We start from the raw sequence: 144,179 nt of genomic DNA, 5'->3' as shown, positions 1-144,179 counted from the left end.
CGTTTTTTGCCTAGAATCACACCATGAGTCTGTGTGCCCACAGGAATTGTTGTCAGAGATTTAATTTGTGTTGCTCTTGTTCTGTAAGACTTGCACTCGTAGGAAAGGGGCAGCTTGTTTTCTTGAACCGTGATGGTTAGTATTCAGCACAAATCACTATTTCACAAATGAGAGGCAAATGCTGACACATTTGAAATCAACATGGTAGATTTTCGTTCCACTCCTGCAATGGGTGAGGTAGATCCTACATGTTGAAAACTCCAATTAACCCTTACCACACATGTACTCTTACATACATCTCTGCAGTCTTCATGCAGTTGTGCAAGCGTCCATGCAGATCTCTCTTGCACCTGACAATACACATTCTCTAGAAGCACACTCTTAGCACACAGGCAGCTGATTTTCCTGCACTCCCATGCTTACTATTCAGCACTGTGTGGTATTTCAGATAGCAGTGTGTAACGCTAACACATTCAACGTCACCAAGGCTCATTTCCTTTGCTCTAGTCTAATCACTCACCCAGGTTCCACATGCTCATGGTCTCAAGTAGCTGTTAGGACATGTGCTCTTTTCTGCCTCTATAAACAATAAGGAAAATGTGTCAGGCTGTTACAGTAATTATCACTTGCTCTACCACAGTAGTAAATGTGCTTTGAAATTGCCAATCAAATTTCGTTTTTTGCCTAGAATCACACCATGAGTCTGTGTGCCCACAGGAATTGTTGTCAGAGATTTAATTCGTGTTGCTCTTGTTCTGTAAGACTTGCACTCGTAGGAAAGGGGCAGCTTGTTTTCTTGAACCGTGATGGTTAGCAATCAGCACAAATCACTATTTCACAAATGAGAGGCAAATGCGGACACATTTGAAATCAACATGGTAGATTTTCGTTCCACTCCTGCAATGGGTGAGGTAGATCCTACATGTTGAAAACTCCAATTAACCCTTACCACACATGTACTCTTACATACATCTCTGCAGTCTTCATGCAGTTGTGCAAGCGTCCATGCAGATCTCTCTTGCACCTGACAATACACATTCTCTAGAAGCACACTCTTAGCACACAGGCAGCTGATTTTCCTGCACTCCCATGCTTACTATTCAGCACTGTGTGGTATTTCAGATAGCAGTGTGTAACGCTAACACATTCAACGTCACCAAGGCTCATTTCCTTTGCTCTAGTCTAATCACTCACCCAGGTTCCACATGCTCATGGTCTCAAGTAGCTGTTAGGACATGTTCTCTTTTCTGCCTCTCTAAACTATAAGGAAAATGTGTCAGGCTGTTACAGTAATTATCACTTGCTCTACCACAGTAGTAAATGTGCTTTGAAATTCCCAATCAAATTTCGTTTTTTGCCTAGAATCACACCATGAGTCTGTGTGCCCACAGGAATTGTTGTCAGAGATTTAATTCGTGTTGCTCTTGTTCTGTAAGACTTGCACTCGTAGGAAAGGGGCAGCTTGTTTTCTTGAACCATGATGGTTAGCATTCAGCACAAATCACTATTTCACAAATGAGAGGCAAATGCTGACACATTTGAAATCAACATGGTAGATTTTCTTTCCTCTCCTGCAATGGGTGAGCTAGATCCTACATGTTTAAAACTCCAATTAACCCTTACCACACATGTACTCTTACATACATCTCTGCAGTCTTCATGCAGTTGTGCAAGCGTCCATGCGGATCTCTCTTGCACCTGACAATACACATTATCTAGAAGCACACTCTTAGCACACAGGCAGCTGATGTTCCTGCACTCCCATGCTTACTATTCAGCACTGTGTAGTATTTCAGATAGCAGTGTGTAACGCTAACACAATTAACGTCACCAAGGCTCATTTCCTTTGCTCTAGTCCAATCACTCACCCAGGTTCCACATGCTCATGGTCTCAAGTAGCTGTTAGGACATGTGTTTTTTCTGCCTCTCTAAACTATAAGGAAAATGTGTCAGGCTGTTACAGTAATTATCACTTGCTCTACCACAGTAGGAAATGTGCTTTGAAATTGCCAATCAAATATCGTTTTCTGCCTAGAATTACACCATGAGTCTGTCTGCACACAGGAATTGTTGTTAGAGATTTAATTCGTGTTGCTCTTGTTCTGTAAGACATGCACTCGTAGGAATGGGGCAGCTTGTTTTCTTGAACTGTGATGGTTAGCATTCAGCAGAAATCACTATCTCACAAATGAGAGGCAAATGCTAACACATTTGAAATCAACATGGTAGACTTTCGTTCCACTCCTGCAATGGGTGAGGTAGATCCTACATGTTCAAAACTCCAATTAACTCTTACCACACATGTGCTCTTACATACATGTATGCAGTCTTCATGCAGTTGTGAAAGTGTCCATGCAGATCTCTCTTGCACCTGACAATACATAGTCTCCAGAAACACACTCTTAGCACACAGGCAGCTGCTTGTCCTGCACTCCCATGCTTAATATTCAGCACTGTGTCGTATTTCAGATAGCAGTGTGTAACGCTAACACATTCAACGTCACCAAGGCTCATTTCCTTTGCTCTAGTCTAATCACTCACCCAGGTTCCACATGCTCATGGTCTCAAGTATCTGTTAGGACATGTGCTCTTTTCTGCCTCTCTAAACTATAAGGAAAATGTGTCAGGCTGTTACAGTAATTATCACTTGCACTACCACACTAGTAAATGTGCTTTGAAATTGCCAATCAAATATCGTTTTCTGCCTAGAATCACACCATGAATCTGTATGCACACTGGAATTGTTGCCAGAGATTTAATTCGTGTTGCTCTTGTTCTGTAAGACTTGCACTCGTAGGAAAGGGGAAGCTCATATGATAGGGTTTGTAAAGCTAAACAAAAAATATAGTAATATATTTAAATTACATAAAGGTATTTTTTTTTAGTTTCTTTTAGGTATTGGTGAACAACACTGAAATAAATTAAACATGCCTATAAAATCAAGAAAGAGAAAAGAACAGCAAAAACATCTATATTTGAAGACAACTGGACAACACAAATTAGTTGAAGAACCTCATGTTGGAAAAAAGAAAAAGTCTTCTGGTAAGCAGACTAAGGATTTTTTTACAAATATCTTCAAACATAGAAAAAATGTAAAAAATAAATCCGCTGCAAATAGTGTTTCAAGAAGAAAACAACAAGACAATAGACAGAAAATACTAAATGCTAATGTACAATCAGAAGCAGGAAAGAATGACTTAAAAAGAAAAACAGAATTTCAAAACATTCATAGAAAAATGTTTCAGAGAAGAGTGATGTTCAATTTGCTAAAGGATGTGAAAAAATATAGGAAGAAAGCAACATTTTATAAGAAAAAGAAACATATTGAATCAATTGTTGCAAAGGCTTTGAAATTAAAAAGAAAACTATTCATTTTAATTTTGAACAGGATCCGTACATTAAATAAAATAGTCAATGTAATTAAGTCAAAAAGCAAAAGGAAAAGAGTAGTGAAAAAAAATAACTTTTGTAAAGTGTTCTTAGGAGAATGGAAACATAGTTCAAGTACTGAACCATTTTTTAATGAAGAGAGTTATCTTCAAAGTAATAGTTTGCTGCATGCAGTTGACATCAGTGGTCGAGCTTATGAAGTTAAGGATGGTTGTGTAATGGAAAAAGAGAAAATGGTTCCAAGAAATGAGGAAGAAGTGTTAGCTGATGAGGTCATGGGGAAACGTCCTAAAGCCCCAGTGTACACTTGGAATTGTAGTAGTATTTGTACTGTACAACAAGAATCTATTGATAAATTACGTGACTTTCTAAGAGAATATAGTAAAAAAAAGTGTTAAACAGAAGATTAAGGTGCTTCAAAGACTAGATCCATGCAGAGTGAGAAAAAATACTGGTTTGCAAAGACATTCTCTGGTTTGTCTTTCTAGGAAAGTTTGTCAAAGTGTTTTTCACCATTTTAGGATGCTGGCAGTTCATCATACTGAGATGAGAAAGTTTGTGAGAAGATTGTATTTTGCTAAAAGTCCAGCACTAAAGTTAAATGAGTTGAATAGTGCTCTGTTCCGTGGATCTGTATCAGATGTGAAGAAGGTTTGTGAGGATATTGAGTTTTGTTACTTTGGTCCAGAGCAAGAAAGTGCAGGAAATGACACAGTTATTGAAGAAAATGTGGAAGAGAATGTAGAACCCACTGTTAGTAAAAATTTTGAAGATCAAATGACAAAATTTACTATCATCTCTAATGAAAGACCAAATATTACTTGTATTTGTTGCCGGAGAAGCCATTATAAAACTCAAACAAGGAATGTTGATCTCTATACAAAAAGTGAAAAAGAAAATAATTATGAGTGGAAGGATTTTGCTACCTATTTGTTTCTGGAAAATTGTTTTGATTTGGGGGAAGATCAGCGTATTTGTAAATAGTTATAACAAGTTAGAAGAAAATAAAATGCCAGCTAGAGCTGTACATAATAATTTAGAATTGGTTGATATTCCTGCAGAACTTAGTGATTTAAATACGTATGAGTCTATACTCATTCAATGTGTCCATCCGTTTAAGACTATAGTTCGTATGGAGCCCAAAACAGGTAAATTACCTCCTTCAGATTTACAAAGAGGTTTAAAAGGAAGAGTTGCCTATTTGCCATTAGATTTGAAAAAAAATATTGAAACAATTGATGCAGATATTTTGGAAAATGAACCATTAGTTATTCTGGTTAATGGTGTACCTACAAAGAATAAGAAAATTAGGCAGGAGCTAGTAGATGTAGGAAAAGTACAAAGAGCAAATTTATATTTGAAAAGAAATAATAAGTACTATGAATCAATTTATATGGATGAAGATGAAGAAGTTTTACTAGCAGACACAGGAATACCAACTGGGCAAATTGAAAAAGTGGATAAGTCAAAAGAAGAAGAAATTTATGAACATTTCAGCATGCATCCTCTTCATTCTAAAGAAGTTATGGGAAACACTATTGATCTGTTTCAGATGAAAAAAGCAAAAGGATCTCCCTTGAGTGTATGGGAGGAGAGCTTGAAAGCTCGTTGTTTTCCCCAGCTGTTTCCTACAGGAAAAGGTGGACGATATGATGAACGTCCAGTACAGATTCCTGCTTCTGAGTATCGGACTACAAGATTATATGCAGAAGATCCAAGATTTCGTCAAAGTATTCCTTATTTGTTCCATCTTTTATTTGAAAGTGACTTGTCTGCACTATCTTATGCAGTAAATTACATTTTAAAAACTGGAGTACATCTACATAATGTGTCTGCAAAGGATTTTATGAACAAAGTGCAACAGCGAGATGATCATTTGGAATCTCAATTGATTAATCTGATGGCTTGTCAGTGTGGAACTAATGAATATTGGTACCGATGCCATGGAGAATTGAAATGTATGTTGCGTAATTTAGGTACTCCTACATGGTTCCTTACCCTAAGCTGTGCTGAGTACGCTTGGGATGATTTACTGGATTTTCTTCGAGAGGCAAATTCAAATATTGAAAATATCCAATACAAGACAGCAGGAGAATTGTGCTCATTGGATCCGGTTAATGTTTGCAGATATTTCAATCATAGATTTGAGGCTATGATGTCCTTCATCTGCAATAAAAAAAATCCACCTCTTGGAGAAGTTGTGGATTTCTTTTGGAGAAAAGAGTACCAAGCAAGAGGTGCTCCTCATATTCATATGCTGTTGTGGATCAAGGATGTCCCAAAATATGGAACAGATTCTGATGATGCAGTTTTATCTTTCATTGAAGAATATGCAACATGTGCTATACCTAAAAGCACAGAAGAAAAAAACTTAAAAGAGCAAGTTTTACATTTCCAAAGTCATCGGTGTGGAAAATACTGTCGACAAAAGTACAAGAGTAAAGATAAATTCTACACAAAATGTCGATTTGGATTTCCACTACCTGTTCTTTCAAAAGGAAGAGTAAACAGTTTTATGTCAGCTGTGCGACATACCATTACAAGAAAATCTCCGAAAAATACCTACAACCTAAGAAGAAAAGAAGAGTCAAAATATATAAATGACTACAACCCAGTCATTTTATCCATGTGGAATGCTAACATGGATGTTCAGTATGTAGCTGACAATTCTATTGCTGTTGCTCGGTATGCCACATCTTACATCACTAAATCTGAGAAAACGGAATTGAAAGAAATGTGGGAAGAGATTTCTGATGAGAAGACTGTCAGTAAAAAGCTATACAGTTTCAGTTTAAAGATGTTAGCGCATTGAGAAATTGGCTCTTACGAATGCTCAGATAGGTTCCCATCTGCAAGTCTGTACTCCAAATCCAGAAGAATAATTTGGGTAAGTTTAGGCCTTGCAGGAATGCAAAATCGGGTACTGAAATCTATTCGAGAAATTGAATATTTAGCAGAGAACGAACCAGAAAGTACAGACATTTTGAAAACAAATATGTTGGACATATATTACCCAAACAGAAGTCATCATCTTGAGAACATGTGTCTCTATGAAGTGCTGCAGAACTACATTTATAAACGGAATGCCACAGAAGACATCAACAATGGAAAATATAAGGTCATTGGTGTGGAAGGATGTTTGGTGAAACAAACAAAAGGAAGTTTGATTAATCACAGGAAGCTGAGTTGCGACACTACTAATAAAAAGGAATTTTACTACTTAGCACTTTTACAGCTGTTTAAACCATGGCGTTCAGAGGATGAATTACTTGGAGATTTTCAGAGCTATGAAGATTCATTTAATGCATGCAAAGATAACACAGAATGCAGTACTTTCTCAAATGATGTACAAATGTTAAATGAAGAAATTGAACAAGAAGCTACAATTGCAGCTGAAGTAGCTAGAGACAGTTCTCAAGACAGTCAAAGTTCTGGTACGCTCAGTCAAGATCCCCTAGGACAACCAATCGTAGAAAATGAAGCTGCAATAGCCATGATTGAAGTGGAAACAGCTGTGAATCAAGCTCAGGAAGATTTAATAGACTTACCAAATTTGGAACAACAACTGAATGATGAACAACAACAAATCTATGAAGAGGTCACAAAACAAATTGATCATGGATTACTACATGAAAATAAAGAGTGCTCATGCACAGCATTTGAACCAATCAGAATGTATATGAGTGGACAAGCTGGAACTGGAAAAAGTTTCTTAATTAAAGTAATTAGAAGCTACCTACAGAAAAAAACTGATTCACCTTTGTCTTGTGTTGTTACTGCTCAAACTGGGTTAGCAGCATATAACATAAAAGGAATTACCTTACATCGTTTGCTAATGTTACCAGTAGAGCATGAGAACAAAATAGAATACCACAAGCTAACAGGAGAAGCATGTTTTGAAGTTTCAAGACTGTTGAAGAAAATGAAGTTTTTTTATTGATGAGGTAAGCATGGTATCAAACTTAATGCTTGCCTTTGTGCATTTAAGAATGCAGCAAATTCTAAAGACAGACTATGACGTGTTATTTGGAGGAAAACATATTATAGTTTTTGGGGATCTACTGCAGCTCACTCCAGTTAAAGGACAACCAGTATCTAATACTGTTACACATGAAGACACGAAAAAGTCGTTAAGAAGTATAGGTAATGTGAATATTTGGTCATACTTTGAGTACAAAGAACTCATTACCAATATGCGGCAAGCAAATGATGATGATTATGCAAGTATTCTCAAAGATATCAGAATTGGACTACTGACAGAAAATGGCAGAAAAGCTATACAGAGTCAATTGCTGTGTAATTTGTTTCCAACGGGAACAAATAGTTCCAGAGAAAATATACAAGAAAATTGCAGGAAAAAATACTGTAATCTGCTTAATGCCAACACTACATGAATGCTCTATATTCAATGAAGAACTTTTGAAATTGGAAAATGAAGAGATTATGAAAATGGTAGCCGTGGATAAAATACAGCATGAAGGAATAGCTATTACATTGACAGGCAAACTGAAAACTAAATTGGATTCTCTAGAGAAAAACTTATCGAAAACAGCTGGTTTAGAAAAGAATCTTTATGTATGTATGAACTGTCGAGTAATTTTAAGACGTAATTTGAATGTAGAAAAAGGTATAGTGAATGGAGCTATGGGTAAAGTTGTGGGTTTTGTTAAGTACCAGAAAAAAGATGGAATTGAATTAAAAAAAATACAATTTGATCAGATTGAAGAGGTTAAAGACATTAGTCGTTGTTCAGTTTGTTTTTTGCTTGTGAAAGACTTATATGTACGTAGGAAGCAGTTTCCGTTTTCTCTAGCATATGCTGTAACTATTCACAAATCTCAAGGATTAACTGTAGATAGTGCTTTTGTAAACATTGGATCTAGTGTGTTTAAAGAAGGTATGGCATATGTTGCTTTGTCACGAGTGAAAAAATTATCTGGTTTATTCATGATAGACTTTGATGACTCAAAAGTTAGTGCTGATGCAAATTGTGTAAAGGAGTTTGATATCTTAAGAAGAAGCTATGCTCCTCATTTAGATCAGTATCCTGTGTTTGAAAAACGTGTTGTTTGTCGGAAAAGGAGAATTGAGAATATCTGTAATGAGGATGTACAGAAGAGAAAACAAAAGGAGAGTGATGTGATTGCAAGCAAAAAGAAAAAGGGAAATGTTGAAGAGGTTGTTGGTTGTCATTTTGAAAATAGCTCTGGTGTCAACTGCTATGCTAATGTAGTGCTGAATGTTGTATTTTATCTTGAAAGTTTGCAAGAGCAGATAATACTAAATCATGAAAAAAGATTTTGTCCTCTGCTGAGTTTCCTTTATAAGAAGCTGAGTAGTGATAAAACTAAAATAGAAAGTGCTTTTGATGTTAGAAATCTTTTAGATGTATGTTCTGGATGTACACAATTTACTGAAAATGTCCAGCAAGATGCACAGGAATTCTTAATGTATATGCTTATGGTACTGGAAGATGAAGGGGTAGAAATAGAAAATATGTTTGGTCTCTCTTATAAATGGAAACATTGTTGTGAAAACTGTATGAACACATGCAGCACTAATATTGATTCTGAAAGGTTCATACATTTAATATTACCAGAGAGTAAAGCAGTGATTTTAAGTAAATTAGTTAAAGATGCAAATCACAACATGGAATGTTCTCAATGTAAATCAGAAATGTTATCAACGTTATTTTTAAAGAAATATGGACAGTATATAATTTTAATGATGCAACGTTGTAGAGCTGATGGAACAAAATTGGACACTTTAATAAAGAAGTTTACAGGAAATCAATTATCAATATCAGGAAAGACTTTTGTTGCCGTTGCAATAATTTTCCATGATGGACCTTCTATAACTTCTGGTCATTACACAGTTTATCTAAAATGTGAAAAAAGGCTGAACACTGTGTAATGATTCTCAATTGATTTTCAAGCAACGTTTGCCTGCAGAATTACCAAATTCCTACTTAATTTTTCTAAAACCAAAATTTTAGATACAAATTGCACCATCTGAAGAAACCATTATTTCGATTTTATAAGATTACCATTGGATATTTCACCTAAAAAGGGTTTAAAAATTAACATTTGGCCTCATGGAAAGGTACAAATTTCTATTGTGGACTTCTTTGACCGATATTATTTTGGTGTATGTGCTTAAGCAACAAGATTTACAGACGTTATTTATTGCAAATAGTTATTGTGCTTAGAAGATATTTTTAATATATATGTTACATTTCTATCAAGGTATGCTTTACTGAGGATAGATTCAGGGCTTTTTTAAACAATCTTTCAGATTGTTAATTTTTTTGCCCGCTGGTTAAGTAATGAATGCAATTGAATCACTATTTTTAGTGAAATTCAATATATTCTGAAAACAGCAAAAAAAGGGCAACAAATTACTTTGTTAAATATGAAAATATGTGTACTGTATTCTAATATGTATTGTTAAATATTACTACTTTTTTTCTTTTTTTTCAGATCTTGAAAGAAAATTTAGGAAATTGAATCCATTTTTCTTGTAATTAAAAAAAAACATTTATTTCTAATTAAGTTATTTTGTTGGTCAGGTAAGTTTAAAATATCTGTATTTCTCACCCCTTCACTTTCATGCTCCCTTTTCTTCACTTCTCCTCACTCTGCTTTTCTCATTCCCCTTCCCTCTCTCTTCTTCCTTTACCGCTCTTTCGTAAATTCCTCACTCCTTCTCTACTACTCCCCTAGGTTTACTGCCTCCATCACTATTTTTTCAACCATGTTTCTCTCCCTGTCTCCATATGTCTCAGTCATTCTAACTGCCTTACTCCTTCTCAGTTCCTTGCTCTCTGTCTCTGTTTCTGTCTCCCTCCCTTTGTCTGACTTACTCTTAATTTCCTTAACATCTCTGGGGCAGATTTACAAGCCCCCTGCGCCACCACTACGTCACTTTTCATGATGTACTGGTGGCGCAGGGGGCTCCTCCATATTTACAAGGAGAGGAAAATCCACCCTGCGTGACTTTTCCTCTCCTCGTAAATACAGCCACTTCACACGCAGCACTGTGCGTTGAAGGGGCGTTCCATGGGTGTTGTTGTGGGTGTTCCCACGCAACACCCATAGAACTAGACACATCTCCAGATTTACGAGAAATCGTAACTCTGGAGATACGTGTGAATGCTACGCCACCCTAGAGGTGGCGTAGCGAGGCGCACTGAGGAGAAATGTTTTCATTTCTCCTTGTTTTTTCCTCTTTCAGTGCGTGCTGCATGCTACAGCACGCATTGAAAGAGGAAAAAGCCTCTTGTAATTGTTTTTGTGCAGGAATGTGTCCCTTCCTGCACAAGAACAATCTCCCCACCACGCAGGCATCCTTGCAGCATGGTGCAAGGGAGCCTGCGCCGGTGCATGACTGCAGTTTGTGAGCCAGCGCAGGGGAAGCATAGAGATGCGACATATTCTTGTAAACATGTTGCATCTCTGTGCTTCGAAACTAACGCAGCACGGCGCAGCAAAATTACTTGCTGTACCGTGCTGCGTTAGTTTGTTATAAATCTGCCCCTCTGTTTCTACCACTCCTCCTCTTTCCATCACTCATTTTCCATCTATGTTAATTTTTTAACCTTCTCTGTCATTCTTCTTCCCTCACCTTCCCTAACTGTCACTATCCTTTTCTCATAGTCACTCCTATTCTCCTACTTCACTTCCTCCTGTCTGTATCTCACACCCCTTCATCTTTTCGCTTTCTTTCCTTCACTCTCCCTCACTCTGCTTTGCTCATTGAAATCCTGACTCCCTTTCTCTCACTCCAGTTTCTTAAAACCCTCCATCCCCTCACTCCCCATCTCTCACTTTCCCTTACCCCCTTTTCTAATCCTCATACCTGTTATCTCACCATCACTCCACTTCTCTTACTTTCAATCCCTTTACCCTGCTGTACTTCATCCGCTTCATCCGTTACTCCCTTTTCCTATCTCCGTCCCTTACTCCCCTTTTCTCACTCACCCCTCCCTCACTCTCCATTACTCACTGCCATTCCCTTACTCATTCACTCTTCTTACCTGTATCCTCTACCTTTAGTCATTTTGTTGCAGTCAGTCTTTCATTTCCCTTTCATGACTGATCATACTTTCCTTTTCTCACTCAATCTGTCAGTCGCTTCCTCCTCTTCACTCAGTCATTTCAATCATTTCAATCATTCATGTATACACTACACATTCATTCAATAAAATTAGAACACAGTATATTAAGAATATAGCTCTTCTTGGAGAAGTGAAGTGAATTCTGAAAAGAACTGTTTATTTTGTTGAGCAGCAAAAAAAAAAAAAAAAAAAAAAACCTGTTCACCAGGACCAAAAATAAAAATAAAAAAAAATCATGGGGTGGAGCAGCAAAAAAAACAAGAAAAATGAAAAACTGTTCACCAGGAACAAAAAAAACCAAAAAAAAATTATGGGGTGGTGCATTTGTGCTGTTGGATTTTATTCTCTATCAGGTTAATGCTGCTCTCACCATAACAGAGAACAACATTGCGCACATTGCACCGGATATGAACCCTCTGGAACAGAGGGTGGAAATCCAGAGGTCTGGAACCTGGTGATTCTGCGGCCACAGATGATGTGCTTGGCTGAGGACCTGGAGGGTTGGCTCTTGTGGCTGTTCTACACTCACGTGCATAAGCCACAGGATGCATTGTTTGAAAGTGCCTCAACATAGTATAAATACTAAAGGAGTATTTTTTTTAGGATCTCCTCGAGACAAAACAACTCCACAAACAGTGCAGGTGACTTTTGGGGCATTCACCTTCTTCTGACCCTCTGGAAAAGTAAAGAACTTCCAGATGAAGGAGTCCTTCTGTTTCCTCTGCCTTGCTGCCACAAAGGTCTCCTCCTCACTCTCTGAAGAAGTCTGCAGTTCTGCCATTGCTGTTCAGCTCCTTCTCCCAGAAAATAAGAAGAAATAATGAGGGGAGTGGGTGTGGTGTTTGAAGATTCTGGAACTGAATCTACTATGAACCAATGAAAAGTGTTGTTTCATAATCACATGACTTGCCGTGCGCGCACCGTGCGTGCACCGTGTGCGCACGGAGCACGCACGCATGCGCACACGGAGCATGCACGCGTGCGCACACGGAGCACGCACGCGTGCGCACATGGAGCACGCACGCATGCGCACTCGGAACCCGCACGGAGCATGCACGGAGCACGCACGCATGCGCACATGAAGCACACATGCGCACACGAAGACGGTGCGCGCACGGTACACGCACGGTGCGCGCACCCCCGCGGCAGAAGATAGCCAAAGAGAAAAGTTAAGAATGTGAAAACAAGTAACGGAAGACACTTCCTAACGCCCTAGGCCTTGTCACAGGGTCTCAAAAGGACCCACAAGAGGAAAAAAAATGCTTTTGATTTTGCTGGTGCACGCACCGTGCGCGCACCGTCAAGAACTCTAAAAAACAAAAAACAAAAATTATTAAACTGTTTATAAGTTTATAGAAGATAGTAACTATGCTGTTCAACTTCATCCAAATTAAAAAAATAAAAGAGCTGAGCCATTCCATATTACAGGATACAGTCAATCTATAACTATATACATAGGTAGTTTATTGTAAAATAAATATATAAAATATATAATAATACATACATAAATTAGCATTTAAAATACCTTACAAATTCACTAAAGAAAACATAGGTTTCACACACGTTATAGTTAGGAATTAGCATTTAAAAAACCTTGCAAATTCACTGAAAAAAACATTGGTTTCACACACGTTATAGTTAGAAATTAGCATTAAAAAACCTTGCAAATTCACTGAAAAAACCATAGGTTTCACACACGTTATAGTTAGGAATTAGCATTTAAAAAACCTTGCAAATTCACTGAAAAAACCATAGGTTTCACACATGTTATAGTTAGCTGGACATTTCACTCGTGCAAAACCATTGAAATTCCCCAGTTATAGTTAGTTCAGCTAACTATAACTCGCGCGCTCGCAATCCACTGCTGATGACATCACATATTACATCACTCATGACATGGTCAGTGACATCACTCATGACATCACTGATGACATCTCACATGACATCACTGATGACATCACTGATGACATCATCCAGTGAATATGTGTCTTTCCGAAAAATAATTTTTTTTATATATGTATATCTAAAGGTTAATGGAAGAAAAAATGGGTAAATAAGTGTCTAAATGGATGTTTTTTTTGTAAAATTAATTGTATAACTGACTTATTAAAAGTATCTTACTGAATACAAGTATTAGTGAGTAATGTTTAAATATTTCAATATCTGTATCAGTGTCTCACTTTGTGGATAAGTGGCTGCATGGGTTGGAGAGTAGCTACATGATTGTGTATATGGGTTATTAGTTTGTTTTTAGAGTATCAGTATGAGTGTCTGTATGGTTCAGTGGGGGATGTTACTTAGCGTATGGACGCATGAATGAGTGACTCACTGTTTGTATGTATTTTGAAGACAGTATGTGAGCAGGACAGTATGGGTGGATGAGTGTGTGTATGGGTGAGTAAGAGAGTGAATGACTGTCTCAATAGTGTCTTTATGAGTAAGTCCATATGTTTTGAACTAGTATATGTGAGCATTGATGTATATAAGTGAGGATATATGAGAGTGAGAGATTGGAAGAGATCCTGTATAAATAAGTATGTGTTTCTTTAAGTGAATGTTTTAGAGAGTAAGTATGTGTACGTTTCTGTAGAAGTAAGTGTACTGGTGTATGTATAGCTGTACATGCAAGTAAATGGATGTTTATTTGCATGTGTCAGTTTGTGTGTGAGTAACTCTATGTATGAGTGTAGGTATGTAAGAGGATGTATAGGTGTATGAGTACATATGATGACAGTACATGTGTGAGTGACTATATAGAAGTGTTGATGAATCAGTGGATGCGTATGTAGATTTTGGAATTACTGATTAGGTTGTTCTAACTGGTATTGGTATCTCTATAGTTTTCAAAACTTTAGTTTGTATTTTTCAATGTGTGTATCAAAGTTTATATTAGGATAAGAGGAGGTCTGCCACTCTTACACAAGGATGATGTCATCAGTGATGTCATCAGTGATGTCATCAGTGATGTCATTTGAGATGTCATCAGGGATGTCATGAGTGATGTCACTGACCATGTCATGAGTGATGTAATATGTGACGTCATCAGCAGTGGATTGTGGGCGCGCGAGTTATAGTTAGCTGAACTAACTATAACGGGGGATTTCAGTGGTTTTGTACGATTAAAATGTCCAGCTAACTATAACATGTGTGAAACCTATGGTTTTTCAGTGAATATATATATATATATATGTGTATATATATATATATATATATATATATATATATATATTCACTGAAAAAACCATGGGTTTCACACACGTTATAGTTAGGACTTAGCATTTAAAAAACCTTAGAAATTCAGTGAAAAAACCATAGGTTTCACACACGTTATAGTTAGGAATTAGCATTTAAAAAACCTTAGAAATTCAGTGAAAAAAACCATAGGTTTCACACATGTTATAGTTAACTAGACATTTTACTCGTAAAAAACCATTGAAATTGCCCCGTTATAGTTAGTTCAGCTAACTATAACTCGCGCGCCCGCAATGCACTGATGATGACGTCACTTATTACATCACTCATGACATGGTCAGTGACATCACTCATGACATCACTGATGACATCTCAAATGACATCACTGATGACATCACTGATGACATCATCCAGTGAATGTGTGTTTTTCTGAAAATTAAATATGTTTTATATATGTATATCTCAAGGTCGATGGAAGAATAAATGGGTATATAAGTGTCTAAATGGATGAATTGTTTTTGAAAAATTGATTGTATTACTGACTGATTAAGTGTATCTTAGTGAATACATGGCTTAGTGAGTAATGTTTAAATATGTAAATATCTGTATCAGTCTCTCACTTTGTGTATAAGTGGCTGCATGGGTTGGTGTGTAGCTACATGAGTGTCTAAATAGGTTATTAGTTGGTTTTTTGAGTATCAGTATGAGTGTGAGTGTGAGTGTCTGGTTTGGTGAGGGGTATTACGTAGTGCATGGGTGCATGAATGAGTGACTCATTGTTTGTATGTGTTGAAGACAGCATGTGTGCAGGACTGTATGGGTGGATGAGTGTATGTATGGGTGTGTTAGTGAGTGAATGACTGTCTCAATAGTGTCTTTATGTGTAACTACATATGTTTTAAACTAGTATATGTGACTATTGGTGTATATATGTGAGTATATGTGAGAGTGAGAGATTGAAAGAGTTCCTGTATGAATAAGTATGTGTTTCTATAAGTGATTGTTTAAAAGACTAAGTATGTGTAAGTTTCCGTAGAAGTAAGTGTGGTGGTGTGTGTATAACTGTATATGCAAGTAAATGTATGTTTGATTCTTTATTAGCATGACTAACTATGTGTGTGAGTACCTCTATGGATGAGTGGCATTGTGTAACAGGATGTATACGTGTATGAGTACATATGATGAGTGAGTACATGTATGAGTGACTGTATAGGACTGTTGGTGAATGAGTGGATGTGTATTTGGATCTTAGAATTACTGTATAGGTTGTTGTAACTGGTATTGGTATGTCCATTGTTTTTAAAATTTTAATTTCTATTTTTGATTGTGTGTATCAAAGGTTATATTAGGGGAAGAGGAGGTCTGCCACTCTATCACAAGGATGATGTCATCAGTGATGTCATCAGTGATGTCATTTGAGATGTCATCAGTGATGTCATGAGTGATGTCACTGACCATGTCATGAGTGATGTAATATGTGACGTCATCAGCAGTGCATTGCGGGCGCGCGAGTTATAGTTAGCTGAACTAACTATAACGGGGCAATTTCAATGGTTTTTTACGAGTAAAATGTCCAGTTAACTATAACATGTGTGAAACCTATGGTTTTTTTCACTGAATTTCTAAGGTTTTTTAAATGCTAATTCCTAACTATAACGTGTGTGAAACCTATGGTTTTTTCACTGAATTTCTAAGGTTTTTTAAATGCTAAGTCCTAACTATAACGTGTGTGAAACCCATGGTTTTTTCAGTGAATTTGCAAGGTTTTTTAAATGCTAATTTTGTTTTTTTTCTTCTATTTTTTTAAATATATTTTTATTTTAATTTTCTATCCTTTTTTAAAGACTATGGTTAAATTTTTAAAATTCTATAATATGTTTTTTTTAATATATTTTATAAAATAAACATGTAAAATTTATTAGCAATACATTTTTTCCTTTTTTTTTATTTATTTTTTAGTACGCGTACCGTAAGCTTACGGTAAGCGTACGGTTTATGCAACGTCCGCAATTTATCTACGCTGTTTGCGTAGAGTTACGCAATTTGCGTAGCCGCGTGTCCTCCGCGTGGGACGCGTACGCGTGTACGCTACACGCGCACGTTACGCGGAAGTGCCGGGGAGTGACTGTTATGCGCATGCGCGCAAGCGCGTGTCTTTTTTACGCGCATGCACACTTTTGCCGTAAGCGTACCGTAAGCGTACCGTAAGCGTACGGTAGGTCATGTGATCATGAAACACAACTTTTGATTGGTTGAAACTACTTTCAGTTCTAGAACTCTCCTACACCACACCCATTCCCCTCATTTCTGCTTGTGATCCCTGGGGAGAAGGAGCTGGTTTGTCTTTGGGATACGATGGCAGAACAGCAGAGCTCTTCTGAGAGTGAGGCTAGCACTAGCAGCACTGTCTTGAGGCAGAGATCGAGGAAACAAAAGCCCTCTTATGTATGGGATTATTTTACTTTTCCTGAAGGCCAGCAAAAGGTGAATGCACCCTTAGTAACTTGCAGGCTGTGTCAGCGTGTACTTTCTAGAGGTAATCCTGACAGGAAGTATTCCTTTGGGAATCACACCATGAAGAGACACCTCAAGGATGTACACAAAAGGACACATGGTCATCTTTTTGGAGGTAACTCTTCAGAAAGACAAGCAAGTACATCCACAGCAGCTCAGCCTGGACCATCATCTGCAGAGCTGACTCCTTCTTCTGCAGGTCAGGTGAGCCCTTCATCTGTGGGGGGAGAATCACCTTTTGCTGGCCCTCTGGAAATGAACCCTCGATTTCGAAGGGTTGATATTCGATGCGCCTTTTGTCAAGATCTAATTTGCCATAGGGAGACCAGTGTTTCCTTAGTGAACAACAAAATAGATCAGCACATTTGTCGCTTTGAATAATTTTCCCATGCTTTCTTTCCTCTGTCCCTGCATGAACACAACGGTTCTTTTAAGAGCCAACCTTATCTTTCATCTTTTTTTTACATGTTTTTAAAAACTTTTTTTTTTTTACCGTACGCGTACGGTGCGCGTACTTTTTTTTTTTTTTTTTTAAAAAACACTAAAAATCAATTATCACATTACAAGGTCTTTGAGAGTACAATTATTATTATTGACTTACCATACCCACTCAAAAAAATATTTATTCATTTGTTTTTTTAAAAAATTGCTTTAAAAATGGTTCTCTGCCTGTAATTCCTATTTGCACACAGAGTCATGTTTTCACATTAGTCCCAAAACGAAATTTCTTTGCCAATTTGAAAGCACACTTACTGCTCTTTTTTTTTTGGGCAAGTGAAAATCACTTTTACAGACTGACACATTATGAAACCACTTTTTTCGATTTTCTTAAATGCACATGTCCAAACTTCTTTTTCAGACCACCTCCATGTGTAACCTGGGTGGCTGCCTACACTCCAGCAAGGGCAACCAGCCTTAGTGATGCTGAATGTATTTGCATTACAGACTGAAACCTGAAAACCCCACTCGCTTGTAAATACTGTGCATGATTATACATGGCAAGCACATGGGTGTGTGCTAAGAGTCTGCTTCTTCCCCCAAAAAATCGCTCCCCCTTTCCATCTAATGCAACTGTGAAATCACCAGAGCAATACGCAATAAATCTCTGCCTATAATTCCTCTCTGCACACAGAGTCATGTTTTCACATTAGTCCCAAAACGAAATTTCTTTGCCAATTTGAAAGCACACTTACTGCTCTTTTTTTTTTGGCCAAGTGAAAATCACTTTTACAGACTGACACATTATGAAACCACTTTTTTCGATTTTCTTAAATGCACATGTCCAAACTTCTTTTTCAGACCACCTCCATGTGTAACCTGGGTGGCTGCCTACACTCCAGCAAGGGCAACCAGCCTTAGTGATGCTGAATGTATTTGCATTACAGACTGAAACCTGAAAACCCCACTCGCTTGTAAATACTGTGCATGATTATACATGGCAAGCACATGGGTGTGTGCTAAGAGTCTGCTTCTTCCCCCAAAAAATCGCTCCCCCTTTCCATCTAATGCAACTGTGAAATCACCAGAGCAATACGCAATAAATCTCTGCCTATAATTCCTCTCTGCACACAGAGTCATGTTTTCACATTAGTCCCAAAACGAAATTTCTTTGCCAATTTGAAAGCACACTTACTGCTCTTTTTTTTTTGGCCAAGTGAAAATCACTTTTACAGACTGACACATTATGAAACCACTTTTTTCGATTTTCTTAAATGCACATGTCCAAACTTCTTTTTCAGACCACCTCCATGTGTAACCTGGGTGGCTGCCTACACTCCAGCAAGGGCAACCAGCCTTAGTGATGCTGAATGTATTTGCATTACAGACTGAAACCTGAAAACCCCACTCGCTTGTAAATACTGTGCATGATTATACATGGCAAGCACATGGGTGTGTGCTAAGAGTCTGCTTCTTCCCCCAAAAAATCGCTCCCCCTTTCCATCTAATGCAACTGTGAAATCACCAGAGCAATACGCAATAAATCTCTGCCTATAATTCCTCTCTGCACACAGAGTCATGTTTTCACATTAGTCCCAAAACGAAATTTCTTTGCCAATTTGAAAGCACACTTACTGCTCTTTTTTTTTGGCCAAGTGAAAATCACTTTTACAGACTGACACATTATGAAACCACTTTTTTCGATTTTCTTAAATGCACATGTCCAAACTTCTTTTTCAGACCACCTCCATGTGTAACCTGGGTGGCTGCCTACACTCCAGCAAGGGCAACCAGCCTTAGTGATGCTGAATGTATTTGCATTACTGAGTCCAACCTCAAACCCTTAAACTATTCTTTTTTTTTCCAGTACACCTTAATTTATTGTGAAAACATACTCCATATTATTTTACATGTTCCTCACATTTAAATTTCTCCCAAAACAGAAAATGATAAACGCAACTACAACAAAAAGAATTTCCATTTCTATTATTCATTTCTTAAGTTACCACATACATCCCCTCTCAAACTCTAAACTCACCTTTAAAATTAGTTAGTTGTGAAAGAAATGTGACACTCAAACAGCAGATTATCAGAGCCAGGATCTCTGTTGTGTTCACCTCTCTCCTCTCAGCAGAACCAGATAATGGCAAACTTTCCCTCTATTTTTCCACACATATACATGTAAGTTTCAAATCTCAGTGCTTCCCCCTTTTTTTCAAATGTAATCACACATTTCTATTGGTTGAAAACCAACCCTTTTCCAAAAGTACCCTGCCCCCAACTTGACTTCTGCCCAGTACCCTTCCCCCAACTTGACTTCTGCCTGCTACCATAGCAACAGCTCATGGAACACTGCTGTGTGGAGTTAGGTCAGAAGTTCGCCACACAATGTTTCAATTCCACAGAGCAAGAGTGCTTGACTTTTCAAACCTAACAGCAAATCCATAGTACTGTTCTTTGGTAACACATTTTTTTGTACCAATACAAAACATGCTTCTATTAGTTTACACATACAGCCTAGTTTTTATTCTAGAATGGTATGAAACAGCCAATCAGTTATTTTTGTTTTGAAAAAAATATGTATGCCTCCATTTCCAAACTGTCTTTCTTTTCATATTGCCATTCTACTGAAAGACACCTCCTGAGTGCATCCAGTTCTCCTTTGAAGATGTTCACAGTGTGGATTGTAGGGCACAGCTATGTCTTCTGGAGTGAAAAGTTTGCAGAGAAAACAGATATGGTGAGAGACCTTGCTTTGCCAAATGTAGACATTAAATGGATTGGTCAGAGAGGGTTAAAGTGGCACCAATTGATGCCATTGGTGAAATCCTTCATGCAAATCCAACACCCTGACCTCATAATAGTGCACTGTGGTGGCAATGACCTAGGCACTTTGACTGGGGTAGGTCTGGAAATGCTTATGAAGGACACCTTTGCACAACTGTTTTCACTTTTCCCTAAAACTGCCTTTGTGTTTTCCAACATATGCCAAAGGCAAAAATGGAACTGGTCCAATCATTTCTGTCCGCAGATTGACAAAGCAAGAAAGCACGTCAACAAATCTGTTTCTGCTTTCCTCCGTGACTATGGTATGGGTGCCATTTACCACAACAACTTGCGTTTTGACATGCAAGACATTTATAGAGGAGACGGTGTGCACTTCAATGATAAAGGGAACAGAGTCTTCCTCTTGAACCTTAGACTCTGCATCGGTACTTACTTGTAGGTACCACTAAAAAATCATTTCATAAACACAACGGCTCTTTTTAGAGCCCCCTAATATCTAAACACTTAAATCTGAATTTCATTTTTTTTTTTTTTTTTTTTTCTACCGTACGCTTACCGTAAGCTTACCGTACGCGTACCCCGTGATTTTTTTAAAAATCAATAAATGTTTTCTTTGTACTTTACAGTCCTTCTTTGACCCCCTCACAAATGTAAGGGGGTCTGTAACTCTCCTCATTGCCCCCTTTTCTTGTTTTCACTCTTTTTTTTCTGAGTGAAACACACAAAATGGCGGCCGCCGCTTCCTGGTTTCGGCCGATTCGAATGTTTACTAAGATCTAACAGCCAATCAGAATCGCGCTCGCGCACGCCACCGTACGCGTACCGTAAGCTTACCGTAAGCGTACGGTAAGCGTACCGTAAGCGGGCTCAGATATATATATTGATTTAAAGGCTATTTTCTCAGAATCTACTGAACAGATTTACACCAAACCTACAAAAGGCACTTCCTTGACCTGAGGACTACCTCTCTGCCAAATTTCTAGTAATTCTGTTCAGCCGTTCGGGCTGTAGCTCGTTCTAAAGGTCCTATGGAAAAATGCATGGGAAAAACGCGTTTTGGGACCCCCCTTTTATCTCAGCCCCCGCTTGACGAATCCCCCCGAGACTTTCAGGGTAGGAGCGGAGCGTAGCGCCCCACCTATTTCGAGAAATTCGCGAGGATTCATCGACCGGCGCCAAAGTTATTCAAAATAGAATGTTGCGGATTTCCTATGGAAAAGGGGTCCTAACTATAACTACCTACTGGCGACCGCCAGTAGGTAATATATATATATATATATATATATATATATATATATTCACTGAAAAAACCATAGGTTTCAGGCCTGATATAGTTAGGAATTAGCATTTAAAAATCCTTAGAAATTCACTGAAAAAACAATAGGTTTTAGGGGTGTTATAGTTAGCTGGACATTTCACTCGAACAAAACCATTGAAATTCCTCCGATATAGTTAGTTGTACTAACTACATCTCGAGCGCCTACAATCCACTGCTGATGATGTCACATATTACATCATTCATGACATGGTCAGTGACATCACTGATGACATCTCAAATGACATCACTGATGATATCACTGATGACATCCTCCAGTGAATGTGGTTTGGTTCGTTATTTAAATATGTATTATATATATATATATAGCAATTTGCATTGAAGAATGAGTGGATATATAAATATAAATATCTGGATGAATGATTTAGTAGTAGTGTGATTGACTGTTTACGTGACTAATTTATAGTGTCTCACTAAATATATTGGATAGTGACTAAACTGTGTGAATAGCTGTATCACTTTGTCAGTTGTTGTGTAAACTGCTGCACCAGTTGGTTACTAGCCACGTGAAAGTCTATATTATTTATTGATTAGTTAACTGAGTATTTGTATGGGAGAGTGAATGTGTGTGTGGTTCGGTGGGGGGTGTGTGACTGCCCAAAGATGTGTGAATAGTTGATTCAGTAGGTATATGAAGTTAAAACTACATGTTATAACAGTTGTTTGGGTGAGTGAATATCTTTATGGGTGTGGCGATGAGCCAATATATGTCTCAATGATACATGTCCAACAAACTAGGAAAATAAAAGCCAGTGAATGTGTCAGTTGTTGTATATACATAAGTATACATAAGACTCAGTGATTGTATGAGTGACTGTATGGATAACTGTATACTTGTAATAGTGATTTTATAACACACTAAGTATGAGTTATTATCTATATGAATAGATGAAGTGGTGTTTTTATAAGAGTGTAGCTAAGTAAAAGCAAGTATGATCCATTGTTTGCATAAGTGAGTAGGATGACTTCATAAGTGATTAGGGTGTGTGCTGGTCTGTAATGTCCATATAGGTGTATAAGTATATTTGATAGTGTTCTATTGATCATTGACAGCATGTATGAGTGAATCTATAGGTAAGTGATTAGATGTGTGTATAGATCTAGGAATCACTGAGTGGGTGTTTAGAAACTTGTATTGGTGTGTCAATGGTTTTTAATCTGGCACTCTGTATTTTACAGTGAGTGATGAAAGGTTATAGTAGTGTATGATGAGGTGTATCTGATTGTCACATGGATGATACCATCAGTGAAGTCATCAGTGATGTCATCAGTGATGTCATTTGAGATGTCATCAGTGATGTCATTGACCATGTCATGAATCATGTAATATGTGACATCATCAGCAGTGGATTGCAGGCGCGCAATATGTAGTTAGTACAACTAACTATATCGGAGGAATTTCAATGGTTTTGTTCGAGTGAAAAGTCCAGCTAAATATAAAACCCTTAAAACCTATTTTTTTAAATGCTAATTCCTAACTATATCAGGCCTGCAACCTATGGTTTTTTCAGTGAATTTCAAAGGTTTTGTAAATGACAATTTTTAATGTATTAATTGTTATACTGATTTTTTTGATACTGATTTACTCCATTTTTTAAACTATTTATTTTTAGATATATTTTTTTAAAATTACATTATAATTACATTATACATTACAATACAAAATATACTTTCTGAGAATGAATTACTTTAGTTTAAATACTTTGCAAATAGGCAATAGATGTTTAAGTACAGTAGTTACAGTTGTTGCAATGGGCAACACAATTTCAAACACAATGCAACATTGAGCTCAATGTGAATTTCTAGTCAAATGCAAATAGTTACTTTATGGCTTACTTTTCTAACCAGAGGACTGGATCCTAGATTCAGTCCTTGGACATCTCCTGTAAACAGTTGAGTAAAAGCGTTTTGGTTACAGTAGTTATTTTTAAGGAATATTATTGTATTTTAAAAGTTGACACTTAGAAAAAGTTTCACATAGTATCACCAATGTTATCCTACGGCAGAAAATTCACTTAGCAGGTAAGTAGTGTTATTGTTACTTTTTCTTATTCAGTGGTGGATCTTGGATCCAGCACTGGTCAATCGCCTGTAAACAGTTGAAAGAATGTGTTTAAGTCATACAGATGATTTTTTAGGAATATTTTTAGGTTGTGAAAAATAAATAGACACTTAGAAACTTTTCCTGTGAAAACTACACAATGGATTCCAATGGAAGGAAATACAACTTACTGGTAAGTATGCTTAGAATTACTTTTCAGAGTCAGTGCTGGTCTAAAAGATGCATCCCTGGGTTCTCACCTGATAACAGGTGAGTAAATCGAAATTCGTAGTTCGGCTTATTTTAGAGGAATATTTGTACATTTCAAAAATGGACACTTAGAAACTTTTCTGCTGAAAACCACACAATGGATTCCTATGGAAGGAAATACAAGTTACTGGAAAGTACGCTTAGAATTACTTTTCAGGGTCAGTGCTGGGCTAAAAGATGCAGCACTGGGTTCTCTCCTGATAACAGGTGAGTAAATTGGAATTCGTAGTTCGGCTGATTTTAGAGGAATATTTGTACAATAGTGAAGGAAGGGGGCGTGGCCTGAGGTGACGTGTGCAAACACGCTCTGTGGTGCGTTTTAAGTTGGGGAATTAATTCCTCCTCAATACTGAGGTCCCCTGCGGGCCAATTAGCCCACCAGGTACCTTCAGTATGTGCCAGGGAGCTGCATTGCAGAGAGGTTTTCAGATGCCACGCCCCTTTTTACAACACTCTGCAACGCAGCTCCGTGGCGCTTACTGGATGTACCTGGTGGGCTATTTGTCCCCTAGGGGACCTCTGGATTGAAGAGGAATTAATTCCCCAACTTAAAACGCGCCACAGGGAGTGTTTGCACACATATCACCCCAGGCCCCGCCCCCTACCTTCAACACTGTGCAAACGCACCCTGTGGGGTGTTTTAAGTTGGGGGATTAAGTCCCCTTGAATCCTGAGGTCCCCTGGTGGCCATCTAGCCCACCAGGTTCCTCCAGTATGCACCAGGGGGCTGTGTTGCAGAGAGGTGTTCAGAGGCCACGCCCCTTTTTACAACACTCTGCAACGCAGCTCCGTGGCGCTTAGTGGAGGTACGTGGTGGACTAGTTGGCCCATAGGGGACCTCTGGATTGAAGAGGAATGAAATCGCAAACTTAAAACGGCCCACAGGGTGTGTTTGCACAGTATCACCTCAGGCCCCGCCCCTTACCTTCACCACTGTGCAAACGCACCCCATGGTGAGTTTTAATTTGAGAGATTAAGTTCCCTTGAATGCTGAGGTCCCCTGGCGGCCAACTAGCCCACCAGGTACCTCCAGTAAGCGCCACGGAGCTGCGTTGCAGAGAGATGTAAAAAGGGGCGTGGCCTCATTACACCTCTCTGCAACGCAGCCCCTCGGTGCATTCTGGAGGTTCCTGGTGGGCTAGTTGGCCCCCAGGGACCCCAGTATTCAAGGGGAATTAGATCCCCCTTTGCAAGCACGCCAGGTGCGCTTTTGCAGAGTGGTGCAAGGAGGGGGCGTGGCCTCCGGCCCGATCCCTTCTTTTTTTTTTCCTTTTTTTAGAAGGGGGGGCTGTGTAGCCTCCCTTCTTTTTCTAATTTATAGGCCCTGGGGACCCCAGGGCCTGCCCCCAAGTTTTATTTTTTATTAAAAAAAACAAAAATCGGGAAGGGGGCCGTTTGGCCCCCCTCCAGAGGCCATAATTTGCCCCAGGAACCCCATCCCCCGGGGCATGGCCCTTTTTAAAAAAAAAATGTTTTTAGGAGGGGGGCCGCGTGGCCCCCCTCCCGGGCTCCTACTGGCTCCGGGGACCCCATCCCCCGGGGCCTGGCAACCTCGTTGGGGACCATGGGGGGGTCCCCAATCCCCCCACAGTCCCAGCCGGTTCCCCGCCTCCGCAAGGCTCCCGCCCTACCATTGCAGACAGTGGTGTCCCGGGGTGTGCACCCCAGGACACTGCAGGAGCTGGCCCTGGGGGGTGGCGGTCCCCAGGGCCATCATTGGCTCCAGGGGGGCCGCACGGCCCCCTCCCACTTAATTTAAAGCCCCGGGGGTGATGGTCCCCGGGGCTTGGGGGTCCGTAACAGACCCCTTATGTTAAGTAATTAGTGCCCCGGGGAGGTGGCGGTCCCCGGGGTGTGTGGGGGGGCTCGAGCCCCCCCCACAAAGGATTATTATTATTTTTTTTTTAAACAAGCCCCGGGGGTGGCGGTCCCCGGAGCTGCGGGGGGGCCATGAGCCCCCCGCATACATTGACATAAAGCCCCGGGTGGTGGTGGTCCGCGGGGCTGGGGGGGCCTTTGAGCCCCCACCCATGTATAATAAAGCCCCGGTGGTGGCGGTCCCCGGGGCTGGGGGCGCTGAGAGCCCCCCCATAATTCAGATAAGCCCCGGGGTGGCGTCCCCGGAGTTGGGGAGCCCCTCTGGACCCCCATTATAATAAAAATAAAAACAAAGTGTGGGAGACCGCGCTTCGTTTTTTTTTAGGCAGTGGGATGCGCGGATCCTAAGCGCATCCCGCGATTTTTAAGAAAATAGGTAAATGTTTTTTGGGCCTTGGGGGTCAGGGTGTTTCTACCCTGCCCCCTTGTCGTATTTTGCACCTTTTTTGGGGGGTTTTCTTGTACCTGGGTTCTACTGAGGCACAAGATGGCTGCCAACACTTCCTGATTGAAAGTGTTTGCAGCCAATTAGCATTCAGCTCGTGCTTGGGAGGGTGCGGGGAGGGTGCATGGATCCTCCGAGGCCATAGATATATATATCTGTTTAACTCTAATTTTCTCAGGAACTACTGAACGGATTTACACCATTTAAGCAAAAGGCACGAGTCTGAACTGATGACTACCTCTTTGCCAAATTTGATCAGCGGGCGGGCGTGCGAGTTATAGTTAGTTGAACTAACAATAACGGAAGAATTTCTATGGTTTTGTACGAGTGAAATGTCCAGCTAACTATAACACCCCTGAAACCTATGTTTTTTTCAGTGAATTTCAAAGGTTTTTTAAATGATAATTCCTAACTACAATGCCCCTGAAACCTATGGTTTTTCAGTGAATTTCAAAGGTTTTTTAAATGCTAATTTCTAACTATAACATACTTGAAACCTATGGTTTTTTCAGTGAATTTCTAAGGTTTTTTAAAACCTAATTCCTATCTATAACATATTTCTAACCTACGGGTTTTTACTGAATTTCATAGATTTTTTAAATCATAATTTTTAAGTGTATTAATTGTTTTATTTACGTTTTTTAAACTGTTTTTCTTCATTTTTTAAACTTTTACATATTTTTTTAATTACATTACATGTTTTTAATGTAAAATGTAAAAAAATATTTAAAAAAATATTTTAACTCAATTTTTTTATTTTGTTACGACTTTTTTTAGGAAGCCGCGCACCTAATGTGTACCGTTCACAAAAATGCATGGAACCTAGTCGCCAATTTACGACTGTTGTTCAGGATCCGCATAGGGTGTGCGATGGATACGTATTTTCCTGCACGATTGCTATGTGACCCGTACGCGAATTCAAGCGCATACGCGGCGCATACGTTGTATGTTAGGCGACACTCGCGCGCTTCCGCATGATGTCATATACTTACTTGGCGCGGTGGGTGCGCGAGTCCCGCAACCAATTTTAATGTAAAAAAAGATGTATATATGTATTTAATATAAATATTAAGGCAAGACATAATCTGAGCTACTCATAAAAATAATGTATTTTTACTTTTAATAAACCTATATTCATTTTTAATGCGATTTCGCGAAGTCACGCTGGGTGCATGCTGCCTATACGCAGGGTGTGCGGACCCCATGTGACCTGAATAAAAGAGATTTGATTGGTTCATTAGACTTCCTATTCTAACTATTGAAAGACCCCACCCATTTCAATCATCCTTCTTAGTCCTTCTTTGGAGGAGCATCTGTTCTTTGAAGAACCTTTTTTTGGCTAAGTGGACACTTAGTACTGATTTTTTTACTGAAACAATGGCTTCAGGACAGCAGGCATCACCTCAATCTCAGCCTTCGTCAGATGATTTGGAATTTTTTTTCGTTTCAAGAGGGACAAAATAAGACCAATGCCACCAAAGTGACATGCAAAATCTGTCAAAGAGTGCTGTCACGCAGTGATCCCACAAAAAAGTAATTATGCGGGACAGCAAGCATGATGAAACATCTGAAGACTTTGCATCCTTTTAACCTGGCACGTGAGGAGTGTCGAAGAATGCGAGTTCTTCCACCACCTGCAGCACCGAGTACTTCCAGGATGTCTGCCTCTGAAGAAGATCTGGACATTCGTCCACAATTTGCAACCCTAAAAGTGCTCTGCATGAAGTGCAACAAATTACTGTGCTGTGGACAGCAGTCCATTGATTTAATTTGACGGTTGCAAGAGAATAATCGGTGTTAGAGGTTTTTTTTTTTCATGAAGTTCATTTTCTTGTTCCTCCAGTTCAGTTTTTTTCCTTTTTGAAGAAAAACCCAAAAAATCAAAAAATTGTTCAGAAAATCAAAAAAAAATATATAAAACAAAAAAGAAGAAAAAAAGTTCTTGGCAGAACTAACTTCTCTGGTTAAATAAGAGCTGTATTTGTAGATTGGGAGAGGAACATGGCGGCCGCCGACTGAACGGCCGCGGGAGCTCCTCTCCGGTCTTTACGTTCTGGGCTTTCAACGCCACTTGACGGCGGCATGATACCGAGGTGAAAATCGTAATGGAAACCCCCCCACACTAGTCTTCCCAAAAAAAAATATATATATATGGTTTGGTTCCCCGGAGACTGTTATCGTGTACCGGTGCCTGGGGGCGTGGTAGCGGCGACGGAGCTGACGGAGCTGACGTGGATGGTTTGGCCCCGACCCTCCGGATTCAGCACAGGTGTAGGTGGTGGAGTTGGACGATCGAGGGACTGCCCTGCACCCGAGGCGCTGGTGGGGAGGAGCGAACTCGCAGTTGGTGAGCATACGCCGAGCTGGATGTGGGGAGACACGGCAGAGTTGTGGCTCCCCGCGTTGGTGCGCAGCAGTTTTGATGGCGTTTCTTCCCGGTCTACCCTTGGAGCGGGTAGAGGGGGATTAGATAGGGCGCAGGAGGGGCTGGCAAGACTCCCAGGCTGGGGGGGCGCAGTGTGCCTGCTGGAAGTTTTTTGGCCGCATTATTTGTCGGTGGGAGCAGTGTCCACAAGGGTAGAGGTGACTATCCTGGACTCGGTAGAGAAAAAAACACCTTTATTCCCCCCCAGTAATAGTAAAATAGCAGTGGGGTTCATTCTTGGTGAAGTCCACCATGAATGTATGGAGAGTAGGATCTCTTCGCAAAAGGGTGCTTCTCCCCCTAAACTCTCTAGATACTCATTAAGAGCCAGGGCAGCATATTTAGTCTCAAACAAATTGATTACTCAGTCCATTATCCCGCAGCGAGTCCCCCCTCCAGTGGCTGAAATTAATATTTTGACTGAGAAAGGAAAACAGATTAAGCAGGAGGGGAGTTTAGCAGCCTCAGAGACATCAGTTTTTCTGTTAAAATCGAAAAGGGGTAAGACGAAATTAAGGGAAAAGAAATAAGTAAGGATTACTCCTTCGTTGAAATCATACTATCAAGTTATGTCTCTCTCCTCCACCAAACTGAATTCTCAATCTCAACCACAAGTCCCTGTAAGCTTCAAAACATCCTCACTAAAAGCAGAGTCCACTCTGTCCCTCTCGCCTGTTTTTGCTCCACCTCCCTCCTTCTTCCCTTTTAAAGGGAAGAAAGGGTAAATATCGGAGGCTATGGACGGCAAGCGTAACAACGTGCAGAGGGAAAGCCCCCCCCTTAGAGTTAAGAGGTGCAGTCAATTTGGCTGAATGTATTACAAAACCTATTCTGACATAGGAGTGCACCCGGCTATTACCCTCATCAGTAGATACTCTATTTTGGACCAACAAAATCGGGACGATAAAAGATTCGACTAGCCACAGGGAATGCAACAAGCTGAACTCTTTGAGGCAGGTCATAGATTGGATAACCCAAAGTCATTAGAGCTATTAACAGGAGAGCAGAATAAAGGAAAGATTAAAGGACAATTAGAATATCTGAGTAGCTCTATCAGCCAGTTCACTATAGGCCCAACCCTCCTCCCCCTAGAAATCAAGGCCACTTCAATTCCAACCTCCCACTCGTTGGCCGATATCCTTATGTCATTGAGAGATGAAATGGCAAACAGATTCACAGTTTCTGAAGCAAACCAAGCCGATTTAGCGAATAAGTTCTTGGTCTCTGAGGCAAACCAGGCTGCCATTCGATCTTCCTGTGAGTTGCTGGCTCAGAAATCGGAACTAGTTACCACTAGGACAGTTGCAATTGAAGAGGAAATCCCTAAGATCAAGACCGAGATGGAGGCCACCGCAATGCAATTGGAAAAACTATCTACCCAAAATAAAGACCTTAAAGAAGACCTTGAGAGGTTGGAGAATCACTCAAGGAGAAATAATCTGAAAATTTTGAATATTCCTGAGGCAATGGAGGGAGAGGATATCAAGGGTTTCCTGATTTCTTTACTGAAGCGCACTGTTCTGAAAGATCATGCTGCCATAGACCTAACTCACGAAATCCAGAGAGTCCATAGAGACCCCTTTAAAAGAGAACCTGGTCGATTAAAACCCCGGAAAATTCTGGTTAACTTCATATCCTATTCAGTGAAAGAACAGATTTTATCTGTTGCCTTAAAGGAAGGTGCCATCTCCTCCACTTTTTTAGAGCAGGCCCCCTTCTCTTTCCTTATAAGATTGGATATCTCTCATATAACAGCGGAAAAACAGTGGGAGCTGGGGAAAAGATTATCAGAATTGAATGGGTGGGGGTGAAGGCCCAATTAAGGTTTCCGGCCACACTGCGGGAAAAATTCAGCAGGATAAGTAGGGAGGCCTGTGAGGGGGAAGATAGTAGACTAATAGGACACCTCGGGGTGAATGAAGCCGCTAGTTATGATTTATGATTAAATTTGCCCGGAGAGGGGAAGAGCCCTTGCCTTTTGGAAGGTAGGGTTCCTCAGGGGGTAAGGGGGTTAGGGGGTCACGAAGGGTTAGGGAGGGAAGGGGGAAGGTGAGGGGAGTGGGGGAGCACAGGGTGGTAGAAAATATGTTCCCATCTCATCGGTTATCTAAGCCAAATTGCAAGTGTTATCCGACAAGCAGGGAATGCATCCCGGAAAGATAGAAGAGAGGGGGGGCCGTAAGATTCAATTTATTTCGTGGAACATAAATGGTTTAAGATGTCCTAGAAGACAAAGATTGATTTTTAAATATCTAGAGATACTACCAGTTCAGATCTGTTTATTGCAGGAAACTCACTTAAACCAAATAGAGTCTAAGAGATTTTTTATCAAACTCTCGTGGATACAATCTTTGTGCCACTCGTAACAATCAATAAGCTGTCGTGGAGTGGCAATTCTGGTTAAGAGAGGATTTTCCTGTGAAATAAAATCAGTTTCAACAGATCAATCAGGGAGATGGATTATCGCCCAGCTGGACATCGAGGGGGAAAAGTTGACCTGTTCCTCCTTCTATGGTCCCAATGTGGACGATCCCTCCTTCCTGGTTAAGCTACAGGACAATCTTATCTCAGCACTTCCCCCCCTAATTGTGGGAGGAGACTTCAATATTCGTATTGACCCGATCAAGGATAGGTCCAATCAGAGTCATGCTATTGGTTCATCAAGATCCCGTAGGGTCCCGAAGAACCTTTTATTAAATATTAACTTGGTGGACGTATGGAGAGCTAAGATGGGTGGTGCACAGGGTTTTACATTTCATAGTAAAAAGTATCATCACTTTGCCAGGATAGATTAAGTCCTGATAAATAAAGAGGCAGTAGATAAGATCCTCAATATCTCAATAGCACCAAGTCATCTTTCGGACCACGCTCCTTTGCTCTTATCATACTCCTTGAGCAATCCATGCCCACAATCAAGGTGGACCTTGAATAGAGCATTTTTGTCTGACTTAGGTATTATACAGGCAGCTAAAGAGGCCACCATTGAATTTTTTACTTTCAACATAGGCTCCGCCTCAATAGATCAGGTGTGGGAGGCCTATAAAGCAAATTTGAGAGGAGTGCTTGGGAGTCAAATAATAAAAAATAAAAAAAGACCATTGAATTACAGTCCCTAGAGTTAGGAATATCGACCCTTGAAAAAGAAAGGAATTCCATTAATCAAGAAAATATTAGGGATTTGGACGAACTAGAAAAGGAACTTGAGAAAGCTAGGCAGGATCTCAGGATCTTTTTAGATGAGAAATGTAAGGCTCAGTGGCAGGCACGGAGCATGGAAAACTTCGAATATGGAGAAAAAGCTGGAGCATTACTGGCCTGGAAAGCAAGGTTGGACCGAGCAACAAACAATATTAAGGAACTTATTACAAACAGTGTGGGCACTAAATCATGTAAGCCTGAAGAAATGCAGGAATGTCTTTGGTCCCTTTTTTAAAACCTGTACAGAGAAGATATAACTCCTTCTCCAGAAGCGATTAGTTTATGGCTAAGAGATAAGGCGCTTCCTGTGTTAACCAAAGATGCTAGAGATATGTTAGAAGCACCTATCTATATTGAGGAAATAGAGATGCAAATTAAGAGGGCTAAAAACAAAAAAGCGGCCGGCCTGGACTCCCTCCCTAATTAAATTTATAAAATATTAGCAGATGAGCTTCTTCCCACTCTTCACATACTTTTTAATTCAGTTTAAAGCACTTCTGGGGTAGTTCCTAGATCTTGGAAAGAGGCCAAAATAGTATTAATACTGAAACCAGGGAAGGATCCCCTGATGGCAGATTCCTATCAACCAATCTCCCTGCTGAATGCCGATTATAAGATCTTTATGAGCATTTTAGCAGGGAGGTTGGCAAAATTGGCGCCAAGTTTAATAAATATAGATCAGAAAGGTTTTATCCTCGGGATATCTATTCAGGAGCAAACCCAAATCTTGATCGGGAATATTGACTTGGCAGAGATCAGGGATGACCCCTTAGCAGTAGTGGCCTTAGACGGCGCTAAGGCGTTTGATCGAGTATGTTGGAAATACCTATGGGGGGCATTACAGACTGCAGGTATATGCCAAATATTTGTGCAGACCCTAAAAAAATGCTATGCTGGGACATCTGCGAAAATCTTGCTAAATGGTTCCCTGATCCCCAGTTTTGAAAATACAGAGAGGAACGAGGCAGGGTTGCCCCCTGTCCCCGCTTTTATTCAATATATATATTGAACCTATGGCACAGATGATTAGGTTGGATAATGATATTAGACCATTTCAATCACAAAATTATCACTGTAAAATTGCACTCTATGCCGATGACGTTATTATTTATACCAGCGATCCTAGCCATTCCCCGGATTGAGATATTGTTACAGGAGTTTGACTTAGTATCAGGATATGTAGCAAACTCGGCCAAAACCAAGATTATGTGTTGGAATACAACATATAGGCGGGGCTTAGAAAGTGGGGAGTTTAGATATCTTGGGATAAAAATAGTGAAGGATCTGAAGAAAATTCCCCTCTTAAATCTGGTTAAAATCGAAAAGGACATAGACTATCTCTTTGCTAGGTGGAAAAATCTCCCCATGACGATCTACGGAAGGGTAAACCTAGTAAAGATGTTGGTATTCCCAAAGTGACCTATCTTTTCAACACGATCCCCCTTACATTTCCACAGAAAATCATCAGTAAAATCCAGGGTAAAATTGGAAGCTTTATATGGGGGCAGAAAAGTGCAAGATTATCATGGAAGAAACTAAGAAGAAAGCTCCTAAAGGGTGGCCTGGCTCTACCAGATATTAGTTGGTACCTAATGGCATTTCAATTTAAGGCCATTAGGATGTTGTTAACAATCCGGGTAGAGTCTAAGTGGGGTAGGCTCCTGGGAGAAATGGTAATGGCAGAGGGGGACAACGGGCAAGGTGGGTTTCCGTATAAATTTGGGGCTCCCAGATTTTTCAAACGGGTGCGCCTCAAGGTTTTAAAAACTGCCTTATCAAACTGGTAGAAAATGAGGCGAATTTGGGGTATAGGCTATTTCTCCGATTTTCCCCCGATATGGGATTCACCAGGGACCCCAGAATGCCTGAATGACTGTCTAGCGACCCCCATAAGGGAGGCTAACTTGTGGAAATGGTCGGACTTGGTTGACTCAGATGGGGTACTTCCATGGGAACTGTTAGAGGTCAAGATCGGCACTACTCTCTCAAGATTCAAGTACCTCCAGTTACGATCATGGTATGAGGCGGAAGGGGGTGAAATTAAGGGGAACTGGGACCTTGAGCAGCTATTACAAGACCCGCAACCAAGGAAAAAAGAAATATCTCTTTGGTATGCAAGATTATTGGTTGCAGAAGATAGCGAGATCCCGTCCCAATCAGCGGTGTGAAATCTCTATCCATATGCCCACCCCACAGAAGCTCGATTTGAATCTTCCATAAAACTTCTGTATAGATTTATAAAGCCTGCTCGGCTAAAAAAGAATAATTTTTTCGTCCTAAACAGGCTTTATTATACTCCGGCTAGAATTGCTAAGTTTGCCCCTGCTCCGACTCCACAATGTCCTAGATGTATAACAATAAAGCCGATGATATCCTTATGTTCTTTGAATGCATAGAATTACGTTTATTTTGGAAGAATGTGGGGGACACTCTGACATCTATTTTTGGCATTGATTTGGGGATAGATGCCAATTTTGTGATTTTTGTCTCAGACGATTTTACTGGGGAGGAGTTCTCGCAATCAGATTTGGGATTATTATTATATCTCATCATTTTAGCCAGAAGGGAGGTCTGTTTAAGGTGGAAAGATCCAATTCCCCCCAATAAAGAAAATTGGATTAAAGCTGCACTAAATATGGCATGTCTGGGCCAGGGAGACAGGACAGAATATATGGAAACATCTGGTCTCCTCTCCTAGAGTGGGGAGGCCGGTTACATCTGATAAAGTGTTAAGAACCATGGTGGTCAAATCCCGGTCCAATGATTACACCTGACCTCAACCACGTGAGGAAGCCCACAGGGGGCATAGGTCTAAGCAGTGAGCTGAAGGGCACTCAGTTCCAACATATGCGGCTTGTAAAATCTGCCTTGGTCTAAGGTGCGATGAGGACAACAACAAAAAAAAAAAAAGAGCTGTATTTGTATGATAGTGTGTGAAAGTTGAGATGAATGTATGTTTAGTGCATATTTGACTAAAAGAAAGCATTAGTAGTGTATGGTGAATGTATAAGTGCAGAACTATGAGGAAGTGCTGCAGCATCACACAGTAAGTTCTTTAGCTGCAGTGTGCTGTGGTACTTACGAAGCACGCGGATGCAACATATGTACATAAATGTGTTGCAAGTCTATGCTTCCCTCTGTACTGCTGCTTAAACAGCAGCCATGTGGTGACACAGGCACCCTTGCACCATGGTGCAAGGATATCTGTGTCGTGTGGAGTTTGTTTTTGTGCAGGAAGACACTTCTTCCTGCACAAAAACAATCAGTAAAGGCATTTTTCTCCTTCAATGTATGCTGAGCATTGTAGCATATATTGAAAGAGAAAAAATGAGGAGAAATTAGACGTATCTACTCCATCCATCTCCCCTTTCTTCACCAGTGTGGAAACATGGCCCATCGTGCATATTAATACTTAGTTAAACTTACATTCACATTAATTGAAAAAAAAATGCAATACATTTTTCTCATTTTTTAAATAATTTAATTTCAGAAAATTTCAAATGTTAGAATTAGTATCTGTGAAAGAGAAGAAAAATAAGTTATAATATATAATAATATATTTTTTACAACACAACATAATTTTTATATTTTGTTAAATTATTTTCTTTGCCTTTTTTGCTGTTCTCAGAATAAATTGAATTTCACTACAAACAGTGATTTCAATCGTACTCATCACATAACAGCGGGCAAAAAAAACCAATCAATTAGATAGTTGAAAAAAAAAACTCTAACATATTTATCATATATCCATTGTTTTTGAATATTCCACAAAAACTACATCCTCAATAACAAACCATATAATACAAATCACCCATATGTAAAATGCTTTCTTCTAAGAGAAATTTCTTACTTGAATATGAAAGATATCAAATAATATGATAAACTATTACTCAATCATCGTCAATAACACACCATTTCATTCAAATCACACATATATTTCAAATAGTTCCTTCTAAGCGAATTTATTTACTTGAATCTGAAAGTACTCAAATAAAATGATTCAGTAAAGAATTATTTTTATAATTTCTGTACACTGTAAATTAGGTTTTAAAAAATATAACCTGTGAAAATGTGCAACAAAAAGTCCATAATTCAAATGTATACCTTTCCTCAGGGCCAAATGGTATTGCTGAAATCCTTTAAACTGAAATTGTCCAATAGTAATCATATTAAGACATTTTAACTTATTACTAATACACTGAATTATGTTCCTAAAACTTTGGCTTTAAAAATATTAGGTAGGAATTTGGTAATTCGCGAGGCAAACCTTGTTTAAAATCCAATTGAGCATCATTACAATATGTACATCCATTATCACATTTTAAATACGCAGTGTAATGTCCAGATGTTGTAGAAGGGCCATCATGGAAAATTATTGCTACTGCGACAAAAGTTCTTCCTGAAATTGATAGTTGACTTGCTACAAAAGGTTTTATCAAAGTTTCCAATTTTCTTCCATCAGCTGTACAACGTTGCAGCATTACAATTATATATTGTTCATATCTTTGTATAAATAATGTTGATAACATTTCTGAGTTGCATTGGCTACAGTCCATGTTCTGATTTGCTGCTTTAACTAGTTTGTTGAAAGACACTGATTCACAGTCTGGTACTGTCAAATATATAAATCTTTCGGTGTCTATCTCAGTGCTACATGTGAACATACAATTTTCACATTGATGTTCCCATTTATAATGAAGGCCAAAAAGATTTTCAATTTCTATGCCTTCATTTTCCAATACGGTAAGCATATACATTAGAAATTCCTGAGCTTCTTGTTGGATATTCTGCGTAAATTGTGTAGAACCAGAACATATATCCAAAAGATTATGAATATCAGAAACGCTTTGCATTTTAGTTTTATCTGTTCTCAATTTTTCATAAACAGAATGCAACAAGGAACAAAATCTTTTTTCCCCGATTCTCCTCAATTTGCTGTTGCAATCTTTCAAGAAAAAAAAACATTGACCACTACATTAGCATAGCAGTTGATTCCAGAAGTATTTTCAAACTGATAACCAACAATCTCTTCTACAGTATCCTTTTTCTTTTTGCTTGTAATCTCAATATTATTATGTTTTTTTTCTTCTCTATAACTTCACTACAGATATTCTCATATCTTCTTTTTCGACCTACCACACGCTTTTCAAACACAGGATATTGCCCTAAATGGGGAGCATACACTCTTCTTAACCTATTATACTCTTTTACACAGTTTGCATCTGCAGTAATCTTTGACTCTTCAAAATCAATCAAAAACAAACCAGATAAACTTCTGAATCGCGACAAATCAACATATGCCATACCCTCTTTAAACACGGTACTTCCAATGTTAACCAAAGCACTGTCTACACTTAAACCTTGAGATTTATGAATAGTAGCTACATATGCCAAAGAAAGAGGAAACTGTTTTCTACGTACATACAAATATTTAACAAGCAAAAAAGGAGCAGAACAACAAGCAATTTGTTTCACTTCTTCAATCTGATCAAATTTAATTTTTAAACATTCAATTCCATCTTTTTTTTGATAATTCACAAAATCAGCAACTTTTCCCATTGCTCCATTCACTAAACCTTTTTCAACATCCAAATTACAACGCAAAATAACACGACAGTTTACACATACATAAAAATTATTTTCTAAACCTGCAGTTTTAGAAAAAGATTTTTCTAAAGAATCCAACTTTGTTTTCAATTTGTCCATCAAAATAATAGTGATTCCTTCATGATCTATTTTATCAATGGCTTCCATTTTTATTATTTGGTCATTTTCTAGCTTCAAAAGTTTCTTATTGAAAATAGAGAACTCACGCACTGTTGGCATTAAGCAGATTATAGAATTATTTTCTGCAACTTTTTTATATATTTTTTTCAGGAAGTATATTTTCATATGGAAACAAGTTTGTAAGTAGTCGACTTTGCAAAGTTTGTTTGCCATGTTCTGTCAGTACTCCAATTCTTATATCTTGAAGAATACTTCCATATGTGGAGAAGTGTGGCTCAATGGATAGAGCGGCAGATGCAGAGGTCTGGCCCGGGACCAGGGTTCAATTCCCGCCTCAGCGGCTCTTGGATTCAATTTCCCCAGACCTGATATTCTCGCCTCGGTGCCTATTCTAATCATGGGTCCCACTGTGCAACTCTGGGCAATAGCTTGCTGAATCTCCACAACGGCCCCCACAGCGCTAGGATGTCTGGCTTCACCTTGGGGGTGCCCAGGAGTGGACATCTACCAGGAAGGGTTCCACAGTGGTATGAATACAGCGCTACGAGACCCCTGGGTAGAAGTGCGCTATATAAGTACAAATACATTTACATATTCAGCATCATTTGCCTGTCGCATATTTTTCAGGAGTTCTTTGTACTCCAAATATGACCAAATGTTAACATTTCCAACACTTCCCAAGGACTTTTTGGTGTCTTAATGTGCAAGTGTTTTAAATACAGGTTTTCCTTTTACGGGAGTAAGTTGCAGTAGATCTCTAAAAACTATTACATGTTTTCCTCCAAATAACACATCATACTGTGTTTTAAGAATTTGCTGCATTCTTAAATGTACAAAAGCAAGCATTAAGTTTGAGACCATGCTTACCTCATCAATAATCAGAAGTTTAATTTTCTTTAGTACTCTTGAAACTTCTAAACAAGCTTCTCCAGATAGCTTGTGATTTTCCAATTTGTTTTCATACTCCACAGGTAGCATAAGTAAACGATGCAATGCAATTCCTTTAATGTTGTGTGCTGCCAACCCAGTTGGAGCAGTTACAATACAAGACAAATGTGAGTCAGTTTTTTTCTGCAGATAACTGGTGGTTACTTTAATTAAGAAACTTTTTCCTGTTCCAGCTTCTCCACTCACATACATTTGTATAGGTTGAAATGAGGTGCATGTGCATTCTTTCTTTTCATGAAGAAATCCATGGTCAATCTGTTATCTCACTTGCTGATATATTTCATTCTGTTCAACATTTAGTTGTTCTTCCAAGTTGGCTAAGTCCATAATATTTTTTTTAACTTGATGCATTGCTGATTCCACCTCATTCATGGCGATTGCTGCTTCATTTTCAACAACTGGTTGTCCTAGTGGCTCTTGGCTCAGTGGAGCAGAGCTTTGACTGACTTGAGAACTGTCCCTAGCAATCTCAGCGTTCAACATTTTCACATAGTTTGCAAAAACAGAACATTCTATGGTATCTTTATAAGCATTGAAGGAATCTTCATAGCTGTGAAAATCTCCAAGTAATTCCAATTCTGAACGCCACAGTTTGAACAGTCGCAAAAGAGCTAAATAGTAAAATTCCCTTTTATCAGGAGTGTCGCAACTCAGTTTCCTGTGATTAATTAAATTTCCTTTCCTTTGTTTCACCAAACATCCTTCGGAACCAATCACTGCATATTTTACATCATTGATGTTTTCTGTAGTATTCTGTTTAAAAGTGTCGTTTTGCAGCACTTCATAGAGACATATGTTCTCAACATGATGACTTCTATTTGGATAATATGTGTCCAGCATATTTGTTTTCAGAATATCTGTACCTTCTGGTTCATTTAATGCTAAATATTCAATTTCTTGTACAGGTTTAAGAACTCGATTTCGTGTTGCAGCAAGACCTAGACTCACCCAAATAATTCTTCTAGATTATGAGTCTAAACTTGCATATAATAACCGATCTGAGCATTCATACGCTCCAATCTCTCGATGGGATAACATCTTCAAACTGAAACTGTATAATTTCTTACTTAGACTCTTCTTGTGAGAAATCTCTTCCAACATTTCTTTTAATTCCATATTTTCTGATTATGTAATGTAGGATGTTTCATACCGAGCGACAGCAATGGAATTATCTTCTACCTACTGAATATCCATGTTAGCATTCCACGTAGAGAGAATAACCGGATTGTAATCATTCATGTATTTTGATTCTTCACATCTTCTCAAATTGTAGGAATTTTTTGGAGACTTTCTAGTGATAGTATATATCACTGCTGACATAAAACTGTTTACTCTTTCTTTTGATATTACAGGACGTGGAAATCCAAAACGGCATTTGGTATAAAACTTTTCCTTAGACTTGTACTTTCGTCAACAGTATTTTCCACATCGATGGCTTTGGAATCGTAAGACTTGTTGTCTTAAATTGTTTTCTTAGAGATGCTTTTGGGTATGGCACATGTGGCATATTCTTCAATGAACGACAAAACAGTATCATCAGAATCAGTCCCAAATTTGGGGGCATCTTTGATCCATATGAGCATATGTATGTGAGGAGCACCTCGAGCTTGATACTCCTTTCTCCAAAAGAAATCCACAACTTCTCCAAGAGGAGGATTCTTTTTATTACAGATAAAAGACATCATAGCTTCAAATCTATGATTGAAATACCTGCATACATTAGCAGGATCCAAAGAGCACAATTCTCCAGGTGTCTTGTATTCAATATTTTTTATATTCAAATTTGCCTCTCGAAGAAATTCAAGTAAATCATCCCAAGCGTATTCAGCACAGCTTAGGGTAAGGAACCACGTACGAGTTCTTAAGTTCCTTAGCATACATTTAATTTCTCCATGACAACGGTACCAATACTCATTAGTGCCACGCTGACATGCCATCAGATTAATCAGCTGAGATTCTAAATGATCATCTCTTTGATGTACTTTATCAATAAATTCCTTTGCAGAAACATTTTGAAAATGTACTACTGTTTTCAATATGTGATTCACTGCATATGAAAGTCCAGACAAGTCACTCTAAAAAAAAAGATGAAATATACATGGGATACATTGTCGAAATCTTGGATCTTCTGCATACAATCTTGTTGTGCGATATTCAGGTGCAGGAATTTGCACAGGTCGTTCATCACATCGTCCACCTTTTCCTGTTGGGAACAACTGTGGAAAACAACGAGCTTCCAAGCTTTTTTCCCATACACTTCTTTGGAATGAAGTGGATGTACACTGTAATGTTCATAGATTTCTTCACTTTTGGACATGTCCACTTTTTCAATTTGACCAGTTGACGTTTTAGTATCATCTCCTAAAAGTATTTCTTCTTCTTCCATATACACATTTTCATAGTACTCATTGTTTTTAAACAGTTACAATGTTGCATTTTGCACTTTACTAACATCCACTAACTCTTGCCGGATTTTCTTGCTCTTAGTAGGAACGCCATTAACTAGAATAACCAGTGGTTCATTTCTACATTCTCTACATCAATTGTTTCAACATTTTTCTTTAAATCTAGAGGTAAATATACAACTCTTCCTTTTAATCCTCTCTGTAAATCTGAAGGAGGCAATTTACCTGTTTTAGGCTCCATACGAACAATAGCCTGAAATGGGTGCACACATTGAATGAGAATAGACTCATAAGTATTTAAATCTAACAGTTCTGGAGGAATAGTTACCAACTGTAGATTATTATGCACAGCTCTAGCAGGCATTTTATTCTCATCCAATTTATTATAAAAATATTTACAAATACACTGATCAGAACCCAAGTCAAAACAATTCTCTACCAAAAAGTAAGTTACAAATTTCTTACACTTAGCATTCTTTTCTGTTTCGCTTTAAATATAGATCAACAGTCCTAGTCTGATTTTTATAGTGAGTTAGCCGAAAACAAATACATGAATAATTTGGCCTTTCAAGATTTTTGGTAGTAGTATGTTGCACATTCTCTTCAACATTTTCTTCAATTAATGTGTCAGTTTATGCACTCTCTTGTTGAGGTCCAAAGTAACAAAACTCATTTTCATCACAAACCTTCTTCTCATCTGATACTGATCCACGCAAAAGAGCAATGTGCAACTCATTTAACATTAGTGCTGGACTTTTTGCATAATACAATCTTCTGACTAACGTCCGCATCTGAGAATGATGTACTGCTAACATCCTGAAATGGTGAAAAACACTTTGACATACTTTCCTAGAAAGACAAGACAGAGAATGACCTTGCAAACCAGTAATTTTTCCCACTCTACAAGGGTCCATTCCTTGCAACATCTTAATCTTTTGTTTAAAACTTTTTTTACTATATTCTCGTAAGAAATTGCATAAAATATCAATAGATTCTTGTCGTACACTACAAATACTACAGCAATCCCAAGTGTACACTGGGGCTTGAGGACGTCTCCCTAGAACTTCATCAGCTATCACTTCTTCTACATTTCTGGGAACCATCTTCTCTTTCACAATTGGACAACCATTTCTAACCTCATAAGCTCGACCACTGGTATCAACTGCATGCAATAAATTATTGCTCTCTAAATAACTCTCTTCATTAAAGAAAGGCTCTGAACTTGAACTGTGTTTCCATTCACCCAAAAAAAAATCACAAAAATTAGTTCTGTTAATTACTCTTTTCCTCTTGCTTTTGGCCTTCATTAAATGGATTGGTTTATCCAATGATCGAATTCTGTTTAAAACTAAAATAAATAGTTTCCTTTTTAGTTCAAAAGCCTTTTGAACAATGGATTCAATATGCTTCTTCTTTTTATAAAACAGTGACCTTTTTCTATATTTTTTCACATCTTTAAGCAAGTTAAAAACAACTCTATTATAAAAAGCTTTTTTACGGATTTCTTTATACTGATTTTGCCTTCTTTTACCATATATCAATCTTTTGAATTTAAATTTTCTGTTTTTCCTTTCCTGTAATTCGTACTCTTTTTTGTGGTCGAACCATTCTCAGTAGTTTGCACATTCCGCACACTGCTTCTAGGCTTTGTAAGTTTTTCAATGAATGCTTTGGTTGTCTTACCGGAAGACTTTTTCTTTTTTGCCACATGATGTTGGTCATACAATACTTGTTGTTGAATTTTCTTTGCATAAGTGTCCTTTAACTGTTCTTTTCTCTTTCTTGATTTTTCAGGCATGATAACTTTGTCGTAATGCAGATAAACAATATCTGTAAAAAATTAACATACCTTAATGTATTTTAATAAAATGATAAATTATACTTGTCAATTATTATACACACACATTCTATATAAAAACCATTTAACCACTTTATTTTCTCATCACTAATTGAAATTGTAATTCAAGGTGTATATTTAACTGTATAGGTGATTACAGGTTTGCATGTGTAATAGAAAAAGGTTCCTACCATTGTTTGTGTTAAGCCCTGAGACATCTTATGAAAACTTACGCACTGACTGTATGAGTAGAGTACTGCAAGGAGAGTGTCTTGGTGAATTTATAAGTGTTTGGGTTTTTGGTCAGTGAATGGATTAGTACATGGTGCTGAATGGGTCACTAGAGGATTGCAAGAGGAGTGACAGGGTGTTTCCTGGAAGTTTATGGATACTGACTGGGGAATTGAAGGTGTGAAAGACAATGGTGTAGGTGGTTACAGGACTGCATGCATAGTAAATAGGCATTTGAAGCAGTCCATGTGCTAAGGACTGGCTCACTGCATGAGTACTTGGGTACTGACTGAATGATTAGAGTACTGCAAAGAGAGTGCCTGTGTGAATTTAAAAGTGGTTGGGTTTTGGCGCAGTGAATGGATTAGTTAATGGTGCTGAATAGGTCACTGGAGGAGTGCAAGGTGAGTGATAGGGTCTTCGCTGCAACTGTATGAATACTGACTGGGGAAGTGTGAAATACAAGTGTGTAGGTGGTTAGACATCTGCATGCATAGTGGATAGGGGTTTGTACCAGTCCATTTGCTAAGGCCTGGCTCAGTGCATGAGAACTTGGGTACTGACTGAATGATTAGAGTACTGCAAGGAGAGCACCTGGGTGAATGTATAAGTGGTTGGGTTTTGGCACAGTGAATGGATTAGTACATGGTGCTGAATGGGTCACTAGAAGAGTGCAAGGGGAGTGACAGGGTGTTTCCTGGAAGTGTATGGGTACTAATTGAGGAATTGAAGGTGTGAAAGAGAAGTATGTAGGTGGTTCGAGGACTGCATGCATAGTGGGTAGGCGTTTGAAACAGTCTATGTGCTAAGGCCTGAGTTAGTGCATGAGTACTTGGATACTGACTGAATGATTAGAGTACTGCAAGGAGAGTGCCTGGGTGAATTTATAAGTGGTTGGGTTTTGGTGCAGTGAATGGATTAGTACATGGTGCTGAATAGGTCACTGGAGGAGTGAAAGGGAAGTGACAGGGTGTTTGCTGGAAGTGTATGAATCCTGACTGGGGAATTGAAGGTTTGAAAGACAAGTGTGTAGGTGGTTAGAGGACTGTATGCATAGTGGATAGGCATTTGAAGAAGTCCATGTGCTAAGGCCTGGCTCACTGCATGAGTACTTGGGTACTGGCTAAATGATTAGAGAATTGCAAGGAGAGTGCCTGGGTGAATTTATAAGTTGTTGGGTTTTGGCGCAGAGAATGGATTAGTACATGGTGCTGCATGGGTCACTGGAAGAGTGCAAGGGGAGTGACAGGGTTTTTCCTGGAGTGTATCGATACTGACTGGGGGATTGAAGGTGTAAAAGACAAGAGTGCAGGTGGTTAGAGGACTGCATGCATAGTGCATAGAGGTTTGAAGCAGTCCATGTGCTAAGGCCTGGCTCAGTGCATGAGTACTTGGGTACTGACTAAATGATTAGAGTACTGCAAGGAGAGTGTCTGGGTGAATTTATAAGTGGTTGAGTTTTGGCGCAGTGAATGGATTAGTACATGGTGCTGAATGAGTGACAGGGTGTTTGCTGGAAGTGTATGGATACTGACTGGAGAATTAAAGGTGTGAAAGACAAGAGTGTAGTTGGTTAGAAGCCTGCATGCATAGTGGATAGAGGTTTGAAGCAGTCCACGTGCTAAGGTCTGGGTCACTGGATGAGTTCTTGGGTACTGACTGAATGATTAGAGTACTGCAAGGAGAGTGCCTGGGTGAATTTATAAGGGTTTGGGTTTTTGCTCAGTAAGTGGATTAGTACATGGTGCTGAATAGGTCACTGGAGGAGTGCAAGGGGAGTGACAGGGTGTTTGCTGGAGTGTATAGATACTGACTAGGGAATTGAAGGTGTGAAAGACAAATGTGTAGGTGGTTAGAGGTCTGCATGCATAGTGGATAGGGGTTTAAAGCAGTTCATGTCCTAAGCACTGGGTCAGTGCATGAGTACTTGGGTCCTGACTGAATGATTAGAGTTCTGCAAACAGATTGCCTGGGTGAATTTATAAGTGGTTGGATTTTGGTGCAGTGAATGCATTAGTTACTGGTGCTGAATGGGTTACTAGAAGAGTGCTAGGGAGTAGGTTTTTAAACAGTTATGAGTCAGTAAACAGATGAAGTAACCACATGGGTCTGTTAGAATTCTTGCACAAGTGCACAGAGACTCACTGTGTGATACTAGACAAGCAAAACTATTCCCTGGACCTAAGCAAGAGAAACTCAGTAGACTGGAAGGAGTAAGATGACTGCATACATTCTACATATTTCACTACTGCACTCTAGTGTGAATGCCTGACTCATTCTGTGAATGCATTAGCAATAACTGGGTTCTAATACTACTGAAACTTGACAACAGGATAGTTTTTTCAGCAGTTATGTCTCAGCAAAGACATGAGGTAACCACATGCTTCTGTCACAATGGTTGCAGAAGTGCACACAGACTCACAGGGTGATTCTAAGCAAGCAACACTATTCCCTAGACTTTAGCAGGAGAAACTCACTAGAGTGAAAGGGGTAAGGTAACTGCACACATTCTACATAATTCACTACTGCACTCTAGTGTGAATACCTCACTCATTCTGCAAATGCATAAGCAATGACCAGCTTCTAATACTACTAAAACTTGAGAACCGATTTTTTTTAAGCAGTTATGTTTTTGCAAAGACATGAAGTACCCAAATACTTCTCTCACAATGTTTGCCCAAATACAGACAAGGGATAGTTGGTTGTCTAGAATTATACTGTGAATCTGTGTGCATTTGGGCAACTTTTGTGAGAAAAGCATTTGGTAACATCATGTATTTGCTGGCAGATAACTGCTTTAAAACGTGTCATGTTGTCAAGTTTTACAAGCATTAGAGGGCAAGGCTTTCCCAGTAGTGTGCAGTATTGAAATACGTAGAAGGTATGCAGTCACCATACCCCTTTCAGACTAGTGAATGTGTCTTGGTAAAGTATAAGGGATACTGTTGCTTGTCTAGAATCACACTGTGAGTCTGTCTGTATTTGGGCAAACATTGTGAGAGAAGTATTTGGGTACTTGATGTCTTTTCAAAATCATAACTGCTTAAAAAAATTGGTTCTCTAGTTTTAGTAGTATTAGAAGCTGGTCATTTCTGATGCATTGTGAGTGAGGTATTCACACTAGAGTGCAGTAGTGAAATATGTAGAATGTGTGCAGTTACCTTACACCTTCCACTCTAGTGAGTTTCTCCTGCTAAAGTCTAGGGAATAGTGCTGCTTGCTTAGAATCACACTGTGAGTCTGTGTGCACTTCTGCAACCATTGTGACAGAAGCATGTGGTTACCTCATGTCTTTGCTGAGACATAACTGCTGAAAAACCTATCCTGTTGTCAAGTTTCAGTAGTATTAGAGCCCAGTCATTGCTAATGCATTCACACTAGAGTGCAGTAGTGAAATATGTAGAATGTATGCAGTCATCTTACTCCTTCCAGTCTACTGAATTTCTCTTGCTAAAGTCCAGGGAATAGTTTTTCTTGTCTAGAATCACACTGTGAGTCTCTGTGCACTTGTGCAAAACTTCTAGCAGAGCCATGTGGTTACTTCAACTGTTTCCTGATACATAACTGTTTAAGACCTACTCCCCTAGCACTCTTCTAGTAACCCATTCAGCACCATGAACTAATGCATTCACTGCGCCACTTATAATTTCACCCAGGCACTCTGTTTGCAGTACTCTAATCATTCAGTCAGAAGCCAAGTACTCATGCACTGACCCAGTCCTTAGCACATTAGCACATGGACTGCTTCAAACCACTATCCACTATGCATGCAGACCTCTAACCACCTATACACTTGACTTTTACACCTTCAATTCCCCAGTCAGTATCCATACACTTCCAGCAAACACCCTGTCACTCTCCGTGCACTCCTCTAGTGACCCATTCACCACCATAAACTAATTCATTCAGTGCGCCAAAACTCAACCACTTATAAAATCACCCAGGCACTTTCCTTGCAGTACTCTAATCATTCAGTCAGTACCCAAGTACTCATGCACTGAGCCAGGCCTTAGCACATGGACTGCTTCAAACCTCTATGCACTATGCATGCAGTCCTCTAACCACCTACACACTTTACTTTTACACCTTCAATTCCCCAGTCAGTATCTATACACTCCAGCAAACACACTGTCACTCCCCTTGCACTCCTCCAGTGACCCATTCAGCACCATGTACTAATACATTCACAGCGCCAAAACCCAACAAATTATAAATTCACCCAAGAACTCTCCTTGCAGTACTCTAATCATTCAGTCAGTACCCAAGAACTCATCCAGTAACCCAGGCCTTAACACATGAACTGCTTCAAACGCCTATCCACTATGCATGCAGTCCTCTAACCACCTACACACTTGTCTTTCACACCTTCAATTCCCCAGTCAGTATTCATACACTTCCAGCAAACACCCTGTCACTCCCCTTGCACTCCTCCAGTGACCTATTCAGCACCATATACTAATCCATTAGTTGCGCCAAAAGTCAACCACTTATAAATTCACCCAGGCACTCTCCTTGCAGTACTCTAATCATTCAGTCAGTACACAAGTACTCATGCACTGAGCCAGGCCTTAGCACATGGACTGCTTCAAACCTCTATGCACTATGCATGCAGCCCTCTAACCACCTACACACTTGTCTTTCACACCTTCAATTCCCCAGTCAGTATTCATAAACTTCCAGTAAACACTCTGTCACTCCCCTTGCACTCCTCCAGTGACCTATTCAGTACCATGTACTAATCCATTCACTGCACCAAAACACAACCACTTATATATTCACCCAGGCACTCTCCTTGCAGTACTCTAATCATTCAGTCAGTACTCAAGTACTCATGCCTTAGCACATAGACTGCTACAAACCGCTTTCCACTATGCATGCAGATGTTGAACCACCTACACACTTGTCTTTTACACCTTCAATTCCCCAATCAGTACCCATACACTTCCAGCAAACACCCTTTCACTCCTCTTGCAGTCTTCTAGTGACCCATTCAGCACCATGTACTAATCCATTCACTGCACCAAAACCAAACCACTTATAAATTCACCCAGGCATTCTCCTTGCAGTATTCTAATCATTCAGTCAGTACCCAGGTACTCATGCAATGAGCAAGACCTTAGCACATAGACTGCTACAAACCCCTATCCACTATGCATGCAGACGTCGAACCACCTACACACTTGTCTTCCACACCTTCAATTCCCAGTCAGTATCCATACACTTCCAGCAAACACCCTGTCACTCCTCTTGCACTCTTCTAGTGACCCATTCATCACCATGTACTAATCCATTCACTGCACCAAAACCCAACCACTTATAAATTCACCCAGGTACTCTACTCGCAGTACTATAATCATTCAGTCAGTATCCAAGTACTCATGCACTAACTCAGGCCTTAGCACATAGACTGCTTCAAACGCCTATCCACTATGCATGCAGTCCTCTAACCACCTACATACTTCTCTTTCACGCCTTCAATTCACTAATCAGTACCCATACACTTCAAGGAAACACCCTGTCACTCCTCTTGCACTCTTCGAGTGACCCATTCAGCACCATGTACTAATTCATTCACTGCGCCAAAACCCAACCACTTATATATTCACCCTGGTACTCTCCTTGCAGTACTCTAATCATTCATTAAGTACCCAAGTACTCATGCACTGAGCTAGGCCTTAGCACATGGACTGGTACAAACCCCTATCCACTATGTAATTTTGTGTCCTTTCAGAGGATGTGTTATATGCGTTGTTGATGAAACTCCTATATTTGCTTTTACCAGGAACAAGAACATAGGGGAAATTCTACAACAAATGCAACCAACCATCCAACAAACAGCAAAAGGCACAATTCCATGCCTAAACTGCAATAACTGTCATAACATCATCAAAGGTACGCATATAACACATCCTCTGAAAGGACACAAAATTAAAATTAGAACAACAGCCACTTGCTTATAGATCTCCCCTGATGAAGGCAAGTTCTGCCGAAATGCATTGGGAACGATTATGGGAATGATTATGTAATTGTAAATTACAACGGAACTTCCGTCATTCAAGACGCAAAACTGCCGTTTGTTTTTCTATGAACGAATAGAAAACAATAAAAACTTTACCTTGAAAATATCTCAACTTGTGATGAACTATTTCTACCTAACAAATTAATAACCGCATTAGCGGCAATCAGCCAGTGCCTGGGGGACACACCCCATATTATTGGGGGTGCTTTTCAATGTTTCTATTTTCACTCCATCTCGGAGAGTGATACCCCGTGAGCACGGCACAACCTTGAAAACTTTGTGAAACTTTAGGAAGTGCGCGTACCACCCTTTTCTTTAGCAGTACATCATTCTCAGGTGCGGAAGTTAGTCAGAAGATTGTATAATGCTAAAAGTCCAGCACTATTGTTAAATGAGTTGAACATTGCTCTTTTGCGTGGATCAGTATCAGATGTGAAGAAGGTTTGTGATGAAAATGAGTTTTGTTATTTTGGACCTCAACAAGAGAGTGCAGAAACTGACACATTAATTGAAGAAAATGTTGAAGAGATTGTGCAACATACTACTACCAAAAACTTTGAAGAACAAATTACAAAGTTTAAGGTGATATCAGGTGAAAGACCAAATTATTCTTGTATTTGTTGTCGGCGAACTCACTATAAAATTCAGACTAGGACTGTTGATCTATATTTAAAGTGAAACAGAAAATAATGATAAGTGGAAGGAATATGCAACTTATTTGTTGGTAGAGAGTTGTTTTGATTTGGGTTCTGATCAGCGTTTTTGTAAATATTGTTATAATAAATTGGATGAGAATATTATGCCTGCTAGAACTGTGCATACTAACCTAGAGTTGGTAACTATTCCTCCAGAACTGTTAGATTTAAAAACTTATGACTCTATTCTCATTAAATGTGTGCACCCATTTCAGGCTAATGTTGGTATGGAGCCTCAAACAGGTAAATTGCCTCCTTCAGATTTACAGAGAGGATTAAAAGGAAGAGTTGTATATTTACCTCTAGAAGTAAAGAAAAATATTGAAACAATTGGTGTAGAGAATGTAAAAAATTAACCACTGGTTATTCTAGTTGATGGCGTTCCTACTAAGAGCAAGAAAATCTGGCAAGAGTTAGTGGATATTATGAAAGTGCAAAAGGCAACATTGTATCTGATTAAAAACAATGAGTACAATGAAAATGTGTGTATTGGAGAAGAAGAAATACTTTTAGGAGATGATACTGAAACGTCAACTGGTCAAATTGAAAAAGTGGACATGTCCAAAAGTGAAGAACTCTATGAACATTACAGTGTACATCCACTTAATTCCAAAGAATTGATGGGGAATACTATTGAGTTATTCCAAATGAAAAAAGCAAAGAGAACTCCCATGAGTGTATGGGAAAAAAGCTTGGAAGCTCGTTGTTTTCCACAGTTGTTCCCAACAGGAAAAGGTGGACGATATGATGAACGACCTGTGCAGATTCCTGCATCTGAACATCGCACAACAAGATTGTATGCAGAAGATCCAAGATTTCAACAATGTATCCCATATATATTTCATCTTTTGTTTGACAGGGACTTGTCTGGACTTTCATATGCAGTGAATCACATATTGAAAACAGGAGTACATTTTCAGAATGTTTCGCAAAGGAACTTATTGATAAAGTACATCAAAGAGATCATCATTTAGAATCTCAGCTGATTAATCTGATGGCATGTCAGCATGGCACTAATGAGTATTGGTACCGTCGTCATGGAGAACTTAAATGTATGCTAAGAAACTTAGGAACTCCTACGTGGTTCCTTACCCTAAGCTGTGCTGAATACGCTTGGAATGATTTACTTGAATTTCTTCGAGAGGCAAATTCAAATGTAAAAAATATTGAATACAAGACACCTGGAGAATTGTGCTCTTTGGATCCTGTTAATGTATGAAGGTATTTCAATCATAGATTGGAAGCTATGATGTCTTTTATCTGTAAGAAAAAGAATCCTCCTCTTGGACAAGTTGTGGATTTCTTTTGGAGAAAGGAGTATCAAGCCCGAGTTGCTCCTCACATACATATGCTCATATGGATCAAAGGTGCCCCCAAATTTGGCACTGATTCTGATGATACTGTTTTGTCATTCATTGAAGAATATGCCACACGTGACATACCCAAAAGCACAGAAGAAAACAATTTAAGACAACAAGTCTTACGATTCCAAAGCCATCGATGTGGAAAATACTGTAGACGAAAGTACAAGTCTAAGGAAAAGTTTTATACCAAATGTCGTTTTGGATTTCCACGTCCTGTTATATCAAAAGGAAGAGTAAACAATTTTATGTTAGCAGTGAGACATACTACCACTAGAAAGTCTCCCAAAAATTCCTACAATTTGAGAAGATGTGAAGAGTCAAAATGCATAAATGATTACAATCTGGTTATTCTCTCTATGTGGAATGCTAACATGGATATTCAGTACGTAGCAGATAATTCCATTGCTGTCGCTCGGTATGTAATATCCTACATTACAAAATCAGAAAAGACGAATTTAAAAGAAATGTGGGAAGAGATTTCTCACAAGAAGAGACAAAGTAAGAAATTATACAGTTTCAGTTTGAATATGTTATCCCATCGAGAGATTGGAGCGTATGAATGCTCAGATCGGTTAGCATCTGCAAGTTTATTCTTCAGATCTAGAAGAATCACTTGGGTGAGTCTAGGTCTTGCTGCAACACAAAATCGAGTTCTTAATTCTGTACAAGAAATTGAATATTTAGCATTAAATGAACCAGAAAGTACAGATATTCTGAAAACAAATATGTTGGACACATATTATCCAAATAGAAGTCTTTATCTTGAGAACATATGTCTCTATGAAGTGCTTCAAAACTACACTTTTAAACAGAATACTACGGAATTTAATTAATCACAGGAAACTGAGTTGCGACACTCCTGATAAAAGGGAATTTTACTATTTAACACTTTTGCAACAGTTCAAACCGTGGCGTTCAGAATTGGAATTACTTGGAGATTTTCACAGCTATGAAGATTCCTTCAACGCTTGCAAAGATACCATAGAATGTGAAAATGTTGAACGATGAAATTGATCAAGAAGCTACTATTGCAGCTGAGATTGCTAGGGACAGTTCTCAAGACAGTCAAAGCTCTGCTCCACTGAGCCAAGATCCACTAGGACAACCAATTGTTGAAAATGAAGCAGCAATTGCCATGAATGAAATGGAAACAACAATGCATCAAGTTCAAGAAAATATTATGGACTTAGCCAACTTGGAAGAACAACTAAATGTTGAACAGAATGAAATATATCAGCAAGTGAGAAAACAGATTGACCATGGATTTCTTCATGAAAAGAAAGAATGCACATGCACCTCATTTCAACCTATATAAATGTATGTGAGTGGAGAAGCTGTAACAGGAAAAAGTTTCTTATTTAAAGAAATCTCCAGTTATCTGCCGAAAACAACAGACTCACATTTGTCTTGTGTTGTAACTGCTCCATCTGGGTTGACAGCACACAACATTAAAGGAATTACATTGCATCATTTACTTATGCTTCCTGTGGAGCATGAAAACAAATTGGAAAATCACAAGCTATCTGGAGAAGCTTGTTTAGAAGTTTCAAGAGTACTAAAGAAAATTAACCTTCTGATTATTGATGAGGTAAGCATGGTCTCAAACTTAATGCTTGCTTTTGTACATTTAAGAATGCAGCAAATTCTTAAAACAGAGTATGATGTGTTATTTGGCGGAAAACATGTCATAGCTTTTGGAGATCTACTGCAACTTACTCCCGTAAAAGGACAACCAGTAACACTTGCACATGAAGACACCAAAAAGTCCTTGGGAAGTGTTGGAAATGTTAACATTTGGTCATATTTCGAGTACAAAGAACTCACGAAAAATATGCAACAGGCAAATGATGCTGAATATGGAATTATTCTTCAAGATATGAGAATTGGAGTACTGACAGAACATGGCAAACAAACTTTGCAAAGTCGAATACTTACAAACTTGTTTCCAAATGAAAATATACTTCCTGAAAAAATATATTAAAAAGTTGCAGAAAATAATTCCATAATGTGCTTAATGCCAACAGTGCGTGAGTGCTCTATTTTCAATGAAGAACTTTTAAAGCTAGAAAATGAACAAATAATAAAAATGGAAGCCATTGATAAAATAGATCATGAAGGAATCACTATTATTTTGACGGACAAATTGAAAACAAAGTTGGATTCTTTAGAAAAATCTCTTTCTAAAACTGCAGGATTAGAAAAGAATTTTTATGGATGTGTAAACTGTTGGGTTATTTTGCGGCGTAATTTGGATGTTGAAAAAGGGTTAGTGAATAGAGCAATGGGAAAAATATTGAGATTACAAGCAAAAAGAAGAAGGATACTGTTGGAAAGATTGTTGGTTATCAGTTTGAAAATACTTCTGGTATCAACTGCTATGCTAATGCAGTGGTCAAGGTTGTTTTTTTTCTTGAAAGATTGCAACAGCAAATTGAGGAGAATCGGGAAAAAATGTTTAGTTCCTTGTTGCATTCTGTTTATGAAAAATTGAGAACAGATACAACTAAAATGCAAAGCGTTTCTGATATTCGTCATCTTTTGGATATATGTTCTGGTTCTACACAATTTACGCAGAATATCAAACAAGATGCTCAGGAATTTCTAATGTATATGCTTACCGTATTGGAAAATGAAGGCATAGAAATTGAAAATCTTTTTGGCCTTTGTAATAAATGGGAACATCGATGTGAAAATTGTATGTTCACATGTAGCACTGACATAGACACTGAAAGATCTATATATTTGACAGTACCCAACTGTAAATCAGTGTCTTTCAACAAATTAGTTAAAGCAGCTAAACAGAACATGGACTGTAGCCAATGCAACTCAGAAATGTTATCAACATTATTTATACAAAGATATGGATAATATATCATTTTAATGATGCAACATTGTACAGCTGATGGAAGAAAATTGGAAAATTGGAAACTTTGATAAAAACTTTTGTAGCAAGTCAACAGTCAATTTCAGGAAGAACTTTTGTAGCAGTAGCAATAATTTTCCATGATGGTCCTTCTAGAACACCTGGACATTACACTACGTATTTAAAATGTGATAATGGATGGACATATTGTAATGATGCTCAATTGGATTTTAAACAAGGTTTGCCTTGCGAATTACCAAATTCCTACCTAATATTTTTAAAGCCAAAGTTTTAGGAACATGATTCAGTGTATCAGGAATAAGTTAAAATGTCTTAATATGATTACTAGTGGACAATTTCAGTTTAAAGGAAAGGTATACATTTGAATTATGGACTTTTTGTTGCACATTCTCACAGCATGTATTTTTTAAAACCTCATTTACAGTGTACAGAAATTATAAAAAGAATTCTTAATTGAATCATTATTTGAGTACTTTCAGATTCAAGTAAAAAAATGTACTTAGAAGAAACCATTTTAAATATATGTGTGATTTGAATGAAATGGTTGGTTATTGACGATGTATGAGTAATAGTTTATCGTATTATGTGATTTCTTTCATATTCAAGTAAGAAATTTCTCTTAGAAGAAAGCATTTTACGTATGGGGATTTGTATTATATGGTTTGCTTTTGAGGATGTCTTTTTTGTGGAATATTAAAAAACAGTTGGATATATGATAAATATTTTAGATAGAGTTTTTTTTTAAACAATCTAATTGATTGGGTTTTTTTTGCCCGCTGTTATGTGATGAGTACGATTGAAATCACTGTTTGTAGTGAAATTCAATTTATTCTGAGAACAGCAAAAAAGGCAAAGAAATTAATTTAACAAAATGTTACAATTCTGTTGTGTTGTAAAAAATATATTATTATATATTATACCTGTGTTTTTTCTTCTCTTTCACAGATACTAATTCTAACATTTGACATTTTCTGAAATTTAAATTATAAAAAAAAATTGAAAAAAATGTGTTGCATTTTTTTTTCAATTAATGTGAAGGTAAGTTTAACTAAATATTAATATGCACAATGGGCCGTGTTTCCACACTGGTGAAGAAAGGGGAGATGGATGGAGTAGATATGTCTGGAAAGATGCTCAGTGTGCGTTTTAAGTTACAGGATAAAGTTAACATGAATACTGAGTGTCCCTGTGGCCAAGTAACCCACCAGATATATGCAGAAAGTGTCAAAGACTTGCATTGGATAGAGGTATAAAATGGGACATGGTTTGCCAAAACGTAAGTACTTATACATTTATCTTGTGCTCTGTTTGCAGTACTGAAATTACTCTACTTATTACTCATATAGTTAAGGATGTACCTAGCCATTAACCTTTGTACAACCAATCAACTCTTAACATTTGTTATTTCAGGGCTACTCTTCACCAGCATACCATTCATAAAGCGTGCTTTTCTGAATGTTATGTCAGGGGTTTTAGATATGTGCTCCCCCAGTACCAGATCATTACGTACCAGCCCCCAGTTTTTGTTGAATATTTTGCGAATGGTCTGATGCTGCCTATTATACTTCAGGATCATTCGCGTAACTGGGTTGGTATTGCTTTGACTTGAGTCTTGGAGGTTAGCCCTAGTGGACAAAATGACCTCTCTCTCAATGTTGGATGTCTCAGCAATTGCTCTGTCAATAATTTTAGAGGAGTAGCCCCTGGCGAGGAACCGTTCCTTGCTCTCTTGCTGGTCCAACCTACAGTCACGAGGGGTGCTGCAATGCCCTTAATGCGCAGCATCTCCCCATATGGTATGCTTTGCATAAGGTGTCTCGGATGATAGCTGGTATCGTGTTTATATTATGTTACCCGCCGTAGGCCCATATGCAGATATGCATAACTAGGGGAGAAGCAGGCCCCCATAGCCACTCCCCTATTCTGCTGTTAGACCTGATTTTGAAAAAGGAAGTAGTTGTTTTCTAAGCATTTCGTTATCATTGAGACTAGCATTCTGTTGTGCATGTATAAGCACATAAGTCTCTCATTGAGATAGCATTCAGCAGCTTTAATCCCATCCTGATGTTGTATGCTAGTATAAAGTGACGTGACATCCAGGGTGATCAGGATGCATTCAGCGTCCCAGGTCACATCACGTCTCTTCCTCAAAAAGTCACCCGTGTCTTGTAGGTTCGGTGGTAAATTCTTCACATGGCTTTGTAAAAAATAGTCTACATATTTTGAGGTGTTCTCCATGAGACTATTGCATGCAGAAATGATGCGGTGGTTTCAAAGCATCTTTATGAATTTTAGGGATGAAGTACATCACCGCAATTTCTGGATAGTCATTTTTCAAAACAATAAATATATAAAATGTCATGTTATGTTATGTTTATTTGTATTGCACACGTTATGTCAATTTGTATTACACACAATAGGTGTAAAAAGGGACGTGGCATCGGACCACCTCTCTGCAATGCAGCTCTGTAGCGCTTACTGGAAGTACCTGGTGGGCTAGTTGGCCCGCAGGGACCCTCAGGATTCAAGGGGACTTAATCCCCCTATTTACAAAGCACAAGGGGGTGTGTTTGCACACTTTTAATATCAGGCCCGCCCCCTCCCTGCACCACTATGTAAACACGCCCCCTGGTGCATTGTAAATTGGGGGATTGAGTCCCTTTGAGTCCTGAGGGTCCCTGGGGGCCAACTAGCCCACCATGTACCTCCAGAAAACACCAAAGAGCTGCGTTGCAGAGTGGTGTAAAAAGCAGGCTTGGTCTTGGACCACCACTCTGCAATGCAGCTCCCTGGCACATACTGGAGGTACCTGGTGGGCTTGTTAGCCCCCAGGGACCCTCAGTATTCAAGGGGAATTAGTTCCCCAACTTACAACGCCCCAGGAGGTGCGTTTGCAGAGTGCTGCAGGGAGGGGGCAGGGCCCCCCTCGCAATGCTGGCTTGTTTTGTGTTGTTGTTTTTCAGAAAGGGGGCTGTGGGGCCCCCCTTCTTTTCCTTTTTTTGTGGCCCTGGTGTAGTGAAGGTAGCGATTTAGATAAATACATTGCTATGTTAGCATAAGCGCGTTAGCTTTTAGAAAGCCATCTTGCCACTTTTGCACACGACACTGCAGAGACATGTTATTATTTGAGAAGTGCTTGCTTGCCTTTTCTTTACATGAGAACTGTCTGTTGTTCACCTCCCTAGACCTGCGCTGCGACCTTGGTCTGAACATAATGTGCAAAACACTCTGAGCCGCTAGACAATGTATGTTTTTGAATCCAGGTTGATCGGCCCACTCTCTAGTCATAATATGCACACAGCTGCAAATACCTGAATGTCGAGAGCTTTTAATATTACAGTTTGCATGCGTTTGAAACACATTCTGGAGAAGAACATTTCCAGGCGCAGAGCAAAGCTGATCCTGTGATGTGATCCACATAAAGCTGATCTTTACGGTATGGGGTTCCCCATTGAAGCCTAGAGACCTTCTACTAGTCTAATAATATTAGTTTACTAGCGAAAGGAAGGTGGCTGTATTCCACTGTCATTTATACTATGATTTCTCCTTTCATTTTCTATGGTATTGTGACAATGCTGATGGTTTTAATTATAATCATTTGTCTGCTTATGTTAGCCAAAGTACTGCATCTTAGGACATGTAGTTTATAAAATAAACCTTTTAAACTTTACCGTGTCTCTGATTACTTCGTTGTGGATTGATATATGAATAATAGCGAACAGGTATTTCTGATTCCCACCATTCCTGAGAATACTCTAAGTCGCTTGTTCTGGGTTGTCTATACATTGGGACCATCGATATAATAATACGGATAACGATTGGGACACTGATGCTGGTCAGAGAGGGGTTCTGGGTACTGAGGTGAGTTTTTTGGTACACCACAATTCACCGAGGTCCTGGTTTCCTGCGCATAGTTCTATGCATGAGCAGAATCCCTGCAACATGGCGCACCTAACGTTTGGTCTTTTGATTTGAAACGCCTTAGTACTGCTTATATTAGTCCACAACACCCTCACTCTTGTTTCCGGATAACGGGAGTGACGGATTTCACCTACCTGTTAGTAACCTAATAGGTTCATACAAGTTTGAAAATTAAAAAGGTGTTTTATGTTTCTGAACCCTAGTGCTACTGTCAAATCCATTGTTGTTCTTCTCTGTGTCCTTATGGCCGTCGAAATTGCAGCACATAGTCGTACGCCTTTGTGGCGTCATTTGACGCAGTATGGGGTACTGGACGATGGGATGGCCGTAATTTTTGTGGTGAGTGCGGATGCGTCACCCCCTTACGAGTTATTTTACTCTTGGGTAATGCTGCCGGCAGTGAATGCGGATGATAATATGTCAGCAAATTATACGCCATACAGAACGCTGGAGATTCCACTTTCAGCCTGGCAGCATAGCATTTGGTTTGATGGTGCCCTTCCCCATGCGGTTGCACCGGCTAGACTCGGCCCTTTGTCAATTCCAGGGGCCACGTGGCCGGTGCTGGCCAGATTTACGCCTCACCCCCGCTATTTGACTATTGTGGTGGATGAATTGCGTACACTCCATACAGCCCTCATTACAGTATATAGGGCTTTGGTGCAATACGTTTCGCGCAATGTGCAGGTGGGGGCACCTGCTGTTGCGGGTCTACCAGCTGGTCATCCTGCGGTTGTTAGTAGCCCAGTCATAGTTAATTCGGTGATGGGCAAGCGCCCCCAGAATAAGGACGACTTGCCTTATTGGCTTGCCGAGAAATTTGACCAACTGGAAGCAGTGTTTCCACACTCTACGACAGTGGAGAAACACAGAATCCTCACCATAAGTTTGCCAAAAGACTGGGTCCCAGAAGTGTCCAATTGTGACACCTGGGGTAAGGTTTTTGCCGCGGTGTACTCGAAGTGCTTTGGCACTCCGTCTAAGGCCGTGCTCCGATCCGTTATTAAACGTGTTCAAGATAATCACGGTCTGGAGGCGGCAGTTGAGTTGGGAATGCGACTTGTCGGAGTGTTTGACGTAGTTGCCTCTCTCGTCCTTGGTAACCTCAAGGGAGATGCGGTACAATTCCAAGTGGCTAATGGGTTAGCCCGTGTCGATGAACTCGATAAGCCAAATAGTCATTCCTGACCTGATACAACAAACTTAGGTGAGCTCGTCTGTTAAAGATGATCGTCCAAATTTTCCAAAACAACATTGGTGACAAAAGAAACAGGGAAAGCAGCAGCAGAAACAGGGGTCTTGTCCTGCGTCTCCCACACAGCCAACTAGTGAGCGCACATACGATTTGCGCGATCGCACTAGTATTAGGTCACCTGATAGATTTCAGGTTACTGAACGTTCTCCTCGTTCTTCACAGGAAACATTGGCCTCGCAGTCCGGTGGAGGAGAACGCGGCAAAGGTCGGGGTGCCCAGCAAGGTCGTGAGCAACCCCGTCAGGCTGAAGGTAGAGGCAAGCAAGATGAGTTTGCACGTCAACGTCCCCCGTTTCAAAAGAAGAAAGTAGCTGCGCTAACAGCGAGGTATGCCACAGATAGTACGGATGCAGCTTCGGAACCTGACATGGGCGATAACGCTGCTCGACAGCGCGGCGGAGGTTACAGTAGTGCGGCAAGCACTACGTCCATATCTGGAAGCGACAGCAACTGACACGTTCATTACTGTAGAAACTGCGGATACTAGAGTGGCTCCACCTGACAGACTATATGATATAGTCCTCTTAATTGAAGGTGACATACAACGCACAATACAAGGGATTTTTTGGGATAATCTGACCTCTTCCTAAGACATTTTCTTGGCGGAGGCGGATTGGCCCCTGACTTTCATTTTAGATGCTCCTAGAGGGGAGGAGATTATCCTCCCATCCTTTGCGCATACTGTGCCAAAGGAGCATGTTGAAAGGTTTGCCGCGGAGTGGGCTCAGGTGCTTGCACCAGCTTTGTATCCTTCTCAGGTAGGCTGGGATAAATTGTTCCCCAGCCATGAGATTCGGTCTATGCATCAACCACAACCCCAATATCCCATGCGCCGTGAAGCTAGATCTCACGTCGCAAAATACTTGATCAATTGGAATATCAGGGTGTTTTTGAAACATGTGTGTCACCAATGAATAATCCTTTATTCACTGTAACAAAGCCTGATGGGTCGTACCGCCTAGTTTTGGATTACCGGCACCTAAACTCTCATTGCCGGAAGTGCGCGGTACAGAATACCCACAGTTCTGCCCTCGTTGATAGTCTTGTGCTTAAAAGGTTTAAAACCACACTTGGCATATCAAATGGCTTTTACAGCCATAACCAGTCCTCTATTAGTAGTCAGTGGACAGCATTTACATCGGGCGGCAAGCAAAAACAATTTAAAAGATTGGCCATGGGCTATAAAAATAGCCCTGGTGTCTTTGCCTCAGGTGTGGTCTCTCTATTAGAGAGCATTGACCCGGATGCGTACTCGTATGTTGATGATATCTATCTCACAGACAACGAGTTGTGGCCGCATCTGTGTCACGTTGATCACATTATTGTTATGTTTGCAGACTTCGGTTACAAATTCAACTTCGCGAAGTCTCACATTGCAGAGTATACAGTGTTGTTTTTTGGCTACGAGCTCAACAATGAGGGTCGAGGTTTAGCTCCTCACTTTCTGGAAAAGTGCGCATGCTTGCGTGCTCCGACAACACTGAAAAATTACAATCGTTACTGGGCTTTCTGAATTTCGGTCGTACTTTCATTCCTGATTATGCCCTGCGTATCAAGCCGCTATATGCCTTGGTACAACCTACTTTTTCCAAATCGAGCTGGCTGCCAGAGCATTCAGCCATTTTGCAATCATTACAGGCTGATCTTCTTGCTTCAAAATACTCACGGACCTGTGATATCCACACAAACCTGGTGATAAGAATTGTGCCAGGCGCAGTGGGCTTCACGTACTTAACGTTCAATGAGGGCGATACAGTCCCCATTGCATACAAATCACACCTGTACACTTCGGCTGAACTGCGCTTTTCCTCAGTCGAAAAAGTTTTGACTGCTGTGCAGATGGCGATTCTTAAAGAACGAGCGCTATTGCAAGGAAAACATATGTTGGTGGTCACACCGTTACGAAAGCCAGTGTACCCAATTCAAAAGTTTTGCATCCACGTTGGATACAATGGGCCACTTCTCTGACATCGCCAGATGTTACTTACTTCTTTGATGCCTCCTTACAGACTCAGGAGTACTTGCAATATGAATTCGTTCATCCGGCTCCTCTGTCTTTGCGCCCGCTCGAAGATTACCATTGTGTCATTTATACTGACGGTTCGGCGCAACCGGCGATGGAATCGAAGCACGCCTATTCAGCAGCTTGCGCAATTGTGGCAGGTACTTTCGTAAATGGTGAATTCCAATCTGATGTCGTGCATATGCAGTCATTGGGTGATTGTACCGCACAATTGGCGGAGCTACGTGCTCTGGTGCTTGCTCTGGAGTTTGCTGATCCTCGAGTCCCTACTCTTATAGTAAGTGACTTGTTTTACTGTGTTCAGTCATTTAACGACAATCTTTTCTTTTGGTCTCAAAATGAATATCGTGATTCCAAAGGTAGCACAATTAAGCATAAAACGCTTTGGGTTCGAGTGGCAGAACTTAAAGAACATCTGCCTATTGTGAATGTAATTCACACTCTTGTGCACCAGCGAGTTGGTGTCCACGCTGTTGGAAACAGCTTAGCTGATGAAGCAGCGAAAACAGCAGTGGCGACATATTTAGTAGCAGCAGTTACAAGATCCAAAAGTAAGATCGATGATGACATCTTGGCAGCTATTGCTGCTACAGAGAAGTGAGGTAATTTCCCAAGAGGGTTCCCTTCTCGTTACCATTATCACTTAAGTCCTGATAAAGTCCCATTAGTGAAAATTAACGGCGTTGGTAACGGATTGATTCCCAAAGCGCACTGCAGACCATCTCTGATATCAGCAGCTCACGAGGGTATGGCGTATGCCCATGCCGGCGTTGCAGCAACTGTTTCTCTGTTACAACAACGTTACTGGTGGCGCGGGTTATATAAACAAGCTTGCACTTATGTTCTTGATTGTGACATTTGCCAGCAGATAAACCTTCAACTGCTGCGCGTCCACCACAAACTCAGTTGTACATATCCAATAAACCACTTGGGTGTGTTTATCTGGATCACTGCGGCCCTTTCTCCTCTGATACTGCGTACAAGTATATCTTAGTTGCAGTGGATTCATGCACATGTTTTCTGTGGGTATGGCCACAAAGGAGTGCTGATGCCCGTACTGTCATCAGGGATTTGCGTGTCTTTGTGGGAAGTTTTGCGTGTGGTACCTTTCATTCTGATCAAGGCCCTGCGTTCGCCTCTAAGTCGTACAAAGAAGCCATTAAAAATTTGGGGGTCCAAGTCAAATTTTCGTCTCCATACCGACCTGAGGGTAATAGTGTAGTTGAGTGGATGAACCGTGACTTAAAGCAATCCTTGACAGCTAGGGTTTTAGGCACTGGCCGGAACTGGCTAGCCCATTTGTATAACGTCCAACGTGCACTTAATAATCTCCCTAGAAGGTCTCTGGGTGGGCGGACCCCATACATGATGCTCTTTGGCATAAAAATGTTTGTCCCGTACCTTGATGGTCTAGACATGGCGGCGTCTGCCGCACCCTTTGACGTAGGTGATCACTTTGCTGTGTTACAGACTCTACAAGAGGCTAGAGATAGTCTTGCGAAGGAACACATGCCCTCCACATCTGATGCTGCACTTCAGATTCCGGTAGTCGGCTGGCTACCTCGAGTTGGTGACCTGGTCCGTGAGAAGGTGGAGAACAAGAAGGAGTTTGGCCCCTCTTATCGTGCCCCGGTTCCAGTGCTTGGCGTGCAGGGTACAAGAACAGTCATTTTACCTCCACTTCCTGGTCGCAAGGATAACAGGTACATCTCCATTGACAATGTCAAACTACAGCGAGTGGCCGATTCTTCTTAGTATGACTCCAGCGGTCTCTTGCCCTGCGATGCTGAGAAATCCTGTTTTGGCTCCGGCTCCTAACACCATGCCTGATGTTGCCATCGAGATGCATACAGTTAGTGTTCCTTTATTGCTACCACCGGCTGGTGGTCTACCTGAAGATACTGAGTATGCTTATCCTGCAGATGTAACATTACCTGTTTTACAATCAACCGCAGTTACACAGTCACGTTTCTCCTTTGATACTAACTCTATGCCTTCCAGGGCCCCGTCAAAAGTTTCTATTTTTGCTGTTTGGTTTAAGAGACATTTTTTGATTCCCCCTTGGACTTACATTTGGCTGATGCTCATATGTATTTTTTTATTTATGTCCATCGGATTTGTGGTGGTATTTTTTCGTCTTGTGAATGGACACTACCTAAAACAAAGATCTACAATTAGACTAATTGATGGAACTTTGGCCCCTCACTCCTCATCACACATCATGAAAAGAGACCAGACTTTTGTGAACATTACTGCCTGGCCTGTGTTAGATGGGATTGCGTGGGATGCTGTTAAATTTCAGATTCATGGTCCAACTGAGGTTATCAATGTGCCAAATGTATTTCATATTTCTATGGGAGATGTGGACAAACAAAAAATCTGCTCTGATGATTGGGACATTCAGGCCATAGAAGCGCTGTTTTCTGATTTGAAATATTATGCCGCTTCTGATGCTGAAGATTTGTATTTGGACACTGCTAACTACGGACAGTTGTTTTGCTATCAGCATTATGGCAATCATTTCTTACATAAAGCCAATACGTGTCGTAATTTTGTAAATTATACACAATGGGAACATTGTCCAACGCCAATGTTAGGCAGCTCAAGCACATTGATGAACAAATTTGCCTATTTTACTGATTTCAGTGTTTCGAAACCTGCCGCCTTTTATTTTAAAATGGCAGCGGAGTCTGCCTCGAAGGTTAGGCTGACACACACTAAATTATTATATTCCAAATCCTTTATGGATGATTTAGCGGTCAGGGGTTATGATCTGTGGAAAGATACTATTGATCTTAAATCTGTCTGGGGTTCTAAACGATAGCAGCTATAAGGAACAGAAGCTTTGCAACGTGCCTGCCTCATCCCAAACCACATGTTATTTTTGAATTTGACTATTTTTCAGACAACCTGCTTTGGATTAGCTACTTCTAAAAAACTGAAGTCCCCATCTATTCCAGATCTGGGTGCTTACCCAAATTGGGCTAATCATACAGATCTGTCCCTTGATGCGTTGCAGTCGTACATTACTAATTCATCCTTCAATATTTCTAAGTTCAACTCTGAAGGATGGTTGACTTGGCAGACCAGTTCAGATTCCTGTCAACATCGTTTTTTGGGTCTGACGTCTGGGTATGCGCAGGATCATGTAGACCCCCGCTTTGAATCTTCTCATTCGGTTACTACCTACTCCGTTGGGAAGTTATGCCAGTCTTGGCTGCAACACTCCACCTTGGCATCTGTTAAAATTCATTTATCTAAATTACATGACAAAATAGATTTGAATGATTTTGTTAAGGGTCCTGTGGGTGGCAGGTCCAAAAGATGGGTGTATGCTATTTATAACGAGGTTTGGAAGTTATCACAAATTGAAGCTGCTTCCAGATTGAGGGCTATTGATCAAGCCAACATGGAAAAAGTGCTAGCGGTTATAGATAATGGCATTAACACCCTTTCTTCCAGAATTTACACATTAGATAATATTGTTTCATCTGTTGTTGATATCGTGCAGCTTGATGTGTCTGTTTTATATCATGGTCAGAATCAATTGCGTTCTATAATGCAGTTTGCGTGGACATTGCAAACGTTAAAGGCTGGGAAAGTCCCCTGGGACGATATGAATACTTCATCAATATTCCTTCCCTTTAATCTAACTGCGAAACAACAATTCATGTCTATGAAAGATGCAACATACTCATTACTGCATATTGAAAAGTTAGAACCTTTGCCTTTCTCAGTGGCTGAATTGAACTCAGCTGTGTGGCTTATCCACGGGTCAATCACATTGCCATTTCCATTGTTTAAATTCAGTTAATGCATGAAACATTATGCCCTAGGCAGATATGAACCATTGGGTTCTGCTTTCCTGCATGAAGTATGGTCACTCCCATTTACATACAGGTGTATGAGAGAAGGTAAAGAAGTTTATTTGAAGGGTGAGGAATGCTCTTCCACACCTGGTCATTCTGTAGTCTGTAGGCACATCCAATTGCATGGCGCGTGCAATGTGCAAGCACCTAATTTAGCATGTGTCCTGAAAGGGATTCCAGTGCCAGCTATTACACCTTCTTTTACATTGCTAGCTAACGGTAGTTATTTGCTTTTGAATAACGAGGCTTGCTGCGGCTAGTGGGAATTCCATACATTGTGACTGTATCACAGAGAGTAGTCTGCTGTAAAAATGTCCTTTTCCCACCACCGCATGGGCGGCTGGATGTATCCATCTGGCCTTCCATTTCAACCTTGAAGGCAGAGTTCAACAAGATGAGCAGAATAAGGGCTCTATTGTCTCAAAAAGAGGTCGCTCTGACTTCGACCCGTGAAACATTTGTCCTTCACGTAGCTAACACCCGTACCAAGGTGCAGGCTCTTTTCAATACTGATCTCCCACTTCATTTTGGCGCCCTGATTCAAACTATCTTTAACACCTCGTCAACAACTGGCTTGGTGCATTTTTTCAAAATTGTGGGCTCCGACCTCGAGACCTCCTTCCAAACTATTTTTGGTGTGACACTGGCCTTTTTTCATTCTATTTTTTCCAGCGTCTTTGGAGGGCTCCCATTGATTCTCGCCCTCGTGGCTGGCATACTGCTGTTGATCTGCGTACTGCGCAATGGCTGCACACTGTGTGTCATGCAACAGCCTGTCCCGGCTGCTCCATCTTCGTAACCGGATGCTTGAATACTATGGAACTTTACCACTGGCATAGCGTATGGATTATCATTCCGGTTTGCCTACTTTACATGCGTACAACCTGTTTTTCATTGCCTAGATTGTCCTTTCGAATGGGCTCTGGATTTGTGCTTGTCAAACTCGGTGTCTCCTGCCCCAGATTATGATTGACTAATGAGTCCATTAGTGGCTCATGAGTTGGACTGTTCTGGTGTTACGATTATGGCCTGTGGAGCGGCACATGGAGTCCTTGGTAATTTGGACATCGGAACGGCAGCGTATGACTTCTTGGCACAAAGTTATTTAAAAGAACATGCCGGTTGTCCTCTGAACGTGCATGAAACATTATGCCCTAGGCAGATATGAACCATTGGGTTCTGCTTTCCTGCATGAAGTATGGTCACTCCCATTTACATACAGGTGTATGAGAGAAGGTAAAGAAGTTTATTTGAAGGGTGAGGAATGCTCTTCCACACCTGATCATTCTGTAGTCTGTAGTCACATCCAATTGCATGGCGCGTGCAATGTGCAAGCGCCTAATTTAGCATGTGTCCTGAAAGGGATTCCAGTGCCAGCTATTACACCTTCTTTTACGTTGCTAGCTAATGGTAGTTATTTGCTTTTGAATAACGAGGCTTGCTGCGGCTAGTGGGAATTCCATACATTGTATGCTCCATCTTCGTAACCGGATGCTTGAATACTATGGAACTTTACCACTGGCATAGCGTATGGATTATCATTCCAGTTTGCCTACTTTACATGCGTACAACCTGTTTTTCATTGCCTAGATTGTTCTTTCGAATGGGCTCTGGATTTGTGCTTGTCAAACTGGGTGTCTCCTGCCCCAGATTATGATTGACTAATGAGTCCATTAGTGGCTCATGAGTTGGACTGTTCTGGTGTTACGATTATGGCCTGTGGAGCGGCACATGGAGTCCTTGGTAATTGGGACATCGGAACGGCAGCGTATGACTTCTTGGCACAAAGTTATTTAAAAGAACATGCCGGTTGTCCGCTGAACGTGCATGAACCATTATGCCCTAGGCAGATATGGACTGCTCTGGTGTTACGATTATCGCCTGTGGAGCGGCACATGGAGTCCTTGGTAATTGGGACATCGGAACGGCAGCGTATGACTTCTTGGCACAAAGTTATTTAAAAGAACATGCAGGTTGTTCTCTGAACGTGCTAGAGGCTCCAGTGGTCGAAGAACATGTATGTTTGTTTACCTTGCTAAACTGGATGGCGGATCTTTTGCAACTCGTTCCAATGACTTCCTTTTGGAAGTTGTTGCTACGTACTGTGCTTACACGTTTATGGATTAACTTGATTATCGTCCAGCTTCCCTAGCACAAACCAAACATTTTTTTGTGTATTCCAACATCTGGGCTCGTTGAGCCTTTCCATGATGTATTGACTTACCATTTTTTCTTTTTTCCCTTCATTTTGGTTTCTTTTAACGTTTTTTTCGAACTTTCACTGCTCTTTTTGGATTTCCAATACATGCACTTGGTTCTGCTCTGTCAAACCTGAACTCTGTGTTCCTTTTTGTATCCCTATTTGTTAGTAGTCCGATCAAGGGGGGGGGTGTAGTGAAGGTAGCGATTTAGATACATACATTGCTATATTAGCATAAGCGCGTTAGCTTTTAGAAAGCCATCTTGCCACTTTTGCTGCTTTTGCACACAACACTGCAGAGACATGTTATTATTTGAGAATTGCTTGCTTGCCTTTTCTTCACATGAGAACTGTCTGTTGTTCACCTCCCTAGACGTGCGATGCGACCTTGGTCTGAACATAATGTGCAAAACACTCTGAGCCGCTAGACAATGTATGTTTTTGAATACAGGTTGATCGGCCCACTCTCTATTCATAATATGCACACAGCTGCAAATACCTGAATGTCGAGAGCCTTTAATATTACAGTTTGCATGCGTTTGAAACACATTCTGGAGAAGAACATTTCCAGGTGCAGAGCAAAGCTGATGCTGTGATGTGATCCAACTAAAGCTGATCTTTACGGTATGGGGTTCCTCATTGAAGCCTAGAGACCTTCTACTAGTCTAATAATATTAGTTTACTAGCGAAAGGAAGGTGGCTGTATTCCACTGCCATTTAAACTATGATTTCTCCTTTCATTTTCTATGGTATTGTAACAATGCTGATGGTTTTAATTATAATCATTTGTCTGCATATGTTAGCCAAAATACTGCATCTTAGGACACGTAGTTGATAAAATAAACCTTTTAAACTTTACCATGTCTCTGATTACTTCGTTGTGGATTGATATATGAATAATAGCGAACAGGTATTTCTGATTCCCACCATTCCTGAGAATACTCTAAGTCGCTTGTTCTGGGTTGTCTATACATTGGGACCTCCAAGATAATACGGATAACGAATGGGACACTGATGCTGGTCGGATAGGGGTTCTGGGTACTGAGGTGAGTTTTTTGGTACACCACAATTCACTGAGGTCCTGGTTTCCTGCGCATAGTTCTGTGCATGAGCAGAATCCCTGCAACACTGGGGACCCTATCCCCCAGGGCCTGACCCCTATTTAAAAAAAAAAAGAATGGGAAGGGGGCCGCGTGGCAACCCCACCCGAGGCCAATTTTGTCCCGGGGACCCCATCCCCCGTGGCATGGTCATATATATATATATTTTTTTTTAAACCATTTTTTAAGGAGGGGAGCTGCGTGTCCCCTCTTCTGAGGCCACTTCTGGCCCCGGGTACACCATCCCCTGGGGCCGTCCCTATCCGTTGGGGACCGAGGGGGGAGCCCCAATTCCCCCACAGTCCCGCTGGCTCCCTGTCTCCTGCGGGAGCCAGCATTGCTTTTCCACAAGGGGAGCGGCTTAGATGCAGCTCCCCTTGTGGAAAAGCAATCCTGCTTTGCTTCATTGAATCTCACTTCAATGAAGCAAAGCAGTGTTTGCAATGACAGGCCGGGACACTGCAGGAGCCAGCCCTGGGGTGTGACGGTCCCCAGGGCCATCCAGGGCTCCAGGAGGGGGGCAGCACAACCCCCTCCCAATTTTCAAAATTGCCCCGGGGAGGTGGTGGTCCCCAGGGCTGGGGTTCCGCTTCAGACCCCCAAATTCAAATAAGTATGTGCCCTGGGGAAGTGGTGGTCGCTGAGTTGAGAGCCCCCCCACACATCTAGTTTTTATAAAAGCAAGAGCCCCGGGGAGGTGGCAGTCCCCGGGGCTTAGATGGGGCCTCATGCATTCCCGCATCCAATTAACAATGCCCCGGGGAGCTGGCGGTTCCCAGGGCAGCATGGGGGGTTGGGACCCCATGCATTAATTTAGCAAAAAGCCCCGGGGAGGTGACGGTCCCCGGGGCTGTGGGTGGGCCGCGTGCCCCCCACACATAATTACCATAGCCCCGGGGAGGTGGCGGTCCCCATGCCTGCAAGGGCCCCTGCGGGGACCCCTGCAACCTCGCTCTATTATTTTTTAACAATGCCCCCGGGACCTGGTCCACCCGGGGGGCCTCATTAAAATGAAGCGCGGGAGCCCAAGCTTCATTTTTTTAAAATAATTTCATCGGGATTCGCAACCCCAACGTGAATTGCACCGAAATTATTTTTTTTTAAACGCTTTTTTTGGTCCCTGGGTGTCCTTGAGGGACCCCTTGAGCAGACCTAGGGGGTCCAGGTGTTTATACCCTGCCTCCTTTTCTTGTTTTTTATATTTGTTTTACTGTTTTCTTGTGATGTCACTGACCATGTAATGAGTGATGTAATATGTGACATCATCAGCAGTGCATTGCGGGCGCGCAAGTTATAGTTAGCTGAACTAACTATAACAGGGGAATTTCAATGGTTTTGTACGAGTGAAAAGTCCAGCTAACTATAACGCCCCTGAAACCTATGGTTTTTTCAGTGAATTTCTAAGGTTTTTTAAATGCTAATTCCTAAATATACCGTGCCTGAACCCTATGGTTTTTTCAGGGAATTTCAAAGGTTTTTTAAATGCAAATTTCTAACTATGCCTACAGAGATAGGACATGTGAAGAAAGAAGAAAAAACGCACAGAAAGAAAAAAAAGAAATGCAGAAAGAAGCAACAGAAGTCTTCAAAGACGAAGAAAAGTGCAGGAAGAAGGATAACGTGCAGAAAGAACAAACAGAAGAGCAGAAAGAAGCCTTGTTGCAAAATCATCCTGTACCCTCAACTTTTTCAGATGGATACTGGTGGTAACTGAGTCTGACTAACCAGTCCTAGAGCCAGTGCTATGTTAAAAGACACTCAGAATACAGTGAAAACACCTACATACACTAGGGAACACTATGCGTTGGGGTCCCCCTGTGATCAGCATGACCTCCTCTGTAAGCTCCTAGTATATAATAGGGCAGGGGATTAAAACTACCTCTTAAAACGCGCCACAGGGCGTGTTTGCACACGTCACCTCAGGCCCCGTCCCCTCACTTCCCCACTGTGTAAACACGCCCTGTGGCCGTTTTAAGTTGGGAGATTAAGTCCCCTTGAATCCTGAGGGTCCCTAGGGTCCAACTAGACCACTAGGTACCTCCAGTAAGTGCCACAGAGCTGCGTTGCAGAGAGATGTAAAAAGGGGCACGGCCTAGACCACCTCTCTGCAACGCAGCGGAGTGGTGCTTACTGCAAGCACCTGGTGGGCTAGTTGGCCCCCAGAGTCCCTCAGGATTGAAGGGGAATTATTTCCCAAACTTAAAACGCGCCACAGGGCTTGTTTGCACACGTTAACTCAGGCCCCGTCCCCTCCCTTCACCACTGTGTAAACACGCCCTGTGGCCATTTTTAGTTGGGAGATTAAGTTAATTTGAATCCTGAGGGTCCCTAGGGTCCAACTAGCCCACTAGGTACCTCCAGTATGTGCCACAGAGCTGCGTTGCAGAGAGGTGTAAAAAGGGGTGTGGCCTCAGAACACCTGTCTGCAACGCAGCTCCCTGGCGCACACTGGAGATACCTGTTGGGCTAGTTGGCCCTCAGGGACTCTCAGTATTGAAGGGGAATTCATTCCCCAACTTACAACTGGCCAGGGGGTGTGTTTGCAGAGTGCTGCAAGGAGGGGGCGTGGCCTCCAGCGCGATGCCGGTCTTTTATTTATTTTATTTTTTTAAGAAGGAGGGCTGTGTGGCCCCCTTCTTTTTCTAATTTACTGGCCCTGGGGACCCAATCCCCCAGGGCCTGCACCCTCATTTTTTTTGTTGAAAAAAATTAATTTGGCCCTCCCAAGGCCTTAATCGGCCCCGGGGACCCCAACCCCCGAGTCATGGCCTTATTTTTATTTAAATTCTTTAGGAGGGGGCTGCGTTGCCACTTATGGCTCCGGGGACCCTATCCCCCGGGGCCGGCCTTTGTTTTTTATTATTTTAAAAATATATATATTTATAGAAACACCTAGGACATGCTGGACAAACTGTATGTACCTATCACCATGATGATTTGCGTGATATTCATTAAAAAGCGACTATGCATAGAATGAATCCACATGGAATGTATTTACACTGCTAGTGAAGCTCTGACGTGTCTGACGCCCTACCGTGCCTAATCCCGGTGCCCCCGCCGGTGGGTACTCTCCAAGTAGACACCCTTGTCCTTTATTTATACAAACATGGGTAGCTATTGACGGGCACATTTAGTATACACGCACACCAAGCCATTAAAAGGGGATTCGACAAAAATTCAACCAAACTATGCAAGAAACCCCCCTCACGGTTAATAAAAAACACATCCACCGCAGGATGTGTAATACTTTATATTTTACTCTCTGGAAAGGAGACGAACCTCACTTGAGAGTCACAGCGTGCTCCTGGCTGAGCCCAATGCTGTGTTACACCCACCAGTGACCGCCGATTGCCTCACGCCTCTGTGTTGTATTCCACCAGCTAGTGCGTATTCTATGACACTCTCTAGCCCATGTGCACTGTAACACCACCCCCATGAATATGTCATGCCACACTTGCCTTCGCACGGGTTATATTGCCCCATCTAACGTGCCTTCCTCGATGTGTATGTTATAATGCACAGCGCTATGCCATACATATTACAATCTGGGATCCATATCTTTGTCCCCTGCCCTCCATTGCCCAATTCTATGGCCCATCATTGACCTCCTGCTTAGCCTCTGTGCTTAGCTTGCTGCCCCTTTTCTCCTTCCCCCTGCCCTCCGATGTCTTTGTGCATGCCCCTGCTCCATCCTTTTTGCCCACTATGTTCCATGGACCTGCCACTCCTATCTACTCTGAGTGTTCTGTTGAGCTGCCACTCCCCTCCCACCTGCCTAGCATTGTCAGATGACTGTAACCTGTCCCTACCACGTCCACCTTGCCTGTCCACATGCCATGCCCCTATCCCCTTCCTCCTGTCCTCCACGGTCCATTTTACTGCCACACCCTTTTGCCCTCCCTGATCTGTTGTGCTGCAACTGCTCCTCCTGCCTGCCCCGTGCGGTCTGTTGTGAGGCCCCTTCCCCTGAACTCTCTTGTCTGTGCCCAGGTCCTGACCCTCTCTTCTATCCTCCATGGTCCTTTGTGCATGCCCCTGCACCCTCCTTCTTGCCCATCATAGCCATTGTGCTGCCACTAACCCTCCCGCTTGCCATGCATGGTCTTGCATGGTCTTCTGTGCTGCCATGGCTCCTCCCACCTTCCCTGTGTGGTCAGCTAGCTGCCCCTGACCCCCTCCCACCTTCCCTCCATGGTGTGTGTGTATACCACCATAGTCTCATTGTTGCTCTCCATGGTGTTTCTTGTTTCTAGTGCCCATCCTGCCTGACCTCCATGGTCATCTTGCTGCTCGTGCCCTGCCACCTTGCCCCCAGCCCTCTGTTTCCATGTGCAGACCCCCTATTCCCTCCCTCCTGGCTTGTCTGTTCCATTGTAATGCCCCTGATCCGTCCCTCCTTCCCTGTACGGTCTGTTATGCTGCAGCTTTCTCTCCTGTCTGTCCATTATGGTCAGCTAGCTACCATTGCCTCTTTCCCATCTGTTCTCTGTTGTCCATGTGCATGGTCCTGTCCCCTCCCTATTGCTTTCTATGGATTGTTGTGCTGCCCTCCCGTCCCGCATGCGCTGTGTGGTGTATTGTGCTGCTGCAAACCCTGATGCCTGCCCTGTAGGGTCAGCTTGGTGCACCTCTCCATGTCCCTTCTGTCCTCTGTTATCCGAGTCCATGTCCCTACCCCAATTCCTCCTGCCTACCATGATTCAATCTACCATACTTGCGAACATTTTGAACTTGGTAAGAGGGAGATTTTGAAAAAAAACTGGGGTATTGATTTTCCCCTTTGAGTTACATTGAAAAAGAGGAGATTGTAGACAGGAGACAGATCAAATAAAGCCCATTTGAGCTTAAAAACATTGGACGTTTCCTGGCTGAAACGGGTCTGTTGGCATGTATGGTCGTACTACCACTGCCTCTTCCTTCTGCCCACAATGGTCTATTATATTGCCACAGCCTCTCTTGCCAGTCCTGTATTGTTGGTTTGTTGCCCTGCCCCCATTTCCACTGCCCTCCATAGTCTGTTGTGCTGCCACTGCCCTTCCTGCATGCCCAGTGTGGTCAAATTGTTGCCTCTGCACTCTCCTACCTGCCTTCAATTTTCAGAGTCCGTGCCCCTGGCCTCTGCCTCTCAACAGTATCCCAATGAACAACTAGATTGCTAACATTCTATATTTATTACAAAAGTGTGGAACGCCTGACGTCATCTTGATGTAATCAAAACTGTAATACCTAGAGTATTTCCTTTAGAAATTACATATATGAGAGGGTCTTATTTGCATAAACATTATGGTTAGTGCTCTAAAAAACTAAAATGAGGACATATTTTCTGAGTTTTCAAATAGCGACAAAGAACTTTTAAATTATTTGTAATCTTTATGTTTTTTTATCCAGTTGACCACTTGATTAAATGTTGCACCTTGGCGAGAGGATGTGGTGTTACTTCCAGAGCTGCAGACTTTGCAACTGGGGAACCAGGTTGGAGTTTCTGCTTCAGCTCAACATTCTGTGATTGTGGTCAAATCACTTAATCTCCCCATGTCTACAACCAAAATGAATTTGATCTTGTGTGATGTAACCAATTCTCATGTAAAGCATTCCAATATCTGACAAGTCTGCACTATATAAAACTGCAAATACACAAACAATAAGTGTTTTGCACTCTTCTGTCATTGGGCTACATGTGGGCTACATCTGGGTGATATTTGTGCTGCATTTAGGCTCTTTTGTGTCTGGTGGCCATCTTGGGAGATTTATTTGTTATGAAGTTTCCTAATTTCCTCATTTACTGCAGTCTCCTCAGTAGGAAATGCTTTCAGTTTTTTACTTTGATTCCATCAAGAAGGTATTCAGATATGTCACACATTTGCCATAAATTCTGAATGTAAGCACTCTAGTTGCTCATTTGATCACTGTAGTAAAGCTACTGCTCACCACGGAAGTCTGCTGCTGGTATTAAAAGTGCATGTTTCAGTCTGCATATCAGAATTTTTTAATGAAATAGAAGAGGATTTGAGAAGTCACTCAAAATGTGCCCTAATTTTTCTTTCTTCAGCACTAATCATAATTTCTATGGCAAAATGAACCCCCTCATTGTGTTCCTTTTTAAATTAAATGTTTTAAGTGTTACCAGTTTATTCCAATCAAGATGGCTTCAGGTGTGCCATACTTTTGTCATAAGTAAGACAGTAAGCGCTCTAGTTGTTCTTAAGAACAGTCTGGGACATTCTGTCATTAGGCTATACTTGGGCTACATCTGGGTGATATTTGGGCTACATTTGGGCTCTTTTGTCTCAGGTGGCCATCTTGGGAGATTTATGTGTTATGAAGTTTCCTAATTTCCTCATTTACTGCAGTCTCCTCAGTGGGAATACTTTCAGTTTTTAATTTTGGTTCCATCAAGAAGGCATTCAGATGTGTCACACATTTGCCATAAATTCTGAATGTTAGCACTCTAGTTGCTCATTAGATCACTGTAGTAAAACTACTGCTCACCAGGGAAGCCTGCTGCTGGTATTCAAAGTGCATGTTTCAGTCTGCATGTCAGAATTTTTTTATGATATAGAAGAGGATTTGAGAAGTCAAAATGTGCCCTAATTTTTCTTTCTGCAGCACTAATCATAATTTCTATGGCAAAATGAATCCCCTCATTGTGTTCCTTTGTAAATTAAATGTTTTAAGAGTTACCACTTTATTCCATTCAAGATGGCTTCAGGTGTGCCATACTTTTGACATAGGTAAGACTGTTAGCGCTCTAGTTGTTCGTTAGAACACTCTGGGACATTCTGTCATTGGGCTATACTTGGGCTACATCTGGGTGATATTTGGGCTACATTTGGGCTATTTTGTCTCTGGTGGCCATTTTGGGAGACTTATTTGTTATGATGTTTCCTAATTTCCTCATTTACTACACTCTCCTCAGTAGGAAATACTTTCAGTTTTTTACTTTGATTCCATCAAGAAGGCATTCAGATGTGTCACAAATTTGCCAAAAATTCAGAATGTTAGCACTCTAGTTGCTTATTAGATCACTGTAGTAAAGCTACTGTTCACCAGGGAAGTCTGCTGCTGGTATTGAAAGTGCATGTTTCAGTCTGCATGTCAGAATTTTTTAATGAAATAGAAGAGGATTTGAGAAGTCACTCAAAATGTGCCCTAATTTTATTTTCTGCAGCACTAATCATACTTTCTATGGTAAAATTAATCCCCTCATTTTGTTCCTTTTTAAATTAAATGTTTTAAGAATTACCACTTTATTCCAACCAAAATGGCTTCCGGTGTGCCATACGTTTGTCATAAGTAGGACTTTTAGCGCTCTATTGTTCTTTAGAACACTCTGGGAAGCTGCAGTAGAACACAATGGAATCAACTGACAGTATCTGCCCTTGTTGGATGTACATGTTTTACTGAGAATGTCAGACTTCATTCTCACATGACTGAGAAAGATAATGTGAATTTACAGAAAATATGCTCTCAGTTAGCTTATAGATCACCTTCCAAACCTCTGTGGGAAAAGCATGAGAAAATAGTTTTCTCTCAAACATGATTCATGATATCACAGCAGAAGGCTTTTTCACGTGGTAAAATCACCTTAGAACACACCACAAATCCTAAAATGAGTATGGTACCATCAACAAATGATTTATAATGTAACTAAAGTCTTAAAACCTTCTATTAACTGCAATGCTTTTTAATGAGGTGCTATCATGTATATTGGTCCCAAGATGGCTGCCAACACTTCTTGGATGAAGTGCTGACAACCAATCAGATCTCACGATGAGATGTGTGGTTAGGCTCCGCCCAGATATATATGTGATTTTACTTTTGATTTTCTCAGGAACTACTGAACGGATTTACACCATTTAAGCAAAAGACACATGCCTGACCTGAGGACTACCTCTTTGCCAAATTTCAAGTAATTCTGTTCAGCCGTTCGGGCTGTACCTTCGACTAAAGGTCCTATGGGAAAATGCATGGGGAAAATGCATTTTGGGACCCCCCTTTTTTCTCAGCCCCCGCTTGACGAATCACCCCGAGACTTTCGGGGTAGGAGCTGAGCGGAGCGCCCCTTTAGTTTTGAAAATTTCACGAAGATATGTCAACCGGCGCCAAAGTTATTCAAAATAGAATTTTCAGATTTCCTATGGGAACTCGGTCCTAACTATAACTATCTACTGGCGACCGCCAGTAGATAATATATATATATATTCACTGAAAAAAACATAGGTTTCAGGGGCGTTATAGTTAGGAATTGCCATTTAAAAAACCTTAGAAAATCACTGAAAAAAACATAGGTTTCAGGGGCGTTATAGTTAGCTGGACATTTCCCTCGTACAAACCCTAGAAATTCCCCCGTTATAGTTAGTTCAGCTAACTATAACTCGCGCCCCTGAAATGCACTGCTGTTGATGTCACATAATACATCACTCATAACATGGTCGGTGACATCACTGATGATATCACTGATGACATCTCAAATTACATCTAAATTACGCCTTAAAATTACCCGACAGTTTACACACGCATATAGTGTCTTTTCTAAACCAGCTCTTTTAGATTTTTTTTTTTCTAAACAATCCAGTTTTGTTTTTAACTTTTCCGTCAAAATAAAAGTGATTCCTTCATGCTGTATTTTATTGATGGCTTCCATTTTTACAATTTCTTCAGTTTCCAGTTTCAATAGTTCTTTGTTGAATATGGTACACTCGTGCAGTGTTGGCATTAAGCAAATCACTGATTTATTTTGAGCAATTTTCATGTACACTTTTGCAGGAACTGCATTTTCATTTGGAAACACATTGCAAAGTAATCGACTCTCCAAAGCTTGTTTACCTTGTTTTGAAAGAATTCAAATTCTTATATCTTGAAGAATACTCCCAAATTCAGCATCATTTGCCTGTCACATATTTGTTGTCAGTTCCTTGTATTCAAAATTACTCCACATGTTCACATTACCAACACTGCCAAGAGACTTTCTGGTATCTTCATGGGCAAGTGTTTTAAATACCGGTTGTCCTTTTACCGGAGTCAGTTGCAGTAGATCTCCAAAAACTATGACGTGTTTGCCTCCAAATAACACGTCATACTCTGAATTTGCTGCATTCTTAAATGCACAAAGACAAGCATCAAGTTTGAAACCATGCTCACCTCATCAATAATGAGAAGTTTCATTTTCTTCAGGACTCGTGAAACTTCACAACAAGCTTCTCCAGATAGCTTGTGGCATTCCAATTTGTTCTCATGCTCTACTGGCAGCATTAGTAAACGATGTAAAGTAATTCCTTTGATTATATGTGCTGCCAACCCAGTTGGAGCAGTGACAACACAAGACAAATGCGGCTCAGTTGTTTTCTGCAGATAACTTGTAATTACTTTAATTAAGAGACTTTTTCCTGTTCCAGCTTGACCACTCACATACATTCGGATAGGTTGAAATGATGTACATGAGCACCCTCTCTTTTCATGAAGTAATCCATGGTCAATCTGCTCTTTCACTTGCTGATATATTTGTTTCTGTTCAACATTTAGTTGTTCTTCCAAGTTTCCTAACTGTATTACATCTTCTTGAGCTTGATACATTGCTGTTTCCACTTCATTCATTGCAATTGCTGCTTCATTTTCAACAATTGGTTGTCCTAGTGGATCTTGACTCAGTGCAGCAGAACTTTGACTGTCTTGAGAACTGTCTCTAGCAATCTCACCTTTTGTCAGCAGTGTCGCAACTCAGTTTCCTGTGATTAATTAAATATCCTTTCCTTTGTTTCACCAGACATCCTTCGGAACCAATCACTGCATATTTTCCATCGTTGATGTTCTCTGTAGTATTCTGTTTAAAAGTGTAGTTTTGCAGCACTTCATAGAGACACATGTTCTCAAGATGATGACTTCTATTTGGGAAGTATGTGTTCAACATATTCGTTTTCAAAATATCTGTACTTTCTGATTCTTTTTCTGCCAAATATTCAATTTCTTGAACAGATTTCAGTACCCGATTTCGCATTCCTGCAAGACCTAGACTCACCCAAATGATTCTTCTACTTTTGGAATATAGGCTTGCAGATGATAACCGATCTGAACAGTCATATGCTCCAATTACACGATGCGATAACATCTTCAAACTGAAACTGTATAATTTCTTAATTAGAGTCTTCTCGTGAGAAATCTCTTCCCACATTTCTTTCAATTCAGTCTTTTCTGATTTAGTAATGTAGGATGTTACATATCGAGCAACAGCAGCGGAATTGTCTGCAACATACTGAATATCCATGTTAGCATTCCACATGGATAAAATACCTGGATTGTAGTCATTTATGTATTTCAATTCTTCGCTTCTTCTTAAGTTGTAGGTATTTTTCAGAGACTTTCTTGTGATGGTATGTCGCATAGCTGACATAAAACTGTTCACTCTTCGTTTGGATAATACAGGACGTGGAAATCCAAAAGGACATTTAGTATAGAACTTATCCTTTGACTTGTACTTTCGTCGACAGTATTTTCCACACCTGTGGCTTTGGAATCGTAAGACTTGTTGTTTTAAGTTATTATCTTTTCTGCTATTGGGTACAGCACATGTAGCATAATCTTCAATGAAAGACAATACAGTTTCATCTGAATCTGTTCCAAAATTGGGGGCGTCCTTGATCCATAACAACATATGTATATGTGGAGCACCTCTTGCTTGATACTCCTTTCTCCAAAAGAAATCCACAACTTTGCCAAGAGGAGGATTCTTTTTATTGCAGATGAAAGACATCATAGCTTCAAATCTATGATTGAAATATCTGCATACATTGACAGGATCCAAAGAGCACAATTCTACAGATGTCTTGTATTCAATATTTTTTATATTGGAATATGCCTCTCGAAGAAATTCAAGTAAATCATCCGAAGCATACTCAGCACAGCTTAGTGTAACAAACCATTTAGGAGTTCCCAAGTTCCGTAGCATACATTTCAGTTATCCATGTCGACGGTACCAATATTCATTAGTCCCACGCTGACATGCCATCAGATTAATCAACTGAGATTCTAAATGATCATCTCTCTGATGCACTTTATCCATAAAATCCTTTGCAGTTACATTTTGAAGATGCATTCCAGTTTTTAAAATGTGACTTACTGCATATGAAAGTCCAGACAAGTCACTTTCAAACAGAAGATGAAACATATAAGGGATACATTGTCGAAATCTTGGATCTTCTGCATATAATCTTGTTGTCCGATATTCAGATGCAGGAATCTGCACAGGACGTTCATCATATCGTCCACCTTTTCCTGTTGGAAACAACTGCGGGAAACAACGAGCTTCCAAGCTCTCTTCCCATAAACTCATGGGACTTCCTGTTGCTTTTTTCATTTGAAACAATTCGATCGTATTCCCCATCACCTCTTTGGAATGAAGTGGATGTACACTGTAATGTTCATAGATTTCTTCACATCTGGACATGTCCACTTTTTCTATTTGTCCACTTAATGTTTCAGTATCTTCTGCTAAATCTATTTCTTCTTCTTCAACAAACACATTTCTATAGTACTCATTATTTTTTAACAGATACAATGACGCCTTTTGCACTTTTCTAACATCCACTAACTCTTGCCAGATTTTCTTATTCTTAGTATGGTCTACACCAATAGTTTCAATATTTTTCCTTAAATCTAACGGTAAATACACAACTCTTCCTTTCAATTCTCTTTGCAACTCTGATGGAGGTAATTTACCTGTTTTAGGCTCCATACGAGCAATAGCCTGAAACAGCTGAACACATTGAATGAGAATAGACTCATACATATTTAAATCTATCAGCTCTGGAGGAATAGCAACCAACTCTAGATTATTATGAACAGCTCTAGCAGCCATTTTATTCTCATCAAATTTGTTATAACAATATTTGCAAATAAGCTGCTCAGATCCCAAATCAAAAAAATCTTCTACCAACAAATAAGTTGTAAATTCCATCCACTTATCATTATCTTCTATTTCACTTTTTAAATACAGATTGACACCCCTAGTCTGATTTTTATAGTGACTTCGCCGACAACAAATACAAGAAACATTTGGTGTTTCACCTGAATTACCTTAAACTTTGTGATTTCATCCTTAAATGTTTTTGTAATTACGGGTTCTATATTGTAATCAACATTTTGTTCTACTAATGTGTCAGTTTTTGCACTCTCTTGCTGAGGACCAAAGTAACAAAACTCAATATCATCACAAACCTTCTTCACATCTGATATTGACCCACGCAAAAGAGCACTGTTCAACTCATTTAACTTTTGTGCTGGACTTTTTGCATAATACAATCTTCTCACTAACTTCCGCATTTGAGTATGATGTACTGCCAGCATACTGAAATGGTGAAAAACACTTTGACAAACTTTCCTAGAAAGACAAGCCAGAGAGTGACCTTGCAAACCAGTATTTTGTCTCACTCTGCAAGGGTCTAGTCCTTGCAACACCTTAATCTTTTGTTTAACACTTTTTTTAGTATATGCTCGTAAAAAACAACATAATTTTTCAATAGATTCCTGTCGTACACTGCAAATACTACTGCAATCCCAAGTGTACACAGGGTGTTTAGGACGTCTCCCTAAAACTTCATCAGCTATCACTTCTTCTGCATTGCTTTCAACCATTTTCTCTTTCTCAATTGGACAACCATCTCTAACCTCATAACCTCTATCACTGGTGTCAACCGCATACAATAACGTTTTACTCTGTAAATAACTCTCTTCATTAAAAAAAGGCTCTGAACTGGAACTGTGTTTCCATTCTCCCAAAAAAAATCAATTTTTTTTTTTTAATTAATTACTCTTTTCCTCCTACTTTTGGCCTTCATTACATGGATTGGTTTATCTAGTGATCAAATTCTGTTTAATACTAAAATGAATAGTTTCCTTTTTACTTCAAAAGCCTTTTCAACAAATTTTTCAATATGATTCTTCTTTTTATAAAATAGAGCTCTCTTTTGATTTTTCTTCACATCTTTCAGCAAATTATGCACTACTCCATTGTAAAATATTTTTTTGCGTAATTCCTTTTACTGATTTTGCCTTCTTTTACCATACTTTGTCTCCTTTGACTGACCATTTGCTTTTTTGCTTTTCCTCTTATTTTGAATTTTTTTCTTAGTTGAAGCATTCTCAGTAGTTTCACCGTTCTGTACATTCTGTTTGGTCCTACAAACATTTTTAATAAATTGCTTTGTGATCTTACCAGAAGAATTTTTCCTTATAGTCACATTATCTTGTACATTCAATACTTGTGGTTGATGTTTCTTCAAGTAATCCTCCTGTCTCTGTTCTTTTCTTTTCCCTTTTATTTCTGGCATGATTTCTCCATTTTAACGTTGAAAAACAGTATCTGTAAAAAAGAATCACAAAAAAATGTATATTAATAACCTACAAATTTATACTACTCTATTACTGTAGAAACACATTTTATATAAAAAATGACTAAGAAACTATAGCCCTGAAGCACAATTGTAACAATGGTTAAGACACTACATGCAGAGTGCATACTTCTTTGAAGCAGTTCATGCCCTAAAGCCTACCTCACTAAAAGATTACATGCCAACTGACTGAATGATTACAGTACTATAAGGAGACACACTGGGTGAGTGACAGGGTGTTTGCTAGAAGTGTATGAATACTGACATAGATATTGATGGTGTGAAACACAAGTGTGTAGGTGATTAGAGACCTACATGCATAGTGGACATGTGTTTGAATCCATGCATATGTTAAGGCCTGATTGATTGATTGATTGATTGATTGATTGATTAATTGATGGTTAAGGCCTGTCTCAGTTCAATAGTACTTGGATACTGACTGAATATTTTGAGTATTGCAAGGAGAGTACCAGGATGAATCTATAAGTATTTTTATTTTTGTGCAGTAAATACATTAGTACATAGTAGTGTATAAGTCACTGGAGAAGTATAAGGGGAGTGACAGGGTGTTTGCGAGAACTGTATGAATACTATCTGGGTTTTTGAAGCTTTGAAAGACAAGTGTATAGGTGGCTAGAGACCTACATGTATACTGGATAGACATTTGAAACAGTCCATAGAGCAGGGGTACTCACAAACTTTCTCTCGGGGGCCAAATTTACAGTGTGGTTTGTGGCTGAGGGCCGCACCGGTGGGGGCGGGGTCAGAGGGGGAGGGACGGGGCTAAAGCAAAAAAATAAATTGTGACCATGAGGTTGAACACAGGTCCCTGCAGCAGATGCCTTCGTCCACTGAGCCACCAGACCCGGCATACACACATCTCTCTCTCTCCCTCTCCCCCTCCCTCCCCTCTCCCTTCCCCTCCCCTCTCCCTTCCCCTCCCTCCCCCTCTCCCTCCCTCTCTCCACCTCCCTCTCCCTCCCTCTCCCTCTCTCCCCTTTCCTCTCTCCCCCTGTCTCTCTCCCCCGTCTCTCTCCCCCTGTCTCTCCCCCTCTGTCGCTCTCCCTCCGTCGCCCTCCTCCCTCTCTGTCTCCCTCCTCCCTCTCTGTCTTCCTCCTCCCTCTCTGTCTCCCTCCTCCCTCTCTGTCCCCCTCTGTCGCCCTCCCTCTGTCGCCCTCCCTCTGTTGCCCTCCCTCTGTTGCCTCCTCCCTCTGTCGCCTCCTCCCTCTGTCTCCCTCCCTGTCTCTCTCCCTCCATCTCCCTCCGTCTCCCTCCACCTGTCTCCATCTCACTCCCTGTCTCCGTCTCCCTCCCTGTCTCCCTCCCTCTGTCTCCCTTTCTCTGTCTCCCTCCCTGTCTCTCTCCCTCCCTCTCCCTCCATCTCCCTCCCTGTCTCTGTCTCCCTCCCTGTCTCTGTCTCCCTCCCTTCGTCTCCCTCCCTCTGTCTCCCTCCCTGTCTCTCTCTCTCCCTCTGTTTCCCTCCCTCCCTCTCCCTCTGTCTCTCTCCCTCTGTCTCCCTCCCTCCCTCTCCCTCTGTCTCTCTCCCTCTGTCACTCTCCCTCTATCTCCCTCTCCCTCTATCTCCCCCTCCCTCCCCTCTCCCTTACCCTCCCCTCTCCCTTCCCCTCCCTCCCCCTCCCCCTTTCTCTCTCCACCTCCCTCCCTCTCCCTCTCTCCCCTTTCCTCTCTCCCCCTGTCTCTCTCCCCCGTCTCTCTCCCCCTGTCTCTCCCCCTCTGTCGCTCTCCCTCCGTCGCCCTCCTCCCTCTCTGTCTCCCTCCTCCCTCTCTGTCTTCCTCCTCCCTCTCTGTCTCCCTCCTCCCTCTCTGTCCCCCTCTGTCGCCCTCCCTCTGTCGCCCTCCCTCTGTCGCCCTCCCTCTGTCGCCTCCTCCCTCTGTCGCCTCCTCCCTCTGTCTCCCTCCCTGTCTCTCTCCCTCCATCTCCCTCCGTCTCCCTCCACCTGTCTCCATCTCACTCCCTGTCTCCGTCTCCCTCCCTGTCTCCCTCCCTCTGTCTCCCTTCCTCTGTCTCCCTCCCTGTCTCTCTCCCTCCCTCTCCCTCCATCTCCCTCCCTGTCTCTGTCTCCCTCCCTGTCTCCGTCTCCCTCCCTTCGTCTCCCTCCCTCTGTCTCCCTCCCTGTCTCTCTCTCTCCCTCTGTTTCCCTCCCTCTCCCTCTGTCTCTCTCCCTCTGTCTCCCTCCCTCTCCCTCTGTCTCTCTCCCTCTGTCACTCTCCCTCTATCTCCCTCTATCTCCCTCTCCCTCCATCTCCCTCCTGTCTCTCTCCCTCTGTCTCCCTCTCCCTCCATCTCCCTCCCTCCCTCCTCTCCCTTCCTCCCTCCCTCCCTCTCCCTTCTTCCTCCATCTCCCTCCCTCCCTCTCCCTCCCTCTCTCTCCCTGCCTCCCTCTGTCTCCCTCCGTCTCCCTCCCTCTGTCGCCCTCCATCTCCTTCCCTTTGTCTCTCTCCCTCTGTCTCCCTCTCCCTCCGTCTCCCTCCCTCCGTCTCTCTCCCTCCGTCTCCCTCCCTCTTCCTCCATCTCCCTCCGTCTGTCTCTGTCTCCCTCCCTCCCTCCCTCTGTCTCCCTCCCTCCCTCTGTCTCCCTCTCCCTCCCTCTGTCTCCCTCCATCTCCCTTCCTCCCTCCATCTCCCTCCCTCCGTCTCCCTCCCTCCGTATCTCTCTCTGTCTCCCTCCCTCTATCTCTCCCTTTGTCTCCCTCCCTGTCTCCCTCTCCCTCCCTCTGTCTCCTTAATTCCCCCCTCTGTCACCCTCCGTCTGCCTCCCTGTCTCCCTCTACCTCTGTCTCTCTCCCTCCGTCTCCCTCCCACTCGCTCCGTCTCCCTCTCCCTCCCGCCGTCTCCCTCCCTCTCCCGCCGTCTCCCTCCCTCTTCCTCCCTCTCCCGCCATCTCCCTCCCTCTCCCTCCGTCTCCGTCCCTCCCTCCATCTCCCTCCATCTCCCTCCCTCCGTCTCCCTCCGTCTCTCTCCCTCCCTCTGTCTCCCTCTGTCTCCCTCCCGCCCTCTGTCTCCCTCCCTCCGTCTCTTTCTCTGTCTCCCTCCCTCTATCTCTCCCTGTCTCTTTCCCTCCCTCCGTCTCTCTCCCTCCGTCTCTCTCCGTCTCCCTCCGTCTCCCTCTGTCTCTCTCCCTCCGTCTCTCTCCCTCTGTCTCTCTCCCTCTGTCTCTCTCCCTCCGTCTCTCTCCCTCCCACTGTCTCCCTCCGTCTCCCTCCCTCCGTCTCCCTCCCTCCGTCTCTCTCTCTCTGTCTCCCTCCCTCTGTCTCTCTCCCTCCGTCTCTCTCCCTCCCTCTGTCTGCCTCCGTCTCCCTCCCTCTGTCTCCCACCCTCTGTCTCCCTCTCTGCTCCCTCTCGCCTCCCTCTCTGTCTCTCTCGGTCTCCCTTCCTCTCCCTCCCTCCATCACCCTCTGTCATCTCACCCCCTTTGTGTGTCAGCCCTTGGCCCAGGCTCAGACAGCTTCCCAGCACACACACAGCTGCACTGAGACAGCTTCCCAGCGCGCACACACAGCCGCACCCGAGTACTTCACAGGTCTTTAAAAGACCATTTACATGTTAATAAAGCTTTGCTGTATTTCACCTCTTAGGCCCCTGCATCTCCACTTTGACAATCACTGGAATCCCCCGGCCCCCACAGAGCAGAGTCTGGGCTGCTGCACCCGGCAGTGTTTGCTATTTTTATTTTTTTTAAACAGAGGTAGAATGTCTGCAAGGTCCGCGGGCCGCCAAGGAAGGCTTGCCGGACTGCTGGCGGCCCGCGGGCCGTACTATGAGTAACCCTGCCATAGAGTAACACTTGTATCACTCCAAAACTACGTGAAAGTGCATGAATACTGACTGAGGAATTGAAGGTGTGAAAAACAAGTGTGTAGGTGGCTAGAGGACTGCGTGCATAGTGAATAGGCGTTTGAAGCACTCCATGTGCTAAGGCCTGACTCACTGCATAAGTACTTGGGTACTGACTGAATGATTAGAGTACTGCAAGGAGAGTGCCTGGGTGAATTTATAAGTGGTTGGCTTTTGGTGCAGGAAATACATTAGTACATGGTGCTGAATGGGTCACTGGAGGAGTGCAAGGGGAGTGATAAGGTGTTTGCTGGAGTGTATGTATACTGACTGGGGAATTGAAGGTGTGAAAGACAAGTGTGTAGGTGGTTAGAGGACTGCATGCATAGTGAATAGGTGTTTGAAGCAGTCCATGTGCTAAGGCCTGGCTCACTGCATGAGTACTTGGGTACTGACTGAATGATTAGAGTACTGCAAGGAGAGTGCCTGGGTGAATTTATAAGTGTGTGGGTTTTGGCACAGTGAATGGATTAGTACATGGTGCTGAATGGGTCACTGGAGGAGTGCAAGGGGAGTGATAAGGTGTTTGCTAGAGTGTAGCTATACTGACTGGGGAATTGAAGTTTGAAAGACAAGTGTGCAGGTGGTTAGGGAACTGCATGCATAGTGCATAGGCGTTTGAAACAGTTCATGTGCTAAGGCCTGCCTCTCTCCATTACTACATCGGTACTGACTGAATGATTAGACTATTGCAGGCAAAGTGAATGCACTACTACATGGTGCTGAATAAGTCACTGGAACAGTGCAAGGGGAGTGACAGAATGTTTGCTGGAAGTACATGGATACTGACTGGGGAATTGAAGCTGTTGAAGAAAAGTGTATAGTATGTTGAAGACTGCATGCATACTGCACAGACATTTGAAGCAGTCTATGTGGTAGTGCATGGTTCACAACATGAGTACCTGGAAACTGACTAAATCATTAGACTACTGCTAGGAGAGTGCCTGGGTAAAACTTTTGCATTTTCAGTTTTGGCGCAGTGAAGAGAATAGTACATGGTACTGAAACGGTAACTGGATGAGTGAAAGATGAGTGACAGGATGTTTATTCAAATATACAGATACTGACTAGTTAATTAAAAAACTGAAAGACAAGTGTGTAGGTGACTAGAAGCCTGTATGCATACTGTAAAGGGGTTTAAAGCAGTCCATGTTGTAAGGCCTGGCTCGCACCATAAGTACTTGGATACTGACTGAATGATTAAAGTACTGCAAAGAGAGTGCCTGGGTGAATTTATAAGTGTTTGGGTCTTGGCGCAGTGAATGGATTAGTACATGGTGCTGAATGGGTCACTAGAGGAGTGCAAGGGGAGACACAGAGTGTTTTCTGGAAGTGTATGTATACTGACTGGGGCATTGAAGTTGTGAAAGACAAGTGTGTAGGTGGTTAGAGGACTGCATGCATAGTGTATAGGCGTTTGAAGCAGTCCATGTGCTAAGGCCTAGCACAGTGCATAAGTACTTGGGTATTGACTGAATGATTAGAGTACTGCAAGGAAAGTGCCTGGTTCAAATGCTTCTCTCACAATGGTTACCCAAATGCACACAGACTCACAGTGTGCTTTTAGACAAGCAACATTATCCCTAGGAGTTTACCAAAACTCATTCACTACTGTGGAAGGGGTAAGGGGACTGCACACAATCTACATATTTCAGTACTGCACTTTAGTGTAAAAGCCTGACTCACTTTATCAATGCATAAGAAAAGACTGCCTTGTAATGTTACTAAAACTTGACAACATGACAGGTTTCTAAAGAGTTATCTGTCAGCAAATACATGATGTTGCCAAATGCTTCTCTCACAATCGTTACCCAAATGCACACAGACTCACTGTGTGATTCTCGACAAGCAACACTATCCCTAGGAGTTTACCAAAACTCATTCACTACAATGGAAGGGGTAAGATGACTGCTCACAGTCTATATATTTCAGTACTGCACTATAGTGTCAAAGCCTAACTTATTTTATCAATGCATAACAAAAACTGTCTTCTAATGCTACTACAACTTGACAACATGACAGGTTTTAAAACAGTTATCTGTCAGCAAATACATGATGTTACCAAATGCTTCTCTCACAGTGGTTTCTAAATGCACACAGACTCACAGTGTGATTCTAGACAAGCAACACTATCCCTAGGAGTTTACCAAAACTGATTCACTATTGTGGAAGGGATAAGGGGACTGCACACAATCTACATATTTCAGTACTGCACTTTAGTGTCAAAGCCTGACTCATTTTATCAATGCATAAGCACAGACTGGCTTCTAATGCTACTAAAACTTGACAACCTGACAGGTTTTAAAACAGTTATCTGTCAGCAAATACATGATGTTACCAAATGCTTCTCTCACAGTGGTTTCTAAATGCACACAGACTCACTGTGTGATTCGAGACAAGCAACACTATCCCTAGGAGTTTACCAAAACGTATTCACTACTGTGGAAGAGGAAAGGGGACTGCACACAATCTACATATTTCAGGACTGCGCTTTAGTGTCAAAGCCTGACTCATTTAATCAAAGCATAAGCATAAATGGCCTTCTAATGCTACTAAAACTTGACAACAAGACAGGTTTTAAAACACTTATCTGTTAGCAAATACACGATGTTACCGAATGCTTCTCTCACAACCCTTACCTGAATGCACACAGACTCATAGTGTGATTCTAGACAAGCAACACTATCCCTAGCAGCTTACCAAAACTCATTCACTACTGTGGAAGGGGTAAAGGGACTGCACACAGTGTACATATTAAAGCACTGCATTAGTGTCAAAGCATGACTCATTTTATCAATGCATAAGAAAAGACTGGCTTCTAATGCTACTAAAAGTTGACAACATGACAGGTTTCAAAAGAGTTATCTGTCAGCAAATACATGATGTTACCAAATGCTTCTCTCACAGTGGTTCCCAAGTGCACAAAGACTCACTGAGTGATTCTACAAACAACACTATCCCTTCTACTATACCAAAACACATTTATTCATCTAGAAGGAGTACTACATTTTAGTGTAGAAACATGACTCATTTTGAAAATTCATAAAGAATCACTGATTTCTAATTGTACCAAAATATAAAAACAGCACAGTTATCTCCCTGCAAACACATGAAAAACACAAATGCTTATCACAAAATGATTTACATGCACACACACACTGCCAATAAGATTGTAGACAAAAAAAATACTCCCTGCACTTTCGCAGCTGAAATACATTAGTATGATTAAAATCATAATAGACCACATACACCTCCTCTCAATTAAATAACTCACCTTTCAAGTTGTTTTGTAGATTAAGAAGTATATCAGTCACACACCAGATTTTCATATACAGACTCTCTGCACTGTGCACCTGTCAGCAAAACCAAAGAATGGCAAATTTTCTCTCTCATTTTCCACACATATACATGTAAACATCAAATCACATTCCTTTCCACATAAATTCAAAAGCAAACACACATTTCTATTGGTTAAACATTTCAACCCTTTCCAAATTACATACATTTGAACCCTCCCCCCAATCTGCCTTCTGCCTGTTACCATAGAAACAGGTCATGGAACACTGTACTGAGCACACAGGTCACAAGTTCAGCACACAATGTTGCTAATCAAAACAGCAAGTGTGCTTGACTTTTCAACATATCAGCTATTTCATATATAATGTTCCTCTCAATCAGTTGTTGTTAACCAATAAGAATCATGTGTTTAAAAAACAGAAACATGCACCCTACCTTTCAGTGTAGAAGGTTGTCAATCAACCAATGATTTCTTGTCTTTTTTCAAAACTGCATCTTAGCCACCATTTTAGAAAAATCTTACTTTCCAAACTGCCATTTCATTTACAGAGACCATCTGAGTGCATCCAGACCTCCCTTCAAGATGCTTAGAGTGTGGATTGTGGGACACAGCTATATTTTCTGGAGCCAAAGGTATGCAGAAAACAAAGGCATTCACAAAGACCTAGGTTTGCCAAATGTAGACATTAAATGGATTGGACAGAGAGGGTTAAAGTGACACCAATTGATGCCATTGGTCAAATCCTTCATGCATATCCAACACCCTGACCTCATAATAGTGCACTGTGGTGGCAATGACCTAGGCATGTTGACTGGGGTAGGTCTGGAAATGCTTATGAAAGACACCTTTGCAGAACTGATTTCCCTTTTCCCCAAAACTGCGTTTGTGTATTCTATCATATGCCAAAGGCAGAAATGGAACTGGTCCAATCATTTTTGTCCACAAATTGAGAAAGCTAGGAAACATGTGAATACATCTGTTTCTGCTTTTCTCCGAGACTATAGAATGGGGTCCATTTTCAATAACAATCTGCGCTTTCATATGCAAGAGATGTATAGGAGAGATGGAGTACACTTTACTGATGAAGGAAACAGAGTCTTCCTCAACAACTTTAGACTCTGTATAGGTACTTACTTATAAGTACCAAAAACTCTCAATGAACACAACAGCTCTTTTTAGAGCCACTCAACAACAAAACACTTAAGCTTGATGTTTATCTCCCAAAAATTACAATTTTTTTTCCTTGGATCCGCGCACCCAACGCGTTAGGAACCGTGCACCCAACGCAATACAATGCGCGCACCCTGCGCACATTTTACCGCTTTAAAAAAAAAAAAAGGGGCCCCAGGGGATCCATCTGGGACCCCCTAAGCAGCTCTAGAGGGTCAGAGTATTTCCACTCTGCCCCCTTTATATGTTTTACACACTTATTCCCCATACTTCTTCAGCCTCGCTTCTACCGAGGCACAAAATGGCTGCCAACAGTTCCTGGTTTCGAATGTAGAGAGACACTCGACAGCCAATTAGCATTCAGCACGTGATCGGGAGGGTGCGCGCTTTGTTAGGGGTGGGTGCGCTTACGGTGCGGGTAGGGTACGCGGATCCTCCGAGGCCATAGATATTACTAACTTTTTTACCCTAATTTTCTCAGGAACTACTGAACAGATTTACACCATTTATGCAAAAGGCACGAGTCTGAACTGAGGTCTACCTCTTTGCCAAATTTGGTGCAATTCCGTTCAGCAGTTTGGGCTGTAGCTGCGTCAACAGGTCCTACGGGAAATTGCATGGGGAAATATGTTTTGGGACCCCCCTTTTTTCTCAGCCCCCGCTTGATAAATCACCACGAAACTTTCAGGATATGAGTGGACCGGAGCTGGCCATAAGTTTGGAAAATTTCGCGAAGATTCGTCTACCGGCGCCAGACTTATTGGGAATAGAATGTTGCGGATTCCCTATGGAAAATAGGTCCTAACTATAACTACCTACTGGCGACCGCCAGTAGGTCATATATATATATATATATATATATATATATATATATATATATATAATCCAAGGAATTCCTATCTCTGGCAACAATAACTAAATGCAGAGTGAATAGCCCCACTCTGTATCGTATATGCTGATGACGCCACATATTACATCACTCATGACATCACTTATGACATCTCAAATGACATCACTGATGACATCATCAAGTGACTGAGTGTTTCTAAAAAGGATAAGAATGTTATATGTGTAATATATGCTAAGGTGTATTTGAAGAGTGAGTGGGTGTATGAGTGTCTGTATGGATGATTTAGTGGGTGTGTGACTGACTGTATAACTGAGTGAATAAACCTGTCTTAGTGAATGTATGGGTGAGTGACTAATCTGTGTGAATGTGTGCATCAGTCTGTCAGTTGGCATGTAAGTGGCTGCATGGGTTGGTGAGTAGGTACATGAGTGTTTATATGGGTTTTGATTAGTTGTCTGAGTACCTATATGGTTGCCTGAGTGTCCATGTGGGTGGGTGAGGGTGTGTGTGTATGTAAGTGTTAGAGTATATAAGTGACTGTATGTGAGAGGGAGTGATTGTGGGAGTGGCTGAATGGATGAGTGTGTGCTTGTGTAAGCGATTGTATAGGAGTGTAAATATTTAGTAGTATCTGTATGAGTAGTGTGTGTGTGTGTGTTTCTGTATGGGTGAGTGGGTGGCTGTGTGATTGAGTGTTTGGGTAAGTGATTAGGTGTGTGAGTAGGTCAATGGGTGACTGACGGTGTATGAATGGCTGTATGGGTGTATGACTGGATATGTCAGCAGCTGTATTGGTGAGTGACTGGCTATATGAGTGCCTGTATGGGTGAGTAAGTGGATGTGTAAGTAGAGCTATGAATTAGTGGGTGGGTATGTATGTACTGGTATTGGTGTGTCAATGGTTTCAAGAATAGTAGTCTGAAATTTGGAGTGGGTGTATAAAAGATTATATTGGGGTGTGAGGAGGTGCATCAGAGATTATGTGGATAATGTCATCAGTGATGTCATTAGTGATGTCATGAGTAATGTCATCAGGGATGTCACTGACCATGTCATGAGTGATGTAATATGTGACATCATCAGCAGTGCATTGCAGGGACACAGTTTGTAGTTAGCTCAGCCACTTATAACAGCTGACTTTCTCTGGTTTTGTACAAGTGAAATGTTAGTCTAAATATAATGTTCCTATAACCTTTGGTTTTCAGTGAATAGCTAATGTTTTTGAAATATGCTAATTTCTAACTATAACAACCCTGAAGCCTGTGGTTTTTTGAGTGAATATCTAAGGTTTTTTAAATGGTAATTCTCAACTATAACATCCCCGAAAACTGTGTTTTTTTTCAGTGAATATAGATATATACATACTTACACACACATATATATTACCTACTGGCAGTCACCAGTAAGTTGTTATAGATAGAACCTAGTTTCCATAGGAAAAGCTTTTTTTGACTTGCGTATAACTTTGGCATTGTTTGACCTATCTTTATGAAATTTTCCCTAAAAAGTGTCAAGGTAGGTTCTGGTTGTCATGGGAAGGTTGGGGGGGGGATTCGTGCAATGGGGACCGAGAATTTGGGGTGCGAAATAAGGGTGAGTTTGTAATGTTAATTTCCATAGGAACCTTTAGCCACACGCACTGCTGAACGGACTTGCACCAAATTATCCGGGGGGGTAGAGGTTAGTTCAAGGAAGTGCCTTTTGCCTATTTGGTACAAATCTGTTCAGTAGTTTTTGAGAAATTTAAGTCAAAATTCTAGTGAGATCTCTGGCTGCAGATATTTCACCACAATTCCTCAATTAATTGCGAATGCACGCGCCATCGGGAATGCTCTGATTGTCTGGACGCAACCTGAACAGAAAGTTGCGCCCACTATTTTATTTGACTGGGAATGGTTCACAGGGCTGAAAATTTCGGAAAAATCTAACATAAGGGTCTGACCCCATGTTTGAGAAATGGGGGCGTTAGTGACACAAGTTATCTATCCAACATTGACTTTCATCGTGAGCGACAATTCCTGGTGTGAGAGGAGTTCGGTGATCAAGTTTGGTGGTAATAGTGGTAATAAATGCTGTGTTATGGTGTTCGCAGATTTATTATCACTATTTTAGAAATGCCACTTTTACAAGTAGGCATTTCTGTGTGCTATGTGTCTTTGTGCCTGCCTATTGTGTATTGCATGTCTGGCTCTGGATGACATAGACTGGGGAGGTGCAGTGGTGCCAGAGGTGCAGGGTGAGTCAGCACTAGGCTGAATAGGCCCATCTGCATTTGAAGTATTGGGAGGAGTAGCACCGGGACCTGAAGAGGACTGTGCCTGCCTTCCACAATGCTGGCTCCACCCCCTGCGGGGTGTCTGGGGGCAGATTCTACAGTAACAATAAGGGTGTTTGTGCACATGAAAAGGTGTATGTAAGTAGCCTCCAGAACTGGTTTGGACTGGGAACAGAGCCCTGTGCCAGGGGGTAGCACAAAGACATTTGCAGTATAAATATTGGAGCTGTGACCCCATGCTTGTGGATCTTTGTGCTTACTTGGAGCTGAAGGACTGCTGGGAGCTAAGAGGAACCGCCAACCCCTCCTCTGCTGGAGGGCCCTGTGAGCTGGCCTGCCTGGGCCCAGCCCTGCCCAACTTGAAATCTAGCGCGAGGGGAGCACTGTGCTCTCTGCCTTCCCTCACTGATCGCGGTGTAGTGGGTGCTTTAATCCGTCCCAGGAACTAAGAGTCAGGAGGGTGCTGCAAGTTGTCCCTCCTCGCTGTGCCTTGACCTCCGGAGCACTGCGGGCACTTCCCCAGGTGTTTATGGACTGTGTGGAGCCCTTTGTTGTTTTTCTTCATGCTCACGAGCACTGTGCCTGCAGGAAGAGAAGGAAGCTAGGTGGCTGTTGCCTGGTTTTGGCCTACAGCCTCTGGGGTAACGACAGGAGCCATTGAGGGCTCCGGGGCCGGAGTGTCCCAACGTGATGTAGAGACTGCGGGGTCGACATCCCGAAGGATCATTTCAGACCCGCCAGCCAAGTATACAGGCATGGACAGCGGGTGAGTGTCTGGGGGGAACAAAACACCTTCCACCCTGGGCCACGCTGTTGTGTTCTTGGCCCTGAAGGGTTATTGATATACCTCTCTTGGGTGCAGAAGGAGCACCGAAGATATTATGGCATTTGTCCCCCTAAGTGCAGCTGCACCGCATGGTTGCGGGCAGCTGCCCACTTCTGAGATATCGGGGGCAATTTGTTTTTAAGGTGGCATTGCTGGGTGAGCCCAGGACAGGGCCCCCCTTGGGAACACTGACTTGGTGACAGTAACCGTGTGGCAGGTGCTACTATGGTGCACGGCTGCTGATCTTATACAGAATATGCTATGCTGATTATGTTTTGCCTTGTAGGCTGTCCTAGAAGATGTTATGAAGTGCACTGCTTATGGTTTTTATGCCATACTGTCCTGAGTTATTGCCTAATGTGTGCCCTCTGCAAGTGGGTATGTTGGTGGATTTTTTCTTATACTAAGGCATGATGTGTTCATGCTAAGTGCACTATTGCCAGTAGTTACTGGTTCTTTTTACTTACTATACGTTGTGATATGATGACTGTGGGCCGATTGGCCCTGTAGTTTATATAATCCCTGTGAAGTCATACCAGGTGCCAGGTGGCACAGTGTATATATGTGATTATGTTCTGATGTGTTTTGTGACTAATACAAAGGCTATTTGTGATATAACCTTGTATGGAGTTTTTTTGTGCCGCTGCTGCTGCTGCTGTGTGTGTGTTACTCAAATGCTTTACAATTTGCTTCCGGGATAAGCCTGGCTGCTCTGACAAGCTACCAAGGGGGTGAGCAGCGGTTATCTTCAGCATGTAACTCCCTTGCCCTGACTAGAGCGGTGGTTTCTGCCTGGCTTAGGCACATGCCCTAGCCAACCAGAAATCCCATTTCTAATATGTATGTATATTTGTACACACTAGCCGATGACTGTCACACACTTATGTACCTAGTCACATATTCACTCATACCCTTATACACCCATTCACATACCCACTCACACACATATATCCAGTCACACACCCACCCAAATACTGATGCACCCACTGTCATACCCATTCAAATACTCATGCACGTACTTACAGACTCCCTTGGAGAGTGACGCAACCATGTACAGACACACTCAGACACTCACACCCACTCACAGACCCAGTGTGAGACTGTATCTTCCACTGGCACACTCACTGATAGATAGACTGAACCAGACACCTTTGTGAAACATGGATTTTTGGGACGACTCATGAATATGAAATAAAGTGAGAGAAAAATGACAAAAAAGCCAAGGGATTATAGTGAATAGGCTAAAACAATAAAGGGTGTGGAGAGTGTTAAATGGGATATGGGGAAGAGGCTGCCTTATCTAAACAAAAATGTGTGCGCTCTGTCTTGCTCTTCTGCACTGTAGAGGTAAAGGATCGTGGTCTAGGATGGGTTTGTTTTATAGTGTGATTTGCAGGTGTGTCCACTTGGCCAAAAGACATCAGCTGTGTAGTTTTTTAATTCATTCAAAGGCACTGTTGTGGTGCTTTGCTATGAGTGTATCACGGCGGTCTACTGCCATTGGAGAACCACCGCTAGGGGACTGCCAGTGCAACTGTGTAGCCATAATAGGCTAAGTCAGAAGCCACAGCCCTGACAAAATTGCAGTATGAATCGCCATCATTGTAGACTGCTGCAGCCAAGGCAGGAACTATGCCATTGACGTGGTCGGCGCTTCAGGCTGCATGACTAGTGATAAAACGGGTAAAGGACTGTTGGAGCAGCCGTCTTCTAAGAATCACAAAAGTGTTGGTCGGGCAGTCAGGCCACCAATCTCGTAATCCGGCCCTAAGTGTTAAATATTCATCAAATAGAAAATTCACCCACTACATTTAAAAAACAATTGCCCTTGCCTATGTCCTGGTAACTAAAAAAAGGAAGCACTACAATTTTTTATTGGAATCAAACTGCAACCAAAGAAATTAACAAATATTGAGTCCCTTAATGGACTATTTTGCAGATGCTTGGGTTGAAAGGCTGAACAATTCTGGGCAGAGAAGCTGATCAAAGTATCATATGCCATGGTGAAGTCTATATGATAACACTATGGCACAATCAGAAAAATATTATAGTGTAATGGAAAGGTTTTACAATTCCTTCAAAGAGGCATTAGGACAAACCCACCCTTTACGCTACCAATTTCTAGAAATTTAAAAAATTAACCAAGTTATAAACAACTAAGTATAGACTGATATAAAGGCTAACATATTCAATCCAAAGAAAAGCACAAACTCCTATAATGTAAAGTCTGACTACTTGCTCATAATCAAGGACTACAGTACTAAGGGGTCGATTATGATGCTGTTCGGAAAGCATTCCGACCGAATCGGTTTCGGCATGTTTTTGAACCGAATCGAATCTAGGTAGTCCGACCGACTGATTATGATGCATCCGGATGCTTCGGGATACGATTCGGTCGGACTCCTATTGACTTCAATGGGAAACTGTGTTAAGACCGAATACACATGCTCCCATTGAAGAAAGAGGTAGGTGGGGAAAATCGTGCACCCTGTATCGGGCACCTCATCGTGTCTGCCACACTGTGCATGGTTGGAAAGGGGGGTCCCTTGGGTATCCCCACGGGCATTATTTGGAAGGCCCCAGGTGAGGGGGGCCTTCTACAGGCCCCCAAAGTCAGATTCCAAAAGACGATTCCAGTCGGAACAATTGAATCGGAAAAGCTGTCTGAATCTGACATCGTAATCACTTTATCAGATAGCTTATGAGTCGTGCAGAAATGCAGCCTGTAGACACACACCATTCAGCTCCAAGCGACTCGGACTTTCCGAATGACATCCGGTTCGGATTCAGAAACTCCAAACATCGTAATTTGTCGTTCGGAAAGGGTTCCGAATCAGTCGGAAACAAAGCTTATGTTCGGCAGACCCAAATCAGATTTGGAGTCTTTCCGAATGACATCGTAATCGGCCCCCTATACTCCATAGCAAAATCATTACTCTACAAAATCCAAACTAACAAACATATAAATGTTATTATCACAACTTTTGCAAATCAGTTTAAAATACATACTTGACCATGAACAAAATGCTCTCAGACTGAACATTAAAAATTGGTGAAATACATAGTAATAAATAAATAAAAGTTAACACACACAGATAACTTTAAAAAATCACAGCACATGATGAAAACATGTATAAATACAATATATAATACATTTTTAAAAAAAGATTAATACAAATAAGGTTAAAACACATCTGACATTTCTGAAGCTGAAGTCCATCAACTTGAAATAATCCAAAAATAACAGTTCTTAAAAATGTATAAAAAAGAATCCCCACAAATATGCAGAAAAGTAAACAACAAAATAAAATATCTAATAAAAAAATATATCATCCATGGGCACCACACAACATCCAAAAAAGAACTATAAAAATCAGAAAATGAAGGAAATTAAAATAGCATTGCTTTAAACATAACTTAATTAACTTTCTATGAGAAAAAACAATATGCCAAATAATAGGATAAAATCCAAGACCCAAATTAAATACCTGTAAAAGACAGACAAAAAACTCACCCACACAATAAAACAAACCTGTAGACATAACAATTATAATAATAATAACTCTACAAATACATATACATTATATATTTCAAGCAAGAATTAAAATAAAACAGCACAATACAATGAGGCCTAGCACTTGACTACCACAACTAAAATGACATCCTCACGTTTAGCTAATAAAAAACTAATCTATACTAACTAAAGTAAACTTAAATACATCCCCCTAAACACTAAGGGCCAGATGCATGAAAAAAGTAGGGGTGGGCGGAATTTGCGAAATTAACTTTCGCAAATTATCGCGAAAATGTTTAAAATGATCGCAAACAAGCGGAAATATCGCGAAGATGCGGAAGTTTTTTTCCGGCATGTTCGCGAGATTTTCTGCATGGTTGCGGGTCGCCAACTTACCCATGTGGTTGCTTGTGGGCGCGGCCATCTTGTTTTGAGTTGTCTCGCGGTGCATGATCGCGAGAAGAAAGACGTGATCGCGCGACGCATGACGTCAATGCGGGCGCGAACTGTCGCGAGACAGCGCAAATGGCTAGAAACAATACAACATCTCATGGAGAACGCGACCGGATCAAGAAAACTTGTCGGCGAACGCAGGGATTCAGGTAAGGCGATCGCGCGCGCGTGAGAATGTATTATTTTACAGCGCGAGCAAGAAACAAATTATCGCCAAGCTGCGGAAACCGGAATTTTTGACATTTTCGCACTCTCCGCAGAACGCGAAAATGTTAAATTATCGCAATTTCCATGAACGGAACAAAATTTTCGCCCAGGCCTAGAAAAAACCTGTTTGCAATTTCTTAATTGTGAATCGTTGTGATTTGCAATTAGGAAATCGCAAATAGGCATGCATGAAAGTATGTACTCGCTGCGATTCATAAGGGGTCGCAAATGACCTACCTCATGAACATTAATGAGGTGGGACGCTTCTGCGAAACGGCCCATTTGCAAAGACAAAAATGATTGATGCATGTGCCTCTAACCCCCCAAAACGTAAATTAAAATTACTTTAATCTGGCCCAGAGAGCTGAAATAAAGAAAGCAATATCCAAAATGACCACGCACTAAACATAAAAAAATACCAATACCGCAGACAAAACAATTGGTAAAAGAGATTAATTATTGTATTTACCTTAGTATGAAATGTAAAAATGTGAAAAATGTGTAAAAGTTTACTTTATATGGAAAAAATTAAGCTATTCAAAATGTAGAAATATATTAAAAAGTACTATAAAAGGAAACTTATAATGTAAAGAACCTATTAATATATTTTGGAAAGCATGCCTGTAAGAATAGTTATCAAATATATTTGGTTGTTTAAGAATGGATTCCATTTTGTAAAATGATTGTTAAAAAGATTTTAAAATATTACAATATGTGAAAATGAAAACATAGAATTTGAAGAATTGATAATACATGTACAAATATAAATATGTACCAAAAATGCAAAATGATATGTTAAAACTGTTTGTCTTTAATAATTAAAATGTTTTAAAGATTATGTAAAAATAAACTTTAAGGAAAAGACATTGAAAAGATTTACCAATTATGTTTTACTTTATTATTAAAAAGTGATAATATTTAGAAAATTAGCTTTATGTTAACAAACCAATGAATGATGACTTTAACTTGCATTTAACTTCACATAAATAAGTAAAATACATTACTAAATAGTGTGTTTTTATATATGTACATTAATATACCCACACAACTTGAAAATACAATATAAAAACAAAATATTTCTAAAGCACAGACTACCTATTTCCACTTCAATATGACCCACTTTAGTAAATGTGTTGGAATTTTAGGAATGTCAGTTTACTAGTCCCACTACTTTCTAAGACACATTGTGGAAAATTCTGTACTTTCATGAGTGCAGATGTTTTATTCTCACTCCAATGTAAACCATATTTGGAAAGTGTTGGACTTTGAGTAGTGCAGATTAACTATTTCCACTCCAATGTATGCCACACTGGGGAAAGTGTAGGACTTTAAGGGGTGCATACCTACCATGCCCACTCCAAACTAAGCCACGTTGGCCAAAGTGTTTGAGGTGTGCAGACTTACTATTCCCACACCAATCTAAGCCACTGGCTGCTTATAAAGCCAAAATACAAAATTACAAACAAACATACATAGTTCCATCAAAATACACTATATCAACATAACCAAAAATGCAAAAATAATACATGATTATAAGCTTTTTTTTAATTATTTCAATCAAATCAATCTGAATTAAACCAATTAAACAAAAAAATCAAAAAGTACAATTTTAAAATTAAATATTTGTATTTTAAAAGTTAAAAATTATTTCTGAATAATTAAGTATGAATTTGCTCACATATATGGATTAAAATATAAGACAACATTGTCAGTTTTTAAAATTATGTAATACAAACGTACTAAAAATATAAATTCAAGATTAGAAAATATTTTAAATATATTAATATTTACATCTAAAAAACATAGCAAGATACTAAATGACAAACAAAGAACCTTATTGAATGTTTGTTTCATTTTATAAATAAAAACATTGAAATTTTAAATTGAAAAAAATTTTAAAAAAATAATTCTAATTTAAAACACCCCTCTTATTTTCCTCTAAGGACCCTACACCTTCCTATAAAAAGATTGAAACACAACAAAAGGTAAAAATAAACTACACTTAAAAATAAAAATAAAATGTAATTATTCATTTTTAAAATAAGCAAAAATCAAAACAAAGAAAAAAGTAATATGAAAAAATATCATATATTTTTTCCTCTTACACCTTCCGATGCATCGAGCCACATCCTGAATTGTGTCTATTGACCATCTGACGGAATGCAGCTCAACCCAGGAGTACAAAGTGGAACTACCATACTCCTCAACGTATAAGTAGGTTGACTTAATCGCAGGGCAAAAAAGAGTCAGGATTTTAATCTAACCACACCTTGTATTTTGCACACATGCATTTTGACCTCACACTGCTGTTGCAATTCGTATCCAATTTGCATGTTCTGTCCACCGCCTTTATCCAGTTACCCAGAAGAAGCGGCTCAACCTTCAACATGTTTACACAATTCTCCTTCCTGGCCAACAAGATTAGATAGAAAAGTTGGTGTTTCTGACAGTGAGATATACACAAATAATATTGGGCATCTGTTGCAAACAATATCAGGACAGGGCTTACCATTATGTAGGAGTTGGCAATGTCAGAGACCTCTCAACTTATGCCACACTTGTGTTTGCTTTGTTCGCCCTAAGTTGGCAGGGTGTGCCCAGACGGGCGTTCCTTGCTCAATTTGCCACTGGATTTAAGCTAGCCTGGCAGATGAAGGGTGTTACCCAGAAACCAGCCCAGGATGCTTGTTTCCAGTTCAGGGAAGACCTGGCTTGGCTATTCGGACTGGACTGTTCCCATGAGGCACAGGGTCAAGCCTGATTTGCATGTAGCTGGGTCTGAACTGTGGTGGCAAAGTAAGCTAAAGAATGATGATGTATTCAACCTAGATCTGTGACTAGGGGTGAGTGTCTGAAAAGTTTCAGTGCTCCGTTCATCATCTCCTTGTGTTTGCTTTGTTCTCCCTAAGTTGGCAGGGTATGCCCAGACATGGGTCCCTTGCTCACTTTGACACCGGATTCGAGCTAGCCTGGCTGATCAAGGGTGTTACCCAGAAACTGGTCCCAGGATGCTTGTTTCTGGTTCAGTGAAGACCTGGCATGGCAGTTCGGACTGGACTGTTCCCATGAGGCACAGGGTCAAGACTGATTTGCAGATAGCTGGGTCTGAACTGAGGTAGCGAAATGAGCTAAATAATGATGATGGATTCAAACCAGATCCGTGACTGGTGGTGAGTGTCTGAAAAGTTTCAGCGCTCTGTCCATCATCTTCTTGTGCTTGCTTTGTTCACCCCAGAAGTGAAACAGGGGACAAACATGTGTATATCGTTAGACTTTTTCTCCCCACACCACAGCTAGGGTTAGCAACTGCAGCAATTGCTGTCAGGTTCCTCAGAGCCAACTAGGTTCTATGGAGCATAAGTGGGTGATTCTTTCTAAGGGGATCAATTTAACTATGGAGTAAAGGAGGAGCTGCGAACTTTGCCAAACATTTGGTTGTTCCTCTAACGGTGAGTATCCTCACCACAAATGGGTTGGAATCTTACATTTCTCCTTGTCTCCCTTGACTAGTTCTCAGTACCATGTATATACGTCTTTCCTCAAGTGGCTCAAAATCTTGCAATCTGTCACCATAATCCCAATTAGGACTCCTTGCTCATTTTTGCTCTGAGCCCCAGGTGGTCAACTGCCAGTATTTATTTCAGGAGATAGTACCTTTGGTTTCCTCCCTTAAGGCATCCCACAAGATTATTTTAGGACCAGGACATAGCTGCCCCCTAAACTTTATATCAACCTTAATCAATGGGGCTCTCAAATTCTCCTTCAAAAAAGGAGGAGTTCCAGGGAAATTTCAGATAAGGGCAAGCTCAGAATAGTAATCTATGGATAGGATTTTCCTAACGAAATGCCACACTTCCAAAAAGGCCCGCAATACCTTTAGCTTCACCTTCCTGAAGAATCTGGGTTCCCCATACTTAGGGCCCAATTATGAGTTTGGGGGTCTGACAGTCAGACCGCCACAGCGGCGGTCCCAAGAAGTCCCTGGTGTCGGCGGTCATATTACAATGTTGGCTTGAGTAAAAGGCTGCTGTTGGGCTGGCGGTACACCACAATGCTGATTACTATGTTTCCAATGTGCTGGCTGTCTCTTGGTGGCAAAGTCCTGAAGGAGTGACGTTTCGCTGCTTTAGATAGGTAAATAAAATGGGCCTAATTTTGATGTCGTGCAGACATCGTTTCAGTCATGGGACCGCCCGACCTCCTGTATGACCAATTAGGATACGACCGAACACTGCACTCCTATTCTTTACAATGGGGCATGCCTTCCAAACGGAATGCATGCTCTCATTGTAAAACAAAGAGGTACCGTTCATCCCTAAAGGTGCCTGCCACAGGGTGCAGGGGTCAACAGAGGTCCTCGGTCACCAACCGGAGACCGTGAACCCATGAGGACCCTGCTGGGCACCCCCAAAGTCAACTTCCGACAGACTTTCTTTGTCAGAATGGCCGGTACAGAAAGGCTGTCGGAATGTAACATTGTAATCCCTCGGGTGGAAAGAGCCACATAATCAGCCACATAATCTCTGATGCACCAAATTTCAGATTACCATTCTCGAAACCCCAGACACACTACATACCCACTCACTGATTCGTAGATCTACACACAAGTCTACTCACTCACCATACAGCCACTCATGCACCCAGTCACTCACCAATACAGCCACTGATATATCCAATCATACACCCATAGAGACACTCTCACACCACCACTCACTCATAGAGCTACTCGCATTCCTAGTCAGTCACCCATAGCGTCAATCACACTGCTACTTACTCACCTATACAGTTATACACACACTACCTCACCTATTCCTACAGATACTAACACATACTTAATCTTTATACAATCACTAACACAAGCACACGCTCAGCCATACTGCCACTCTAACAATTTCTCACTAACACATACAGTCGATTATATACTCCAACACTTACATATACTGCCTTTCATATATGCATTTATTCACCCATATACCAATGAGAGATCCATTCACTCACCGACACAGCCATACACACACTCATTCACCCATAAAGCCCTTGCAGACACACTCATGAACCCATAATTCCATGCAGGGAGTCACACCGCCCACCCACCCACACAGCCACTCAGCCACCCATACAGGTACTCAAAAAACCAATCAATAGCCCATATAGACACTCATGTAGCTACTCTCCAACCCATGCAGCCTACTTAAACACCAACTGACAGACTGATAAAGACATTCACACAGACTAGTCACTCTTCCATAGATTCACTGAGACACATATAATCAGTGAATCATCGTGAAGGGAGGGTGCAGGGCCTGAGGTGACATGTGCAAACATGCCCGGTGGTGTGTTTTAAGTTGGGGAATTAATTCCCCTTCAATCCTGAGGGCCCCTGGGGGCCAACTAGCCCACCAGATTTTTCAAGTAAGCGCCACTGCGCTGCGTTGCAGAGAGGTGGTCCAGGCCATGCCCCTTTTTACACCTCTCTGCAACGCACCTCTGTGGCACTTACTGGAGGTACCTGCTGGGCTACTTTGACACCAGGGACCATCAGGATTCAAGGGGACTTTATCCCCCAACTTAAAACGGCCACAGTGCGTGTTTGCACACATGTAACCTCAGCCCTCCCCCTCCCTTCACCAGTGTGCAAATGCGCCCCGTGGCACGTTTTAAGAGGTAGTTTTAATTTCCCTGCCCTATTATGTACTAGGGACTTACAGAGGAGGTCATGCTAATCACAGGGTACCTCAACGCATAGTGTTCCCTAGTGTATTTCGGTGTTTTCACTGTATTCTAAGTGTCTTTTAGTATAGCACTGGCTCTAGGCCTGGTTAGTCAGAGTCAGTTACCACCAGTACCCGTCTGAAAAAGTTGTGGGCACAGGAGGACTTTATGCTCCTCTGTTGGTTCTTTCTGCACATCTCTTCTTCTTCCTTTACTTTTCTTTGTCTTTGTGAACTTTTGTTGCTTCTTTCTGCATTTCTTTTTTTTCTTTCTGTGCATTGTTTCTTCTTTTATCACATGTCCTACCTCTGTAGGCATAGTTAGAAACTACCATTTAAAAAACCTTTGAAATTCACTGAAAAAAACATAGGTTTCAGGCACGTTATAGTTAGAAATTAGCATTTAAAAAACCTTAGAAATTCACTGAAAAAAACATAGGTTTTAGGAAAAGTTATAGTTAGTTGGACATTTCACTCGTACAAAACCAGATAAATTCCCCTGTTATAGTTAGTTCAGCTAACTATAACTCGTGCCCCCGCAATGCACTGCTGATGACGTCACATATTACATCACTCACGACATGGTCAGTGACATCAATGATGACATTACTGATGACATCATCCAGTGACTGTGTCTTTCTGTAAAGTTTAAATATGTTTAATATAGGTAGGGAAAGGCGTATTGAAGAATGAGTGGGTGTATAAGTGTCTGAATGGATGATTTAGTAGGTGCTTGACTGACTCTATAAGTGAGTGATTAAACTTATCTTACTGAATTCATGGGTTACTGACTAAACTGTGGGAATGTCTGTATCCGTCTGTCTGTTGGTGTGTGAGAGGCTGCATGGGTTTGTGAATAGCTACATTAGTGTCTATATGAGTTATTGATTCGTTGTCTGAGTATCTGTATGGGTGCCTGAGTGTATGGGTGATTCACTGGGTGCATGGTTTCAAGAGTGCATCTGTGATGGACTGTATGGGTGGGTGAGTGTGTATATGGGTGTGTTAGTGAGTGAATGTATATCTCAGTGGTACATGTGTGAGTAACTACATATGTGAAAGGCAGTATATATGTGTGTTAGAGTATTTAAATGGCTATAGTGGATAAGTGAGAGTGTGTGATTGTGAGAGTGGCTGTATGGATGAGTGTGTGCTTGCATCAGTGATTGTATAAGAGAGTAAGTATGTGCTAGTATTTATATGAGTAAGTGAGCTGGTGTGTGTATAACTGTACAGGTGAGTAAATGGGAGTGTGAATAATTATTTGCATGACTGACTAGGTGTGTGAGTACCTCTATGGATGAGTGGTGGTTTGTGAGTGTCTATATAGGTATATGAGTGCATATGATAGTCCTGTACTGAGTGACCATATGTATGAGTGATTGTACAGGTGAGTGAGTGGATGTGTGTGTAGACCTAATATTCAGTGAGTGGGTATGTAGTTATTGGTGTTGGTGTGTCTATGGTTTTGAGAATGGCAGTCTATAATTTAGAGTGGGTATATCAAAGGTTAAATTAGGGTGTGAGAAGATGCATCAAATTATCACATGGATGATGTCATCAGTGATGTCATTTGAGATGTCATCAGTGATGCCACTGACCATGTCATGAGTGATGTAATTTATGACGTCATCAGCAGTGCATTGCGGGGGCGCGAGTTATAGTTAGCTGAATTAACTATAACGGAGGAATTTCTCTGGTTTTGTACGAGTGAAATGTCCAACTAACTATAACTTTCCCTAAAACCTATGTTTTTTTGAGTGAATATATATATATATATATTCAGCAAAGGATTATCCCAACTTGAAAAACAACCATCCGGCATTCGGTAATTTTATTCCATGACGATAAACACCAACGCGTTTCAGCAGTCGCACGCTGCCTTGTTCACGTTGCCTGAGCGCCATTACATTTTCGTAAAAATACTCAACGCATTAGGAGACATCAACAAGGGACTTCATTCACATTGAACACACAATGTTATTTCCTTTTAGCAACATAGCTGCCATCTTGGATATATATATTCAAAAGTAATCATCCTCCAGCACACATTAAAGGAGACAGCCACACCAATGCAGTATTATTTTTTATGGCTATTTAGTGGCAAATTGAAACAGGATGCGTTTCGATCTTGCAATTTTATTCACATATCCTGTTTTTTGGTGCATTACTCTCTTTTGTACCGCGTCACACTTGACCTACTCTCATTAACATAAACAAAATGCTTCTCAATAAAAAACTCCATTCCTTCCTCATTCCCCTATAAACCCTACATCCCACTCTTAGAATATTTTACGAATTTAAATGGCAAAAAATATAAAAAATACAAAAATGAAAGTAACTAAACTATAGAACAGAATATTGCACAAATTGATATTATATGCAACAATATTCTTGACAATAAAATAAAAGAATCTAGAAGAAATATACTTTCCTGTGATATATAAAACAACAATGGTTTTGTTAGCACAATATAAATGCAACAATATTATTGTATGACAAAATTTTTCTGAAATATTTTGATAAAATACTGTTCAAATATTGATTGTCTTGCACCTATTTAGACACATACACCTGTAACCCCTATAATGTGCATAAAGAAAAACAACTTTTCTCATAAATCTTAAGAAAGCAGTGCTTTATCATAGTACTTGAGTATTATTTTTGGGTCGGAGTTCATCCAAGAACTTTTGATTTTACTAAGTTACATATTTAATTGGCATACTTATAGGGGCATTCAGCCAACCCCCTTTTTCCATTGATCTTTTGTATGTCATTCACGTTTTTCTTCCTCCCAGTACAGCTTACATACAGCATGGAGCAACGGCTCAGCTCACTTCAGTACCTAGTTGACTTCACTGTGAGTGCATTGTGCTGTTATGCAATGAACACCTCTGCACACAAAGTAGTTCCCTTTAATTCCAAGCAATACCATTGCAATGTGTAATTTTTGAGACAAAAATGTTTGCACATAGCCAATATTTTCAAATATTTTCGAGGGCCAAGCAGCTCTCGCAACAATAAAGTTTTGAAAATACATAGCTAAGCTAAAAAATATTTGAAAAGTCTATAGGCTGGCAGTTGTAATGTCCTACCTCAACATTGTTGGTGAGGTGGTTGAAGAGAACACCTCCGTGTGAGTGCCGTATTTGGAAGGGTTCCATATGATGTATGGGAATCATATAAATAAATTGGGTGGGCTGAGTGAGTCAGTCACATACTAAGCCGTGGATACAAAACATTGGGGTATATTCTCAAGAACGTGTGATAACCATTGCAAAAGTTACTTAATGCAACCCTCAACATTGCAGTCCATCGCAGGAAATTTACACCGTGTTAACCAGGTATTTACAACTCAGCTGTACCATGCGATAGTCACAAGACAACACGTCAAATGGCCGCATTAAAATCAACGCCATGGTGCAAAAATGCGACACACGAATGCAAAAAAAGCTGCGATGAGGCCAATCGTGATACAAAAATCAGCGAAAACCAGCCACAGGCCTGCAATTCACATATGTCAGGTGGGAGCAATCACCATAAAAGTAGAAAAAAAACAGACAAACAAATGCCAAACAACAGCGAAGAACCATGGATGTTACCGGAGCAAGTACGGAGGGGAACCAGATCCCCACAAGCCCCCTGGAGGACCTGCCTGGCACCTCGGGGTCAGGGAAGGCCAAGGAGAAGAAGTGTATGAAGAAGTGCTTCAATTCACAGGAAAACAGGATCCTGATAACGGAGGTGTTCGAACACCATCAACAACTGTTCGTCACCTCCACTGCGTCATTGGCAACAAAAAATGGACTACGGCAGGCCGTTGTGGGCATGGTGAATGCAGTGGGAGTCTTGAAGAGGACAATGGACGAGGTGAAGAGGCGCTGGAATGATGTCAAGCAAAAAACCATGCAGGCACTCGCCAACAACCGGAAGGCAGCAATGCAGACTGGAGGTGGGAGTCCAGCACCACAGGAGAAGCTAGACGACATGGAGGAGATGGTTGTCCACAGTCATCAGCTGGGAGACCGTGGCAGGAGTTGGGGGACCGGACACTGCTAAACAGAACAGGACACAACAGCAACAGGGTGAGTAACAACCAGGGACTGAGGGGACAGGGGGAGATGGGCACAATGGCACACATGCACAATTGAGCTGAGCACATCTGCGGACAAACCATGCCCCAGACACCAACTCCCACCAAGACGACAATATACCCAAGTATGCTGCATGTCAACACTGTATAAGCACAGGAGTCAGAGGCACACCGCATGTAAGGGATAAGGGGCAGCCAAATCAGAGCTGTAGGGGCAACTCCCCCAAAATGTGGTACACACACATCACATGCAGAGCACATCAACACTGACAACAGTGTGGCACAAACCGCAACACATCCTCACCAGAACACAGGACACAACTGGTGACGACTGGGTGTAGACACGGGTCAATCACAGGTGGCATTGCAGGGAAATGTGAGTTGATAATGTACAAGTACAAACACACATCCGTGATGTTGTCGAAATGCCCACCATCCCGCAGCAAATAGGCAGCCCCTCCGAAACAGCCACGATGTACACAGTCATGCAGTCTGTATGTAAACATGTATAATGCGACAACACACATGTAAACACATTGTTAAACTGCATCTCCCCTTCACATTGCAGAGGGACAATCAACACCTCCTGCAGAGCAGTCCCAACCTCTCTTCTCTGATGATGAAGAATACCACCACAGCTTCGACTCCGATGCCATCCAGCAGTCCATTGACAGTCTCCGCAGCCCACCTCCAGGAGCAGGGCAGCCTAGCTGCAATGAGGACACCCCACCCCCTGCACAGACCATACAGCAGGCAGCACCCACTACCACAGTTACCTCCCAGGACCTCCACGAAGAACACATGGCCTTCCAACGCCATGTGTTGGCATGCCAGGAGCAGCTGGCTGAACAGGTGGGGGTGGCCTTCGACCTCATGGTAGACAAACTTGATGCCATACGTGGGTGTCTAAGTCCCATCAGGGGCCACTCACAGTCTCTAACAGACATCCACAGTCCGCTCCATGCTCTCCAACAAACCATTACAACAAACAAATGATGGACGGAATGCTGACAATGCAGACATTCTCCCACAGTCAAGAGATCTGGGTTAAATCCATCGTTCTTTTGCCCACTACGCCACCCCAGTTTAGACATGGCCATATGCAAATCAGTCTTGACCCTGTGCCTCATGGGAACAGTCCAGCCCGAACTGCCAAGCCATGTCTTTACTGGACCGGAATCAAGCATCCTAGGACCGGTTTCTGGCTATCAGCCGTCATCAGCCAGGATAGCTGGACTCCAGTGGCGTAGTGAGCACAGGTCCCACGTCTAGGAATACCCATCCCACTTAGGGCGAAAAGCGTTACAACAAACAAATGATGGACGGAATGCTGACAATGCAGACATTCTCCCCCAGTCAAGAGATCTGGGTTAAATCCATCGTTCTTTTGCCCACTACACCACCCCAGTTTAGACATGGCCATATGCAAATCAGTCTTGACCCTGTGCCTCATGGGAACAGTCCAGCCCGAACTGCCAAGCCATGTCTTTACTGGACCGGAATCAAGCATCCTAGGACCGGTTTCTGGCTATCAGCCGTCATCAGCCAGGATAGCTTGACTCCAGTGGCGTAGTGAGCACGGGTCCCACGTCTAGGAATTCCCATCCCAATTAGGGCGAAAAGCGTTACAACAAACAAATGATGGACGGAATGCTGACAATGCAGACATTCTCCCCCAGTCAAGAGATCTGGGTTAAATCCATCGTTCTTTTGCCCACTACGCCACCCCAGTTTAGACATGGCCATATGCAAATCAGTCTTGACCCTCTGCCTCATGGGAACAGTCCAGCCCGAACTGCCAAGCCATGTCTTTACTGGACTGGAATCAAGCATCCTAGGACCGGTTTCTGGCTATCAGCCGTCATCAGCCAGGATAGCTTGACTCCAGTGGCGTAGTGAGCACGGGTCCCACGTCTAGGAATACCCATCCCACTTAGGGCGAAAAGCGTTACAACAAACAAATGATGGACGGAATGCTGACAATGCAGACATTCTCCCCCAGTCAAGAGATCTGGGTTAAATCCATCATTCTTTTGCCCACTACGCCACCCCAGTTTAGACATGGCCATATGCAAATCAGTCTTGACCCTGTGCCTCATGGGAACAGTCCAGCCCGAACTGCCAAGCCATGTCTTTACTGGACCGGAATCAAGCATCCTAGGACCGGTTTCTGGCTATCAGCCGTCATCAGCCAGGATAGCTTGACTCCAGTGGCGTAGTGAGCACGGGTCCCACGTCTAGGAATACCCATCCCACTTAGGGCGAAAAGCGTTATAACAAACAAATGATGGACGGAATGCTGACAATGCAGACATTCTCCCCCAGTCAAGAGATCTGGGTTAAATCCATCGTTCTTTTGCCCACTACGCCACCCCAGTTTAGACATGGCCATATGCAAATCAGTCTTGACCCTGTGCCTCATGGGAACAGTCCAGCCCGAACTGCCAAGCCATGTCTTTACTGGACCGGAATCAAGCATCCTAGGACCGGTTTCTGACTATCAGCCGTCATCAGCCAGGATAGCTTGACTCCAGTGATGTCTAGGAATACCCATCCCACTTAGGGCGAAAAGCGTTCGGGCTGGACTGTTCCCATGAGGCACAGGGTCAAGACTGATTTGCATATGGCTGGGTTCAAACTGGAACGGCATGGTGAGCAAAAAAACGATAGATTTAGGCCCAGATCTCTGTACTGGGGTGAATGTATGACATTGTTCTGCATTCTCTCCATCAATTGTTGTTTTTGAATTTGTCACCCCGAGTGGGAAGGGTATGCCCAGACGTGGGTCCCTTGCTCTCCATGCCACTGGAATCAAGCTATCCTGGCTGAAGAGGGGTGAAACCCCGAAACCGGTCCTAGGATGCTTGTTTCCAGTCCAGGGAGGACCTGGCTTGGCAGTTCGGGCTGGACTGTTCCCATGAGGCACAGGGTCAAGACTGATTTGCATATGGCTGGGTTCAAACTGGAACGGCATGGTGAGCAAAAAAACGATGGATTTAGGCCCAGATCTCTGTACTGGGGTGAATGTATGACATTGTTCTGCATTCTCTCCATCATTTGTTGTTTTTGCATTTGTCACCCCGAGTGGGAAGGGTATGCCCAGACGTGGGTCCCTTGCTCTCCATGCCACTGGAATCAAGCTATCCTGGCTGAAGAGGGGTGAAACCCCGAAACTGGTCCTAGGATGCTTGTTTCCAGTCCAGGGAGGACCTGGCTTGGCAGTTCGGGCTGGACTGTTCCCATGAGGCACAGGGTCAAGACTGATCTGCATATGGCTGGGTTCAAACTGGAACGGCATGGTGAGCAAAAAAACGATGGATTTAGGTCCAGATCTCTGTACTGGGGTGAATGTATGACATTGTTCTGCATTCTCTCCATCAATTGTTGTTTTTGCATTTGTCACCCCGAGTGGGAAGGGTATGCCCAGACGTGGGTCCCTTGCTCTCCATGCCACTGGAATCAAGCTATCCTGGCTGAAGAGGGGTGAAACCCCGAAACCGGTCCTAGGATGCTTGTTTCCAGTCCAGGGAGGACCTGGCTTGGCAGTTCGGGCTGGACTGTTCCCATGAGGCACAGGGTCAAGACTGATTTGCATATGGCTGGGTTCAAACTGGAACGGCATGGTGAGCAAAAAAACGATGGATTTAGGCCCAGATCTCTGTACTGGGGTGAATGTATGACATTGTTCTGCATTCTCTCCATCAATTGTTGTTTTTGCATTTGTCACCCCGAGTGGGAAGGGTATGCCCAGACGTGGGTCCCTTGCTCTCCATGCCACTGGAATCAAGCTATCCTGGCTGAAGAGGGGTGAAACCCCGAAACCGGTCCTAGGATGCTTGTTTCCAGTCCAGGGAGGACCTGGCTTGGCAGTTCGGGCTGGACTGTTCCCATGAGGCACAGGGTCAAGACTGATTTGCATTTGGCTGGGTTCAAACTGGAACGGCATGGTAAGCAAAAAACGATGGATTTAGGCCCAGATCTCTGTACTGGGGTGAATGTATGACATTGTTCTGCATTCTCTCCATCAATTGTTGTTTTTGCACTCCAACAAACCATGGCTGACATCGCTAGAGTCCTGACTGTGAGACAAGAATGACAGTCTAGTCACTGTGGCTCCAGCGAGCTCGCCCGGAAGTTGCGGAGGCTCATGGAGAGCATGGAGCGGGCCAATGTGGAAAGGGCGACTGCCACGGCTGCACACCAGCGAGAGGTAGCTGGGTTCCACAATGACCTCAAAACCATCCTCATGGCATTGCTGCCACAAGGCCCGGCCTGATGCATGCTGCTGCTACCACTACTTCCACATCTCCGCTCCCTGAAGTGTCAGTGCCACACAGTGCAGCAGACATTCCGCCTCCGGACCCTGAGGTGTCACTGCCACACAGTGCTGGAGAAAAGCCAGCTCCACCCACACGTGAGGCACATGAAACAGCAGAGGACGAAGATACAGATGAATGTGCCCTCTGCATCATCACCTTCCACTGTCCCCTGATACACTCTGCGACACTCACCTTGGACCTCGCAATGGACTGCCATATTCTGTTTGATCGCCAATGACACAGCTATCAGACTGTGGACTGAACTCTTCCTCTTCCTTTGGACTTCTCATTCCCTGAAGGACTCTGGCTGGCCCTCCACCTTTGAAAGTGGAGTTTGCATGGCCCTGTACTGCTCCAGATGCAACGCTCCACTGAATGTGCATTAAACATTCCGAATCACACAGATGTGTAGTCTCTATGGTCTTTCAAGTGTGTTAGTATGGATGAATATAGGGTCAGTGAATTCCTCTTACTTCCATGTGGCTCAAGTCATTCGACTTGGGTCACAGGGTGACACATTGCCGATTGTTGTTCGGGTGGCGCCGATGCAACCACAGCAACGCACGCATTTGGTACTTCCTTGTCCAGCCCAGTGGGGAACAACCTCCAGAGCCCCGGGGTCATCGTCCAAACCCTTACGCTGGACTGGCATACGCCAGGCCAGCCCACTATGCTTACGCTCCAGGGGGCAATAACGCCACATGTGCCAGGACTCCCCTGTAGTGAGCTGCTGCTCACAGGTCTAGCTGTCAGCATGCCACGGCAACTCCCTCACAGCTGGTTTACACCCACACCACACCCATCCAGCACACACGTCACAGCACATGTGACCCTGCCAATAAAAAGGGCCGGGCGCAAGTGCACAACGCCATTTTCAACCTCTCTCAGGGAGTATCCGTGTGGTGTGCATGAAGACATGGGGGCCCAGGGGCCTGCAACATCACATTCCGCAGGCCCGGAGGGTACATGATGGCATCCGCACCATGATACCCAATCATAGAGGGGCCATGACTGTGGGGGCAAAATCTTGGTGGCACCGGATACACTGCGGCCGGCACAGGCACACCGCCATTGGACGGTGACTTTGGGTGCACTGAGGTAGGGGCACCTTAAGTGCTGAGCGGGTGTGCAGCCTGTGATGATGCCCAGTCGTGGTGGTCCAGACGGCTCAGGTTATGTGTGCCCTGCTGGACCACAGTGTGGGCCTGAGCCAGTGGGCAGCGCGGGCCTACCACCAAGTGGCATCGCCTCCTGGATGACTGTACTACAAGGGGTATGCCGTTCCTAAGGGGACGGGAAAGACAGGTCTTTCTTCATGATGCCCTCACACACCCCAAAGGATGTCATGCTTCATCATTGGGCTTTACTCCTCGTTGGGCCGGCACTGCAATGCGCTGGGGGTCGCATAACTAGTTAGCATGGAGGAGTTTTGTTCGTTATCGGAATTAACCAGACAAATCGCTCCACTAACTAAGAACGGCCATGCACCACCACCCACAGAATAGAGAAAGAGCTATCAATCTGTCAATCCTTTCCGTGACCGGGCCAGGTGAGGTTTCCTCCTGGATCACAGAGTTAGTGGCACCTATGAGGCTGAGCGGGAGTGCAGCCTGCGATGAGGCTGGGTGCACTGGTGTGTCCTCTGCCATGGAGTAATCAAGACCCAGCACCAAATGTGAGACCTGGTGGCCTGGTAGGGGGCTGGCAGGTGTGGAGGGTGCCATGTCCGGGGGCCCTGGGCTTGTGTCTTGTGGCTTGCAGCGGCACGCGGTGAGCCCTCATTGCTACACGCCAAGGGTGGAAGGTGAGCAGTGAGGCCTGGGTGCGCAGGGGTGTGCATGCACTGCTGGGCGGCGGGAGGGGCTGGGGTGCAGCTGCCTGGGTGTGCAGGGGCGGACAGGCAATGATGTTGTGTGCAATTGTATGAACTGTGCCATTCATGTATCTGGACTCTGTTACAGATGATGGGTCAGTCTCAGATGTGGGACCTGGTGAACTGCACTACATACCGGCACATGGTTGGAGACACCCCGGTGGCAGCAGGTGAGCAGTGTGGCCTGGGTGCGCTGTATCGGCACTCTCTCTCCATGTCCCTCTCTTCTTTTCTCTATCACTCTCTCCCCCTCTCTGTCCGTCTATCTCTCTCTCCCCCTCTCTGTCCGTCTTTCTCTCGCGACCCCTCTCTGTCCTTCTTTCTCTTTCTCCCTCTCTTTCGCTCTCTGTCTCCTTCGCTCTCTCTCTGTCCTTTGATGAGCGCAAGACACATCTTCTCATCATGATTTTTGTCTTGCAGGCTGTGACCTATGGATTGTCTCGAGGGGAGCTGCCATGTGTCTTCATTTCTGTTCTGTGTTTATTTTAACGAATTATCATTTGTTGCTTCAAAGGTGAATGTGTGATGCTCATTTTTGTGACGACACATGCATGTCACACAATGTGATTGTGTGAAATCATGCGGGGTATTTGGTATATGATTCTGTGTAGTTGATGTGACATATCTTTGTCCGGGGGTAGGTGAGGGTTTGCCTGGAGTGGGTCCCGGGGGGGAGAGGTGAGGTCCTGGGGGTGATGGCGGTGGGTGTTGTTGCCCTCTTGGGGCTCCGGGATGCATGTTCTGTGGCTCCATGGCATCTGTTGTTCTTCATGTGTGGCTCTGGGATGGACTCTCTTTTGTGGTGCAGGTTGTAGTCCGACTTTGCACCAGGTCGGAGCAGGTGTTACTTTCCTGGTGCTAACACGCCTTATCGCATGATTTGTGATCTTATCGCAGATCAGGCTGGTCTTTGAGAATGTTGCGTTGTGGTGTTGTCGTGGCTTTTTGCTCGGGAATGCCTACTCTGCATCTCATTAGCGATAGTTGCCGGGGTCATCTGTGGCGATGTTTTTTGTGGCTGCTATCGCAGGAAAACTGGTAATATGGGCTGTTTGCACCAGCTTGTGAATGGGGTGGTAAATGTATCGCAAATTTGGCTGCATTAAGGTGCCGTTAACTCGGCGAAGGCTCCTTGAGAATATGGCCCATTGTGTCTGAGCTTTTATTTCTAGGCCCTGTCTGGCACATTAAATCTGGTCCACATTGTGAGGACCCCACTGAGCACTGGTGCATCCTACACTACACTGGCAATGAGGGTGAGATCACCAACCCTGCTTCCCACCTGAACACCACGAGGAATAGGATGGCACATCATCATGTTGCATTTAACTGCGCTGCTGGCCAACATGCAGAGTACTCAAGGCTCTTCACCACTGCGGCACCCAAGATTGTGTGGTAAGGGCACTCTGACAGCCCGAAGGCCTGTCCACATACTTGCAAGGTTGTCTTTTTTCACTGCTACAGGCTCTGCGCTGATGCTACGGCACCACTTCACACACCACTTCATCCCTACTGAATTGGCTGGCCAAAAGGGGGATTCCATAACAGCACCCTCCTGATACAAAAGGCATAGTCCTGCCAAGGCATACACAACCTCCTACACTCAGGGACGTTTAGGGGCACAATGCGGCGTTCCACACAAGAAACTACCTGCCAGCATTTGTACTTCTTTGAGACAGCCTGGCAGCTGTCCCTGACACCACAGAAGTGGGATTGTGCTTGTGCCATGAGGTGTGTAAGAAGGGGAAGACTCCACCTGTGGTTAACCAAGGCAGCAATCCCGGCCATTAAACCTTTGGTAGTGGACAGTGCGCCGTGAACACTTGCACCCAAATGGAAGGACTGGACAGAGTGGCTACAATTCTACTTTGAAGGTGCTGGCATTTCTCTTGAGAGAAGACGTACTTTGCTATTGCATATGGTAGGGAAAGACATTCAAAGAATCTATAAAACTCTAATAGAAGCAATGCCAAAAACATACAATACCCTTCTGAATGCACTAAATGCTCATTTTGAGCCAATAGAAATAATGATTGCTTTGTATTCTTGCAAGCCTGCCAGGAGGCTTAAGAATGCTTAGACACTTTCCACGGATGGTTAAAAAAACTCGCTAGCATGTGTGGGTTCCAGGATGAACAGAAAGAGATTCATGCCCAGATTATACAGTGGTGTTACTCTGCACATTTTCTAAACCATTCTTCAGGAGTCAGGGAAGTACCTGCAAGAGATTCTGACAATAGGATGATCCAAAGAGTTGGCAAAAGCATGAGCATCACACATGGAAGCAGCCCTCAAACAACCCATCAAAAAGGAGCAGGTCAATGCCACATAAACGTGCCCATCAACCACAGCTCCAAAGCACTTCCAGGAGAGGAGAAAAAAATCTGGATACTGTGGGGGGTTTCCACATAAGTTGAGCGACTGTCCAGCCAAAGGCAAATGCTGCTCAGCATGTGGGAAGCACAACTACTTTGAAAAACTGTAGATAATCAAAGGTCATAAATGAAATGGTGCATGTGGTGTCAAGTGAGCAAGAAAGCAAAGAGGACATGGATGATGATACTGAAGAGTACTTGGTCCACTATGATTTGGCAGTACGAACACCACCTTCCATCCGCCGTCCTCTCCCACGGTGTAAAAGCCCTATAGGCAACCAACAGGTTACAGCTATCATCGATAGAAGGATGTCCATCGAGCTAATATCAGTGACCACATATAGAATCATGGATCAAAGTCCCAACTACAAAAAGCATGAATTAAGTTTTTGTCTATGGAAAGAAATCCTCAATTGCACTCATGGGTTGTTTCCGGTCCAAAGTGTCACCTAGGAAACAGTGCGGATACGACTGTGTGTGTAGCAGAAGAGGGCCAAGGTATGCTGGTGTGTGCAACCACTGAAGCATTAAGATTGATCTCTTTTGTGCTGGAAGTACAGGAAGAAGAGCTCTAGACAATACTTGAAGAGTTCAAACCCATCTTCACTGGATTTGGCTGCATAAAGAACAAGGAAGTCAAGCTTCATGTAGACAAGTCTATCCAACAGTAGCCCTGCAACATCGCCACATTCCATTCCACCTGGTACCGAAAGTGGAAGAAGAGCTTGAGAACCTCGAAAGAACATGCATCATTGGACCAACTTCGTGGGTCTCCCCGATCGTAGTTGCCAAGAAGTCTAAACAACCGGAGCATGTGTACATATGTTTGAATATGAGACTTCTCAACGTTGCCATCAAGTGCAAGAGACACCTGACCCATGCGATAGATTACATTGTGGGCAAGATGAGCAGCGTAAAATGGTTCTTTCAGGTGTATCTTAGATTAGAGTGTAACCATCTACCACTTCACCTTAACTCTTGGTATCAAACTACCTTCTCCACGCATGGGGGATTACATCAATACTGCTGCCTCAATTTCAGTGTTTCCAGTGGAGCTAATGTTTTTCACACTGGAGCTGCTCAGTGGCCTACCAGGCATTGTCAAGGTAAGCAATTACATCCTTGTCTCTCAAGTTATTAAAGGAACACCGTGACCTCCTTTGGGGAGGGTAAGAGAGGATCAAGGAAGCAGGACTCACCCTCCACCATGAAAAATTTGAGTTTCTATAAAACAATCAGTTTATTTGGAGTGAACTTTTATGGGAGATCGGTCCCAGATCTCACCGATTTTATGTGACCCCTTAGGGAACTGACCAAAGCAACTACCCCATGGCAATGGGGACCTGAACAAGGGACAGCATTCACAGTAAACAAAAGAAGCATTATCTGCTGATGCTACCCTTTCCTATTTTGATCCCAGGAAAGCCACCAGTGTGGTTGTGGATGTGAGCCCTCATGACCTTGGAGCTGTACAACTGCAATGACAAAAAGATGACAATTGGACCCCGGCAACCTACGCCGGTCAGTCCCTAACAGATATGGAACAACGTTACTCTTAAATTGAGTGTGAGGCAATCTCAATACATTGGGCCTGTCGATATTTCTATAGTTATGTGTATGGACACCCCTTTGTTGGTTCTACAGACCATAAACAGCTTTTGGCTTTATTCAGTGGATTAGCGTGGAAGCCACAGCCCTCGAAAAGTGTGTCTTACAGCTGCAGGAATATGACTTTCAGGTAGAATAACGCTCAGGTACCTTGAACCCTGCAGATTTCCTCTCCCACCATCCCCATGATGCCGCCTCAGAGGAAGCCAAGGCAATGGAAGTAAACAAGAGGTTAGTCGCTGAACGGTCCCACCTACATCCACTGGTTTTGGACACTCTGTTAAGCCACACAGTAAGATCAATGCTTCCAAGTGGGGATTGCGGCTGTTCTCTTCAATGAGTGGAGCAGCATATTGGGGAGCGCTTTGAATGCACGCTGCACTGAACGCGATCTTCCTAGCGTATTGCTTGCAGTTGCTCTGAGCGGCATTTTAAATCTGCCTGGTTTTGTATCTTTGTTTATTATCTGTTCATTTTATCCCTGATTTTAATGACCTGCCCCTCACTTGCACCTTAAAAACATTTCAAACTCACCGCTGTTTTGCGGACTCCTTCACTGAGACGCCGAGATTATCGAGCGGCCATATTGAGTGTGTATTGGGGTGGACTGTGACGCCTGGCGGCGCCATTTTGGGAGGCTTGACGTTCTAGTCGTCATAAGGACGCTAGACGTCTACATAAGGGGGATGATTTTAGGTAATGGTCTTTGCTATTCGGGAGCGCTTTGAATGCACGCTGCACTGAACGCGATCTTCCTAGCGTATTGCTTGCAGTTGCTCTGAGCGGCATTTTAAATCTGCCTGGTTTTGGATCTTTGTTTATTATCTGTTCATTTTATCCCTGATTTTAATGTCAGCCCCTCACTTGCACCTTAAAAACATTTCAAACTCACCGCTGTTTTGCGGACTCCTTCACTGAGACGCCGAGATTATCGAGCGGCCATATTGAGTGTGTATTGGGGTGGACTGTGACGCCTGGCGGCGCCATTTTGGGAGGCTTGACGTTCTAGTCGTCATAAGGACGCTAGACGTCTACATAAGGGGGATGATTTTAGGTAATGGTCTTTGCTATTCGGGAGCGCTTTGAATGCACGCTGCACTGAACGCGATCTTCCTAGCGTATTGCTTGCAGTTGCTCTGAGCGGCATTTTAAATCTGCCTGGTTTTGTATCTTTGTTTATTATCTGTTCATTTTATCCCTGATTTTAATGACCTGCCCCTCACTTGCACCTTAAAAACATTTCAAACTCACCGCTGTTTTGCGGACTCCTTCACTGAGACGCCGAGATTATCGAGCGGCCATATTGAGTGTGTATTGGGGTGGACTGTGACGCCTGGCAGCGCCATTTTGGGAGGCTTGACGTTCTAGTCGTCATAAGGACTCTAGACGTCTACATAAGGGGGATGATTTTAGGTAATGGTCTTTGCTATTCGGGAGCGCTTTGAATGCACGCTGCACTGAACGCGATCTTCCTAGCGTATTGCTTGCAGTTGCTCTGAGCGGCATTTTAAATCTGCCTGGTTTTGTATCTTTGTTTATTATCTGTTCATTTTATCCCTGATTTTAATGACCTGCCCCTCACTTGCACCTTAAAAACATTTCAAACTCACCGCTGTTTTGCGGACTCCTTCACTGAGACGCCGAGATTATCGAGCGGCCATATTGAGTGTGTATTGGGGTGGACTGTGACGCCTGGCGGCGCCATTTTGGGAGGCTTGACGTTCTAGTCGTCATAAGGACGCTAGACGTCTACATAAGGGGGATGATTTTAGGTAATGGTCTTTGCTATTCGGGAGCGCTTTGAATGCACGCTGCACTGAACGCGATCTTCCTAGCGTATTGCTTGCAGTTGCTCTGAGCGGCATTTTAAATCTGCCTGGTTTTGTATCTTTGTTTATTATCTGTTCATTTTATCCCTGATTTTAATGGCCTGCCCCTCACTTGCACCTTAAAAACATTTCAAACTCACCGCTGTTTTGCGGACTCCTTCACTGAGACGCCGAGATTATCGAGCGGCCATATTGAGTGTGTATTGGGGTGGACTGTGACGCCTGGCGGCGCCATTTTGGGAGGCTTGACGTTCTAGTCGTCATAAGGACGCTAGACGTCTACATAAGGGGGTCATGCTTACGCGCAGCGGTATCGCGCAGCGGGGTCGCCGGACTGACGCCGGAGTTACGCCTGAGTTCAGCCCGTCTGCGCCCGTCCGCGCTGAGGACGTGCTGCAGGGCGGGCTGGACTCAACGGGTCAGGTAAAGTTCGCGTATTCATTTTCTGATATGCATGCTCTGAAGCCTCGGCCAGAGCCCTGTCATTACCGATTTTCGCCTAATGGTATTCGACATGCCATAGCATGTCACTCGTGTAAGGTATGTCTGACATTCTGCCGCCCCAACTATGAGGTTAACCATATCCCTCGCACTTCGCCTAATACTCTACCTCTGGGTAGTGGGTTCCTAATTAATGCAAGATCCCTAATTAAAAATAACGTTGCTTTCCATGACTTTGTGACTGCTAGGGATCCCTCTTGGGTATTTGTTACCGAAACATGGGCCTCGGATTCTTCGGGCCATGATCTGTTGTTGGCAATTCCTGATGGTTATGCCCTCCAGAGACTTGATAGAACTAGATGTAGAGGGGGTGGGCTGGCCATTCTCTACAAAAACTCACTCACCTGTAATATAAAGGTCTTATCCGAGTCCTTGGATTCCTTTGAAGCTTTATATTTTTCTATTTTTTGTTCTGCGTCGGCTTCCTTTACTGGCATCCTCATATATAGGCCTCCGGGACCTAGATCTAATTTCAGTAATGAGTTGCTCAGGATCCTAGAACCTTATTTTGGCAGGCCCTCTTTTACCATACTCGGGGACCTGAATTTTCATCTTGAGGATAAGGGCTGTAATGATACTCACGCCTTGCTAGATTCGCTTAACGCATGTGGCTTTTCCCAAATGGTCAGTAGCCCTACTCATCAGGCCGGTCATACTCTTGACGGAGTATTTACCAGTGATCTGAGACTGTCGGTCGATCTACCTGTTCGCCTGGCCTGGTCTGATCATCTGGCAGTACCACTGGAGCTGAAAGCCCCTCTAGCATGTGTGGCCTTACGGAATACCTGTAACAAACAACTTAAAAGGAATTTCAAGAATATTACTAATGAATCCTTATCCCCTTTTATAAGGGCTGGGCCGTCTTCCTCTTGTGGGGAAGCTGAGGAAGCTGCACAAGTACTTGCTAACTCTATTTCTAGAGCAGTAGAAGCATTGGCACCTGCTTCTTTCCGGTATATAGCAAGGCGCAGCCCCTCGGCCCCCTGGTACACTGACACACTAAGACTCCTGAGGCAGTCCTGTCGGAGGCAGGAGAGAAGATGGCGAAAGACATGGGATCCTTCTGAAGGCGAGGCTCATAAGCGCTTGCTACGAGGTTATAAGGCTAGGCTAATAAGTGAAAAGCAGGAGTTTTTCACCAACCTTACTGCCTCCCTTACCTCATCTAGGGAGCTTTTTAAAATTGTGGACTCCCTTTGTTCTCTACAAATGCCTGATCCGGTAGTTGGATCTCAGGAGCTCTGTAATAACATCTCGGACTTCTTTCATAACAAAATTGAGGACATATTCATTGCCCTGGAAGTTCAGAGGAGCACTTTGGGTCTCCAACCTCCTTCGGCCCTTCTAAGCTCAGAAGTCTGGACGAGAGATCCTTCTAAGACTCTCTCCTGTTTTCCGCTACTATCCTCTGAGGAGATGGATCTTCTCTTAAATAGAATAAAATCGGCCTCTCCTTTGGATCCCTGTCCTTTGAAAGTGCTGAAAGCATGTAAGGAGACCTTAGCACCCCCTTTGATGGAGGTGATGAATAGTGCGTTAACGCAGGGAGTCTTTCCGGCGGTCTGGAAAAAGGCAATTGTAAAGCCCTTGCTTAAAAAGCCCACCCTGGACCCGGAAACGCTTAAGAACTTTCGTCCGATATCTTTGCTTCCAGCACCGGCAAAAATGCTAGAACTCCATCTTAATATGCATTTGTCGGCCTTTCTAGATCTTTCTGGATATCTGGATGACTCCCAGCATGGCTTTAGGAAGTGTCACAGCACTGAGTCAGCACTCACTATGGTGACGGACTATATTCGAGGAAAGGTGGATCAGGGCCAGACCACTCTCTTGGTCCTCTTAGACCTCACTGCAGCATTTGATACTCTTTCTCCCTCGACGTTAACATCTCGTCTGAGGGAGTTAGGAGTGACGGGTACTGCCTTGAGTCTTTTGTCCTCCTTTTTAGAGCAAAGAGAACAAAGGGTTAAGCTCGGCGAATTTCTCTCCCCTGCTAAAGCCTTGCAATGCGGGGTTCCACAGGGTTCGGCTCTCAGCCCGACCCTGTTTAATATCTATATAGCCCCTCTAGCAAGGCTTGTGAAATCGCAGGGGATGGAGGTCGTGTCATACGCCGATGACACCCAAATTATGGTGTCCCTAACCCACTCGAAGGATATCTCAGCGTTCAACTTTAGGAGCTGCATGCAGGCAGTCTCCGAATGGATGATTTTAAACTCTCTGAAGTTGAACGGTGATAAGACCGAAGTCCTGATTTTTGGGAACAATCAGGATTGTTGGTCGGATGAGTGGTGGCCCCCTTCTTTGGGTTCTTGTCCTATTCCATCTAAATCCGCCAGGAACCTGGGCGTCATATTTGACACTTCATTGTCAATGACCCTCCAGGTTAACAGAACGGTCTCTACTTGCTGGGGGATCATTAAGATTTTGAGGAGAATTGCCCACTATCTCTCTCCTCAATCACGTATGCAGATTGTGGTGGCATTGGTTGGATCAAGACTAGATTACTGTAATTCCTTATATGCTGAAATTAACAAGGGCTTGATCCATCGCCTTCAGGTGATACAAAATGTGGCAGCGCGTTTTGTTCTATCTTCTCCTGCTGCATCTTCGGCCACCTTAGCCAGGAAAAGCCTCCACTGGCTCCCCATCCAATACAGGATTTCTTTTAAACTTCTGATTCTGGTCTTTGGAGCCTTAAGGGCAGATCCTTCTAATGCTCTGGGATCTCTCTTGACTTCCTACGCTCCCAGCAGGGCTCTTCGTTCTGCAAATATGCACTTGTTGGTAGTTCCTCGTTTTAGGAAAGTCAGATGGGGAAGTAGGGCTTTTTCTGTTGTGGCCCCACGGCTGTGGAATGCTCTCCCGTTTGATATCAAGGTTCAACCCTCTATGACCATGTTCAAAAAAGCACTCAAAACCTGGTATTTCTCTAAGGCCTACCAGTAAGCAACTGTGACTGAAGATCCTATATTTGGTTAGGCGCCTTGACGCCCATTGGGCTATGTTGCGCGTAAAAAAAAAAAAAAAAAGAAAAAAAAAAAAAAAGAAGAAGCATGGGTCTAGAAGAACATCGGAAGCACAAAGGGTATTTTATTTTTTACTACATGTCCATCATGAACTGTGCACAGATGACTGTGGGTGCCTATTCTGAGGACCATGGTTGGTGATACCATTGAGCCTCAATTCCCAGGTCGTGCACCTGCCACATCATGGCCATCAAGGCATGGTCAAAACCAAGAGTAGGCTTACAGCCAAGGTCTGTGTCCCAGGAATTTATGAAATAGTGGAAAATGCTGTGAAGTTGTGCCATTGGTATCAGGTTACCAAAGCCGCAGAGCAACCCTCTCCAGTCATCACAGAGGAAGGCCCGGAAACACTCTGGGAGCAGGCTAGTTTGAATTACACTCATCTGCCTGATGGATGACATGCTATGGTCATCATCGATGACTATACCAAATACCCTGAAGTGGAGATTGTCAACATGCAGACTGCAACAGAAGTCATTGCCAAGTTAGAGAAAGTAATCACCACGCACAGAATTGTGAAGGTCATAACGACTGACAATAGACCACCATTTAATAGACATGAATTCACAGATTATCTGAGGTCATGGAATATCCGTCATCACAAAGTGACTACGAGATGGCTGCAGACAAATGGAGAAGTGCAGCAGTTCATGCAGACCCTTGACAAGGTAGTCTGCATAGCCCAGGCATCTGGAAACCTGTGGAGGGCCAACTTATTGTTATGGGTGGATTTGATGGGAGCACATTCCCCATGGATTACACACTTATATAAAAACTTACCAAAGCATGAAATCAGTTACTGATATCAAGACACTGATGAGCCCTGAGGAAGCTCAGATTTTTTTTTTCCTGAATGAAACGCGTCGACTGGACGTGTTTCATGTTTATATGTTGGTATCGGAGGAGAAAATAAAGTATTAAATCTTTTTCTGTAAAGACATGTCGTCTTGAATTTCAATGGAAAGTGATATACCTTCCTGGTGCACCATTCCATTCAAAATACCAAGAACTGAACTGGTGTAATAGATAATTGGGTAGCTATTTTTGAAAACTAAGCACCTTTACTCATTTGTGTTTTGGAATGTCACTTTTTCCGATGTTCCAGAGGCGCAAAGCCCTGCTCCATATTTACAAAGCGGCGATAAGTCACTTTGCATGGCTTAACACTGCTTTGTAAATATCCTCTCCTTTCATGCAGGTATCTGCATGAAAGGGGCCTGCAATGGGTGTTGTTGTGGGCGTTCCACCGCAACACCCATTGCTTTTTGACGCTGCCCTTTCTTTACAAGGATCTGTTAATCTGAGGCAGCGCCAAAATTTACACCATTGAATAGCAGGTGTTGAAGTGGTGCAATGAGGAAAAATACCTTTAATTCTCCTCGTTTTAACTCTTTCTATGTATGCTGCATTCTGAAGCTCACATGGAAAGAGCAAATAGCCTTTAAAGACTGTTTATGTGCAGGATGGTGTCCCTTCTTGCACATAAACAATCATCCCTGCAACACAGACTCCTCCCTTGCACCATGGTGCAACGGTGCCTGCGTTGCAGAGAATCATCACTTTGGTGCAAGGGAGTCTGTGTTGGTGCAAGGCAGCCTTTTTTAGCACCAGCGCAAGAGAAAACACAAGGGTGCACCGTATTCTTGCAAATACGGGGTCCTCCCTGCCTTTTGAAAATAACATGGTGCTGCGCTGCTAAATTGCACGCAGCACTGCAGTATTTCCTTGTAAATATCCCACTTGTATGCAAGGTTTCACTTTAACAACCTATGCATATACAAATATGCATGCACTGGTTAGTGTGACGACCCTCTGTGTATGTCTACTTACATTTGCAAAAGAGTTATTTCTGATTCCCGGGTAGTCAGAGATTTACACCCATCTGGTGTTCCATTTCCAATGCATAATTCTACAATTCTAACGTTTTGATTATGAATTGAGCTTCTTGTTTTTGGCCTGTTCTCCCAATATCCAAGCAACATTTCGGCCTACATTTACCAATGTTTGACGCAAGGCAGCACGTTAACCAAAGCTACTGCACTGCCTTGGGTGAAAGGGAGAGAGAAAAAATGTTGCCCTTTCTACCGAGATAAAGCACATTTTTTCCCTCTCCCATTGCTGGTGCACTTTCGCTGGCTATGTGCCAAGACACAAACCCTTGCACCTTAGTGCAAGTGTGTGCATTCTCTAAAGCACACGTTTTGTACTGGAAGGAAATTCTTTAAGACTTTTCCAAGTTTGCTGTTCAATGCAGCACACATGCAAAGTCGGAAAATAAGGAAAAATGAAAACATTTCTCCTCCTTTCGCCTGCCTCAAGGCTTTGGTTCAAATTTCTGTATACAAATGTTAGTAGCTAGGGATTTGCATCAAAACCCATGGGTGGTTGCATGGGACCATCAATGTACCACCCATGGAACTGCACCTTGACACAAAGTAGAGCAAAGTGGAACATAGTGCAACCTTTTGGTACTTTGGGGGAACTTTCCAATGACAATTCTGGTTTGTGTTTGATAGTGAATCCCACCCCAACTCCTTGTGCTAGATTTGCATCACTTTTGTGAATCTTGTGCAAAGCGTACATTATCTCAATTGCTTTCACTCCACAGAGCCAGTACAGTATGTTTTGTCTTTGTTTTGGGGATATCTGAAGTTACTAACCAAATAAAGGGAGCACAGACTACTGCCTGCTAACCACTGGCACCATCAAATTTGCTCTCATGATGCTGCCAGTAAGTATGATGGGCTGCTGGATATAACAGTTGATTGAGCTTGACAGTTTATATGACTGAAACTAAAACAGATAAAATCTAGGTTAGCGTGGAGTCTTGTAGACCAGCAGATGGATCACATAAGACATTAATTTTTATCTCTGTCTCAATCTTACTTCAAATTAGATTCCGGAAAGGTATTTTGATATTATTCAGAACAGAAGAAGAAAGAAAAAAAAGGTTTGATTGGTTCCTTTTATTGACTCACATTACGAATTTATATTGAAAACACCAGATGTATAGTAGAACTCACATATGAGATTTGAGACACATCACTCAAATAAAAATCATATATGTTAAAACTCTTTTAGAGTGAAGGAACTTTACAGTTTCATATTTGGAATAAGGATTTGAAAGAGAATGTTGCATGATACACAAAATGTACATCAACTCAGAACAGGACATTTAGTGATATTATGGTAATAAACTACAATCTGCTCTGTAATGGCTGTGTCCTTTGTTAAAACCTGAGCAGTTTTGTTAAAACGGTTGGGCACTATCCGGTTACTGTTCGCCGTGATTCCTAGATCCTCTAATAGAGAACAAATTTTCACGCCCCCTACAGCAGCACCCTTCTCCAAATAAAATCATTTGTTCTCCTATTCGTAAGCGGTTTGCCATTAATAAATAGTTTGTGAAAAATCTGTCAAAAGAGTCATTCAAAGTTGGCAGCAGTTTTGGGTCAATAGTATTTCCACTGCCAGTGCTGAGAAATTCCATATTATCTACCGACCCCCCCCCCCCCCCCCCCAGGTAATGTAATTTTAGGAGTTTGCTATTAAAGTTTGTTTTAGGGCTACTTGGCGTCATGCTGTTTTTATTTAAAAAGACCAGTGGCAACATACAATAAAGTGAAATCAGATAATCAAAATGAGCAGCATTTTCCCAGGATTTGGCGTATTTAACATTCATTTCAGACCTTTCGATAGTAAGGTGGTGAAGGAGAGGAAGCTACATTGATCCACTTTTTGAGAGGTGTTTGGGACTATTTTCTAATGTGGAACCACAAAAAACATATTACTGTGAAGTATGTGAGAATGTGCATAAGTTTAATTACATTCACAATAATTCATGTTGAATAATTGTTAGAAAACTAAAAACGACCTGGTCGGCGGGGGAACAAAAGGGCGCAAGAAATTGTGAAAACAGCGATGCATTACTTTTCATTGCGCCCTCCTTGCGACACCAATGATGCGTCATATTTACAATATGACGCATCATGTCGCAAGGAGTCACAGATAAGTCAGTATTTCTGACGTATCTGTAGGCGCAAAAATGACGCATTGCTGGATTGTGTCACAAAAGGAACGCAACTCCAGCAATGGGTCATTGCACATGTGCAAGTCCCATTTCAAATGTGCCTGCGTCAGTCTTACGCCTGCTGTGAGGCAGCCGTAAGATATTGACGCATTTGCAACCTAGAAGTGATGCTGTGAAATCTCATAGATTTCACTGCGTCACTTCTACGAGACTTACTTGCGTCAGAATGCCCACCCTGCATACATTATACCTGGTGCAGGTATAATGTGGCGCAGGGGTTTACAAAGTTACGCATCTACCTAGATGCTGCACTTTGTAAATAGGACGCAATAGGAGGCATGTTTTAAGCTGCCGATGCGTCACAAAAAGTGATGCAACGGAAGCTCAAAACTGTCGCAAGGCCTCATAAATAAGGCCCTGTGTACTTTGCAAAGGTCCCACACATCCCTGTTGAACACAACCTCAAAGAGGCAAACTTGAGACATCCTTACTTCGCTACTTGAGTGAGTGGGCCGAGACAACATTTACTCTGAGTGAAATTCAGGTTTATGCAAAAAGTCAATGAATCAAAAAGTATTACAATTAAAAACATAGAAAACGTCCAAATCTATTTAAAAAAAAAGGTACAATAGATTAGCTAGTTACCATATAAGGTTTGAAGAAAATCGATATAGGTAAATTGGTCAAAACACAGAAGCCTACCAAAATTGTGAAAAAAGCCAAAATAATATCTAAAATTGGTCTTTTAAGCAGGCCTGGGCACAAGACAATTTGTGAATGTGAATGGTTTCATATCATTTCAACAGAAAACTGTAACCTTATTTCTTTCTGATTGGCGTAGTCTTCCCTTTGAATAACAAGTAAGAAGTCTGGCATTCTGCCGCAGACCAGGTGTCATGGGATAAGTTCAATGCTTTCATTCCATAGTCTTAGTAAAGTCAAACCAGAAAATTGATGAAACATAATGGCCCATCACACCTTGCTAGACACGCTAAATTCCGCCTGACAAAGTGATAACTCAGAAGCCCTTAGCTAACCTTGTGGGAATCCCTTGAGGGAGCGTTACTCCACAATGTAGCAAGCTCCCCAGCCGGGGGCATGCGAATGAACACGCCACACATGGAACTCTGTAACAAGCGTCTTCATTCTTCGGAGTACAACACACATACTGCCTTCTCACTACGCTTCAAGTATAACCACATCTTAACACCTCCCACCCAGCTACGTAATTCCTCTATCGAGTCCACCCAGAACCGGGAGGGTTTTTGTGCACATAGGCTCAAGACACCACACACAAGGCAGATTCAGCATTACCCTAACTTGACTCACAATGCCTCTGCTGTACTCCAGCTAGATCCCCTTCGAGGGCAGCACATTCAAGACCCATAACACACGAATGTTTTCAGCCCACCCTGGGACTCTTTCTTAAATACAGTCAGTGGCATTGGGGTTAATGGTTACCGAAGGCAACTGTTTTCCTAACATGAGCCCTTTAAATCTTTTTTGAGCTGTAGGTCTATGTTACTGTTTGAAAGGCAATATCGTGTTTTCTGGTTTGGTGCTACCAGCATGGAGTGGTTAGTTTCTTGGCAACTTATGCAGTTGTTTTTTTTCTAATGGCATGGTGCAGCAGATCTTGAAAATGATGTGCATCTAAGAGAGGAGCCAATGTGAATCCTTTGATGTTGAAGTGATAGGTTTTTCAGGCACTTGATGATAAAAGCTGCAGCATATAGGATACCTTTCAAGGGCGCGAGTGCAGTGTGTGGGATGCCATTGAGCTAAGTACTACTTCCATTCACAAGGGAGGGGTTCAAGCCATGCAACTCTCTTGTAAAGTTGGATTCAAGTAGGAACAATTTCATACTTTTCAGAAGAGAGAAGGCACGAACATGTCTTGGTTTGCTTCGTGATGTGTAAGGAGAGGTCTAAGTCAATCTCCACTGTGGATATAAGTTAATTTGTTTTAATTGTCAACTGGAGGTCAAGCAGACACAGTTCATGTCACGGAACAAGCTGGAATCTCTGCCTCTTTGGCCAGGTTACTGACTAGAATGAATTCTGTCATATATGCCACATTCTGAAGCAGGCCTCGGTTTCCTCCCAAGCTTTGTAATTCCCACTGGCCCACTACAGGAAAGTGTATAAAGTTTCAAGCTCTGTGCCACATGCACAAAGCCATGACGCAGTTCAGACATACGTTTTAAGGATGCTTGTTAATCCTTACTCTTTCAATACGTCTCTATACTTGGGCTGTCAGAATTTTACCGTGTCTCCCAGAGTCAACGGGGCTAGAAAATAAGGTGCTTATTCACTTTTTTGGGACCTAAAATGTGGAATTCTCTTCCTCTTTTGCAGAAACTATGTATCTCCTTCTAGAGATTCTGGAATCTCTTGAAAACCTGGTTATTTTAATCCCTGTTAGTATGCTTCAGCTGTTATGTTAACCCTGGGAAGCACCTGGGGGCAGCCATGCACATTACAAACCAGACAAACTTAACACGTTTGACTTCTAATTGTGTATTCGCTTGAAGTGTGTTAAGAGTTAAATATCTGCATGCAGTGAACTAAGGAGATTTGAGGGTATAGTTATGTGTCTTTGGTGCAGTGGTGGCTCATGACGTTGCCATCATATTCAACATTCTCTGGAAACTATAATGGTTCGCAAAAGTATGATCTGAAGCCCATGGCCCAGCTCTACATAACTCTTGTCATGAGACTCCATGAAACTCAGCCCCAAAAGCTGACACCACTTACTCAATGCTCTTTTTCCTAGAACTGCGCCCTCTTGTCCTGTATATGACAATGCAATGATTGATTGAGTCCTTCTGCATAGGTCATTCCTCCTCACCATCACCTGATAGACAAAACTCAAAAATAAATGATATACTCTCCTAAAAGCACTGAACTTGTCAATGTAAATTGACAAAGTTCTTTTAACATCAAGGCAATGCAATAAACTTTCTTCATCAGAAGAAAGAGAAGGAAAGAAAGTTGTTAAAATGATTTTCGGCGAAACATTAAAAGAAGAGACCTCAGTTTCACTCCATAGGAATAGCAGAAATAGAGGATGTCATAATAGATCCAGTAACTCACCTACTCTGCGGACTAGTGTGACTGCGACTACAAAAGCCACCTTTTAGAAAGGGAATTTAAAATCAACAGACAACAGAGATTTAATACGACGAAACTGAAGAGCTTTAAGGACTAACGGAATGTCCCCGGGGAGATGTTGGCTGAGAAGGTCTAGAGAGAGAAAGACTCTTGAAAAACCTACATAAAAGAACATCAGCATCCTAAAATGACTTATCCAATGGCTTATCAAACTCATGAATCGACTTTGTCACAAATTATTCGAGGTAGAATGGGAAAGTTTAAGGTGGAACCCATCCCATAAAAACTGTAAAATAGAAGGGAAAGGACATGAGATTCCATACACCGAATGCAAAGCACCATTTCTGCAAAGAAGCCCGGTGCCTGAAATACAACCTCAAGGTAGGAGGATGCCTAGACCCTTGTTTAGCCTCCACAAGATGTGGTGGGAGATCTTTCTTTTGTAAATGTGAAATCGTAGAATAATACAAATGGAAAGTATAGCTAGAGGCTGACAGACGGATGCATGTCCAAAATAAACTAGTACTATCAACTCTTAGCAATCCTTCTGAATTTTGTAAAGGGCTCTTTGTATTAGATGAAATGGAGGAAAATCATATGTCAACCTCCGGTGCCAATTCACTAGTACTGCATCTACTACCAAGACTATTCCTCTGGATAAAAGAAATGGAATATGAGTAGAAGAGCAATGCTCTTTGAAGCACAAACTTCTACATATAGGATATAGGTTGCCAAGCATCTTTCAAACTGAAGCTCAGCTGGCCCACTGTCCAGTCCCTTCCTGAGAACTGTTAAAAGTACAAGGAGGTGTTTTTCTGCCCAGGATCCAGATTGAGCTGTGTCACAGTCAATGATTTGGAATAGTTACTCACTTGTGGTTGATATATGCCACAGTCACAAGATCAAATTCCTTTTCATTTTCAGTATAAAGATTTGGGTGCCGATTCGGATCCTGGAAAAAATGTCCCCGTACGACTCGTATCCGGTCTTTTTACCGTACGAATCGTACAAGTGCCGTACAAACTGCCAAGTACGATTCGCATGGGAAAAAGTCCATACGAATCACATTGGGAATAATTCCCCACACGTCCTCGGGTCGGAAAATGTGTCCGACACGTCCCCGGACGATTTACCGTACAAATGTGAAAAGTGAAGTCCGACCGCGCAAGTACGATCCATCCCGTGCGTCCGATGTTACAACCGTATGGAAAAAACACCGTCCGCACCAAACTCCCATAGCAACCATGGAGACATGTGCTCACATACGCGGCGAACACCCCCCCAGCCCCCGTATGTACGCACCGAACCACCCCCCCAGCCCTCGTATGTACGTGCCGAACCCCCACCCGTGCATGTACATCCCCGTACGTACGGCCCGTACCCCCACCCGTGTATGTATGGAGCGTACCCCCACCCCAACAGTGGATGTACGGACTGTACCCCCACCCGTGTATGTATGGAGCTTACCCCCACCCCAACAGTGTATGTACGGACCGTACCCACACCCGCGTATGTATGGAGCGTACCCCCACCCCAACAGTGTATATACGGACCGTACCCACACCCGCGTATGTATGGAGTGTACCCCCACCCCAACAGTGTATGTACGGACCGTACCCCCACCCGCGTATCTATGAAGCGTACCCCCACCCCAACAGTGTATGTACGGACCGTACCCCCACCCGCGTATGTATGGAACATACCCCCACCCCAACAGTGTATGTAAGGACCGTACCCCCACCCACGTATGTATGGAGCGTACCCCCACCCCAACAGTGTATGTACGGACCGTACCCACACCCGCGTATGTATGGAGCGTACCCCCACCCCAACAGTGTATGTACGGACCGTACCCCCACCCGCGTATGTATGGAGCGTACCCCCACCCCAACAGTGTAAGTACGTACTGTACCCCCACCCGCGTATGTATGGAGCGTACCCCCACCCCAACAGTGTATGTATGGACCGTACCCACACCCGCGTATGTATGCAGCGTACCCCCACCCCAACACCAGCACCCTCACCCAACATCGCGCATGTACGAGTCGTACCAAGCCAGAGACAAGGACAGCACTGTACAACAAAATGGCCGATGTACGCACCGTACAGACGCTAAAAACACACGTACACAACCAGGACAAAGCAAAACAACACAAGAAGACTCCATTCGAATCGCACAAAGCCACAAAACATGTCCAACAAGCACAAATACAACCTATTCACTGACCTGCAACTGCCAAACTCCCAAACAGAGGCCCAAAACACAACCACTCCTTATAACACACCCACCCAAAGTTCAAACACAGCCACACCCACCAATGGACCAATAAAACGGCCCAACACACACAAACCATGATCCTTTGCAACAGACCCACTGCTGCCAGTCCACACAGAGAAACAACTGCACCATACTACAACCTCCACTACACCTTACACCTGCACACCTTCACACAACCACCTTCACAAACACCCCCTCATCACATTCACACACACACCTGCACAACCACACCCACGCACCCACAACCATCCACACCCACCCCCCCACAACCATTCACACCCACACCCCTCACCATGCCCACTAACAAGAATCCAAAGTTCACTAGCCGAGAGTTGGAGGTCCTTGTCGACGAAATCATCAGAGTCGAGCCACACCTCTTTGGAACATTAGTCAGACAGACCAGCATTTCCGAAAAATCACCCATGTGGCAGACGATTGTCGATGCTGTGAATGCTGTTGGGTCCACCAGAAGGACCAGGCATGAATGCCAAGCGAGGTGGTACGATCTGCGGAGGACGGTCCGCCGCAAAATGACCGACGACCACAACCAGGCCAACACCACTGGAGGAGGGCCGCCCCGCAGACGCGCACAATACCATCCCTGGGAGGAGAAGGTGATGGCCATGCTGCCGGTGGTGGCAGTGGAGGGAGTAGAAGGACTCCGAGAGCCTGGTGAGTACACAAACAACTCACCTCACATGGGGGGAACGTCATCCACAACCAAACTCACAATCATGCACGCAACCACCCCAAAGCTATCGCATGACTCAACCACACTCCATAAACACGCACATGCCACTAGCGCCACCATGCCCCATGCACCCAGCTAGACAATGCCAAGTCACAGGCCACAGAAAACACGAACACAAGACGCGGTAACCCGGATGGCGGGAGTGTGGGCCTCAAAAATCACATAGTGCAACTCAGAAGCAGACAACAATGCCCTCAGCCCATATGGCCTAGGTCACAGCCAGACAAACAGTGTGTCCCCACACAGGAAAGACTTGCCTGCAAATGGCGGACGCCTTGCATGAAGACATGGGGATGAAGGCACTTTTTGCACATGACAGCAGCTAATGAACAGCCAGCACTGTGAAAGAGTGGCAGCACACACCACCACAGCAGCAGCGCAGACACAGACACTACACCCAATGGGTGCCTGGAGATCAGAAACAAACTCACATGAACAAGCCAAGGGCCATTCAAAGATCTGCAAACAGTGTGTGCCTAGGAAGCTGGGCTGAGGTGACAGAGGGTGACACACAGAGGGAGGGAGAGGGGGAGAGAGAGGGAGGGAGACACAGGGAGACGGACAGAGGGAGAAGGCTGAGACAGGGAGGGAGGGAGAGGGGGACAGAGAGGGAGTGAGAAAGGGAGACACAGGGAGACCAATTCAGCCTTGGGTGCTGTGGGAATGTCTGCTCGTCAGCAGGTGGACTGCGTGCATGTAGACAAGGGTGGCCAGTGCCTGAATCCCCCTCTCTTCTCCATGGCAAAACACTGGGCCATGTGTCAACCTGTGCACGAGCACAACGCCAGCTACCTGCATTATATAAGTGTGTGGAACAACTCCATTTGTCCACGTACAGTGCAACACGGAAGGCGCCAATGCATGGCTCGCCACACCTGCTCACTACACTGCTGACTGCAGTCACAATTGACGTAGCAAGTAAGACTGTGTCACACATAGGTAAAGTCTCAAAAGCTGTGGCCAAGGGACATACCCATGCACAAGTGCACTGTGAGTGGAATGCAAGACATATCCAAATACCCAGAGGAAATGTGCCAACTATGAAACGAATGAAACATGGATGTTGCATGGAACAAAAATAACATTGTCTCTCTCACACACAGGTCAACGTCGTGGATCACCCTCCAACACTGGGGGGGAAGACTCACAGGACCTGTCTCTGCGGGATTACGATCCCACTGGCAGCGACGACTCTCACCACTCTGTGGACGACCCCGACCAACCTGGCCCCTCTGGTGTCCAACCACCTGCAGCACCTGCATCAGGTACAACTGGGCCAACCACCACCCCCACTCCTGCCACATCCCAGGAGACACCCAGGATCCCTGCCCCACCACCACAACGCAGCCAGGCTGACCAGGAGGGACACGGTGTACCGGGCACCCAGGAGGAGGCAGGCGACAACGCAAATGCCACCCCTCAGGGGTCCCGGAGACCCGATGTGCCCACAAGGGCAGGCCAGGCGCAAGTGGGCAGGGGTGGTGGGAGTGGAGGACGGCGGAGGCGCGAGCCTGACCAGTTGGCTGCGGAACCGGTATATTCCCATGTAAGAAACATCCTGGACACAAACCGGCAGGACACCACGGGCATGAGCCAGGTTGTGTCCACCCTCAATGAGATGAAGGGGACCCTCGAGGAGATCAAGACCCAGCAGGCCCAGCAACATGTGGAGCAACATGCCTGTCAACAGCGACACCAAGGACGGATGGAGGACAGACAGGCTGAGCTTGTGACGGTGCTCACAGGAATTAACCGTTCACTCCGTCGGATAGCCGACAACATGGGCAACCCTCCCTGTGCTACCAGGCGAAGAACATCACCACCCACAGGGAGGGATCAGGAGGAGGAGGATACATCCGACGGAGCATCCCAAGCATCGTCACGGCCTGCTTCTGAGGGTTCCCGCAGGAGGGCGGGTCGTCCACGGAAAAGACCGTGAGGGTCGGCGCAACAGCACCATCTCCCAGGACACCTGGCCTGGCACCTGGCCCACTAGCCCAACAGCAGCACATCAGCAAATGACATTCTCTGCCACATGGACTTGCTGGTCACTGCCTGACCAATGTTGAAGAACACTGTGGCATGGACTCTGATGATTTCCAATGGCAAGGATACCAACTCCCCCAGTGAACTTTGGATTCCACACACCCGGAAAGCCCCTCTTGTCATACCCCCCCCCAACACGTACCCCAACACAAATAAAAACTTACACGATCAAGAGATGATGCCTACATTTTGCATTATTACATTACATGTGTCTTGTAAAGTCTAACCATGCCTGAGTTCTCATATGACTTCAACCATCCATACCCTGGGGCCTGAGTCTGGCACAGGACACACATGGGTCACAATGTATTAGGCAAGACAGACATGGAGCACCATACACACCCGTGATGGGCCCAACCAGCTGAGGGGGTGGCCGCACAACCGTGCTGACAGACATATTGAGTACAGCAACAGTCATGCGCAGAGGTCAGGGATCATGTGGAGTGTCCTGGGGGGCACCCAGGTATGTGTAGACAGGTGGCAGAACCATGTCCTGCAAGCTTGAGTCAGGTGGATGCAGAGAATGGTGGCCTGGCCAACGTTGGATGCATGGGGATGGCACATGTCACAATACCCACACAGTCATGGACATCATGCACAATACAGAGTCTAATCCCAGACAAACAGCTTGCCTCTTGCTACTCTACACATAGACACATAGCCACTATCACTAAGAACCATGCCAGACATGCCGTATGCACCGTGGCAACACACCAGCATTGACTGAGAAGAGGCACCTTGGAGGCATAGGGACACCTTTATTAGTCATGTATTCCGGAATGCAGAGGCAACTCGGAGTACACATACACAGGTCATGTGGAGTAACATGTGGGTCCAACACTGGCACCCCCCTTCTGCACCACAAAAGCTTGATATCCATGGAACTGGCACACAAGTGTCGGGTAACAGCTAAACACCCCCTGCTGCTCACGGAGAGGCTGCCATACACCATTGATCCTCTGATGTGGAAGTCCCACACCATGTCAAGCCAATGCAAACTGTATGTGTCCGAGGGCAGTGTTACACACATTGATGCCTTCATCACAATCCACTATCCCATTACAGATGACTGTCAACAAGTCTGACCATCTATTCAGGTGAATCCAGCTACATGTCATGTGTCCCATGGTGATGCAACATGTCTGCAGAGGAACCAAACATCGACAGGGGCAGTGTGCACACATCGTAAACAACTGCCACACCCAATACACCCCTGATGCATCCCTTACCCTAAGGAGACTTCCAAACTTGTCCGTGCGTGTAACGCTGAGTCAGCACACGATGACGTGTCCATGAGGAATAGCAGTGCCACAACAATGCAACCAGCAGACGGCATGCGCAAGTACCTGGGGATGAGAGACACACAAGAAGTCAGCCACAAAAAGCTCATCCACTTGCATGTGCATGTACTCGACACATATAAGGATGACAACATGCTAGGTCACAATTATGACTGCGGAAATACACTCATCACTGGCACCATCACTCGAGTGACACATCCACACACACCTCTGACTCACGTGGCATACATGCAGATGGACACACACATTGCAACACATGCCACACAAGGACCAATGCGCGCACACTCAGACACTGGTACTCACCACTAAGCAAAGAAGTCGCGTATGAGCCGACTCCGGATGTCCTCTTGCGGCTCCACATCCTCCACATCACTAGCCCCATTGCCAAGCCCTTCGTCCTCCACGGGTGGATGGTCCTGATCATCTTGATCCAGGATGAGTGGCACAGCTTTCTCAACTGCCATGTTGTGCAGCATGCAGCAGACCATGAAGATTTTGCAGAGCTTCACCGGGGCATATGGGAGGGCGCCGCCGGTCTTGTGTAGGCACCTGAATCGGCTCTTCAGGAGGCCAAATGTCCTCTCTATCACTCGCCTTGTCTGGCCATGGGCGGTGTTGTAGCGGAGCTGGGCCGGCGTGCTGGGGTTGCGGAGAGGTGTGATCAGCCATGGCATGTTGGGATAGCCAGCGTCCCCTACATGGAAACCACATGGACAAAAGTAGGACAGGAGAAGCAGTCGGGCAGGAAGTCTACGCAAAATACAGGACAGACAGAGTGTACCCACCAACAACACATGCTCGTTCGTTGCGCAGCTGCATCATCATTTCAGGCACCCTGCTACGCCTCATGATGTAGGCATCGTGTGCTGATCCTGGAAAACAAGCACAGACATGTGAAATCACCATGTTGGACAGACACACCACAAGGGCATTGATGGAGTGGTAGTGCTTGCGATTCCTGTATGCTACCTCCTGTGCCTGTGGTGGTACCAAAGCCACATGTGTCCCATCTATGGACCCAATAACATGGGGCATCCCTCCCAGGGCATAGAATCCACGCTTGACACCTGTCAACTGTTCAGGAGTTGGGAAATGGATAAAGTCATCCAGGTGAAGCAACATGGCCTCTAAAAAATCATTCAGCACACGGCTGAACATGATCTGGGACATGCCACCAACATGAGCTATGGTATATTGAAAGGTACCCGTGGCAAAAAAATGTAGGGCTGCCATTACCTTCAGCTTGGGTGTCAGTGCTGTAGGATACCTGTGCAGCGGTTGCAGGTGTGGTGCCAGCCTTGCCGTCAACTCCTCAATCAACGGTTGGGGGAAGCGGTAGCAGCGTATACAGTCATTCTCCCGCATGTCAGCCAAGTCCGGAATTGGTCGGGGAAGAGGCGGCGCTCTGCAGTTATTTGGAAGTGACAAGGAAGAGTGAGTGCACCACTAAAACAATTTATATGTACTGAGCACATGTTAATCTGTCAATACACATATGCTACATACGGAGTCAGGTATGTGCTACATGCCCTGGACACGTATGGCTGCCAGGTGACACTCCTACCAAGACCCAGCTACACACGGGGATTGTGAACCTCCACATCCCATGGCATGGGACTAGCTGTGTCCCAGTGTAAGTGAACAGCCAGACGCAATACAGGAGTGACATACATCAACATATCAGCAGATGTAGGATGTTGATTGCAGAGACAGGTAGCGGAACACTAGAGCCACAGGTCACATGACATAACACTAGGACAGCCCACACACCTTGCCATGAAGGTGTACATGTCATGACTGATCACACATACATTGAGAGTATGCAGACAGGTCCTTGTTACGCTACTCCGTGTCCCATGCATACATATACACCTTACATCCGATACCACATGTGGCCTGGTGTGCGTAACAGTGTGCCATGGCCATCTACACACAGACACATGTTGGTTGCAGCAACTGCAGATGCATTAGAGGGAACACCAACATCAAGCTAATGGGAACACACCACACATACATGACATAGTCACATCGTGCAACGTGGGTAGTCACATGTCAGGTGTGGTAACCCCTGTAGCGGGCATCAGGGGACACTTGCGTGTGTTGTTGACTGTGCCATGCCAGTGACGCTTATCTCAAGTGTTCTGTACGACATGCACACATGTCAAAGGAGTGAAGGGCATGTCTGGCACATAGTGCACCATCACACATAACATCTGTACACATCTCATCATACATCTATTGCCTTCACAACTCAGGAGTAATGTGCCACATCACAGCCTTTCACACCTGTGCCCCACACATGTAGTACTGCACAGACAATGCCTTGATGTCCATCCATGGACAAGTATGTCAGCTCTATTCCTTTCTGTGTGCTGCCTGTCCTTTCTGTGTGCTGCCTGTCACCACTGTTATGTGTGAAAGGCACCGTACATTCGCTCTGAGGGCGTGTGTACGTTCCCAATCACTATGGGAGTGCTGCCGTAGGCCTACCCATAGTGATAGTGAGCTTACACGCGTGTGTACGGTCCGTATCACTATGGGTACGCATACGCGAGCACACCCATAGTGATAGTGAGCGTACACGTGTGTGTACGGTCCGTATCACTATGGGTACGCATACGCGAGCACACCCATAGTGATAGTGAGCGTACACGCGTGTGTACGGTCCGTATCACTATGGGTATGCATACGCGAGCAAACCCATAGTGATAGTGAGCGTACAGGCGTGTGTACGGTCCGTATCACTATGGGTACGCATACGCGAGCACACCCATAGTGATAGTGAGCATACAGGCGTGTGTACGGTCCATATCACTATGGGTACGCATACGCGAGCACACCCATAGTGATAGTGAGCGTACACGCGTGTGTACGGTCCGTATCACTATGGGTTTGCTCGCGTATGCGTACCCATAGTGATACGGACCGTACAGACGCCTGTACGGCCCGTTGCTATGCATTTGGGGTGCCCTAGGGCCCCGGAACGCACCGTACCTGTGTGTGAATCTCCAAATTACATAGGGGACACATGAGGGACAAGTATGAAGCCAGAGATGCATGCTGGTTGCCATGGAGACCGAGTTTAAACTTTGAATTTGTTGAATGAGGTGGCCTGCAAAAGTCGGTTTGAAATAATCCACTTTGTTGCAAAGTTGTTGTTGAAATGACATCATGCTGAATTCTAAAAAAATCTAACCCCCTCACAGGGGTAGGTTTAAATGGATTGGAGGAAACATAGGATGCAAATGTGAGTGACCAATCACTCTGTACTCCTGTGCATGAAACAGGCCAGCAAGGCAGATATAAGGCAGCCAGGTCCCATGAGAGAGCACTTGCCTGCACATCTTTTGATTCAACAACACTGCTGCTGCTCGTGATTCTCTGGCACCATGTCAAGGTCTGTGGAGAGGGCCCAGCCTTTCACCCTGGAGGAGAATCTGGCATTGCTGCAGTACCCCATGCTGTATGGCCGACCAGGGTTTCAGGTGAGTGCTGAGTCCACTAGCACAGACTGTGTCCCTTTTTTGTGACTGGGACTTCTGGCATTGTGTCCAGGTGTGACACACATGCATTGTACTGTAGAGTGGGTCCCAGGGGGGGAATGCCCGATGTCTCCCAGCTAGAGCATGCTGTGGTGCATGTCTGCCGTCCTCACTTGCATTGTGTTTACTGAGACAATCACTGCATGGTGCATGCCACATTCTGCCTGTCTAATCCTCTTGGGAATGTTGCTTCTACAGTCCTCATGTGATTCTGTGGTCACTCCAGTGTGACAGGTGACTGTACCCACAGATGTGTGTTTGTTCAGTGTACCTGTGCTGAGAGTGTCCACATGATGTGTTCGTACCCTGGACATCGGTGTGTGTGTAAGTCCCCTGTCATGTGGGTGGGTGCATATGTGGAGTGTAGCACCCCAGCTGCATGAGGGATGGATATACCATGCCCATCTGATGTGAGCAGGGAGAAGTGCTGTGTGTCTGACGTGCAGAGCCAGCCCCACACCTGTGAGCCCCCCCAGTCTAGTCGCACATGTGCAGAGTGAGGTATGTAGCTGCATTTGGCAATGGCAGGTGAATGTCCTGTGCCTGTGTATGTCTGTGTACTCTGCTGAGGTAGCGTCAGTGGCCTGTGGCATGTAACTGCTTTGAGGTGCTGCACATAATCCTGGTGTACCTTCTGATGCACAGTGTGAGTCTGGATCATTTATTGTGTCGTCCCCCTCATGCCACCTGTGTACTTTCAATGGCACGTGGTGCAATTGCCCTTACACAGAGAAAAATGTCCCTATGACAAAGGTGCAATGCTTTGGCTACATACTATGCCTTGTTGAAACCAGCAAAATTGTTCTAATGTGTGTCTCTGTGACATGTGGCAGGTGTATTGATGTAGTCTCACTTTTTCAACCCCACAGGTAGGTGCCTCTGCCAAGGAGCAGATCTGGAGGGACGCCGTCAGTGCCGTGAGGAGGACGGATGGTCGCAAGCGGCGCCTGGCCCAGGTGAGAAAACGCTGGCAGGATATCCGGTGCTGGACGCGGAGGATCGCACGGGTCCTGCTGGGGGACTCACCTTTGGGCCCTAAGAACCATGGGCGTCACCGTCTGACCCACATCCACAAGCGTGTGCTGGCGGTGGTCTTTCCTGACATGGACAGGCGCTTACGGGAGAAGCAGCAGCAGGAAGGGGGTAGGTACATGTGTGTTTGTTGTGTGTCACCAGCATTTGTAAGTGCGCAGTTGCATGGATACACTGCCAGTGTTTAAATGTGCGGTGCAGGTCCTGTCACCCACAGTATAGCGGTGCTGTCCTTCCTCCCTTCCCCTCCTTGCCATGTGTTCCCTGGTCTGTGTGTAGTCACTCTTTCACAAGGTCATCTGGGCTGGCAGTTTATCCATGTGACCAATGCTTGCAGCATCATGTGTGGGGGTGGTGTGTAACAGGTTTTGGGACCTTGCCTGTGCCCTGTCCAGTTAAGTACTTGTGGGGTCCATGTCAATTGGCACTGATGCTGAGTCCAGACATAGGAGTATGTCTCTGAAGTGTAATGCCTTACAGCAAGCATGTCCTATGTTGTGGCCTGTGACATGATGTGCATGAGTGTGCGATACGCAGAGTGCAGGGATGGTGGCCTGTGTTGCACTCATTACCATTCAGGACCATGGAATTTTGTGGCCACTACTGTCCCCTGGGGCATATTTAGCTAGGTATCATGTGTGTCATCACAATATGTGGATACAGCATAGGATGTGCTCTGTGCCATTGTCCCCTGGCACCATGTATATTTACGTAACGTGTTCTACAAGTGTCCACTGTACAGCCTGACCTAATTTTCCTCGTTCATACTCACGGTGGCCAGTGCCTGTGTGTCTTGTTACAATTATCTGATGATGGCCATTTGTAAAAGAGATCGTTGTACAGGCGCACATGGGGTATTTTGGGTCCAATATGGGTTTCTGGCAGCACATGTGTATTTCTCCCAGACTAAGAGATGCAAGTGCTTCCTGTGTCTCATCAAATTGTCTCATGTAGGGGGTGGTTGGTGCGGGCAAGGCGTACATGTCGACACCTGAAATCTCATTGCTCGGTCTGGCCAGTGTGTGATGTTTGTCTGGAAATACACTCAAGGTGCAGTGACCCATTCATGTTGGGCATGTCTTTAAGTATTACCTTTGCAGCATGTGCCTCAAGTTCATGGAGATGGTCCCTGCTCATCCCTAGTTACGGCAATGCTGTGTGGTGCAGATGCAGTGCTGGATTGTCCCCAGAGCCTGGCTCCTCTGTCCAAATCCATATCATGTCATTTGCAAATGTGTCATGCTCTCCATAGTTTCTCAGTGGCAAAGTGGGTGAACCAACTGTGTGTTGCAGGGCCTATATCTGTACCTTGTATTGTAGATGTTACTCATCTTTCTTTTCAGGCTATGCACTGTAACCTATGTAGATTTGACTCATGTGACATATGTATACAGGTGTCTAATTAATTCCTGTTTATTCACCTTGCCCACAGCATCGTCGGGGGACACGGATGGAGACACCGGCATGGACCGTGCGGAGGGACCGAGCACCAGTGCCAGCAGTGACATCTTAGCTGGCACATCGAGTGGAACTGAGGACGAGGGGAGTGAGCCGGAGGACCTGTCCACTGCCACCACAGAATATGAAGCTGACGGGTCCGAGGCTGAGCTCTCCGAGGGGGCGCAGGCTGCTCCAACAGCTGACAGCAGCACAACATCTCTCCCCGCCCCCTCCATTGCCATCACCGGCCTCCCACTTGCTCGTGTCCCTTCCCGGCGTGCTAGGTCACCACGTGTCTCCTTCCTGCCAGGCACCGCACCCCCTGCCCCTGTCTCCACTGCTGCCGCCAATGCCGAGTCTGTGGACATCCTGCGGCAGTTGCAGGTTGGTCAGGCTGCGATGCTTAATGTCCTCCATGGCCACAGCCGAGTGCTGAACAAGATGGAGGCATACTTGGAGGGCATTTCAGCATCGCAGGCTGACCAACGCAACTTGCTGTGGTCTATTGACTCAACTCTGACTGCAGCAGTGGGTCTCCTGCAGCACTTTGTCCCACCCCCTACCCATGCCCCATCCACACTTCCCACTCCCATGCCTGTCCCACGTACACCCAGACGTCAGCATGCACACACCCCACCAGACACAGGCACCACACCAGCAGGGAAGGACAAGCGCACACCTCCTGGCACGCACACACAGGGTGAGGTAGGCACACCCACTGGGTCGGGGGGCAAACGTAAGTCACGCAGCCAGAGTGGGAGTCCACATTCCTCACGACCACCACCCTCCAAATCCACTCCCCTCAGCTCTCCTGGCCAAGGGTCGGACACAGGGTCAGTCCTGCCCAGTCTGTCCATCATCCCCAGTGTGGCACCACGCCGCAAGCGGTGGAAGCAGGACACCGGCAGGGGAGTTGAGGCCCCCCCTGTCCACAACCTCCCCCGGTAGCGCTGCGACCCATCCCTGCGCC

Source organism: Triturus cristatus, chromosome 5_2 (genome assembly GCF_964204655.1).
Source record: "Triturus cristatus chromosome 5_2, aTriCri1.1, whole genome shotgun sequence".
In the NCBI taxonomy this organism is placed as follows: domain Eukaryota; kingdom Metazoa; phylum Chordata; class Amphibia; order Caudata; family Salamandridae; genus Triturus; species Triturus cristatus.
The sequence above is the reverse complement of the archived record's forward strand: the minus strand, read 5'-3'. Positions refer to the sequence as shown.